This window comes from Dendrobates tinctorius, unplaced genomic scaffold (assembly GCF_039654945.1).
Source record: "Dendrobates tinctorius isolate UK_male_01 unplaced genomic scaffold, ASM3965494v1 ptg000028l, whole genome shotgun sequence".
Taxonomy (NCBI): Eukaryota; Metazoa; Chordata; class Amphibia; order Anura; family Dendrobatidae; genus Dendrobates; species Dendrobates tinctorius.
The window spans coordinates 58,648,171-58,792,349 of record NW_027361696.1 but is presented as its reverse complement, the minus strand read 5'-3'; the positions used below and the strand labels follow the sequence as shown (position 1 = coordinate 58,792,349).

The 144,179-nt window shown below is 45.5% G+C and overlaps 1 long non-coding RNA gene across 2 annotated transcripts; it reads right to left on the bottom strand.

The window, feature by feature from the left end:
* Nucleotides 1-55,300: 55,300 nt before the first annotated feature.
* LOC141085437 (uncharacterized) lies at nucleotides 55,301-132,074 on the bottom strand. 2 transcript variants are annotated; one of them, XR_012231309.1, is made up of 5 exons: nucleotides 131,733-132,074; nucleotides 68,404-68,553; nucleotides 56,933-56,991; nucleotides 56,738-56,769; nucleotides 55,301-55,438 (listed from the first exon to the last, which is right to left on the bottom strand). It is a non-coding gene; the product is annotated as an uncharacterized lncRNA (long non-coding RNA). The 2 variants fall into 2 exon arrangements; XR_012231308.1 differs by lacking the exon at nucleotides 131,733-132,074 and adding an exon at nucleotides 130,759-130,800.
* Between the last annotated feature and the right edge of the window lie 12,105 nt (nucleotides 132,075-144,179).

The window sequence follows — 144,179 nt, the reverse complement described above, 5'->3', positions numbered from 1 at the left end:
TTAGACTGCGATGTCCGCTACGCTAACGAGCTAAAAAATTCCCATGGCGCAGTCTCTGATCAGCAGCGATACTGATCAGAGTCCTGCGGACACAGGAAGAGCACAAATGCTCTGCGCGGGACGCCGCGCACAGGAAAAAATGCAAAGGAGTGCGCTAAAAATTCAATTGGAGGAGGGATGGGGGAACTGGGAAAGGGGACTTCACCAAACACTGACACAGGCTACGCTACATCTAAAACTACACTGTACTAACTACTATTATAATTTTTTTCGAAAAAAAGAAAAAAAAATTGGATATCGCTTATACTGCGACGTCCGCTACTCTAACTAGCTAAAAACAAAAAAAATTCCTGTGGCACTGATCAGGGCGCTGCAGACACAGGAAGAGCACGACGGGACGCCGCGCACTAAAAAAAAAGCACACAAAAAGTGCACTAAAAATGTAATTGAAGGGGGGACGGGGGGTACTGGAAAACGGATGGGGGGATTAGGAAAGGGCTGGGAGAGGTGCTGCTGCTGCTCTGCTGTGATTACAGGAGTCACACAGCAGGCACATCACACCACATAGCAGAGAGCACGAGCAGGAATCTGGAGGCTGGAGATGGAGGCAGGAGATCGCTGGGGGAGATCACACTGCCACCAATGGATTGCCTTCTCAGGTGACACAGGGGGTCTCACAACCGCTCTGCTCGCCAAATCTCAGAGAAAGATGGCGTGCAGGACGGTGATCGCCATTTTAGATTAACCCCTTTGGCGCTGATTGGCTGAACAATAGCTTCTAGCCATTCGGCGCCATAGGGGTTAATCTGGTGAGGTGACGTGGTGATCACTCCACCCATTGTGACGGCTGTGATTGGTTGTGTGTCACACAGCAACAATGACAGCATGTCACTTTTTTTAACTTTATTGTCGCATTGCTGCGATTGGCTGGTCAGAATTGAGCAGTCAATCACAGCGATCGGCGCTGTGGGGGGGCGGTTCAACGTGCAGGGATGGTCTGCTGTCAGGGACAGCAGCCATCGGAACCCGATCACTGCGCAATGACCGGAAAATGGCAGCGCGGTACTAATACCGCTCTGGACGGAAATGCAGTACTATTAGTACTGCGAAGGTCATGAAAGGGTTAAAGGGTAAAGTGCATGTGTTTTGCTGGTGATATAGCAGGATAATAGCAATCTATGGATTCTGCATCAAATAACACCATGGCAAAAAAGTGGCAAAAATTAGTAGCCAGTTTTGATGCACCTATTGCTTGGGCTCTGGTTATCCCATATGCCAGTGCAAGGGAGCCTCAATACAATAGAACACTGTAAAGTGCCAGAGTGCCTGTAGTGCAACTGAACAAAAGTTTCAAGGGTAAAATGCATGTGCTTTGCTATAACTTACATGGTAGTAGAGACCTGGACCCCAGCCTACCGCCCCTACGCACGTTTCTCCTAAAATGACTGCTCACATTTTAAACATTGCAGAAGATTTCTTTAGCCAGAGAAGAATCTTAGAGCCTTGAGCAGCTTCTTCATAATGTCTTGCAGCTATCACAACATAGTCAATCAGGAGGAACTATATATATATATATATATATATATATATATATAACCAGAATCAAGATATGTAGCAGCCATTTTGAGATGAATCTGGATGGATAATGAGAGGATGTCAGAGCTCATAGCTTGTCATAGAATCATAGAATAGTAGAGTTGGAAAGGACCTCCAGGATCATCGTGTCCAACCCTCTGCTCAACGCAGGATTCACTAAACCATCTCAGACAGACGTCTGTCCAGCCTCTGTTTGAAGACTTCCATTGAAGGAGAACTCACCTCCTCTTGTGGCAACCTGTTCCACTCATTGATCACCCTTGCTGTCAATTTTTTTGTCTAATATTTAATCTGTATCTTCTCCATATTCAGTTATATTCCATTGCTTATCATGTTTCCATGTGCAAATGAGAATTATGATCCTGATACACTGTGACATCCCTTCTGATATTTGTAGACAGCTATTAAGTCTCCTCTTAGCCTTCGTTTTTGCAAGCTAAACATTCCCAGATCCTTTAACTGTTCCTCTTGGGGCATACTTTGCAGTATGGGCATACCCAAGTCTTTTTCACACGTGCTGTTGCTTAGTTCTGTTCCTTCTATTCTGTAGATTGCCATAGAGAAAATGAGAGAAAGTCATAAGCACTGAAAATATTGTACAGATAGTGTGACAGTACAACAGTGAAGATTAGAGTACAGTGTGTTAACACATTATGTATTTTTCAGTCTCCACACAGACTCCACAGTAAATATGCACAGCAGATACTTGGATTTATGAACAGGAATGGCCACGACATCCACACGTGGATTAGCCCTATTGGAAATTACAGCTTTTATTAATATCTAATGTTTGTCCAGCATTGCATCACACTGAGCCCTATGACATTTACATGGGGAATGGAAGTAAAATAGTTTTCACAGTATTTAGAAACTAAACTCGTATAACACATGTGCTCTATATTAGTTTTTAACTAAATACTTAACCTGACCTGTTCAGGTTATACTATTTTTTCCTGGAAGAAGGAAAAAGCGATTTATTCTCACCACTCAATAGGATTGAATAGAAAAACAAAAAGTCAGCTCACCAATCAGTTGTTACTGGACTCCGAGCACGGAAACTGTAGCGCAACAGGAAAAGCAATGATCCATGGTATAATCCAGCTCAAACGAGTCAGTTAAAAAAATTCAAAAAATTTTTATTGAGGGGTGCAGTGTTTAGAATGGTGTCACTTTTGGGTATTTTCTGTCATGTACACCCCTCAAAGTGACTTTAAATGTGAGGTGGTCCCTAAAAAAATGGTTTTGTAAATTTTGTTGTAAAAATGAGAAATCGCTGGTCAACTTTTAACCCTTATAAGTTCCTAACAAAAAAAAATTTGTTTCCAAAATTGTGCTGATGTAAAGTAGACATGTGGAAATGTTATTTATTAAGTATTTTGTGTGACATAGCTCTATGATTTAAGGGCATAAATATTAAAAGTTTGAAAATTGCAAAATTTTAAAATTTTTTGCTATATTTCCATTTTTTTCATAAAAAACACAAGTCATATCGAAGAAATTTTACAACTATCATGAAGTACAATATGTCACAAAAAACAGACTCAGAATCAGCGGGATCTGTTGAAGCATTCCAGAGTTATTACCTCATAAAGGGACAGTAGTCAGAATTGTAAAAATTGGCCATGTCATTAAGCTGCAAATTGGCTCTAACACTAATGGGTTAAATAAGATTTGGTTCAGGTGATCACCTAATCTTTACATTAAGAAGAATGAGGTGTACTCTGGTTGGAACTCAACTGACACTGGAATGAAATGGCTTTCAGACATGTAGAGAAGCTGATTTTTAGAAAACTCTGCAGTGGTCTCTTAATTTTTGCCAGAGCTGTATAATGTATACAAACAACCGACAGAAAGCACGATAGTGTCATCTGCTTAACCTATGCGATTCAAGCACAATTGTTGATAATTATGTAATGACACTGCTATTAGCAGACAATCAAATGGTCTTGTTTGAGCTGGATTATACCTTGGATCATATGATTGCCCACAAAAATGATTTTTTAGCCCCAAATTTTTTATTTTCCCAAGGGTAACATTAGAAATTAGACACCCAAAGTTGTTGTGCAATTTGTCCTGAGTACCCCAACACACCCCTAACCCTAAACCCAACCCTAACCATAAGCCTAATTATTATTATTATTATAGCACCATTTATTCCATGGCGCTTTACAGGTGAGGAGGGGTATACATAATACATGAAAGTACAATAATCTTGAGAGAGGACCCTGCCAGCGAGGGCTCACAATCTACAAGGGATGGGTGAGGATACAGTAGGCGAGGGTAGAGCTGGTCGTGCAGCGGTTTGGTGGATCGGTGGTTACTGCAGGTTGTAGGCTTGTCAGAATAGGTAGGTCTTCAGGTTCTTTTTGAAGGTTTCCATGGTAGGCGAGAGTCTGATATGTTGTGGTAAGAGAGTTCCAGAGTAGGGGGGATGCGCGGGAGAAGTCTTGTATGCGATTGTGGGAAGAGGAGATAAGAGGGGAGTACAGAAGGAGATGTTGTGAGGATCGGAGGTTTCATGCAGGTAAGTACCAGGAGACAAGGTCATAGATGTATGGAGGACTCAGGTTGTGGATGGCTTTGTATGTCATGGTTAGGGTTTTGAACTGGAGTCTTTGAGTAATGGGGAGCCAATGCAGGGATTGACAGAGGGGAGAGGCCGGGGAATAGTGGGGGGACAGGTTGATTGGTCAGGCAGCAGAGTTTAGAATAGAATGAAGGGGTGTGAGAGTGCTAGAGGGGAGGCCACAGAGCAGGAGGTTGCAGTAGTCAAGGTGGGAGATGATGAGAGCATGGACTAGGGTTTTTGCAGATTCTTGGTTGAGGAATGTACGGATCTGTGAAATTTATTTGAGTTGGAGTCAGCAGGAAGTGGAAAGGGCTTGGATATGTGGTTTGAACGAGAGATCACTGTCAAGGATAACCCCGAGGCTTGTGGGACTGGAGAGAGTGGGCAGCCGTTTACTTTAATGGATAGGTCCGTTGGGGGAGTCACATGAGATGGGGGAAAGATGATTAATTCTGTTTTGTACACAGTAAGTTTTAGAAATCTAGCGGAGAAGAAGGATGAAATAGCAGACAGACATTGAGGGATTCTGTTTAGTAGGGAGGTGATATTTGGTCCAGAGATGTAGATCTGTGTGTCATCAGCATAGAGGTGATACTGAAAGCCATGAGATTCTAGGAGCTGTCAGAGGCCGAAGGTGTAAATGGAGAAGTGCCAGGGCCCTAGGACTGGACCTTGCGGGACTCCGACGGATATGGGGTGTGGTGAGGAGGTGGTGTGCGAGTGGGAGATGCTGAATGTCTGGTCTGTTAGGTATGACGCAATCCAAGATAGGGCCAAGTCTGTGATACCAAGAGATGAGAGGCTCTGTAGTAATAGGGAATGGTCCATTGTGTCAAAGGCAGAGGACAGGTCCAGGAGAAGGAGGACAAAGTAGTGTCGCTTGGCCTTGGCAGCTAGTAGGTCATAGGTGACCTTAGTTAGGGCAGTTTCAGTGGAGTGGTGTGGCTGGAAGCCAGATTGTAATCAGTCAAGGAGGGAGCAAGAGGAGAGGTGGGAGAACAGTTTAAGATGGACGTGTTGTTCCAGTAGTTTTGAGGTATAGGGGATATAGGGCGATAGCTAGATACAGAGGATGGGTCAAGAGAGGGCTTTTTGAGGATAGGTGTGATTGAGGCATGTTTAAAGCTTGAGGGGAAAGCACCAGTTGTTAGTGATAGGTTGAAGAGGTGGGTTAGGGTTGGGATGAAGACTGTGGTGAGTTTTGGGATGAAGTGGGATGGGATCGGGTCAAGTGCACAGGTAGTGAGATGTGATCTTGAGAGTAGAGTGGAAAGTCGATCTTCTGTAATGGTGGAGAAGTTGGTTTTGGAGGAGGCGGGCAGGGCAGTTAGGAGGAAAGGCACTGGGCGTTGTTGACCAAGACTGTCTCTGATGTTATCAATCTTCTCCTTGAAATATGAGGCAAAGTCTTCAGCTGAGATAAGTAGGGAGGGAGGAGGTGCTGGGGGGTGGAGAAGAGAATTGAAGGTGTTGAATAACTGTTTTGGGTTGTGAGACAGGGAGGATATGAGAGATGAGAAGTAGGTTTGTTTTGCTGCAGCGAGTGTGGCCTTGAAAGTAGTGAGGGACTGTTTGAATGCGATAAAGTCCTCATTGGAGTGGGATCTTTTCCATCTCCACTCAGCAGCCCTGGAAGCCCGCCTCAGTTCTTTGGTCAGACTGATGTGCCAGGGCTGTCTGTTGATTTTGCCAGCTTTGGTATGTTTGAGAGGGGCAACTGATTCCAAAGCTACAGCTATTGTGGTGTTATATAGAGCGGCAGTGGCATCCGCATTGTGTAGGGAACTTATGTCTGTAAGAGGAAGGAGGGATTCAGACAGTGAGTGTAGATCGAGGTGTTGAAGATTTCTGCAAGGGCTGCAAGTTTTTGAGGTGGGGATTGTGGACCTGAGGAGGAGAGGGAACAGAATCTAAGTAGGTTGTGGTCAGAGAGAGGAAGAGGTGAGTTAGAGAAGCTAGAAAGGGAGCAGAGGCGGGCGAAGATGAGGTCTAGTGTGTGGCCATCTTTGTGAGTGGCTGCAGAAGGCCATTGAGTGAGGCCAAAGGAGGAAGTGAGAGATAGAAGTTTAGTGGCAGCTGAGAGAGATGTGTCAATGGGGATGTTGAAGTTGCCCAAGATGATAGTGGGGATGTCAGTGGAAAGGAAATGAAGCAGCCAGGTGGTGAAGTGGTCAAAGAAGGTGGAGGCTGGCCCTGGAGGGCGGTATATGACAGCTAGTTGGCGGTTGGAGGGGGAGTAGATGTGTGGCGCCCCCAGGAGTATGGCCGCCACAGTGGCGCCACAGTGGCTTTGCCTTCCTCCAGGGAGAGTAATGCCAGGCTTGGGAGCAATGAAGGGTCTCTCTCGCAGTTAACCTATACATGCAACACAGTTCCACTCCAGGCCAGCAGGGGGGACTCTGAACTGGAATTAAGGGGAGGAGTGCTCTCTGAGGGCCAAGAGGAAGGAGTGGTGAGTTAGTGTGAGGAGGGTAAAGTGTGCAGACGTGGGGAAGAAGCGCGGAGATCGAGCAGAGAGAAAAGGCTCATCTCCAGTGAGAGCGCATGAACTTGTGCCTGGTCTCCACGGTTGTATGGACACTAATGGTCCTGCAGCAGACACCAGAGGAGTAGGAAGTTGTAAATACTCGAATCCCACCTAAGACTTGGAGGCACAACAGCACGGTGTGAGCCAAGAGAGAAATAGCTGCTACAGCTGTCTGCCATGCGAGGTATTCGGAGAAACGATAGTAAGGAGGAACTTCAGTGTAACTCGGTACTGGAGACACCTAGAGCAAGCGCTAGGAAGGAGACTGCACAGCCCATCTGCTGAGAGAGAATCCCTGAGTTGCTTCCAGGCTAGCCTGCTCTGGTACCATCTGTAATCAGGACCCTGGACTGCATTGGCCAAGTAAAGGTACAGAAACTGCACCCCGCTGTGTCTTTGTCTGCTTCCTACCCTTTCGGCACCGCTACATCCCCGTGCCAACCACATCTACACTGCCCTAGAACTACACCTTCACCTGTGGGGAGCTTTTACATCTTTGCTGCACCATACCATCAGTCCCAGCGGATCTGCATGCAGCGTTGGCTTAACACATCCCTTGCCGAACACCACAGGTGGCGTCACAAACTATTCATTCAATTAACTACATTCCACCATTCAATCTTCCTATTACTTGGGCGCCCAGGGCCATGGACCGGGTCACTGCTGCTGTGACACATCCCACTAATACCGGCTCGGTACCGAGTACCCCACAGCCCTGGGAGGGCGACCCAACTTGGCATCACGAACAGGATTACGGAGCCCGTTATCCCCAGGTCCTGTGTGCCATAGACTGTGTTTGTGTAAAAGACTGTGTTGGCGCCATTGCCGCGCTGCTTGGCGCGCAGGAAACCAAAGAGGCGGGTCTTCGTGGGTGGAGCCTGCCGGAGAGCGCGAAACAGTGATGTCCCGTGCGGGAAGAGGGAAAAAGCACGCGAGAGGTGGGAGGAGCTGAGGCCTACTGCCCGGAGCATCGGGCCTGTGGAGCGGCCGCCGGTAAGCTCACTCAACCCCCGGCCCTGGCTAACGTTAGCTAGGGGAGGAAGAGGATGTCTGCGCCATGCAGCAATGCAGCGGCGAACGCCGCCGCTAACCCCTCAGCGCCGCAAGGAGTAGCGCCCACCACAGCAGTCCCCATAATGCCGCTGTCTATGCCCTACCTTTCGGGAGCCGCGTGGCTACCGCAGTACTCGGGTGAGTCACATACCCTGAGTGAATTCAAAGAGAGACTGTGTAGTTTGTTTAAAGTATACCCCCTGTCTGAAAGCCAGAAAGTGCACATCCTTATTGGACAGCTAACGGGTGCAGCATAGAGAGAGGTGAAAGCCTGGCAGGACACTGACAGAGAGACTGTTAAAAAGATTCTAGCCAAGCTGAGAAGCACCTTTGACACTCGCACTGCAGCTGAAATCAAGATGCGATTCTTTGGAAGCAAGCAGACAACGCAGGACAGTATAAGGGACTATGCTCTTAACCTGCAGGAAGCGCTGCGAGCATTTAAGCAAGTTGATCCTGACCGTGTTAAGGAGGAAGATAAGCTGTTAAAGGAGCAGTTCTGTCATGATCCAGTGTTGGATCTGGCGGTATTAAAAGCACAAACTGAACTTTTTTTACTTTGGAAAGTTCAAAGGTGTTTTGACTGTCCCCGGTGGTGGTTTTGATATTGCACTTTAGGTTTTGTGCACTTAATCATGTATCAGGTGTTACACCCTATAAAGGTGTGCTAGGGGTGTGCAATCACTGCCTGTGATATTGTGAGTTTGTGTTTCACTCTGGTTGGGAGAGCCTGGAGGAAGGATGGGGCTGGTGAGGAGTCCTGCGCAGCTTAGCCAGGGGGGACTTGTTGCAGCTATGGTGTCTGGACGAAGGGCTGGCATGGCATGGTGGGGTCGCAGTGATGGAGTCAGCAGGAAGTGTCTGCATGGTCTGGTGGAGTGGCTACTATGGAGAGTGGCACTCACCATGTGGGACTTGGCCGCTGAGCTGGACTCAAGCATGCTTGACTTCGTGGCAGAAGCTGAACACTTCCTTGGGACTCTGGTACTAAGCAGCTGCAACTGGTGTTGGACTCTGCTCCAAGGCTGCACTAAGGTGAAGGATCCTGTTATGGTGATGGATCCAGGTGGAGGAGAAGATGCACTCAGGTGGAGGGCTCTGTTGCTAGGAGCGCACGCAACAGAGCAAAGCTAAGTGGTGTTTCACCTGTATTGTCTCTTTCCTCATGTGTGTTATTAGTGCAGTGGTGGGATTAGTCTCCGCACCGACCCATTCCCTAGTGAGGGTTTAGGGTCAGGGTGAGCAAGGGCGTTAAGGTACGCGTGCGGCGACAGGTGCGGAGCCTGTTTAGGGAATGTAAGGAGTGCAGGGACACTGGCTCAGGGGAGCTTAGGAGGTCTCCATGTCCCCATTCCCTATCGCAGGGCCCACCATTGTTAAAGTTTCCCAGGTTCCCCCTTTATTATTTGGTTATTGTATGTATAACGTGTAATACCTAAATTCGCCAGGTGGAGGCGGCGTATCCACCTGCACGTTTTATTATTTAAATGTGCCCCACTGGAGGCGGTGTATCCAGGGTCACGTGTGTTATGGGTCCGCCTTGTGGAAACATCTGCGTCCTGACACACGTGATCATGACATTATCACAGGCCATACAGTTTTTTTTCTGGTGAGCTTTGGCCATGTGGAGACCGCTGAGTTATTGCTGCCGGGCCTCACTGAGGTGAGTGGGGAGCGGCAAGGTGTTTAGAGCCGCTGCAGCAGCAGTTATCAGGGTCTGGGGCCTCTGCTCAGGTAACCAGGAAATCAAAATGGCGGCTTTGGCAAATTGCGGGTCTGGCAAAAGCCCCTAGAGTCGCTGCTGGGGAGCGGGACTTGCTCATGCACTGGGAAGGTACCCAGGCAGGTGGGAGGAATGGTGCCCCACGGAGCTGCCTGGTATTCCCCGAGGTGAAGGGGTACGTCCCTGTAGTGAGCAGATTGGTGAATAGTCCGCGGGGCTCATGCCAAATCTTCGATGCCACCCCTCCTGGTTGTGTGGAGGCGACCAGCGAGTATATATATTTTCCTCCATATTCCTGCGGCTCTGGTACTAAAGCCCCCTAGAGTCGCTGCTGGGGAGCGGGACTGGTTCATGCATGTGGGCGCACCTAGGCAGGTGGGAGGAATGGTGCCCCACGGAGCTGCCTGGTATTCCCCGAGGTGAAGGGGTACGCCCCTGTGGTGAGCTGACTGGTGTGATAGTCCGCGGGGTTTACGCCATATCTTCTATGCCATCGAAGAAGCCGCCCTACTGGTCGTGTGGAGGCGACCAGCGAGAGTATATTTCCTCCATTTGCCGGTCCCCTTCTCCTCCTGGTGTGTGCAGCAGGTGTGCTGCGGGGGAGTAGGGACAAATCTCTACCCTCGCCATTAACCAACCCTAGGAGGCGCAGTCCTCATGGTGAAAGGGTTGGAGGGTGTGTCCCTTGGTGAATAGTGGGGGTGTGAGTGTGGTGACACAGGGGGACGCCTCTGTTGTCAAGTCCAGAGTGAGTTCACCAATTATGACAATCAAATGTATGCAATAAACGTTCAGGTCCGGACCTGTGTGTGAACGAGCATGTATGTGTGGCCACCAAAAAACATCTTGAAAATGTGTTGTGGAGTCTGATCAGCTCTTAGCATACATACACATACAAAATCTCGTTCCCCAGGTCGGCGCTGTGGAGATGAGTGGTACCTCCAAAATGAGCATGTATTGCCAATACCAGCGGTGTTTGTCATGAACCTGAAGTGTCAGGTAATGGTGGGGTGAACTCAGGATCTGGGCGTCCCCGCTGTAGGTGTTTCCCTAGTGAGGGGTGGTCTTGAGGGTCCAGAGGCCCCTCATTAAGGAGGGGGTACTGTCATGATCCAGTGTTGGATCTGGCGGTATTAAGAGCACAAAGTAAACTTTTTTTACTTTGGAAAGTTCAAAGGTGTTTTGACTGTCCCCGGTGGTGGTTTTGATATTGCACTTTAGGTTTTGTGCACTTAATCATGTATCAGGTGTTACACCCTATAAAGGTGTGCTAGGGGTGTGCAATCACTGCCTGTGATATTGTGAGTTTGTGTTTCACTCTGGTTGGGAGAGCCTGGAGGAAGGATGGGGCTGGTGAGGAGTCCTGCGCAGCTTAGCCAGGGGGGACTTGTTGCAGCTATGGTGTCTGGACGAAGGGCTGGCATGGCGTGGTGGGGTCGCAGTGATGGAGTCAGCAGGAAGTGTCTGCATGGTCTGGTGGAGTGGCTACTATGGAGAGTGGCACTCACCATGTGGGACTTGGCCGCTGAGCTGGACTCAAGCATGCTTGACTTCGTGGCAGAAGCTGAACACTTCCTTGGGACTCTGGTACTAAGCAGCTGCAACTGGTGTTGGACTCTGCTCCAAGGCTGCACTAAGGTGAAGGATCCTGTTATGGTGATGGATCCAGGTGGAGGAGAAGATGCACTCAGGTGGAGGGCTCTGTTGCTAGGAGCGCACGCAACAGAGCAAAGCTAAGTGGTGTTTCCCCTGTATTGTCTCTTTCCTCATGTGTGTTATTAGTACAGTGGTGGGATTAGTCTCCGCACCGACCCATTCCCTAGTGAGGGTTTAGGGTCAGGGTGAGCAAGGGCGTTAAGGTACGCGTGCGGCGACAGGTGCGGAGCCTGTTTAGGGAATGTAAGGAGTGCAGGGACACTGGCTCAGGGGAGCTTAGGAGGTCTCCATGTCCCCATTCCCTATCGCAGGGCCCACCATTGTTAAAGTTTCCCAGGTTCCCCCTTTATTATTTGGTTATTGTATGTATAACGTGTAATACCTAAATTCGCCAGGTGGAGGCGGCGTATCCACCTGCACGTTTTATTATTTAAATGCGCCCCACTGGAGGCGGTGTATCCAGGGTCACGTGTGTTATGGGTCCGCCTTGTGGAAACATCTGCGTCCTGACACACGTGATCATGACATTATCACAGGCCATACAGTTTTTTTTCTGGTGAGCTTTGGCCATGTGGAGACCGCTGAGTTATTGCTGCCGGGCCTCACTGAGGTGAGTGGGGAGCGGCAAGGTGTTTAGAGCCGCTGCAGCAGCAGTTATCAGGGTCTGGGGCCTCTGCTCAGGTAACCAGGAAATCAAAATGGCGGCTTTGGCAAATTGCGGGTCTGGCAAAAGCCCCTAGAGTCGCTACTGGGGAGCGGGACTTGCTCATGCACGGGGAGGTACCCAGGCAGGTGGGAGGAATGGTGCCCCACGGAGCTGCCTGGTATTCCCCGAGGTGAAGGGGTACGTCCCTGTAGTGAGCAGATTGGTGAATAGTCCGCGGGGCTCATGCCAAATCTTCGATGTCACCCCTCCTGGTTGTGTGGAGGCGACCAGCGAGTATATATATTTTCCTCCATATTCCTGCGGCTCTGGTACTAAAGCCCCCTAGAGTCGCTGCTGGGGAGCGGGACTGGTTCATGCATGTGGGCGCACCTAGGCAGGTGGGAGGAATGGTGCCCCACGGAGCTGCCTGGTATTCCCCGAGGTGAAGGGGTACGCCCCTGTGGTGAGCTGACTGGTGTGATAGTCCGCGGGGTTTACGCCATATCTTCTATGCCATCGAAGAAGCCGCCCTACTGGTCGTGTGGAGGCGACCAGCGAGAGTATATTTCCTCCATTTCCCGGTCCCCTTCTCCTCCTGGTGTGTGCAGCAGGTGTGCTGCGGGGGAGTAGGGACAAATCTCTACCCTCGCCATTAACCAACCCTAGGAGGCGCAGTCCTCATGGTGAAAGGGTTGGAGGGTGTGTCCCTTGGTGAATAGTGGGGGTGTGAGTGTGGTGACACAGGGGGACGCCTCTGTTGTCAAGTCCAGAGTGAGTTCACCAATTATGACAATCAAATGTATGCAATAAACGTTCAGGTCCGGACCTGTGTGTGAACGAGCATGTATGTGTGGCCACCAAAAAACATCTTGAAAATGTGTTGTGGAGTCTGATCAGCTCTTAGCATACATACACATACAAAATCTCGTTCCCCAGGTCGGCGCTGTGGAGATGAGTGGTACCTCCAAAATGAGCATGTATTGCCAATACCAGCGGTGTTTGTCATGAACCTGAAGTGTCAGGTAATGGTGGGGTGAACTCAGGATCTGGGCGTCCCCGCTGTAGGTGTTTCCCTAGTGAGGGGTGGTCTTGAGGGTCCAGAGGCCCCTCATTAAGGAGGGGGTACTGTCATGATCCAGTGTTGGATCTGGCGGTATTAAAAGCACAAAGTGAACTTTTTTTACTTTGGAAAGTTCAAAGGTGTTTTGACTGTCCCCGGTGGTGGTTTTGATATTGCACTTTAGGTTTTGTGCACTTAATCATGTATCAGGTGTTACACCCTATAAAGGTGTGCTAGGGGTGTGCAATCACTGCCTGTGATATTGTGAGTTTGTGTTTCACTCTGGTTGGGAAAGCCTGGAGGAAGGATGGGGCTGGTGAGGAGTCCTGCGCAGCTTAGCCAGGGGGGACGTGTTGCAGCTATGGTGTCTGGACGAAGGGCTGGCATGGCGTGGTGGGGTCGCAGTGATGGAGTCAGCGGGAAGTGTCTGCATGGTCTGGTGGAGTGGCTACTATGGAGAGTGGCACTCACCATGTGGGACTTGGCCGCTGAGCTGGACTCAAGCATGCTTGACTTCGTGGCAGAAGCTGAACACTTCCTTGGTTCCTTGGGACTCTGGTACTAAGCAGCTGCAACTGGTGTTGGACTCTGCTCCAAGGCTGCACTAAGGTGAAGGATCCTGTTATGGTGATGGATCCAGGTGGAGGAGAAGATGCACTCAGGTGGAGGGCTCTGTTGCTAGGAGCGCACGCAACAGAGCAAAGCTAAGTGGTGTTTCACCTGTATTGTCTCTTTCCTCATGTGTGTTATTAGTGCAGTGGTGGGATTAGTCTCCGCACCGACCCATTCCCTAGTGAGGGTTTAGGGTCAGGGTGAGCAAGGGCGTTAAGGTACGCGTGCGGCGACAGGTGCGGAGCCTGTTTAGGGAATGTAAGGAGTGCAGGGACACTGGCTCAGGGGAGCTTAGGAGGTCTCCATGTCCCCATTCCCTATCGCAGGGCCCATCATTGTTAAAGTTTCCCATATTCCCCCTTTATTATTTGGTTATTGTATGTATAACGTGTAATACCTAAATTCGCCAGGTGGAGGCGGCGTATCCACCTGCACGTTTTATTATTTAAATGCGCCCCACTGGAGGCGGTGTATCCAGGGTCACGTGTGTTATGGGTCCGCCTTGCGGAAACATCTGCGTCCTGACACACGTGATCATGACAAGTTCATTGAAGGACTCCTATCCAGTACCCACAGACGACAGTTGCGCATCATTACCCTGCAAAACCCTGATCTGGACTTTGCTGATTTCAAGGACAGGGCTATTCGGTACTGCAGGAGCCAACTGACAGCCGTCCAGCGCCCCCGAGGCGCCCAGCGATCACCTACCACCAGGAAGCAACATCTTTCCCTTCCATCTCTGTGGAGGCTGATGCACAGATTCTGGATAAAGATCCAACTGAAGAGCTGCGTCTTCAGGTCCAGGAGCTGACCAAAGGTATGGCTGCACTTGCTAAAACTGTGCAGTCCCTGCAGGTGTCCTCCAAGGAGAAGATCCAGCTTGCCTCCAGTCCAGAGGATGTCCCATGGCTCCGGAAGAAGAGGATTCCACCACTCCGAAGGAGAACCAACGATCGCTATGACCCGGACGGACGTCCCATCTGTCATAACTGCCGCAGGACAGGCCACATTGCCAGGTTCTGTCATTTAAATGAGCAACCCCTGGGGCAGAGGGCCAACCCCCAGGAATAGGATCCCCAGGCCCAAAGAACTGGAGAGCCAAGTATGTTGGAGGTCGACCAGTCCTCCCAGTGGTGATTGATGGCATCTCCATGAACGCTTTGCTGGACACTGGCTCCCAGGTGACCACCATGCCGTACTTTCTTAACAAGAGGTATTGGGCTGACTCTGAACTCACCCGTGGCCCAACTGATGAACTGACAGTAGTTGCCAGTAATGGCCAGTCTTTACCCCAAGTAGGATGTAAAGAAATTACTGTTAAAGTGGGTAGAGTAGAATTAAAATCTCAAGGTCTGATAGTTGTGGATATTGATCGACGTGAATGTAATCCCATGATGACTCTTGGTACCAATGTAATTGAAAACTGTCTTTCCGAGGTTATTGTCTTGTTGCAACAGGTGGCTGAGACTGCTGGTTCCAGTGAACAACGAGTCCTGCAGAAGGAGATCAGAGCCCTGATGCAAAGACAACAGGTAGAACTCTCTGGCGGAGAAATTGGCAGCGTCAGAGTGAGTGATCCTTTCCCCATTTGCAATATCCCCCAGATGTGAGATGTTGATTTGGTGTCGGGCAGCCATAGGTCTCAGAGGGAAAGATTACCAGGCATTAGTAGAGCCAGTATACTCTGATAGCAGGCCCACTGTCCTGACAGCCAGAGGGGTGGTTGATGTACGTAAAGGGAGAGTACCTGTACGCCTCTTGAATTGTGGGGAGGAGGAGGCCACAATACCTCGGTATGCCACAGTTGCTAAGCTGCTCACTGTTAATAACAATTCATTGCAGACAGCAGAGCCCTTGGTCTCATCTGACCAGGTGGAGGACAATGGCTCTGTAAAGCAGGTGGAGGAGTGGTGTCAGCAACTGCAGGTAGGAAACGATTCCACCCCTACCTACCAAAAGAATGGAGTTTACAGGGTGACACAAGAATATGAGCAGGTATTCAGCAAACACCCACTAGATTTTGGGCAGGCAAAAGGGGTTCAACACTATATCCCCACTGGAGATCATCCACCCATTAAAGAAAGGTACCGGCCTATACCCCAACACAATACCAATGTGCTAAGAGTATGTTGAGAGAAATGAAGGAAGCTGGGGTTATCAGATACAGGAAAGATGTATATCTTTGTACCGTGTTAGCCAGTAGATAGAAATTTATTCAGAATTGAGAGTCCTCAGTGATTGATACCTTTTAATGGCTAACTGAAAAGATGGTAACACATTGCAAGCTTTCGAGACTACTCAGGTCTCTTCATCAGGCATAGACTAATACAAAATCTGAAGAGTCACATATTTATGCACAATACAGCACAGAAAAAATACAATAGATGAGACAAGTGACGTGAAGCAGAATTATGATTATGGGAGAGGGAGAAACATAAGTATTGGACCAGTTCATAGATAATGAGTCCAGATGTTTTATTGTCCTCTGATTGGGGTCTCCTAATGTGTTGTGATGCCCCCACAAGGTCTTTGGAGCAAATTCCTTAACTGATGTAAAAAGACATAAATCCATGCGACACATTCATTCCAGCATTGAGAGTGTCAAAGGTCATCATAAATTTATACTCAGACTCTTCTCTCTCTCTGAGATGTGAAGTTACCTTTCAATACCAGTAATTTCATATCCCTGGTGCTGTGATCAGGCATACAAAAATGTTTTGCCACAGGTAGATCCATTCTTTTTTCTCTTATTGTGTGACAATGAGCATTCATCCTTGTTCTAAGCTTTTGCCCTGTCTCCCCCACATACTGACCCCCAGTTGGACATTTAGTACAAATAATTAAGTACACCACATTAGATGTAATGCAGCTGAAAGTATCTGGGATCTTGTAGTCCTGATGTGAATTGGGGATCTTTATCGTGTCCGTGGTCATTTTAAATGGACAGGTTTTACATTTTTTCTGGTTGCAAGGAAAGGTTCCTCCAGCTGTAGGAGAGGACAGGGAGCTTCTGACAATGATGCTTCTTAGATTTGGGGGCTGCCTAAAGCACAGTAGTGAGGGGTCTGGAAAAATGGATTGTAATCGGGCATCTTTTTGTAGTAAAGGTTGTAATTTCCATGCAGCTCCCCTTAGCACTTCCAGATTTGGGTTGTAGGTGACTACTAGAGGCACCCGGTTACTTTCTTCTTTAGCTTTGTAATGTAGCAGGTGATTCCTTGACATTCTGGTGGCTCTTGTAATTTGGTTTTCAATTGTTCTTGGATGGTAGCCCTGATTCAAAAAGGTCTTTTTGAGGCAACCAAGGTGTTTGTCTCTATCCATGGGGTTGGAACATATACGATTGTATCGGATGGCTTGGCTATAGATAATAGAGTTCTTTATGTGTTTTGGATGGAAACTGTCCCATTTAAGGTATGTTGGACGGTCAATTGGCTTCTGATACAGGGATGTCTCTATTTCATTGTTTTTTAGCTTAATGATGGTGTCCAAAAAGTTAATCTCAGTGCTGGAGTAGTTGAGTGTTAAATTGATGGTGGGATGAAATTGATTAAACTGTTCGTGGAACATCTTTAGCTGTTGCTCAGACTTCGTCCAGATGATTAAAATATCATCAATGAAGCGATAGTAGGCCAGGGGCCTGATGGGGCATGAGGTTGAGGATGAGTCATGAGGGGTTATCAGAGACAGTTGTAGCCCCTGGGCAGCTCCCATAGTTTTTGTAAAGAAAAAGGATGGTACCATGAGAATGTGTGTTGATTACAGGAAAATTAACAGCATTACACATAAAGATGCCTACCCATTACCTAGAATTGAGGAATCATTAGCTGCACTTAAAACTGCTAACTACTTTTCCACCTTGGATCTCACTAGTGGGTATTGGCAGGTTCCCGTGGCAGAGGCAGACAAGGAAAAGACAGCATTTACAACACCAATGGGTCTCTGTGAGTCCAACTATATGCCATTTGGGCTCTGCACCGCCCCGGGAACATTTCAACGGCTGATGGAGTACTGCCTGGGACACATGAACTTTGAGACAGTCCTGTTATACCTTGATGATGTCATTGTTTTCTCCAAGACTTATGAAGACCACCTGGAACACCTGGCTGAGGTGTTTGAAGCCCTGTCCAATTTTGGCCTGAAGGTGAAGCCTTCCAAATGCCACCTCCTGAAGCAAAAGGTACAGTACCTCGGTCATGTGGTGAGAGCAGAAGGTGTGGCACCAGATCCTGACAAGGTCACAGTCATCCGGGACTGGCCGAAACCCAGCAACCTCCATGAAGTACATCAATTCCTCGGACTGCTGGGCTACTACCGAAGACTCATCAAAGGCTTTACTGAAATAGCCACCCCTATGCAAAATCTCCTGGTGGGGCAGTCCAAGAAGACTAAACAGAAAAATTCCACCTTTGAATGAACTGAGGAGTTGGAGAGATCCTTCACTCGACTGAAGATGGCTCTCACAGGTGATGAAGTTCTGGCCTACCCAGATTATGACAAACCCTTTGTGTTGTACACTGATGCCAGCAACGTGGGACTTGGAACAGTACTGTCGCAGGTACAGAATGGAAAAGAAAGAGTGATCTCTTATGCCAGCAGGAAGCTGTGTCCCACTGAAAGGAACCCTGACAACTATAGTTCCTTCAAGCTGGAGTTCCTTGCCATAGTCTGGGCTGTCACTGAAAGATTCAAGCATTACCTAGCTTCAGCCAAGTCTACGATCTTCACGGACAACAACCTGTTGACTCACTTGGAAACTGCAAAACTAGGTACACTGGAGCAGCAATGGATGGCTCTGCTGTCTAACTATGAATTTACCATCAAGTACCGAGCAGGGCACAAGAATGCCAATGCTGTCCAGAATGCCTAACCTGCCAGATGCAAGAGAAGTCCCTGAGGCTCTTGAAGAAACAGAGTTACCTCCCTTCCACCAGCCACTTGCGGCCCAACGTGCTCAAGGAGTGAGGAACAGACGGTCTGGCTTGAAAGAGGTCACCTTAAACCCCTTGCCTCACCATGACTGGGCAGAAACTCAAGATAGTGACCCTGCAGTCCACCTGGTGAAGGAGCTACTGTCACAAGCTGACTCACACCCAGAGTCGGATGCTCCAGAAGAAACCCAGCAGTTGTGGAAGGAAAGGGGCCTGCTGTTCATCTATGAAGGAAAGCTGTGTCGGAGGAGTATCAATGCCTGCACTCATGAGCTGGTCTGGCAGGTGGTAGTCCCAAAGAGAGAGGCATCAATGGTCTTGGAAGCATACCACAATGGAGCTGGACACTTCGGATGGAAGAAGTTTGAGGCATTGCTCCGGGAGAGGTTCTACTGGACTAGTATAAGGAAAGCCATTGAAAAGTGGTGCAGGGAGTGTGGACAATGTAACCTGCGCAGAAAGGATCGAAACAGCCAGAGAGCTCCTCTACAGCCGATAATCACCAACCAGCCACTCGAGTTGGTAGCCCTGGACCATGTGAAGTTGGTTCCAAGCTGGTCAGGCTACATCTATGCTCTTACTATCGTGGACCACTACTCAAGTTTCCTGGAAGTTGTGCCTGTCAAAGATCAAACAGCCAGAACAGCGGCCAGAGCATTCCAACAGCACTTTTGCAGACCACATGGTTACCCTGAGAGAGTGCTTACTGATCAAGGTCCCGCTTTTGAGGCAGAAGTGTTCCTGGAATTCTGTAACTTGTATGGTTGTAAGAATATCAGGACAACCCCTTATCATCCCCAGACCAATGGCATGTGTGAGAAGATGAACCAGGTAGTGACTGACCTATTGAAGACATTGCCTTTGGAGGAGAGAAATCTGTGGCCAGTAAAGTTGCCAGATCTGGTAGACCTCTACAATCATATTCTGGTGAATTCCACCAACTGTACCCCAGCATACCTAATGAGAGCAAGACCTGGTAAACTGCCTATTGATTTGGACATGGGAGTCCTGACACCTGAAATAACGTCACCAGATGCTGACTGGGATACAAAAAGACAACAACGGTACAGAAGAGTTCAAGAGTGTGTGGAAAAGAGTCTAGCTCAGGCGAGACAGAAGCAGGAGAAGCTTTACAATCAAAATGCGCCTGCCGTTCTTTTGTCGCCAGGAGAACAAGTCTAAAAAAGGAAAAGAAGATTGCCTAAATTGGATGACCAATGGGAAGCTGAACCTTACACCATTCTACCCTCAAATTTTGACAATACCAAGGTGTGCCTTATTAGCAAAGATGGAGAAGAAACCTCAGCAGCCATATCAAGAGATCATCTGAAACTATGTCCTGACCTGTTAAGAGAAAGAATGGAAGAACAAGATAACATCCAACCCATAGAAGAAGAAGAGAAGGTCAGCACAATACTTAGAGAATTCCCTACAAATTGGACTAAAGTAAATGATGCTATAGTGGTGCCAGTGTTGACATTTCCCCAATTGGTAGCACAGGAAGACGTGACCCAAGAAAATCCTGAAGATCAGGAAAATCAGGCAGCAGATGCCACACCAGCAGTGGAACCAGAGAACCCCCACCCCGTTAGTGGTGAATCTGTTATGCCCACAGTAACTCTAAGAGCTAGCAGATGCTTACTACCCAGTTTACTCACAACACCAGTAGTTAGACCCAGACAAACAGTTCAGTCCATAACAACACCAGTATTACGTAGGTCTACCCATACTACACAAGGTATACTGCCCATCAGATATCATGTATAGATAAGTAAATGTAAATGTTGAAATTGTATGTATATATGTAACTGTTTTCAAGTTTTGTGCCTACAGGTAATCTGTAAGAGTTTCCTTTGAATTTTCCAGTTTTTACCTTGTTTCATGGACACTGAACCACAGGACTGTGTGTGGTCAAAAACTTTCCTTGTAAATAGTTCACCATTTGCCCAGGAATGGACCATGGACATTGATGCTGGACTTATCATCATAGGACTATTTTTGGACCTCTTGGTTTTTGTACATTTTTCCTTTTTCAAATCTTGTACAATTATAACTGTTCACCTTGGTTAACTGTTTATATGTTTTTCATGCTTTGTTCAGCCCAGGAGTGCTGACTTGCACTAGAGGGGAATGTGGCGCCCCCAGGAGTATGGCCACCACAGTGGCTTTGCCTTCCTCCAGGGAGGGTAATACCAGGCTTGGAGGCAATGAAGGGTCTCTCTCGCAGTTAACCTATACATGCAACACAGTTCCACTCCAGGCCAGCAGGGGGGACTCTGAACCAGAATTAAGGGGAGGAGTGCTCTCTGAGGGCCAAGAGGAAGGAGTGGTGAGTTAGTGTGAGGAGGGTGAAGTGTGCAGATGTGGGGAAGAAGCGCGGAGATCGAGCAGAGAGAAAAGGCTCATCTCCAGTGAGAGCGCACGAACTGGAGTCTGGTCTCCACGGTTGTATGGACACTAATGGTCCTGCAGCAGACACTAGAGGAGTAGGAAGTTGTAAATACTCGACTCCCACCTAAGACTCAGAGGTACAACAGCACGGTGTGAGCCAAGAGAGAAATAGCGGCTACAGCTGTCTGCCATGCGAGGTATTCAGAGAAACGATAGTAAGGAGGAACTTCAGTGTAACTCGGTACTGGAGACACCTCAAGCAAGCGCTAGGAAGGAGACTGCACAGCCAATCTGCTGAGAGAGAATCCCTGAGTTGCTTCCAGGCTAGCCTGCTCTGGTACCATCTGTAATCAGGACCCTGGACTGCATTTGCCTAGTAAAGGTACAGAAACTGTACCCCGCTGTGTCTTTGTCTGCTTCCTACCCTTTCGGCACCGCTACATCCCCGTGCCAACCACATCTACACTGCCCTGGGACTACAGCTTCACCTGTGGGGAGCTTTTACATCTTTGCTGCACCATACCATCAGTCCTAGTGGATCTGCAAGCAGCGTCGGCTTAACACCTCCCTTGCCGAACACCACAGGTGGCATCACAAACTATTCATTCAATTAGCTACATTCCACCATTCAATCTCCCTATTACTTGGGCGCCCAGGGCCACGGACCGGGTCACTGCTGCTGTGACACATCTCACTGATACCGGCCCAGTACCGAGTACCCCACAGCCCTGGGAGGGCGACCCAGATGCACACAGAGTGCACCTCAAAGGAAGGGAGGGTAACAGAGGGTGTCAGTGAGATTGGGGTGAAGGAGCGGTTATCTGACAGGAGAAAACCAACTCCTCCATCATGCTTTCTGCTGGGGCGGGATGTGTGGGAAAGGTGGAATCCACCATACAAGAGTGCAGCAGGAGAGGCTGTGTCAGAGGGGGTGAGACAGGTTTCAGTGATGACGAGGAAGGAAAGTTTGTTAGTAATAAAAAGTTTATGGATAAAGGAAAGTTTGTTGAAGACAGAGCAAGCATTCCATAGAGCTCCTGTTAGTGGGACTGGGGAAGCTGGGGCCAGGCAAATGTGTATAAGGTTGGAGTGGTTACGGAAAGTTGTGATTGGGCATGGATGGGAGGTAGAAATGACTGTGGGAATGTGATACAGGTAAGATGTATATCTTTGTACCGTGTGGGAATGTGGTGAGGAGGACCAGGATTTGAAGAGATATTGCCGGCAGTGAGGAGGAGCAGAGAGAGTGTTAGCAGGTGGGAGCAGGAGAGGGCATGAGGGGGCTGTCTGTGTTTGGAGACAGAGGATTGTATGTTGAGAAACAGATGTGAGCAAGAGGTGAGATGGATTGGAAGGATTGAAGAAGAGATGAACAGTTCCTTGCTTGGTGTAGGGATTAGTGGGGTTATCAGAAAGTGAAGGATTATTGGGGTCAGAGTGGAAACAAACAGAAACATTGTTTACAGTGACTCTTTCCAGTTACCTTCTGTTCCCTTCTGGTTGAATTCTGGATTAATTCATATATTCATATCATCTCACACTTTTAAGATATACACTTATAGGATAACCACTGCAGACTAAAGTCTTGGCAGACTTGTGCTATGCAATATATGTACTACAAAGTGCATTCAGGTGTGAAGTTGAGAGGAGTGGTCTGTGCTCATCTTGGTCAGACAATTAAGACTGGACCAGATGCATATGATCAAGCCAAAGTATGCAAGGTCATAAATAACACTGGGGTAAAGCAGGGGGTTAGTTGAAAGACATACCAAGTGAATATTAGAAACAGAGGTAAGAAGTCTGTATGGAAAGCTGGGTGATGTACCAAGTGAATATTAGAAGCAGAGGTAAGAAGTCTGTATGGAAAGCAGGGTGACATACCAAGTGAATATTAGAAGCAGAGGTATGAAGCCTGTATGGAAAGCTGGGTGACGTACCAAGTGAATATTAGAAGCAGAGGTAAGAAGTCTGTATGGAAAACTGGTTGACGTACCTGTAGGGAGAATAGAAAGACATGCTGGTTAGAGTGCGATGGTAGCAGATGGCAGATAATCACAACCCAAACCCAAAGACACCCCTAACCACAACCCTAACCCTAATACCAACCCTAGCAATAACCCTAACCACAAACCTAACCCCTACCATTAGCCCTACTCACTTTAGTCTAACTCTAACCCTAATGGAAAAATGGAAATAAATATATTTTCTTTTTCATTATTTTTCCCTAACTAAGGGGATGATAAAGGGGGGGTTATTTACTATTTTTTTATTTTGATCACTGTGATAGGGTCTATCACAGTGACCAAAATGAATCAATAGGAAAAATCTTCCTATTGTTGCCGGGTGCCGGCCGGTAGATCTCGGCGTGCGCACTGCGCATGCGCTCGCCATTTTCTTACTGCAAGAAGACGCCGGTGGCCTTGGGAGGAAGCCAGGAGATCCAGGGACACCAGGAGGTACTGGGGGGGATCGAGGACCCTATTAATCTCTCCTGTGATTTGCGATCACATCAGAGGAGAGAGAAGTTAAATGGCACATCAGACTTTTTTTTTTTTTTGCAGTCGCCGTTATGCGGTTAATAATGGTGATCGCAACACCGGGGTCGGTAAAAAACAAACCGAATCATGTTCTCTGGGGTCTCGGCTACCCCCGGCAGCAGAGACCCTAGAGAAAATCCGACTCTGGGGGCGCTATATACTTAAACCTCAGCGCCGTTAAAAAGAGGCGCTGTGGTTTAAGTACCCTTTACTGCTGCCATGAAAAGGCGTATCGGCGTTCGTTAAGGGGTTAACGAAGGAAAGTATTAAAAAAACCCTGCTGTGATGTTCACAATAGGACAAGCTGGATCTCAAAAGAAGTGTTAACAATATCCCAAAAGTAATAGGAATGAAAAAATAACTTTTAGCCATGCCAAAGGAGTTGAAAAATCTTGAGTAAGGAAAAAAAAAGGGCTCAATTCTGGCTTTAATAGCAGCGTCATGTTGCCTCCATCCTTAAAATTTCTAAGATGGCAGTCCATTACAAAAAGGTCAATCTGCAGATATTGGGGACAACAAAGCTACAGACCGGCAGAGGGCGAAAATGATTCTCCACTGACCGGGATGACCGTCATCTTATTCGAATGTCCCTAAGCAACCACCAGATGACATCATGTGACCTACAAAAGGAATGGCAAATGGCAGCTGGGGTGAAGTGCACGGCAAGAACAGTTCGTAACAGGCTCCTAGAGGCAGGGCTCAAGTCATGTAAAGCAAGAAAAAGCCTTTCATCAATGAGAAGCAAAGGAGAGCCAGGCTGAAGTGTGCCAAAGACCATAAGGATTGGGGACCATAGAGGACTGGAGTAAGGTAATCTTCTCTGATGAGTCTAATTTTCAGCTTTGCCCAACACCTGGTCGTCTAATGGTTAGAGACCTGGAGATGCGTACAAGCCACAGTGTCTTGCAACCACTGTGAAATTTGGTGGAGGATCGGTGATGATCTGGGGATGCTTGAGCAAGGCTGGAATAGGGCAGGTTAATCTTTGCGAAGAGCGTATGAATCAAGCCATATACAAGGTTATCCTGGAAAAACAGTTGATTCCTTCTGCTCAGACAATGTTCCCCAACTCTCAGGACTGTTTTTTCCAGCAGGGCAATGCGCAATGCCACACAGCTAGCTCAATCAATGTGTGGATGAAGGACCACCACATCAAATCCCTGTCATGGTCAGCCCAATCTCCAGACCTGAACCCCATTGAAAACTTCTGGAATGCAATCAAGACAAAGATGGATAGTCACAAGCCATCAAGCAAAGAAGAACTGCTTACATTTTTGCACCAGGAGTGGTATAAAGTCACCCAAAAGCAGTGTGAAAGACTGGTGGCAAGCATGCCAAGACGCATGAAAGCTGTGATTAAAAATCATGGTTATTCCACAAAATATTGATTTCTGAACTTCTCCTGAGTTAAGACTTTAATATTGTTAAGATTATGGAACTTGTTTTCTTAGCATTTGAAGTCTGCAAGCACTGCATTTTTCGTTATTTTGACCATTTCTCATTTTCTGAAAATAAATACAAAATTTATTGCTTGGAAATTTGAAGGCACGTTGTCAGTAATTTATAGAATAAAAGAACAATTTACATTTTATTCAAACATATACCTATAGAGAGAAAAATAAGACAAACTAATATTTTTGCAGTGGTCTCTTAATTTTTGCCAGAGCTGTATATATAGTTAAGTCCAGAAGTATTTGCACAGTGACCAAATTTGGGCTTCACATAACACTATTTTGGATTTAAACTGAAATTGAGATGCAATTGAAGTGGAGACTTTCAGGTTTAGTTAAAGGGGTTGAACAAAAATATCCTGTGAAACGTTTATGAATTGCAACCATTTTTGTACAAAGCTTTCTCATTTCAGGAGCTTAAAAATAATTGGACACTTAACGTTACCAAAAAAAAAAATAAAACGTTCATTCTTAATACTTTGCATTAAATCCTTTGCAGACAATGACTGCCTGAAATCTGGAAGCCATGGACGTTACCATCTCTGAGGTTCCTCCTTTGTGATGCTTTGCCGGACTGTACTACAGCTGACTTGCTTGTTTTTGGGTCTTTTTGCCTTAAGTTTTGACTTAAGCATATGAAACTCAAAACCTTAAAAATGCAAGCACCACACCTCAAATCAACACCAGGCCTTTTATCTGCTTAATTGAGAATGACATAACGAAGGGATTGCCCACATCTGTCCATGAAATAGCCTTGGAGTCAATTGTTCAATTACTTTTGGTCCTTTAAAAACAGGGTGGCACATGCTAAGGAGCTGAAACTCCTAAACCCTTCATCCATTTTTAATGTGGATACCCTCAAATGAAAGCTGAAAGTCTGAACTTCAACTTCAGCTGAATTGTTTTGTTTAAAATTCATTGTGGTAATGTCTAGAACCAAAATTAGAAAAATGTTGTCTCTGTCCAAATATATATGGACCTAACTGTATATGGCCTACAACTATGCTGGTACAAGGAGCATTCACTACAGACTGATTTATGATTTAGTCTCAGCTTTTTCATCCTATGCAGACATTTCCTTTGTTCCTCCAATCCCAGTTCTCAAAATTTTGACTATGACCACCATTTTGGAAAATCAGTCATCAAAATGAGCTAAACTCATCAATGCCATACCCTGATCCATAATTCAAATTCGCCTATTCCCATATGTATATATATATAAATAACTCCAATGAGTAGAGATGAGCGACTTTGCCTTTTTTAGGGTCGAGTCGGGTTTCATGAAACCTGACTTTCTCAAAAGTCGAGTCGAACGAAATAGGCCAACAATAGGCTTGATGGGGATGAGACCTGGTGATTGAATATTTTAAATAAATCAGAACAGAATTTTTGTTTTAAAAATGACATGATGATAAAAGATGGAGATTAACTTTAAAGTGATTCATAAAGATAAAAAGTCTGTAGATTATATTTTAGTTTCTTACTATATCTTTTCTTTCATTCCCAGAGTCATCGGAGAGCAGACAGGATCACATCAATGTTTATGAGAATGTGACGGTAGGTGACGATGTCCTAACAATGTTAAAATAGAAACACAATTACATAAATATTTACTGATAATCCGTCCTGTTCCCCTTGTTTTGGGCAATTATAACAGATAGTTGGAATGCTGGTATCCTATGTATCTGTATGTCCTACGAAGGACATATTTTCAGTGCTTGATAAAAGATCCAAGTTCATGAAGTTCTACCATTTAGAACGGTAGTCTACAGGTGAGCTACAGAAAAACAAAAAACAGCAATTTGCCACACAGAGGAAAATTCCTTCCTGTCCCCTATTGACAATCAGACGGACCCCAAATATGGTACATTATAACCAGTGGCCTCAATTCCTTTTTTGTATGTATGAACGGAATCATTTATTAAACTACAATCAGATCACTTTAAAATAATTTTTTGTATTTTGTTCTATTTTTTATATATGTTTGAAATGTTAACTGTTCTTTAATTTATACTCCCATTTAAGAGATGAAAAAATGTAACCATCATTTTTATGGTGAATCTCGTTGCCTTCTTATATCTATGGGATGTGGTTAACAGATGCCACCAATATAATCATATACCATCATTTCCGTGTAACAAAGTGAAACCCCGCTGGGATGTCCCTCTGATTCTTCCAGCTGTTTAGGTATAGTAGATGCTGCTGTCTCAGAGAGTGGCTGTTTAAGGTCTGTATGGCAGCCGGTGGCTCGCGGCTGAAAGAATCAATGTCGGTTGAAATCAACGTCCGGCTTTGTAGAGATGAACGTGTTTCTGACTGCTTCGGTGAATTCCAGTGACCCCTTCCTGCATCAAGTCACAAAAATCCTTGCTGAACCAAATCCAACGCATTTCGAAAGCAGAGGGCTTTCTTCCTCAGGGAACGTGGATTTCAACCGGCAGTGATTCTTTCAGATGTACACAACCGCTCTCCGATACAGTAGCATCTACTATACCCAAACAGCTGGAAGAATCACCGGGACATCCCAGCGGGGTTTCACTTTGTAAGTCTACTTTTACACATACCGCTGTTTTTGAGGTCGGTTATTGTAGCCCGTTTTTGCGGGCCATATCGCCGCATTTTTTGTAGTCCACCGCAATAACAGGCTGCAAAAAAGCTTGCAGAATGCCGTTTTTTATTTTTCCAATACTATTGAAATAGCACTGAAAAAAAAACAGCGTTCCGCAAAACCGGAAGTCATGGTGCACCGCAAAAACAAACTTCCGTTTGTTTTTGCGGCCCCATTGAATTACAATGGAGGCGGTGTCCATACGCCGTATAAAAGATCAAGCCCGCAAAAACATGGTAAGTGTAAAACCAGCCTTACACGGAAATTATTTGATGCTTCTCGATCAGCAGGAAGAATCACACGGACTTTGGATGTGAAAACAAGGTCAGACCTCATATGAACTACTGCACCCATTGACTACTACAAAGTATATTGCCATAGAGACAATCAGTGGCCAATATTAGATCTGACTCTACAATTGTCACTGCGTACTAATGTATCTGTTCAAACCAGTCGTCCATCACTATTGATCTCTTTGTATGTGGAGGTACACCTACTAAGAAATTTTTGTCCATTCCCATTTTTAAATATTCGTTGAACTTTATTTATTTATGCACCATAGTCACCTTAATATTGTGCCTTAATATATCTCGACAATGCATGGAACATGCGAGTTCTTCTTGCCAAGGGGTCACAAGACTAATTCTCCAAAGTATGGTCATGTTACGATCAACAAAGCTGATGGATCTTGCCATATCTACTGTACCACTGTGGGTCTCTTGGATACTACCCCTACCACAGCTAGCTCGGTCTAGGTATATTCTAGCAGTCTCTTACATTGACCTGTCGCTTCATTATCGGCTGCTAACTCTCTCAAAAAACTTCCTTATGGACCAAAAATCTTTACAAAAGGCAAAATTGCCTACAATGGACTTTACAGTTAGGTCCATATATTTGGACAGAGACAACATTTTTCTAGTTTTGGTTCTACACATTACCACAATGAATTTTAAACAAAACAATTCAGATGCAGTTGAAGTTCAGACTTTCAGCTTTCATTTGAGGGTATCCACATTAAAAATGGGTGAAGGGTTTAGGAGTTTCAGCTCATTAACATGCGCCACCCTGTTTTCAAAGGGACCAAAAGTAATTGGACAGATTAAATAATTGTAAATAAAATGTTCATTTCTAGTGCTTAGTTGAAAACCCTTTGTTGGCAATGACTGCCTGAAGTCTTGAACTCATGGACATCACCAGACGCTGTGTTTTCTCCTTTTTAATGCTCTGCCAGGCCTTCACTGTGGTCGTTTTCAGTTGCTGTTTGTTTGTGGGCCTTTCTGTCTGAAGTTTAGTCTTTAACAAGTGAAATGCATGCTCAATTGGGTTGAGATCAGGTGACTGACTTGGCCATTCAAGAATATTCCACTTCTTTGCTTTAATAAACTCCTGGGTTGCTTTGGCTTTGTTTTGGGTCATTGTCCATCTGTAGTATGAAACGATGACCAATCAGTTTGGCGGCTTTTGGCAGGATCTGAGCACACAGTATGGCTCTGAATGCCTCAGAATTCATTCGGCTGCTTCTGTCCTGTGTCACATCATCAATAAACACTAGTGACCCAGTGCCACTGGCAGCCATGCATGCCCAAGCCATCACACTGCCTCCGCCGTCTTTTACAGATGATGCGGTATGCTTTGGATCATGAGCTGTACCACGCCATCGCCATACTTTTCTCTTTCCATCATTCTGGTAGAGGTTGATCTTGGTTTCATCTGTCCAAAACTGTGCTGGCTTTTTTAGATGTTTTTTTAGCAAAGTCCAGTCTAGCCTTTTTATTCTTGATGCTTATGAGTGGCTTGCACCGTGCAGTGAACGATCTGTATTTACTTTCATGCAGTCTTCTCTTTATGGTAGATTTGGATATTGATGCGCCTACCTCCTGGAGAGTGTTGTTCACTTGGTTGGCTGTTGTGAAGGGGTTTCTCTTCACCATGGAGATTATTCTGCTATCATCCACCATTGTTGTCTTCTGTGGGCGCCCAGGTCTTTTTGCATGAGTTCACTAGTGCTTTCTTTCTTTCTCAGGATGTACCAAACTGTAGATTTTGCCACTCCTAATGTTGCAGCAATTTCTCGGATGGGTTTTTTCTGTTTATGTAGCTTAAGGATGGCTTGTTTCACCTGCACAGAGAGCTCCTTTGACCGCATGTTTCCTTCACAGCAAAACCTTCCAAATGCAAGCACCACACCTCAAATCAACACCAGGAACTTTTATCTGCTTAATTGAGAATGACATAACGAAGGGATTGCCCACACCTGTCCATGAAATAGCCTTGGAGTCAATTGTCCAATTACTTTTGGTCCCTTTAAAAACAGGGTGGCACATGTTAAGGAGCTGAAACTCCTAAACCCTTCATCCATTTTTAATGTGGATATCCTCAAAAGGAAATTGAAAGTCTGAGCTTCAACTGCATCTGAATTGTTTTGTTTAAAATTCATTGTGGTAATGTCTAGAACCAAAATTAGAAAAGTGTTGTCTCTGTCCAAATATATGGACCTAACTGTATATGGCCTACAACTATGCTGGTACAAGGAGCATTCACTACAGACTGATTTATGATTTAGTCTCAGCTTTTTCATCCTATGCAGACATTTCCCTTGCTCCTCCAATCCCAGCTCTCAAAATTTTGACTATGACCACCATTTTGGAAAATCAGTCATCAAAATGAGCTAAACTCATCAATGCCATGCCCTGATCCATAATTCAAATTCGCCTATTCCCATATGTATATATACATAAATAACTCCAATGAGTAGAGATGAGCGACTTTGCTTTTTTTAGGGTCGAGTCGGGTTTCATGAAATCCGACTTTCTCAAAAGTCGAGTCAAACGAAATAGGCCGACTATAGGGAAAAGTCGGGGTCTGGCTGAAACACGAAACCCAATGCAAATCAATGAGGAAGCAAAGTCGTCAGGGAGTGGAGGACAGTAAACACATCTACAGTGCCCATTTCAATGCCAACAACATCAATTCTTATTACTTAAGCTTGTCAACCTTAATTTACTTTATAATAATAACTACGCATTGAAAACTGGGGGTTATTTTTGCTAAAGTTGTGGGGGGGGTAGGGCTGGCTCCAGGTTTTCATGTGCCCCGGGCCAAAGAGTGTCAGTGGGCCCCTTTAACACATAACACAATTCACGATGCTCCGATACGGCAGAGAAATAGTGGTATAGTACAATGAAAAATACTTCACTTCTTACATGACATGACTGATATCTATTTTAAATTCAAAAATAGCTAAAAAAACGGACAGTATATTACTCCATACAGTATTATGGCCACCACATAGTGCACCATACAGAATAATGAGCCCCATATATTTCTCCATACAGAATAATTGGTCCATATTATGTTCCATACAGTATATTATGAGCTCCACATAATGCTACAGTATATGTTGGTCCCCATGGATGATGCTTCACTGTCTTATGGGCCCAAATATTGCTCCATATATAATGGGCCCCATTTCTAATGCTCCAGTGTATAATGGGCCCCATAGATGCTGCTCCAGTGTCTGATCTGCCCCATTTAGAATTTTCCAGTATATGATCGGCCCCATGGATGATGCTCTAGTGTCTTATGGGCCCAAATAATGCTCCATATATAATGGGCCCCATTTATAATGCTCCAGTGTATGATGGGCCCTGTAAATGCTGCTGCAGTGTCTGATGTCCCCCATTTGGACTGCTCCAGTATATGATGGGCCTCATGGATGATACTTCAGTGTGTGATGGGCCCAAATAGTGCTCGATATATAATGTGCCCCATTTAGAATGCTCCAGTATATCACGGGCCCCATGGATGACACTCCTGTGTCTTATGGGCCCAAATAATGCTCCATATATAATGAGCCCCATTTATAATGCTCCAGTGTATAATGGGCCCCGTAAATGCTGCTGCAGTGTCTGATGTCCACCATTTGGAATGCTCCAGTATATGATGGGCCTCATGGATGGTGCTCCAGTATATGATGGGCCCAAATAAGGCTCCATAAATAATCTGCCCCATTTAGAATGCTCCAGTATATGATGGGCTCCGTATCTTATTCTCCAGTGTATAGTGCTCCCCAAAAATTGATCCCAACCTTTAAAAAAACTAAATACCTCTCCTTGCTGGGCACTGCTCTACTCTGGACTCCTCAGCGTCAACATCTTCCAGCTCTCTGCTCTTGGACTGTTTAGGCAGAGGGCATACAGCTGTGATGTCATCGTGCTCACTGACCTGAATGTCACTGTCAGGAAATGCGGAAGACATCATGGCGGTGGAGCAGGGAGAGGTAAGTATTGCAAGTCCTGTGGCCCTGAGCAAGCAGGGGGGGCCCACTTGTGGGCGATGGCACTGGCACCGAGCCCCTCATAGTACGCCGGTGTGTCTGATGGTGAGTGGGCCCTCCCACCGGCAGAGACACTTTTGCGTACTATGAGGGGCCCTGTGCCAGTGCCGTCGCCCACGAGTATGCCCCCCACCTGCTCAGGGAACCGGCACTTTCATCAGCACCTTCCTCTGTGTCACTGTGTAAGGTGCTATAGTATGCAGGAAGGGGCACCTGAGTTTCATCAGAGTCAGATTCTAGCTCTGTAGAGTGCGAGGGGTATGTAGTGCTGTTGGTGAATGTACCAGCAGAATCATCTAGCAGTGGCTGTGCATCAGTGCACTCCATCTCTGATTCATGTTGGCCTGGGGAATTCAGGCTTTCATTTGATAACCCAGGCATGGTATGTGAAAACAGCTCCATTGAGTAATCTGAAGTGTGGCCTGCCGCATCCTTCACTTTTGGTGGGGGTGAAGGACACAAGGAAAGGGGTTGTTCCTGACCAGAAGCCTGCACTGACAACTCAGTGCTTGCATTTTTTGCAACTTCAGAAGAGGAGGCGATAGAGCTGGAGGCTGTTTCGGCAATGTAAGCCAAAACCAGTTCCTGATGCTCCGGCTTTAAAAGCGTTTTACCTACTCCGAGAAAAGGGAGCCTTCCAGGCCTTCAGGAGGAAGACCATGCCGCAGTCTCAACCCCTCCTGCCTTACCTGGTATTGTACTTTTGGCACTACCAGCAGATGCACCACCACCACCATCAGTACCAGCTAGCCACCCATGCCCATGTCCACAGCCTCTATCACCATACTTCCTAATTTTTGTGAAAATGGACCCAAAATACCAGCAGATATATGGTACTGTGTCAGAAGCGTACAGCTTTATACAATGTAGGGGTCATTGTAAATCTCAATATATATTTCCATAGTCCCCCTAAGACAGTCACTCAGTAAGGATTTGACCGTAAGTGAACATGTTTAACAAAGGTACTGTATCACAAGATAAGAGGTGTATAGAGTATAGGGTAAAATGTTTTTCTCCGTATATATTGAATGAGTAAAGCACACACGCTCACTGAGTATGGATTATACCGTAAGAAAAAATGTAGAACTAAGGTACTGTTTCATCAAATACCAGGTGTATATAGTGTAATCGAAAATGTTAATCTCCCTATATACTTCCGTAGTCTCATACATATAGTCAACATTTATTTCTCCTTGATACCATCTGGTACACGCCCCCTGAGGAAGGAGCAGCACGCTCCGAAACGCGCGTCGGGGTCCGGCCGCTGCATGGTTTAACCCCACTCTGTCCAGGTAACACTACAGATCCCTTGTAGGTCTAGTTATTATGAATATCTTTTCTAGATACCTCTATTTATAGTGAGTTCTCTGAGTCTCGGCTCAATATGCAGACATATATTACAATTACTTAATTATATGACTACTATATGTGTTGTTTTGCGGTACGACCACATGGGATTGTATTCCTGGGAGATGGGGGTGCCATACTAGGCCTTTTTTTCAGCCATTTGTGGGTCCTTTTTCCCCCTTCCCTCTTCCATGTACCTATGTCTCATTATATTACTTAATTATTAATAAAATATTGTATTTTATATGACATTCTGACTGCTGGCCTTTCGTTTTTGCACATTTGCATCTGGTACACGGTAGTGTGTGAGGAGCATACAGCTCTATATGGTGTGTGAAATAACGAACGTTCGTTCACTGCAGGAAACAGAATAAAAGTAGGAGTGCTGCGTAAAAGCAGTCTGCACAGCTGTGTCTACATAGCAATACTGCTATAAGGCAGGCTAATAATCAGCGATGCTGCACACAAGAAAATTGTCCCTGCCACTGGCAGGCAGCCTAATAACTAACGCTGCTGCACACAAGAAAATCCTCCCCTGTCACTGCACGCTAACAGAACACAACAATTGCATTCAGCGCAAGCACATAGTAACTTCTTTCTACAGGTCTCCCAAATCATAAACAGCGTAGCAACCTCTCTCAACTGTAAAAATGGGCAAGAGAAAAATGGCGGTCGGCGGGGAAGGCTTTTATACACACTCAGGATATACAGGTGTTGGACAAAATAATGCAAGCAAACACCTAACATGTTGTCATCATTATCTTCAAACATGTTCTAAACATGCAAACCGTGACATATGCTAATGTTTTGGAGTTGATTATTTGTGTCATGTGATATGTGTATGTAATTTAACTGTTTGTTTTGCATAATTCTAAGAACATTGAGGAAAACCTGCTACCAATGGCAGACCTCTCTGATTTTCAAAGAGTAAAATTGATGGTGCTCGTATGGCAGGCGCTAGTGTAACAGAAAGTGACCGTATGCTTGGCGTGTCAAGCGGTACTGTCTCCAAAGTAATGACTGCGTTTGAAAGAGAAGGAAAAACGTCCACAGCAAAGCACAGGTCCGACCGAAAGTCGATGTTAACTGAAAGAGTTACTGTCGGTCTGTAAAGCAAATTTGTAAAGAGGATCACAAGACCACTGCTCAGAAAATCAATGCAGAGCTCAATAAACCCCTACAGAACACAGTTTCCACGAAAAAAGTTTGTTGCGAGCTGCACAAATATGGATTCCACGGAAGAGCTGGAATTGTAAAACCGCTGCTCTCAATGACAAAAGTTTCCATGCATTTACAGTGATGTAAAAACCTCCAGAATAGGTCTGTCGAGCTGTGAAACATTTTATATTCTCAGACGAATCATCATTTACCCTATTTCCGACCTCCCGCCGAGTGTACGCTTGGAGACAGCCGAAAGAAGCATTTCATCCAGACTGCCTTCTCCCAACTGTAAAACATGGCGAATGTTCTGTGATGATCTGGGGTGCTATTTCGTTGAGATACGCCCGGCCATTGATATCCCTTCATTGAAGAAGTAACAGCCGCGATTATTTAGGCATTTTGGGCAACCAAGTGCATCCTATGGATCAAGCACTGTTCCCGGAGGGGAACGCCATCTTTCAGGATGATAATGCACCAATTCATACAGCTCGAATCATTAAAGCATGGCACGAGTAACACTGCAATGAAGTTGAACATCTCATCTGGCCCCCACAATCCCCAGACCTCCACATTATTCATTATTTATGGCAGATTTTATAGATTCAAGTTAGACGTCGATTTTCGCCACCATTGTCGCTCAAAGAACTGGAGGGTGTTTTAACTGAAGAATGGGCTACAATTCCTTTTGAAAAAATTCACACCTTGTATGAATCCATACCTCGGATAATCGAGGCTGTAATCGCCGCAAACGGTGGATCTACACCATATTAACCTAAGTTTCTTTTGATGTTTGCATGTCATTCCATTATTTTTTCCAACCACCAGATTTCATGAGTCAACCATACAGCTCATTCTGTCAGTATGGATTTAACCGTACTCAAACATGTTGAAAAAAGGTACTTTATCAGCAGAGACAAGGTGTATCCAGTCCAGGGGTAATTGGAAATATCCGTCTAAATATCCGGAGTCAGAAAAATACACTCACAGGCTCAGTAAGGATTAGACAAGAATATAAAAAGTACAAAAAGGGTAATATATTACAAGTAGTGTTGAGCGAAACTTTCCGATATTGGGAAATATTGGATCGGATTGGATCGGACCGATACACAAAAAGTATCGAGTATCGCCGATTCCGATACCGGAAACCCATGCAAGTTAATGGGACAAAAATATCGGAATTAAAAAAAACCCTTTCTTTACTTGCAAATCCAGTTCGGAAGGGGGGAAGAGTGTGGGCGGTGCGTGGCCGGAAACTGTGCGTGTCTGTGTGTGCGGGCAAGGTCTGTACGGGCCTCTCGGGGGTCTGTGCGGGCCTGCCGGGGGTCTGTGCGGGCTGCCGGGGGTCTGTGCGGGCCTGCCAGGGGTCTGTGCAGGCTGTCGGGGGTCTGTGCGGGCCTGCCGGGCGTCTGTGTGGGCCTGCTGGGGGTCTGTACGGGCTGCCGGGGGTCTGTGCGGGCCTGCCGGGGGTCTGTGCGGGCTGCCGGGGGTCTGTGCGGGCCAGCCAGGGGTTGTGTGTGTGTGCAGGCATCGTCCGATGGGACTACAAGTCCCATCGGGCTATGCCTGCTACAATGACAGTGATTGACACATTAGCCAATGATGGGACAGTAGTAGTCCCATCATCCGGCTAATGTGTTGAATGTAAAAAAAAAAAAACATGCATACTACATACATGCTACGTATATACTATATTCATACAACATACATACATACATACATACTACATACATACTTCATATATACTACATTCATACAACCAACATACGTACATACTACATACATACTACATTCATACAACATACATACTACATACATACTTCATATATACTACATTCATACAACATACATACATAGTACATACTACATATATACTACATTCATTCAACATACACACATACTACATACATACTTCATATATACTACATTCATACAACATACATACTACATACATTCTACATATATACTACATTCATACAACATACATACATACATACTACATACTACATATATACTACATTCATACAACATACATACATACTACATACATACTACATTCATACAACATATATACATACTACATGCATACTACATATATACTACATTCATACAACATACATACTACATGCATGCTATATATATACAGTACTACATTCATACAACATACATACATACTACATACATACTACATATATACTATATTCATACAACATATATACATACTACATACATACTACATATATAATACATTCATACAACATACATACATACTACATACATACTACATTCATGCAACATACATACTACATACATTCATACAACACATACATATAGACATACAGTACATATAACATAGAGTACATACGCACCATCACTTGTCACTTTGATCCCCGAAGCCAGTGTCATCTCACTGTAAAAAATATTAAAATAACAAACAACCGATATACTCCCTGATCCGCAGAAATCCATGACTGTCCCACGACGATCTCCTGCAGTGCATCACTGAGAGGATACTATAGTTCACTGGTCTCACTTTATGGCAAAAGCTGCGTGAGAACTTTCTCACACAGCAATGCCAAAAGTGAGACTAGGGACTATTTTTTTTTTACAGTGGTGGAGGAATACAGTGCGGAAGGATACCTACCTCCCGTCATTGTATTCCTGGGGCACCTAGAGAGCGGTGGCATCAGCTGATGCTGCTGTTCTCCACAGGATCGTCTTGGGACACTCGTGGATTTCTGCGGATCAGGGAGTATATCGGTTGTTTGTTATTTTAATAATTTTTACAGCTGACACTGGCTTCGGGGATCAAAGTGACAGGTGATGGTGAGTATGTACTCTATGTTATATATACTGTATGTCTATATGTCTAACCAAAATTAGAAAAGTGTTGTCTCTGTCCAAATATATATGGACCTAACTGTATATGACCTACAACTATGCTGGTACAAGGAGCATTCACTACAGACTGATTTATGATTTAGTCTCAGCTTTTTCATCCTATGCAGACATTTCCCTTGTTCCTCCAATCCCAGCTCTCAAAATTTTGACTATGACCACCACTTTGGAAAATCAGTCATCAAAATGAGCTAAACTCATCAATGCCATGCCCTGATCCATAATTCAAATTCGCCTATTCCCATATGTATATATACATAAATAACTCCAATGAGTAGAGATGAGCGACTTTGCTTTTTTTAGGGTCGAGTCGGGTTTCATGAAATCCGACTTTCTCAAAAGTCGAGTCAAACGAAATAGGCCGACTATAGGGAAAAGTCGGGGTCTGGCTGAAACACGAAACCCAATGCAAATCAATGAGGAAGCAAAGTCATCAGGGAGTGGAGGACAGTAAACACACCTACAGTGCCCATTTCAATGCCAACAACATCAATTCTTATTACTTAAGCTTGTCAACCTTAATTTACTTTATAATAATAATTACGCATTGAAAACTGGGGGTTATTTTTGCTAAAGTTGTGTGGGGGGGTAAGGCTGGCTCCAGGTTTTCATGTGCCCCGGGCCAAAGAGTGTCAGTGGGCCCCTTTAACACATAACACAATTCACGATGCTCCGATACGGCAGAGAAATAGTGGTATAGTACAATGAAAAATACTTCACTTCTTACATGACATGACTGATATCTATTTTAAATTCAAAAATAGCTAAAAAAACGAACAGTATATTACTCCATACAGTATTATGGCCACCACATAGTGCACCATACAGAATAATGAGCCCCATATATTTCTCCATACAGAATAATTGGTCCATATTATGTTCCATACAGTATATGATGAGCTCCACATAATGCTACAGTATATGTTGGTCCCCATGGATGATGTTTCACTGTCTTATGGGCCCAAATATTGCTCCATATATAATGGGCCCCATTTCTAATGCTCCAGTGTATAATGGGCCCCATAGATGCTGCTCCAGTGTCTGATCTGCCCCATTTAGAATTTTCCAGTATATGATCAGCCCCATGGATGATGCTCTAGTGTCTTATGGGCCCAAATAATGCTCCATATATAACGGGCCCCATTTATAATGCTCCAGTGTATGATGGGCCCTGTAAATGCTGCTGCAGTGTCTGATGTCCCCCATTTGGACTGCTCCAGTATATGATGGGCCTCATGGATGATACTTCAGTGTGTGATGGGCCCAAATAGTGCTCCATATATAACGTGCCCCATTTAGAATGCTCCAGTATATCATGGGCCCCATGGATGACGCTCCTGTGTCTTATGGCCCAAATAATGCTCCATATATAATGAGCCCCATTTATAATGCTCCAGTGTATAATGGGCCCCGTAAATGCTGCTGCAGTGTCTGATGTCCCCCATTTGGAATGCTCCAGTATATGATGGGCCTCATGGATGGTGCTCCAGTATATGATGGGCCCAAATAAGGCTCCATAAATAATCTGCCCCATTTAGAATGCTCCAGTATATGATGGGCTCCATATCTTATTCTCCAGTGTATAGTGCTCCCCAAAAATTGATCCCAACCTTTAAAAAAACTAAATACCTCTCCTTGCTGGGCACTGCTCTACTCTGGACTCGTCAGCGTCAACATCTTCCAGCTCTCTGCTCTTGGACTGTTTAGGCAGAGGGCATACAGCTGTGATGTCATCGTGCTCACTGACCTGAATGTCACTGTCAGGAAATGCGGAAGACATCATGGCGGTGGAGCAGGGAGAGGTAAGTATTGCAAGTCCTGTGGCCCTGAGCAAGCAGGGGGGGCCCACTTGTGGGCGATGGCACTGGCACCGAGCCCCTCATAGTACGCCGGTGTGTCTGACGGTGAGTGGGCCCTCCCACCGGCAGAGACACTTTTGCGTACTATGAGGGGCCCTGTGCCAGTGCCATCGCCCACGAGTATGCCCCCACCTGCTCAGGGAACCGGCACTTTCATCAGCACCTTCCTCTGTGTCACTGTGTAAGGTGCTATAGTATGCAGGAAGGGGCACCTGAGTTTCACCAGAGTCAGATTCTAGCTCTGTAGAGTGCGAGGGGAATGTAGTGCTGTTGGTGAATGTACCAGCAGAATCTAGCAGTGGCTGTGCATCAGCGCACTCCATCTCTGATTCATGTTGGCCTGGGGAATTCAGGCTTTCACTTGATAACCCAGGCATGGTATGTGAAAACAGCTCCATGGAGTAATCTGAAGTGTGGCCTGCCGCATCCTTCACTTTTGGTGGGGGTGAAGGACACAAGGAAAGGGGTTGTTAAAGCATGGCACGAGTAACACTGCAATGAAGTTGAGCATCTCATCTGTCCCCCACAATCCCCAGACCTCCACATTATTCATTATTTATGGCAGATTTTATAGATTCAAGTTAGACGTCGATTTTCGCCACCATTGTCGCTCAAAGAACTGGAGGGTGTTTTAACTGAAGAATGGGCTGCAATTCCTTTTGAAAAAATTCACACCTTGTATGAATCCATACCTCGGATAATCGAGGCTGTAATCGCCGCAAACGGTGGACCTACACCATATTAACCTAAGTTTCTTTTGATGTTTCCATGTCTTTCCATTATTTTTTTCCAACCACCAGATTTCATGAGTCAACCATACCAGCTCATTCTGTCAGTATGGATTTAACCGTACTTTATCAGCAGAGACAAGGTGTATCCAGTCCAGGGGTAATTGGAAATATCCGTCTAAATATCCGGAGTCAGAAAAATACACTCACAGGCTCAGTAAGGATTAGACAAGAATATAAAAAGTACAAAAAGGGTAATATATTACAAGTAGTGTTGAGCGAAACTTTCCGATATTGGGAAATATTGGATCGGATTGGATCGGACCGATACACAAAAAGTATCGGGTATCGCCGATTCCGATACCGGAAACCCATGCAAGTTAATGGGACAAAAATATCGGAATTAGAAAAACCCTTTCTTTACTTGCAAATCCAGTTCGGAAGGGGGGAAGAGTGTGGGCGGTGCGTGGCCGGAAACTGTGCGTGTCTGTGTGTGCGGGCGAGGTCTGTACGGGCCTCTCGGGGGGTCTGTGCGGGCCTGCCGGGGGTCTGTGCGGGCCTGCCGGGGGTCTGTGCGGGCTGCCGGGGGTCTGTGCGTGCCAGGGGTCTGTGCAGGCTGTCGGGGGTCTGTGCGGGCCTGCCGGGCGTCTGTGTGGGCCTGCTGGGGGTCTGTACGGGCTGCCGGGGGTCTGTGCGGGCCTGCCGGGGGTCTGTGCGGGCTGCCGGGGGTCTGTGCGGGCCAGCCAGGGGTTGTGTGTGTGTGCAGGCATCGTCCGATGGGACTACAAGTCCCATCGGGCTATGCCTGCTACAATGACAGTGATTGACACATTAGCCAATGATGGGACAGTAGTAGTCCCATCATCCGGCTAATGTGTTGAATGTAAAAAAAAAACATACATACTACATACATGCTATGTATATACTATATTCATACAACATACATACATACATACTACATACATACTTCATATATACTACATTCATACAACATACATACATACTACATACATACTACATATACTACATTCATACAACATACATACTACATACATACTTCATATATACTACATTCATACAACATACATACATAGTACATACTACATATATACTACATTCATTCAGCATGCCTACATGCTACATACATACTTCATATATACTACATTCATACAACATACATACATAGTACATACTACATATATACTACATTCATACAACATACATACATACTACATACTACATACATACTTCATATTTACTACATTCATACAACATACATGCATACATAGTACATACTACATATATACTACATTCATTCAACATACATACATACATACATACTACATACATGCTACATATATACTACATTCATACAACATACATACTACATTCATACAACATACATACTACATAATACATACATACAACATACATAAAACATGCTACAGACATACAACATGCATACAACATATATACTACATACAATACATTCATACATTAATACAATGCATACATATAGACATACAGTATATATAACATAGAGTACATACTCACCATCACCTGTCACTTTGATCCCCGAAGCCAGTGTCAGCTGTAAAAATTATTAAAATAACAAACAACCGATATACTCCCTGATCCGCAGAAATCCATGAGTGTCCCAAGACGATCTCCTGTGGAGAACAGCAGCATCAGCTGATGCCACCGCTCTCTAGGTGCCCCAGGAATACAATGACGGGAGGTAGGTATCCTTCCGCACTGTATTCCTCCACCACTGTAAAAAAAAAAAATAGTCCCTAGTCTCACTTTTGGCATTGCTGTGTGAGAAAGTTCTCACGCAGCTTTTGCCATAAAGTGAGTCCAGTGAACTATAGTATCCTCTCAGTGATGCACTGCAGGAGATCGTCGTGGGGCACTCATGGATTTCTGCGGATCAGGGAGTATATCGGTTGTTTGTAGTCCCATCGGATGATGCCTGCACACACACACAACCCCCGGCGGTCCCGCACAGACCCCCGGAAGCCCGCACAGACCCCCGGCAGGCCTGTACAGTCCCCCGGCAGCCCACACAGACCCCCCCAGCAGGCCCGTACAGACCCCCCGGCAGGCCCGCACAGACCCCTTCGAGCCCGCACAGACCCCCGGCAGGCCAGTACAGACCCCCGGCAGGCCTGCACAGACCCCCGACAGCCTGCACAGACCCCCGTCAGGCCCACACAGACCCCCGGCAGCCAGCACAGACCTCCGGCAGGCCCGCACAGACCGTGCATCATGATGCGCCAGACCGCGCATCAGGATGACATCATTTCAGCAGCCAATCACAGCCACAACACTGGCTCATTGCATTATGGGAACTTCCCATTCCGGTATTCGATATTGTAAAAATATCGGTACTCAGTATCGGAATTCCGATACAGTGAATATCGGCCGATACCCAATATTTGCAGTATCGGAATGCTCAACACTAATTACAAGCGTACAGCTGCATACAGTGTTGGTGTGATTTTAAATCTCCCAGTACCTATAGTTTTGTGAGGAAAGAGGGAGACACAAGCGCAATATAGGGTCTTATCCCACAAATAAAGTAAGCGGTTTGACAAAAAATTGCTCACCTGGTAGTAGGTATTCAAAGCATGTATAAATAAGGGCTGCTGCAGATCCACAAGTCGGTCACTGACTATCTGAAACAGAGCTCTGCAAAGGAATACGTGGATTTCGTCCGCGCTGCCCAAATGATGAAATTCCAGAAGGTTAATAAAGTTTGACAGTGGTTTATTCTACGCGTTTCAAGGTTTTTTTGCAACCTCTTCTTCAGGAAATACCACATGAAGCATACATAGGTGGACCACCTATGGAAACCCATGCATGGTTCATTTTAATGAAGGTTAGATCATCAACATTTTGGGTTGACAGACGGGTCCTTTTTTCTGTCAGGATTGATCCAGCAGCACTGAAGACTCTTTCAGATAACACACTAGCAGCAGGGCAAGCGAGCTCCTGCAAGGCATATTGTGCGAAATCAGTCCAGGTGTCCAGTTTACAGGCCCAATAGTCAATGGCTGACTGTCATCAAGGCTTCCCTCTTCCTCCTCCTCTGCTTCAGGTGCCTGATCCTTAATGTGTGTCAAAGTTTGCATGAGCAGACGCATAAGTGGTATGCTCATGCTTATGATGGCATCATCTGCGCTTACCAGCCGTGTGCATTCCTGAAAACACTGAAGGACTTTACAGAGGTCTTTCAGCTTTGACCACTGCACACCCGACAATTCAATGTCTTCCCTCAAACTGCCTGCCCGTGTATCCTCCTACAAATGCATTACAGCCTGCCTCTGTTCGCACAGCCTCTCAACCATGTGCAGGGTGGAGTTCCACCTTGTTGTAACATCTATGATTAGGCGGTGCTTTGGGAGTTGGAGCGATCGCTGCAGCTTCTGCATACGACTGGAGTGTACGGGAGAGCGATGGATGTGCGAGCACAGTCTTCGCACCTTATTCAGCAGGGCTGTTAACTCCGGATAATTATGTAGGAAGCACTGCACCACCAGGTTCAAGGTGTGAGCAATGCAAGGTATGTGTCTGAGTTTTGCCAGGGCTATGGCAGCCACAAAATTCTACCTTGACTACCTTGCCTGGCTCAAGATGCAGACTGCCCAGCCTTGTCGATGCAAGTAGTCGGCCAGTGCCTCCGTGGTGTGTCTTTTGTCGCCCAAACACATCATCTTTAAAACAGCCTGCTGCCGCTTACCACTAGCTGTTCGATAGTGGGACACCTCGTGTGCAACACTGGCAGCTGCGGATGGAGTGCTCATGTGACAGCGCTCTGTGGACGAGATTTCTCTTCTGGGAGAGGAGGAGGAGGAGGAGGGTGGAACGCCTACAGCCAATTGTTTCCTATACCGTGGGCTAGGCAGCACTGTTCCACCGCCACTGTCCCCTATGGAGCCAGCATCCACCACATTAACCCAGTGCGCAGTAATGGACACGTAACGGCCCTGGCCATGCCTACTGACCCATGCATTAAGCAATGACAGGGGGTTGGTGATGGTGGTGTTGGTGATGGCCTTGATTCAGTCTTTTTTTCTAAAAACATTGTGATTCCCTGACTGCTTTGGCCTTGCGACGACATGTCAACATTTCTTGCTGGTGGTGTGCTTATCGGTGGCCTTTCAGTTGGTTAAGCAATGTAGCATTGCTGGCTACCTTCAGTCGGAGCAGTTGCACATGTGCTACCTGAGGTTTTGTAGTCCGTCCACGCTTGCAAGTGCATGGTGGTTAAATGTCTAAGCATGCAACTGGTGTTGAAATTTTGGAGATTTTTACCTCGGCTAAAGGTCCTTCCGCACTTCTTACAGATAACCTTTGCATCATCAATAGGATTTTGGTCAAAAAAGTGCCACACCGCACTCTTCCTACTATGGCATACATTTTCAGGGCTTGCACGGTGTGCAAATTTGACCATCTGGCCAAGCTGTCCTGCAACTCTTTTTGATTTTTTAACAAGTTTTGGTACAGCTACGGGCCTGCCAGATAACTGCTGCTGCGATGTCGATGCCTGCTGCGGATCCTTCTTCTCTTCTGAGCTATTGCCAGCAGCACCCTCTTCCCCCAATGGATGCCAATCCGGGACAACAACTGGGTCATCCATCACCTCCTCTTCAATGTCATCTGCACCTTCCTCTGTGTCACCGTGTAAGGTGGTATAGTATGCGGGAAGGGGCACCTGCGTTTTATCAGGGTCTGATTCTGGCTCACTATACTGCAAGGCAAAAGTATTGCTCTGGGTGAATGCACCAGCAAAATCATCTAGCAGTGGCTGTGCATCAGTGCACTCCATGTCAGATTCATCTTGGACTGGGGAATTCAGGATTTGACTTGATAACCCAGGCATGGTATGTGAAAAGAGCTCCATGGAGTAATCTGAAGTGTGGCCTGCCGCATCCTTCACTTTTGGTGTGGGTGAAGGACACAAGGAAAGGTGTTGCTCCTGACCAGAAGCCTGCACTGACGACTCAGTGCTTGCAGCTTTTGAAACTTTAGAAGAGGAGGCAATAGAGCTGGAGGCTGTTTCGGCAATGTAAGCCATAACCTGTTCCTGTTGCTCTGGCTTTAAAAGCTGTTTACCTACTCCCAGAAAAGAGAACCTTAAAGGCCTTCTTGTGCCAGACAATGATGCAGGCTCAACACCTCCTGCCTTAGCTGCTAATGTGCTTTTGACATAACCATCAGATGCCCCACCACCACCATCTGTACCAGCTGCGCCCCCCCACCCACGTACGTGGCCTTGTTAGGAGTCAGGTTCCTGCGTCTGCTCTGCAGGAATCCAGACCCTGACATTCTGCGGTCTCTTGCTTTTTATCTACCGCAGAGGAGATGACCTTGCAGCAAATCTCTCCAGGGGCTAAGTCCCTCTGTCCTCCTACTGAGCATGCTCATGAGATAGTTTCCCATTGGAGATCGGGAGTCATGTGCTCAGGTCCTGCTCCAGATCTCATTGGTCCAACTCGGAGATCTAGAAGCTTCCGGAAGGTCCCGGCTGCTATAAAAAGCCATTCCGCCATGCGCTAGTATAGACTATACTGCTATGTGTGAATGGTGACAGATGTATGATTCTGGTGACTGACTTATTATGAAACCCCTTCCCTCTGATATTGCGCATGTGGTTAGGGAATTAGTTCAGTAGTCTGCTCCAGTCTGTGGCAAGCCTTAGGCCACTGTGCACACCGCACCTCTGCGCTAGCGTCCAACATAGCGCCTGCTTTGTAGCTGTGTCGTCCAGCGGCAGTGTACTGCGCCGCGCTGCAGTTGCAGCCCTTCTTGGTGTTCGCAGTAGCGACGCTGCACACACGGTAGGTCTAGACGGACGCAGCCCCTCTGTCTTAGTTCCTGCTCCTGTGACCTTATACCATGTGTGCATTTACCTGAGGCCTGTGACTCTAACAGGCTCAGCCTTTGTATGTTTTTGTTGCCGCGCCTCTGTGTGTGAACAGAGCCCGCTCTGCTCACTTTGGGTGAAGTTGAACCCGTGCGCATTATATCGCCATATTGCTTGTCTGCCATTACTCAGCAGCGGTTGCAACTCCTACTGCACGGTGGACCCCGAGCAGCGAACACACTTTATTATTATTTTTATTTAGTGCATTCCGTCGTTCCTAACAGGCCTCTTCCACCAGACTTCCTCATGTTTGGAAAAATGTACCAAAAATACCAGCAGAGATATCGTACTGTATGAGAAGCAGATAGCTCTATACGGTGTATGTATGGAAAATTTTAGTTATCCGTCTATTTTTTAACGGAGTCACACACAGACGCTGTCTCTGTATCGATTTGACCATGATCAAACAGCAGATATGGGATACTGTTTGACAAGCGGACAGCTCTATACGGTGTATGGATGGAAAATTTTAATTATCCGTCTATTTTTTAACAGAGTCACAGACAGATGCTGTCTCTGTATCGATTTGACCGTAATCAAACAGCAGATATGGGATACTGTTTGACAAGCGGACAGCTTTATACAGTGTTTGGATGGAAAATTTTAATTATCCTTCTATTTTTTAATGGAGTCACACACAGATGCTGTCTCTTTATCGATTTGACCGTGATCAAACAGCAGATGTGGGATACTGTTTGACAAGCGGACAGCTCTATACGGTGTATGTATGTAAAATTTTAATTATGCGTCTATTTTTTAACGGAGTCACACACAGACGCTGTCTCTGTATCGATTTGACCGTAATCAAACATCAGATATGGGATACTGTTTGACAAGCAGACAGCTCTATACGGTGTATGGATGGAAAAATGAAAATCAACCGTCTATCTTTGTACGGAGTCACACTCAGCATGTATTTGTCCGTGATGCCAGCCGTTACACGGTAGTGTGTGAGGAGCGTACACCTCTATACGGTGTGTGAAAAAATGAACCCTCGCTAACTGTGCAGAAAAAAGGAATAAAAGTATTTTTTCTTTGAAAAAAGCAGTCTGCACAGCAGTGTGCAAACAGCAATGTAGCTATCAGGTAGCCTTATAAGGCAGCCTAATCACCAACAGAGCTGCTGCACACAAATATATCCTCCCCTGTCACTGCACACTAAGGGTGTGTGCACACGGTGCAGATTCTGCTGCGTTGTACAGTACCTTTATTTCCTATGGAAATTAAAAAACGCAGTGCACATGCTGCGGATTTTTCCGCGCGGTTTTGCTGCGGTTTACAATCCGCAGTATGTCAATTGTTTGGTGCAGAAACGCTGCAGTTTTACACCTTATCCATTATGAGGTGTAAAACCGCAGGGCAAAACTGCAGATAAACCGCAGGACTTTTGTCCTGCGGATTTACCTGCGGCTTTCACTCCTAAATCCGCACACCCAAAAAACTACGTGTGCACATAGCCTGTTGTGCTGTACAGTGAAAATCGCTATCCGCAGAAGCAGATTTTTTTTTTTTGTTTCCTGCCTAAACACTCTCCCTATTGCGAACGAGCAGCAACCTCTCCCTATGCTAAGATCGGCAGAAGTAAGATGGCAGTCGGCGATCAGGGCTTTTATAGACCCTGTGACGCCACACAAAGCCAGCCAATCCCTGCAATGCCCATATATAAGATGGTGGCCGCTGCCTATGTCATCGCGTTGCCCACAGTGTGCGTCATTGATCATTGGCTGAGAAAAGGTGCTGGAAGCATGATGGGAAATGCGACTTTGGCACGCGGGTCGGCGACTTCATGGCTGACCTCACGCTATGGTCGGGTTTTGATCACAGACGACTTCTGTCACAGCAAGTCTTTGCATTCACCTTACTCCTTACACACTCTCTCAATGGGTGCCAAACTCACAACAAGCACTGTAGCACAGTCAGTGACGAAACATTCACCGTCAAGTCACTGACACCGCCACCCATTGCAAAATGGTATCCAGGAGCCTCAATCCTGGCATTATCAAGTTAATCTGGAAAATTCAACACTACTGAATAATAATAATTTTATTTCTATAGCGCCAACATATTCTGCAGCGCTTTACATTATAGAGGGGACTTTTACAGAGAATAGACATTACAGCAGAGCAGTAAACACATAGTCCAAAACAGATACCGATAGGAATGAGGGCCCTGCTCGCAAGCTTACAATCTATAGGGGAGAAAAAAATGGTTCCCTAGCTCTGAACTCTATATTTCTACAGGTGAAGATTACTTGTGATTTCTTCTCTCACGTCTATGTCCACTTAACTTTTACAGGCAGTGCAACTAAAGGAAGAATCCTCATATATGGTGAGTAGAGAAACTTTGTTCTCCAGTTTTGTTGAGTCAAGACTAGAGTTGAGCGATACCGTCCGATACTTCAAAGTATCGTATCGGATGGTATCGGCCGATCTTTAAAAAAAGTATCGGTATCGCCGATGCCGATACCGGAAGTCCCATTCAAGTCTATGGGACTTCCGGTATCGGAATAAGAAAAACCCTTTCCTGCCCTTGTACAGCCTCTCTGGGGTCTGTACGGGCCTTTCGGGGGGCTGTGCCGGCCTGCCAGGGGGTCTGTGCAGGCTCCGGTGGTCTGTGCCGGACTGCCGGGGGGCTGTGCCGGCCTGCCGGTGGTCTGTGCAGGCTCCGGTGGGCTGTGCCGGCCTGCCGGGGGGCTGTGCCGGCCTGCCGGGGGGCTGTGCCGGCTCCGGGGGGCTGTGCCGGCCTGCCGGTGGTCTGTGCAGGCTCCGGGGGGCTGTGCCGGCCTGCCGGGGGGCTGTGCCGGCCTGCCGGTGGTCTGTGCAGGCTTCGGGGGTCTGTGCAGGCATCGTCCGATGGGACTACAAGTCCCATCGGGCGATGCCTGCTACCATGACAGTGATTGACACATTAGCCAATGATGGGACAGTAATAGTCCTATCATCCGGCTAATGTGTTGAATGTAAAAAAAAAAAAAAAAAAAATTACATGCTACATACATACAACATGCATACTACATACATGCTGCATTCATACTACATACTACATACATGCTACATTCATACTACATAAATACTACATGCAACATACATACTACATACTGTATATACTACATACATACTACATATATACTACATGCATGCTACATACATACTGCATGCTACATACATACTACATATATACTACATGCATGCTACATACATACTACATGCTACATACATACCACATACATACTACATACATGCTACATATATACTACATGCATGCTACATACATACTACATACTACATACATGCTACATTCATACTACATAAATACTACATGCAACATACATACTACATATATACTACATACATACTACATATATACTACATGCATGCTACATACATACTACATGCTACATACATACTACATATATACTACATGCATGCTACATACATACTACATGCTACATACATACCACATACATACTACATACATGCTACATATATGCTACATGCATGCTACATACATACTACATATATACTACATGCATGCTACATACATACTGCATGCTACATACATACTGCATGCTACATGCATGCTACATACATACTACATACATACTACATACATACCACATATATACTACATACATACAATACATTCATACAATACATACATAGACATACAGTACATATAACATAGAGTAACATACTTACCAATACTTGTCACATTGTTCCCCGAAGCCATTGTCTTTTCCGGAATAAATATTAACATAACAAACCACAAAAATACTCACCCACGATCCGAAGCAGTCCACGAGTGTGTCCCACGACGATCTTGGGTAGAGAACTGCAGCATCAGATGATGCTGCCGTTCTCTACGGGCTGCAGGAATCCAATGACGGAAGGTAGGTATCCTTCCGCACTGTATTCCTCCGCCACTTAAAAAAAAAAAAGTCCCTAGTCTCACTTTATGCCATTGCTGTGTGGGAAATTCCCACACAGCAATGGCATAAAGTGAGACTAGGGACTTTTTTTTTTTTAAGTGGCGGAGGAATACAGTGCGGAAGGATACCTACCTTCCGTCATTGGATTCCTGCAGCCCGTAGAGAACGGCAGCATCATCTGATGCTGCAGTTCTCTACCCAAGATCGTCGTGGGACACACTCGTGGACTGCTTCGGATCGTGGGTGAGTATTTTTGTGGTTTGTTATGTTAATATTTATTCCGGAAAAGACAATGGCTTCGGGGAACAATGTGACAAGTATTGGTAAGTATGTTACTCTATGTTATATGTACTGTATGTCTATGTATGTATTGTATGAATGTATTGTATGTATGTAGTATATATGTGGTATGTATGTAGCATGTAGTATGTATGTAGCATGCATGTAGCATGCAGTATGTATGTAGCATGCATGTAGTATATATGTAGTATGTATGTAGCATGCATGTAGTATATATGTAGCATGTATGTAGTATGTATGTGGTATGTATGTAGCATGTAGTATGTATGTAGCATGCATGTAGTATATATAGTATGTATGTAGCATGTAGTATGTATGTAGTATGTATGTAGCATGCATGTAGTATGTATGTAGCATGCATGTAGTATGTATGTAGCATGCATGTAGTATGTATGTAGCATGCATGTAGCATGCATGTAGCATGCATGTAGTATGTATGTAGTATGTAGCATGTAGCATGTATGTGGTATGTATGTAGCATGTAGTATGTAGCATGCATGTAGTATATATGTAGTATGTAGTATGTATGTAGTATGTATGTGGTATGTAGCATGCATGTAGTATGTATGTAGCATGCATGTAGTATGTATGTAGCATGTATGTGGTATGTAGCATGCATGTAGTATGTATGTAGCATGCATGTAGTATGTATGTAGCATGTATGTAGTATGTATGTAGCATGCATGTAGTATGTATGTAGCATGCATGTAGTATGTATGTAGCATGCATGTAGTATGTATGTAGTATGTATGTAGCATGTAGTATGTATGTAGCATGCATGTAGTATGTATGTAGTATTTTTTTTTTTTTTTTTAACATTTAACACATTAGCCGGATGATGGGACTACTACTGTCCCATCATTGGCTAATGTGTCAATCACTGTCATGGTAGCAGGCATCGCCAGATGGGACTTGTAGTCCCATCGGACGATGCTTGCACAGACCCCCGGACATCAGCACAGCCCCCCGGCAGGCCGGCACAGCCCCCCGGCAGGCCGGTACAGACCCCCACAGGGTGCACAGACCACCGGCAGGCCGGCACAGCCCCCCGGCAGGCCGGTACAGACCCCCACAGGGTGCACAGACCACCGGCAGGCCGGCACAGCCCCCCGGCAGGCCGGTACAGACCCCGGGCAGTCCACACAGCCCCCCGGCAGGCCGGCACAGCCCCCCGGCAGGCCGGCAGAGACCCCCGGAAGGCCCGAAATGACGGCGCATCATGATGCGCACACACCGCGCATCATGATGACGTCAGGCTGTCAATCAACTGAACTTCCGATTCCGATGCCGAATTCCGATATTGAAAAAATATCGGAAGTCGGTATCGGAATTCCGATACAGCAAGTATCGGCCGATACCCGATACTTGCGGTATCGGAATGCTCAACACTAGTCAAGACTTAAATCTGTTATTTCTAAATCTCAAATTCTTTAAAGCATTGTAATGAGAGGTTACGTCATAGAAGTATAGAGGTCGGACCAGAATAGACATCACCAAATCTCGAAGAATCTGAATTGCAATACTATACTATTGCAATACTATACCCGACTACATGGTGCACTGTTACAAATGAATATCCGCTCTGGACAACCCCAGATTATATGTTCTCTGGGGTTTGTAAACTCAGGAACGTCCATCTAATAGCCAGAGAAGAAGGCACAATCACTGTGTGACCACATTTGTCAAAGTTTGTCTGGAAACACGTAAATAACTAAGGTACACATCACTAGCAAAATCCTAGAAAACAAATATGTAGCGTAGGAGCAGTGAGCTTTTTGGTGCTTTATAGCAGAGTTTCTTACCAGTCAAAAAACGGTAATACCTGGGTCTTCCCAGCTGTGCAGTCATTTCCACAGTACAACCCATAAAGTCTCTATTTACAACCACTGGACCCAAAGTCGTCATCTTCATGCAAACATGGAGAGCACTTGAAAATACTGTCTGAACACAGATTCTTGCTAAAGCAGTAGGTGAAAGCATGAACTGGGCAGGTAAAACAGCACTTTCAGCATGCTGTATGGGAGAGAAGGAAGCAAAATAAGCTAATGGAGGATATTACAAAGATCAGTAAAGATTAAAAACACATGTGACATTCACACATATGAACAAATCGGTAGGACACTGTTCATACCACCCACTGACTCAAACACAAACAGAGAGCACAGAATGACAATTGTGCAGAAATATCCTGCAGTAAAACATATACCAGTAGTCAGCAAGTGCTGATAAAAAGATGATAACAAATACAGGGTATTTAGTCGATACTTTTTTTGCAAAAAAATGTATACCAAGCTGCTCCACCGCATCAAGGTAAGCCCTATTGAAGCAGTCCCTATCTAATGTATTTAAAACCTGAACATGTGAACAGTGTCTAAATGAACAGGATGAAGACAGGTGCTTCCTGGTATGGGCATGTGGAGTAAGCCAGCTCTTTATGTGCATGTCACACAAGGGAGGGGTGGGGTCTCTCAAATCATGCATAAGCACGGAAAAAACTGGATTAAAAACACGTGACATGCACATATATGAACAAGTCGGTAGGACACTGTTCATACCACCCACTGACTCAAACACAAACAGAGAGCACAGAATGACAATTGTGCAGAAATATCCTGCAGTAAAACATATACCAGTAGTCAGCAAGTGCTGATAAAAAGATGATAACAAATACAGCAAAAAAAGTATCAACTAAAGATCAGTAAAGAGTAGTTTTTTTAATATAAGTATCTTTGTTCTATATTTTATAATTATCATTTTTTTTTGTGTTGTCTTTGAGGTAATAAAATATATTTATCTTTTTCTTGCAGGCTTTACAGTTCAGAACTGAGAACACATATGCAGAGCTCAAAACCTAAGATAGTACTATACACCGTGACACAAGAATATTTGTATTAGAAGTCAATGATGATTCCAGGAAAGCCTGAGCACAGACTAAATTCCACCCTAATCCTTGTCTTCTTCCCAAGTCGTTCATACGGGGATTATTCTCTTTATACATTTTTTACAGCAGCTCTATAATATGAGAGCCAAATGCAATATCCTCCAGAATTTATGAAAATGAAAAGTATCTGATGACATTTACACTCATTTTTGATCCTTACAAAAAGGATAAAGTATTTGGTAATCCAGTCGTCTTCTGTTAGACCCGGATGAAAATATCTAGGAGCTCCACAGAGCCTTAGCTATACAAATAATGTTGTCACCATTCCAGCAAACCACAAGCCAAGCTAAGATTTACACTGGGAGGACAGTACCGGCAAAAAATAAAGGCAATAGCCAATATGGATATTAATTTAGCCCAATAGAACAATGTGTTCACACTCAGATTCCTCCCGTTATGCACTGGATAGTCCTCTTTGGCTCAGTTTGCTGGACTGTGGCTCTAGGTAAACATGACGAGGACTAGGTGAGAAATGTCATTGGTCATTGTATGTAAGTAAAAAGTAAAGAAAACTGCACTATTTTGTATCCCTTGCTTATTCACTGCGCCCTCGGTCCTGCACCTCAATAGCCACCACCTGAAAAAGACTACTTTTTCCCTGGAGCACCCACTCCACCTGTGGGAGCCAAAACATTCTTGTTGCGTTACCAACTGCTCCAGTGGTCTTAGCCTGCAGCATCAGCCATTTTTTTTTTTTTTAGCCTGAACACCACAGGTGGCATCACGTTATTCCCTGTAAATAACCCCCCCTCAATTAATGGCACGACCAGGATAATGGAGTCGGGTCACAGCCACCGTAACCTAGTCGCAGAACCGACCGGCCCGATTACGAGTACCCCACGGACCTGGTGGGTGTGTCACTTGCACCAACTTGAGAGTCAAGACCGGAGGTTGGAGGAATTCATTTAAATTCCAGAAAGACATTGCCTGTCTTTCCATTTTACCTTCTCACATTTCAGGAGAAAATCGGAAGAGCAAATTCACAAACTTATCCAACTTTTTCCTGTGTCAGAAGGCAATCACTTTTCAAAAAAACAAAATTGACAAGCACCTCCTAGCAAAACGGAATAAATGGAAATGTGCAGATGGCATTGACTGCATTGGACTCTCTGAGCCCTCTGAGGCCTAAGTAACCATTGAAATTATTGAGTTTCGAACTGCATTACTGCTTCATAGACTGAATATTTGCACATTTTGATCAAATCGTGTGAACTCATCTGCCTGCAACAAGGCAACATCCATGGATTTATATAACTAATTTTGCTGGCAAAATTGATTAAAATTGTGGCAAAAATATGCAAAACTGTCCAGTGTCCATACGCTAAGAAACTCAAATTAATAAAATTGCTATCATCCTATATTTAAATTTTCAAAATCCATGTAAGAATGGTCGTAAGATAAGAAGATTAAGTTTTTGAAAGGAATTTTAATGTCTCCCATAATAGAAATTTGAGTTTTACAGGCACGGGAATTAAAAAGTTAGGTACGGAAGCAATAAAAAGCCACCACTCACAAGGCAAAATGTAACGGCTTTGGGAGGACACCATGAATTGGGATCCTATGCAGGAGTTTTGGAGTTAGAATAAGTTATCTGTTTACTGAAGGGGCTTAAAGCGGGAATTTGAGGGGTGGTGATTTAGGGTCATGGAGGGAGTGGAATCACCTTATTTGTGGTAGGAGGGTTCTAAGGAAGAAGACATCATGGGACGTTTATCATCAGCAGCAGACCGTTGAGTGAAAAGCTTAAAATAACTTGTAATCACTATTTAAGGGTGGTTGGGGGATTTTTTTCCTTTTTGTCGCAAACTGGAAGCAGTTGGTATAAATCATGAAGGAGGCCATTGAAAGATGTATTTCTTGGAAGTCAATCACAAGTATAACATAAGTATTTTCATAAGAGGGTCATACCTGCCTTAGAACACAGCGGGCCGTTTGTACAAGGAACCGGCAGCTGAGGTGCCCTCAAGTCATTGGAGAATGAATGAGGGTCGAGTGAAAGAGTTGATGTTGCACTTCTCTCCAAGGTGCTCGTGGAAAGGAAATGCAAAAGAAGGAAAATGTCTCGGCACTTGCATTTTGAGGAATTGCTGTTTATTGAATGCACAAATCCAATTTCAGCCCATCCCAGGCCTTTTTCAATAGTGCACTAAAGATACAATGGTATACTTATATACAATCACATTAAGGAAATTACATCATATGTTACACATGGGAAGTAAACCCTATCACAGAAATAAAATTATATTCAATGTAAATTCCACTAATCTTAATAAAAAATAAAGTAACATAATACACCAATTATATATCAAATACAAATTACAAAAATAAAAAAAAAAACAAAGGAAAATAATTTTTACATTTATATACCATGTCCCATGAAAAAATTAATCTATTTATAAAATTGGAGGTGAATCAGATATATAGTGGATCAGTAAATAGATTCATTATTAATAATTAAAAATGTATAAATTTATATATTAGATTTATACATATATATTTTTTTAATATATTTTTGCTAGAATTTCTTTTAAAATGTTTCTTTGCATATCATTTCTCGATCAATTTAGCAGCTCCCAATCGATCCAGATCCATTGGTTCCGTATATCATTCCATATACAGGGACTCATCAATGTGAATTAACATACAAGGGAAGTCTAAAAAGAATAAAGACAACATGAGAAAAGGGAAAACAAAATAGCTAATCTCACATGATGCGATTAATCTCATAGTATCCAAAATGCCTCTTTACGGACGAGGATTTTTTTTCATTATTACCACCTCTTCTCGAGATTGTGACTTGATCTATTATTTGGAATTTTAATTGTAAATAGTAATAGTATGGGTTTTTTTAATCCTTAAAATGGGATGGAAGTGGTAACATAGTATCTCCACAACTAATTGTCAATTTATGTTTATGAGTACTCCAACTGGTTGGGTTATTTCGCCAATATTTACCATATTTTTCAGATTATAAGACACATTTTTTTCCCAAAATTTTTTTTGGGGAAAATGGGGGTCCATCTTAAAATCCTAATTGTAGCTGCAGTTGGGCTTACCGGCTGCGGTGAAGTGGGGTCCCAGAGTTGCTGCTGCCAGAAGCTTCTGGAGGTGGTGGAGGCAGGAGTCGGGCCATGGATGCGGGCCCCAGGCTGGCGCAACGAGGTGTTCAGTGGAGCAGGGGCTCCGCTTACATTTTGTGAAAGCCTGGAGCCCCGCACCTTACATAATTTCAGCCACCAGCTGTCTGCTCTGCCTATGTCTGGTACCCCATGCACGTTGTTTTTTTAGGGATCCTGACATTTTTATTATCTAACAAAAGCAAAGCAGACAGCTAGAGGGTAATATTAATAGACTGGGATGGTCCATGGATTTTGGACCCTTCCCAGCATAATAAGGCTAGCTCACAGCTGTCTGCTTTTCATTGGCTGGTTATTAAAAATAACAGGGAGTCTTTTTTTTAATTATTTATTTATTTTACACTGTCCCTCATTTGAGTAGCAGCATCCCTGTCCCTACACTAGTCAAAGCACAATGGCGGTGCAACCTATGATACAGCATTTATACAGGCCAGGTCACGTGTTGCACTGGCCAATCATAGACATGCCAATACTTGACATGGCTGTGATGGTTCCGGAAGTGCCCACCGCCTAAATGCTCTGCTGCATCTTTACAACAAAGTATTTGGCACCTAACCCGAAGAGTAAGATGGACTTCTGTGAAAATTGCATGTTGGGAGTTTGATACCAGACACTAGGTGCCCTGTACGCACACCAACCTTTACAGTTCGGGTTCACTCATCCCTTCAAATTGGTTAACTTTTATATTTTTTTGTCAACTGGCAAACCATGTTCAAAGGTGGACATGCCCTTTAAGTAATGAAATTAGAAAATCTATGGCAAATGAGTGGCTAATAATGTGAAAGTCATTTTATTAGGATGAAAAAAAGAACTCACCATCTCTGAATGTCCACGTTTTCAACATTGAACTAAAAGAAAGCAAAAAAAAAAAAATGTATATACTGTATATTATTCCCTCATGTTTATTAAAGTGTCTTCGAGATTCAATCCACTGCTCTTTTTCAGTTGATCAATGTATATATATATAGCTTTTTGCATAGCAACATTCCTTCCTCCTTGTATACTACTCACCACTGTGGAGTACCCATGCTCATGTGATACAGCTGAGCCTTGCCTTTTATACAATGATCCTAAAGAGAGAAGAAAACATTCTTAAACATCCAATTTTCAATATTATCTGACTTTCTGTGCATATTTGCACTTTTTCCCACAGTATTAAAGGGGTTCTGCCAGCAAGCTAAACGTATATATACAGTGGGTAAGGAAAGTAGTCAGACCCCTTTAAATTTTCCACTCTTTCATTGCAGCCATTTGGTAAATTCAAAAAAGTTCATTTTTTTCTCATTAAGGTACACTCTGCATCCCATCTTGACTGAAAAAACAGAAATGTTGAAATTTTTGCAAATTTATTAAAAAAGAAAAACTGAAATATCACAAGATCATAAGTATTCAGACCCCTTTCTCAGTATTGAGTAGAAGCACCCTTTTGAGCTAACACTGCCATAAGTCTTCTTGGGAATGATGCAACAAGTTTTTCACACCTGGATTTGGGAATCCTCTGCCATTCATATTTCAGATCCTCTCCAGTTCCATCAGGTTGGATGGTGGACAGCCATTTTCAGGTCTCTCCAGAGATGCTCAATTGGGTTAAGGTCAGGGCTCTAGCTGGGCCAGTCAAGAATGGTCACAGAGTTGTTCTGAAGCCACTTCTTTGTTATTTTAGATGTGTGCTTAGGTCATTGTCTTGTTAGAAGGTGAACCTTCAGCCAAGTCTGAGGTCCAGAGCACTCTGGAAGAGGTTTTTATCCAGGATATCTCTGTACTTGGCCACATTCATGTTTCCTTCAATTGCAACCAGTCGTCCTGTTGTGGCGCCCCTGAGGCTCAGTCGCCACAGAGGTACTGCACCTACTCCTGAGGTGTGGTACCCCACCATCCAGGTAAGGTGGAGACACCTGACCACACTCCAACACCTGCACCCCACACCACAAAGTAGTGTAGCAAAGCACCTTCGGCGGCTCCCTGCTTGGAGTATAGCAAAGAACCCATTGGTGGCTCCCTGCTTGAAACATGAAACGTGCTGGGAGGTGGGTGGAGTTAGTTTACATTACAAAGAGCAGGAAGAGTTTAGGATTAGAGGTCAGTTGGTTAGGGAGTTGGAGAGAAGGCGATCCCCGGAGAGAGGGATAGATGGATGGAAGTGATGCAGCAGATCCCAGTGACCTGGGTCTGCTGGCACAGGAAAGGAAGAGAGAGAGCAACATAGACTGAAAGCCTGACTCTCCATAGAAAGAAAGATTAGTAGGGAACGTGAGGAGTAAAAGAGAACAGAGGACGTGGGTTAGAAGAGAATCCTTCCTAGAAGTTCTAAGCGCAAGGCCGGGGCCCGGTCCCCGAGGTTGTATGGATACTAATGGTCCTGCCGCAGACACCGGAGGAATAGAAGTAGTGACCGCTTTATTCCCACATAAGACTTGGGGGCACAACAGCAACTGGATAGCGAGCTGGAACTTAGTAGCATGGAGTCCCCGAAGCAGGCTACAGCTGTCTGCCGTACAAGTAAAGTTCATAAGAACATCGGACAGGAGGAACTCCAGTGTAACTCAGTACTAGGAGTACTTCATTTAAAGGCGCTATAAGAGGAGACGTTCAGAAAGGCACATGTTGGCTGAGTGTTGGAAAGGAGTGCTTCACCTGGCCAGGAGGTTGACTGAGTCCCTGACCCGGAGGACACGGCATGGAGTCAGGCACCTGTTTGTGCAACAGACTGTGAGTAAAGCTTTGGAACTACATGCCCTGGTGTCCTCCACTCATTCCTGCGCCAACCCGCCCCGCACTGCTACATCCCTTGTGCCAGACACTACACCATCTACGTGTCACTTCACCTACTCTGCCCTGGGACTACTGCCCTGCCTGTGGAGGGCTATAACATCATTGCTGCACCACACTATCAGTCACAGAGGATCTGTCTGAAGCGTCGGCTTACACCTCCATTGTCGAACACCACAGGTGGCGTCACGAATCACTTATAAACTTTCTTCACAATAAGCACACTGTAACAACCCCTTTTACAATGGGTGCCCAGGGCCACGGGCCGGGTTCCAGCTGCTGTGACATCTCCCATTGAAGCTCATCGGGCCCGGTACCGAGTACCCCACAGCCCTGGGAGGGCGACCCACTAACCCTTCAGCTGAAAAACACCCCCATAGCATGATGCTTCTACCACCATATTTCACTGTTGGGATTGTATTGGACAGTTGATGAGCAGTGCCTGGATTTCTCCACACATACCGCTAAGAATTAGCACCAAAAAGTTCTATCTTTGTCTCATCAGAGAATCTTATTTCTAATAGTCTTGGAGTCCTACATTTGTTTTTTAACAAACTCTATGCAGGCTTTCATATGTCTTTCACTGAGGAGAGGCTTCCATTGGGCTATTTTGCCATAAAGGCTCATCTGGTAGAGGGCTGCAGTGATAGTTGACTTTGTGGAACTTTCTCCCATCTCCCTACGGCATCTCTGGAGCTCACCTACAGTGATCTTGGGGTTCTTCTTTACCTCTCTCACCAAGGATCTTCTCCCACGATTGCTCAGTTTGGCTGGACGGTCAGGTATAGGAAGACTTCTGGTGGTCCCAAACTTCTTACATTTAAGGATTATGGAGGCAACTGTGCTCTTAGGAACCTTGAGTATTGCATAAATTCTTTTGTAACCTTGGCCAGATCTGTACATTGCTACGATTCTGTCTCTGAGCTACTTGGCCAGTACCTTTGATCTCATAATTCTCATTTGGTCTGACATGCACTCTGAGCTGTGAGGTCTTACATAGACAGGTTTGTGCCTTTACAAATCAAGTCCTATCAGTTTAATTAAACACAGCTGGACTCCAATGAAGGAGTGGAACCATCTCAAGGAGGATCACAAGGAAATGGACAGCATAGGACTTAAATATGAGTGTCTGAGCAAAAGGTCTGAATACTTTTGACCATGTGATATTTCAGTTTTTCTTTTTTAATAAATTTGCAAAAAATTCTACATTTCTGTTTTTTTCAGTCAAGATGGGGAGCAGTGTGCACACTAATGAGAAAAAAATAAGCTTTTTTGAATTTACCAAATGGTTGCAATGAAACAAAGAGTGAAAAATTTAAAGGGGTCTGAATACTTTCCGTACCCACTGTATGTGCATGTAGCTCTTTCAAAGACAAGATCAACACCACCTTTAAATAGCCAGTCTGTTCCTCTCTTACTGATAAAATCAGTGTTTATCCCCTTTACTCCCAAGGGTGGTTTGCATGTTAACTCCCGGGCCAATTTTTACAATTCTGACCACTGTCCCTTTATGAGGTAATAACTCTGGAACGCTTCCATGGATCCCAGTGATTCTGACAATGTTTTCTCATGACTAGTGTTGAGCATTTCGATACCGCAAGTATCGGGTATCGGCCGATACTTGCTGTATCGGAATTCCGATACCGACTTCCGATATTTTTTCAATATCGGAATTCGGCATCGGAATCGGAATTCAAAGTTGATTGACAGACTGACATCATCATGATGCGCGGTGTGTGCGCATCATGATGCGCCGTCATTTCGGGCCTTCCGGGGGTCTCTGCCGGCCTGCCGGGGGGCTGTGCCGGCCTGCCGGGGGGCTGTGTGGACTGCCCGGGGTCTGTACCGGCCTGCCGGGGGGCTGTGCCGGCCTGCCGGTGGTCTGTGCACCCTGTGGGGGTCTGTACCGGCCTGCCGGGGGGCTGTGCCGGCCTGCCGGGGGGCTGTGCACCCTGTGGGGGTCTGTACCGGCCTGCCGGGGGGCTGTGCCGGCCTGCCGGGGGGCTGTGCTGATGTCCGGGGGTCTGTGCAAGCATCGTCCGATGGGACTACAAGTCCCATCGGGCGATGCCTGCTACCATGACAGTGATTGACACATTAGCCAATGATGGGACAGTAGTAGTCCCATCATCCGGCTAATGTGTTAAATGTTAAAAAAAAAAAAAAAAAAATACTAAATACATACTACATGCTACATACATACTACATATATACTACATACATACTACATACATGCTACATACATACTACATGCATGCTACATACATACTACATGCTACATACATACTACATGCATGCTACATACATACTACATGCTACATACATACTACATATATACTACATACATACTACATACATGCTACATACATACTACATGCATGCTACATACATACTACATGCTACATACATACTACATGCATGCTACATACATACTACATGCTACATACATACTACATATATACTACATACATACTACATACATGCTACATACATACTACATACATACTACATGCTACATACATACTACATATATACTACATACATACTGCATACATGCTACATGCTACATACATACTACATATATACTACATACATACTACATACATGCTACATACATACTACATACATACTACATACATACTACATGCTACATACATAATACATGCATGCTACATACATACTACATGCTACATACATACTACATATATACTACATACATACTACATATATACTACATACATACTACATACATGCTACATACATACTACATACATACTACATGCTACATACATACTACATATATACTACATACATACTACATGCATGCTACATACATACTACATGCTACATACATACTACATGCATGCTACATACATACTACATGCTACATACATACTACATGCTACATACATACTACATATATACTACATATATACTACATACATACTACATATATACTACATACATACTACATACATGCTACATACATACTACATACATACTACATGCTACATATATACTACATACATGCTACATACATACTACATGCATGCTACATACATACTACATGCTACATACATATTACATGCATGCTACATACATACTACATGCTACATACATACTACATATATACTACATACATACTACATATATACTACATATATACTACATACATACTACATACATGCTACATACATACTACATATATACTAACTGCATGCTACATACATACTGCATGCTACATACATACTACATACATACTACATGCTACATACATACCACATATATACTACATACATACTACATACAATACATTCATACAATACATACATAGACATACAGTACATATAACATAGAGTAACATACTTACAAATACTTGTCACATTGTTCCCCGAAGCCATTGTCGTCTACGGAATAAATATTAACATAACAAACCACAAAAATACTCACCCACGATCCGAAGCAGTCCACGAGTGTGTCCCACGACGATCTTGGGTAGAGAACTGCAGCATCAGATGATGCTGCCGTTCTCTACTGGCTGCAGGAATCCAATGACGGAAGGTAGGTATCCTTCCGCACTGTATTCCTCCGCCACTTAAAAAAAAAAAAGTCCCTAGTCTCACTTTATGCCATTGCTGCGTGGGAAATTCCCACACAGCAATGGCATAAAGTGAGACTAGGGACTTTTTTTTTTTTTAAGTGGCGGAGGAATACAGTGCGGAAGGATACCTACCTTCCGTCATTGGATTCCTGCAGCCCGTAGAGAACGGCAGCAACAGCTGATGCTGCAGTTCTCTACCCAAGATCGTCGTGGGACACACTCGTGGACTGCTTCGGATCGTGGGTGAGTATTTTTGTGGTTTGTTATGTTAATATTTATTCCGTAGACGACAATGGCTTCGGGGAACAATGTGACAAGTATTGGTAAGTATGTTACTCTATGTTATATGTACTGTATGTCTATGTATGTATTGTATGAATGTATTGTATGTAGTATGTATGTAGTATATATGTGGTATGTATGTAGCATGTAGTATGTATGTAGTATGTATGTAGCATGCATGTAGCATGCAGTATGTATGTAGCATGCAGTTAGTATATATGTAGTATGTATGTAGCATGTATGTAGCATGTAGTATGTATGTAGCATGCATGTAGTATATATGTAGTATGTATGTAGCATGTAGTATGTAGCATGCATGTAGTATGTATGTAGCATGCATGTAGTATGTATGTAGTATGTATGTAGCATGTAGTATGTATGTAGCATGCATGTAGTATGTATGTAGCATTCATGTAGTATGTATATGGTATGTATGTAGCATGTAGTATGTATGTAGCATGCATGTAGTATATATGTGTTATGTATGTGGTATGTATGTAGCATGCATGTAGCATGCATGTAGTATGTATGTAGTATGTATGTAGTATATATGTAGTATGTATGTAGCATGCAGTATGTATGTAGCATGCATGTAGTATATATGTAGTATGTATGTTGCATGTAGTATTTATGTAGTATGAATGTAGCATGTATGTAGTATGAATGTAGCATGTATGTAGTATGCATGTTGTATGTATGTAGCATGCATGTAGTATGTATGTAGTATATATGTGGTATGTATGTAGCATGCAGTATGTATGTAGCATGCATGTAGTATACATGTAGTATGTATGTTGCATGTAGTATTTATGTAGTATGAATGTAGCATGTATGTAGTATGTAGTATGCATGTTGTATGTATGTAGCATGTAATTTTTTTTTTTATTTTTTTTTTACATTTAACACATTAGCCGGATGATGGGACTACTACTGTCCCATCATTGGCTAATGTGTCAATCACTGTCATGGTAGCAGGCATCGCCCGATGGGACTTGTAGTCCCATCGGACGATGCCTGCACAGACCCCCGGACATCAGCACAGCCCCCCGGCAGGCCGGCACAGCCCCCCGGCAGGCCGGCACAGCCCCCCGGAGCCTGCACAGCCCCCCGGCAGGCCGGCACAGCCCCCCGGAGCCTGCACAGACCACCGGCAGGCCGGCACAGACCACCGGAGCCTGCACAGACCCCCTGGCAGGCCGGCACAGCCCCCCGAAAGGCCCGTACAGACCCCAGAGAGGCTGTACAAGGGCAGGAAAGGGTTTTTCTTATTCCGATACCGGAAGTCCCATAGACTTGAATGGGACTTCCGGTATCGGAATCGGCGATACCGATACTTTTTTTAAAGATCGGCCGATACCATCCGATACGATACTTTGAAGTATCGGACGGTATCGCTCAACTCTACTCATGACATATTGTACTTCATGATAGTGGTAAAATTAAATTCATATAACTTGCATTTATTTGTGAAAAAAATGGAAATTCGGCAAAAATTTTGAAAAGTTCGCAAATTTAAAACTTTGAATTTTTATGCTCTTAAATCACAGAGATATGGCACACAAAAAACTTAATAAATAACATTTCCCACATGTTTGCTTTACATCAGCACAATTTGGGAACTAATTTTTTTTTGTTAGGAAATTATAACGGTTAAAAGTTGACCAGTGATTTCTCATTTTTACAACACGGTTTTATTTTTACGGCCCACATCACATTTGAAGTCACTTTGAGGGGTCTATATGATAGAAAATACCCAAAAGTGACACCATTCTAAAAACTGCACCCCTCAAGGTGCTCAAAACCACATTGAAGAAGTTTATTAACCCTTCAGGTGCTTCACAGGAATTTTTTGAATGTTTAAAGAAAAATGAACATTTAACTTTTTTTCTCAAAAAAAATTACTTCAGGTTCAATTTTTTTATTTTACCAAGGGTATCAGGAGAAATTGGACTGGAAAAGTTATTGTGCAATTTGTCCTGAGTACGCCGATACCTGATATGTGGGGGGAACCACTGTATGGGCGCATGGAAGAGCTCGGAAGGGAAGGAGCGCCGTTTGACTTTTTCACTGCAAAATTGGCTGGAATTCAGATTGGACGCCATGCCACATTTGGAGAGCCCCTGATGTGCCTAAACAGTGGAAGCCCCCCACAAGTGACCCCATTTTGGAAACTAGACCCCCCCAAGGAACTTATCTAGATATGTGGTGAGCACTTTGAACCCCCAAGGGCTTCACAGAAGTTTATAACGTACAGCCGTACAATTAAAAAAATCATATTTTTTCCACAAAAATGATCTTTTCACCCCCAATTTTTATTTTCTCAAGAGTAACAGGACCCCAAAAGTTATTGTGCAATTTGTCCTGAGTACGCTGACACCCCATATATGGGGGTAAACCACTATTTGGGCACATGGCAGAGCTCGGAAGGGAAGCAGCGCCATTTAACTTTTTTGGCTAGAATTGAGATCGGACGCCATGTCGCGTTTGGAAAGCCCCTGATGTGCCAAAACAGTGGAAACCCCCCAATTCTAACTCCAACCCTAACCCTAACCCTAGCCCTAGCCCTAACCCTAGATCTGACCCTAGCCCTAACCCTAGCCCTAATGGGAAAAAGGAAATAAATGATTTTTTTTTTATTTTATTATTTTTCCCTGACTAAGGGGGTGATAAAGGGGGGTTTGATTTACTATATATGGCGGTTTTTATTTTTGGCAGCTGTCATACGCTAAAAGACGCTTTTTATTGTAAAAATAGTTTATGCATCACCACATTTTGAGAGCTATAATTTTTCCATATTTTGACCCACCGAGTCATGTGAGGTTTTATTTTTTGCAGGACGAGTTGATGTTTTTATTTGTACCATTTTCGAGCATGTGAGATTTTTTGATCGCTTTTTATTCTGATTTTTGGGAAGCAGAATGAACAAAAACAAGCGTTTCATGAATTTCTTTTGAGGGGTGCGTTTACACCGTTCCGCGTTCGGTAAAATTGATAAGGCAGTTTGTTCTCCGGGTCAGTATGGTTACAGTGATACCTCATTTATTTCATTTTTTAATGTTTTGGCAGTTTTATGCAATGAAAACAATTTTATATAAAAAAATAATTATTTTTGCATCGCTTTATTCTGCGAGCTGTAACTTTTTAATTTTTTCGCTGATGATGCTGTGTGGTGGCTCGTTTTTTGCAGGACAAGATGTCATTTTCAGCGGTACCATGGATACTTATATGCGTCTTTTTGATCGCGCATGATTGCACTTTTTGTTCGGCGGTATGATAATAAATCATTATTTTTTGCTTCGATTTTTATTTTTTAAGGGGTTCGCTAAAGGAGTTAACTAATGGGACAGTTTTATAGGGTGGGTCATAACGGACGCGGCGATAACAAATATGTGTACATTTATTGTTTTTTTGTTTTTTTATTTTCAGATAATGAATTTATTAGGGAATATATATTTTTTTAAATTATTTTTACACTTTTTTTAACTTTATTATAATGTCCCATGGGGGACATCACTGTCCTGTGACAGATCGCTGATCTGTCACATCACAGATCGCTGTGACAGATCAGCGATCTGTCACAGGCACTGATGCAGGCTTCCTCATGCCTGCGCTCTGCGGGCAGTGAGGAAGCCAGCTCCCTGCAGGCCCCCGAAGGTCCCCGTCGCTATATTGGATTCGGGGACCTGCAGGGAAGCTGACCCCCGCAGCGGTGCTGCACATCGCGCTGCTGTGGGGGTCGCAGGGAAGCACGGAGGGTGTGCCAGGGGTTAACGTGTCGGGGGCGGTTCGTGACTGCCCCTGACACATTGTGCTGGGTGTCAGCTGTGATAATCAGCTGACACCCGGCCACGATCAGCTGCGCTCCCAGCGTGAGCGCAGCTGATCGCGCTAGACGTAATATTCCATCCATGGGAATTAGGTCCCAGGTCATATGGACGGAATATTACGTCCATTGAAGGAAAGGGGTTAAACTGATATGCAAATAAAGCTGTAGAGCTATGGTAGATGTCACTCCAGCTCTATTCTGCAACCAGCATTGCATTCTACTATTTGGAAGACAGCCTCTGTACTTAGTGATTTCAGGCAAAGTGGCTGTCTGTCATGTATTAAAAGGCGGCGATGGGAAGGGAATAGAGCTGGAGTGACAAATGATTCAAATCTATCATAGCTTTTCAGCCTCATCACCATATCAATTCAAAAGCTGATTTTTCAGTAGTGGAAAAATGGACTGACCATGTAAAGATATTGCTGTGGGCTTGTCTTTGAAAGAGCTACAAGTGCATATAAATAGTTTAGGGTATGAAATCCTGCTGACAGATTCTCTTTAAGTTATTCAATGACCTATGACCCATCAACAACAATATAATAAGATAAGCTTCACTACAACTCTCCAGGGGCCTTTCACACAGCACTTTCAGAGTTGAACAGTTTTTAGTTTTTGATCACATATATGCTTTAAAGGGGTAGTACGAAACTAAAATGTATTTTAATCCTAAATGCTTCTATGTTTTATGGCATCGCCTAATCTCTTTTCTAATATGCTTTGATTAAAAATTCCCTACTGTTCACTTACTGCAGCATCTAAATGATTTTTTATATACTTCTTTAATGGCGCTTTAAGAATCCCAGTGCATGCTGGGATACTCAAATGAAGCATTATCATTGGGCAGAAGATGCGATCACTGCTGCAGTCTCTGCCCCCTCCTTGAAACAAAGCTTCAACAGTGACATCCATTTTAGGGGATGGGCTAGTCCCCGATCTACTGAGCATATGTCAATTGCGACATGTGCTCAGTAGATTCTTGTCACTGTGCAATACACACAGTGACAGTGCGCTCTCTCGTCGGCTCTGATCTCAAGTAATGAGTGCACTGTCAGTGTAAGAAGAATACTCGGCGTGCAGTGTCGGCAGAGACCAACGCCATCCCCCCGCAATTGACAAGAGTAATGAAAGAATGGTAAGGACTTTTTCATTAAAGTGTATTAGAAAAGAGATTAAATTATTATATTAATTAGACATTTAGGTTTAAAGTAAATCTTAGTTTCGGACCACCCCTGTAAAAAATGAAATATTAACTATTATAAACAATAAAACATTTTTTTTAAAGTTTTAAAAAAGCACAGAAATTCAAATCACCCCTCTTTCATCCCATTGAAAATAAAAAAATATAAAAAAACACATCTTTGGTATTGCTGCTTTTAGAAATGTCTGATCTATCAAAATATAAAGTAAATTAATCAAATCCTTATACGGCATAACGAGAAGAAAAATCAAAACCCCGGAATTACCTTATGTTTTTTTACCTGCCTATAACATTGCAATAAAATGCAATAATAGAAGGTCAAATCATCGTATCTACCCCAAAGGGTATCAGTAAAAACATCCTCTAAGTGCACAAAAATTAAGCTATCGCCCAGCCCCAGCTACCAAATAAAGGAAATACTCGAATAATGGCGAAAAAAGCAAAAAAATGTGTAAATAAAAAAAGCAAAAAAAATATTATGGAATTGCACTTTTGTTTTTTAGCAGTTTCACTGCACTTGATTTTTTTCCCCATTTTCCAGTGCATCACATGACAAAATGAATGTTGTCATTCAAAAGTATAACTCGTCTAGCAGAAAAACAAGCCCTTATACGGGTGTATTGATGGAAAAATAAAAAAGTTATGGCTCTTGGAAGAAGAGTTGAAAAACACAATGAAAAAAAAAAAGAAAATTGGGGTTTGAAGGCGTTATGAAAATGGCTTAGACTAATGCACCTTTTCAGTAGCTAAACTAAAGCAACAGTCTAATAGGTTGAAAATGGAGTAAACCATACTGGGCCGATTACCTTCCATCTCTTTCCTCTCTCTCTCCGGTAGGATACACCGTTGATGCAGCAAGAAAATGATTCCAAGTATCAGTACAATAACCACGATTGATCCAAAAAAGATTCCCACTATAATAGCACCAAAGTGATCACAGGAGCACATCATGGTTTCTGGGATTGAAAATAGAACATAGGAACATGGTTACAAATAAAAGCAAAATGTAAAAGGACTCTATCAGCTCGGAAGTTTCCATTTGGAAATTTTCATGTAGTGATAGCTGTCAATTTTTGGCCAAAGTCATCCACTGGGCAGGAGTACACAAAAAGAGTAGGGATTTTAATACCTAAACTACAAGATAGGCTCAGTCAGATGGCCGTATAAATCGGACTGTGATTGGGCCGCAATGCTCGGACTGGCTACTGCTCTCCAGACCCTAGCATCGTAGCTCGGACTCGCCAAGGCTCCACCGACCCAAGCATAATAGCTCAGACAGGCCACGGCTCTGCCCACCCTAGCATCACAGCTTGGACTGGCCACGGCTCTCCCCACCCTAGCATGACAGCTCGGACAGGCCAAGGCTCTCTCGACCCGATCATGATAGTTCGGACTGGCCAAGGCTCTCCTGTCACAGTTCAATTCTTGGATCTGTGTCAGATTCGGGATTCCGTCATGTAAACCTTTTTTTCCTTTTAGGCCTGGGAGCTTAATATGGGTTTTAGCCCCAGGTGGCCACAGGCGTTATTACATGTCTAAAGCAAAACGGAAGAAAAAAACCAGTGCATAGACGTCCAGAGATAAATAGAAAAATCACATATCTTTATTAGGAGACACAGGTTAAAAATAGGCTTAGTGGCATGACAAGAGTGACATAAAAGGTAGCAGAATGATAGGTGTACAGTGTCCATATAAAATGGTACTCAAGTCTATATTACATAGCATCTGGTAGTGAAACAGGTATAATACAAAAATGAATAGGTTAAATAGTCCTAGCAAACATGTAGAGGTGCAATGTAGAGCCGGCCAGTCAATAAAGAGTTAAGGGTATAATCCCCGACCGACCAGCTAACCAGAGCACAAACAGATAATCAGGACTTGGAATAATAAACTACATACCAGGAAATGGTACACTGGACACCCCGTGCTTCAAGAGCCCCGATGTACGTTTCGGAAGCAAATCTTCCTTCCTCAGGGGGAAGCTGATCTGGTGCTGCACTCTGCTGCCTGGTGACTGCAGCAGAGAAACATAAGTGTTTTGGTGTTTTCCCCTTTTTCCTTCGTGTGTATTAGTGCAGCGGTGGGACCAGTGTCTGCACTATCCAGTTCCCTAGCAAGGGATAGGTGCAGGGATAGTGAGGGATTCAGGTATCCTGCTCGGCGACAGGTGAAGAGCCTGTATAGGGAACATTAGGAGTGTTCAGGGACACTGCCACAGGGGAGTGCAGGAGATCTCCACGTCCCCGTTCCCTTTTGCAGGGCCCACCATTGTAACTGTTTTCCCAGTGTTCCCCCTTTGTCTTGTTGTTAGTTACTGACCTGCGGGTCGTGTCACACAGGACAGGTACATGTGACATCTCCTGACCCAACACGACAGCTCGGATTGGGTAAACTGACGGCCACTCCGTGCATTGCGATTTGATCTTGGTTCAAATTATACGGTCGTCTGACTGTGCTCTTAATACTGAATATTTTCCCCAAAAAACTATGCATTAATCTGTTCGACTTCTCCAGCTCCATAACATGCTGCTGTCAAATTGCAATGCATTTCCAAACAGACAGGTTCCCTTTAAGTGAAATTAACAATGCTAAAAGAGATAAGTAACTTCGTAGGACGTTTTTCAGTGTCCATTTTCAAATGCACTGGGAAAACCTATACATTGGCCCCAGTTCAACTGATGAGGCTGAAAAATATTGCATGGAATACTTTTTTCTTTGCATGGGAGCCTATATAGTGCCATTCATTGGGGGCATCCTATACGTCTGACTGACACTGCAAAATATAATGTGGAAGCAATTTAAAGCCTCATGCATGCTCCTACTGAGATGTTCTACAAGACATTTGGTGGCACTTGAAGCCGCTATGTTTATAGGCTGTAGTCGCTCCGTATGCACCTGTATGGTGCAGCGACTTACAAAAGCAAACATTTAAGACCAAGTAAACTTTTTTTTTTTAATTATTGATCTGTCTTTGTAAAATTAAGGAAATCTTTATAATTTACGCGATTATCTTATTTTGCTTCTCTATTCTCTTATGGGCTGTTTTAGCTGCCTTGTTCATGCTCTTGGAGTTGCTGTTTTGAACTGCAACTTTATCAAATATCTGTACTACTGGGTAAGCTTATCTGTTCTTTATCCCCCACAGTTACACAAGAAGAGTGTTTGTAAGTAATATCTGAGCCCAGGGTTGAAGAGAAATTCACGCTGGTGTACGGATATTTGCTCCCTCTCCGCATCTTCTACCGACGACTCCTCTGTTCCCAGACCTCCACATGCTGGCTGTGAGTATACTCCTTACGCTATTGAATTCCAATCTGAAACTGTACCGCTGACTTCCCATGTTTTACCCAAGATACCGGGACAACAGCTTAAGGACTACTGTGAAAGATCACGGATTGTCGCGGCTAGTACACGTGCTCACGACGCATGCCCAGCGCCATTTCTGGAACATTCAAGCAAGGGATTGTTTCCATGTTCCAGCATGCCAAAAACAAAGAGGACTGATTCCTTTGGCACTGTCGGGCGACAGTGTTATTTGTTTCTTTGTAACAGAGCCAGAGACTTTGTGCATCGTTTGAGATGCTGGGAGATATTCCAGCCTTCCCCCTGTCAGAACTTGAACCGATAAGTGTTACATTTATTTTGTATAATCTTTGCCATTGCCTTTACTTCCCTGCGTGGAGTGTTACTGTTATCGATTGTTTAGTAAATACTTGTTAATAGAGTTAAGAGAAACGGGTCGAAAAATTTCAAAAGTCGCCGACTTTTGGCAAAGTCGGGTTTCATGAAACGAAACCCGACCCTAGGATGAGGTCGGCCACGAGGTCGGCGACTTACGCGCCAAAGTCGCGTTTCAAAAGTTTGTTTTGCGCTCTTTTTCAGCCAATCAGGATCCACGGACACTGTGGGCAACGTGATGACATAGGCAGGGGTCACCACCATCTTTCAGAAGAGCATGCAAGTGATTGGCTTGCTTTGGTGGGCGTCACAGGGGGTATAAAAGGGCGTGCACGTCGACCGCCATCTTACTTCTGCCGATCTCAGTATAGGGAGAGGTTGCTGCTGATTCTGTAGGGAGAGCGTTAGGCAGGGAAGAAGACAAAAAAACTGCTTCTGCTGCTAGCGATTTGGCCTGCACAACACACCAGTCACTGTGTGTGCAGTGCAAGGGGAGGCTATATAGTGGTGTATCAGTGGTGTTGGTTGTTGGGCTGCCTTCTAAGGCTTCCTGACATTCCTGCATTGCTGTTTACCCACTGCTCCGCAAACTGCTTTTTTAAAAGCAATCCCAATTTTTTTTTTTTGTCCTGCTGAGAAGAAAAAAAAACTGCTTCTGCTGCTAGCGATTTGGCCTGCACAACACACCAGTCACTGTGTGTGCAGTGCAAGGGGAGGCTATATTGTGGTGTATCAGTGGTGTTGGTTGTTGGGCTGCCTTTTAAGGCTTCCTGACAGGCTGGCATTGCTGTTTACCCACTGCTCTGCAAACTGCTTTTTTAAAAGCAATCCAATCTCCCTTATCCTCTAGTCACTTTTGTCACAGCTGTGCCATCGAGCCTGTGACGTAGCGCTCAGATTTCAGTGGGCCTCACCCAATCCAAAAGTGTCCAGTGTCCACAAGTGTCTGCAGAAATTCAAAATCTCTCTTATCCTCTCGTCACTTTTGTCACAGCTATGCCATCGAGCCTGTGACATAGCGCTCAGATATCAGTGGGCCTCACACAATCCAAAAGTGTCCAGTGTACACAAGTGTCTGCAGAAATTCAAAATCTCCCTTATCCTCTCGTCACTTTTGTCACAGCTGTGCCATCGAGCCTGTGACATAGCGCTCAGATATCAGTGGCCCTTACACAATCCAAAAGTGTCCACAAGTGTCTGCAGAAATTTAAAATCTCCCTTATCCTCTAGTCACTTTGGTCACAGCTGTGCCATCGAGCCTGTCACATATCGCTCAGATATTCATTGGGCCTCACACAATCCAAAAGTGTCCAGTGTCCACAAGTGTGTGCAGAAATTCAAAATCTCCCTTATCCTCTAGTCACTTTGGTCACAGCTGTGCCATCGAGCCTGTCACATAGCGCTCAGATATTCATTGGGCCTCACACAATCCAAAAGTGTCCAGTGTCCACAAGTGTGTGCAGAAATTCAAAATCTCCCTTATCCTCTCGTCACTTTTGTCACAGCTGTGCCATCGAGCCTGTCACATAGCGCTCAGATATCAGTGGGCCTCACACAATCCAAAAGTGTCCAGTGTCCACAAGTGTCTGCAGAAATTCAAAATCTCCCTTATCCTCTAGTCACGTTGGTCACAGCTGTGCCATCGAGCCTGTCACATAGCGCTCAGATATTCATTGGGCCTCACACAATCCAAAAGTGTCCAGTGTCCACAAGAGTGTGCAGAAATTCAAAATCTCCCTTATCCTCTCGTCACTTTTGTCACAGCTGTGCCATCGAGCCTGTGACATAGCGCTCAGATATCAGTGGGCCTCACACAATCCAAAAGTGTCCAGTGTCCACAAGTGTCTGCAGAAATTCAAAATCTCCCTTATCCTCTAGTCACTTTGGTCACAGCTGTGCCATCGAGCCTGTCACATAGCGCTCAGATATTCATTGGGCCTCACACAATCCAAAAGTGTCCAGTGTCCACAAGTGTGTGCAGAAATTCAAAAACTCCCTTATCCTCTAGTCACTTTGGTCACAGCTGTGCCATCGAGCCTGTCACATAGCGCTCAGATATTCATTGGGCCTCACACAATCCAAAAGTGTCCAGTGTCCACAAGTGTGTGCAGAAATTCAAAATCTCCCTTATCCTCTAGTCACTTTGGTCACAGCTGTGCCATCGAGCCTGTCACATAGCGCTCAGATAACATTGGGCCTCACACAATCCAAAAGTGTCCAGTGTCCACAAGTGTGTGCAGAAATTCAAAATCTCCCTTATCCTGTAGTCACTTTGGTCACAGCTGTGCCATCGAGCCTGTCACATAGTGCTCAGATATTCATTGGGTCTCACACAATCCAAAAGTGTCCAGTGTCCATAAGTGTGTGCAGAAATTCAAAATCTCCCTTATCCTCTCGTCACTTTTGTCACAGCTGTGCCATCGAGCTTGTGACATAGCGCTCAGATATCAGTGGGCCTCACACAATCCAAAAGTGTCCAGTGTCCACAAGTGTGTGCAGAAATTCAAAATCTCCCTTATCCTCTCGTCACTTTTGTCACAGCTGTGCCATCGAGCCTGTGACATAGCGCTCAGATATCAGTGGGCCTCACACAATCCAAAAGTGTCCAGTGTCCACAAGTGTCTGCAGAAATTCAAAATCTCCCTTATCCTCTAGTCACTTTGGTCACAGCTGTGCCATCGAGCCTGTCACATAGCGCTCAGATATTCATTGGGCCTCACACAATCCAAAAGTGTCCAGTGTCCACAAGTGTGTGCAGAAATTCAAAATCTCCCTTATCCTCTAGTCACTTTGGTCACAGCTGTGCCATCGAGCCTGTCACATAGCGCTCAGATATTCATTGGGCCTCACACAATCCAAAAGTGTCCAGTGTCCACAAGTGTGAGCAGAAATTCAAAATCTCCCTTATCCTCTAGTCACTTTGGTCACAGCTGTGCCATCGAGCCTGTCACATAGCGCTCAGATATTCATTGGGTCTAACACAATCCAAAAGTGTCCAGTGTCCACAAGTGTGTGCAGAAATTCAAAATCTCCCTTATCCTCTAGTCACTTTGGTCACAGCTGTGCCATCGAGCCTGTGACATAGCGCTTAGATATCAGTGGGCCTCACACAATCCAAAAGTGTCCAGTGTCCACAAGTGTGTGCAGAAATTCAAAATCTCCCTTATCCTCTAGTCACTTTGGTCACAGCTGTGCCATCGAGCCTGTCACATAGCGCTCAGATATTCTTTGGGCCTCACACAATCCAAAAGTGTCCAGTGTCCACAAGTGTGTGCAGAAATTCAAAATCTCCCTTATCCTCTAGTCACGTTGGTCACAGCTGTGCCATCGAGCCTGTCACATAGCGCTCAGATATTCATTGGGCCTCACACAATCCAAAAGTGTCCAGTGTCCACAAGTGTGTGCAGAAATTCAAAATCTCCCTTATCGTCTAGTCACTTTGGTCACAGCTGTGCCATCGAGCCTGTCACATAGCGCTCAGATATTCATTGGGCCTCACACAATCCAAAAGTGTCCAGTGTCCACAAGTGTGTGCAGAAATTCAAAATCTCCCTTATCCTCTAGTCACTTTGGACACAGCTGTGCCATCGAGCCTGTCACATAGCGCTCAGATATTCATTGGGCCTCACACAATCCAAAAGTGTCCAGTGTCCACAAGTGTGTGCAGAAATTCAAAATCTCCCTTATCCTCTAGTCACGTTGGTCACAGCTGTGCCATCGAGCCTGTCACATAGCGCTCAGATATTCATTGGGCCTCACACAATCCAAAAGTGTCCAGTGTCCACAAGTGTGTGCAGAAATTCAAAATCTCCCTTATCCTCTAGTCACGATGGTCACAGCTGTGCCATCGAGCCTGTCACATAGCGCTCAGATATTCATTGGGCCTCACACAATCCAAAAGTGTCCAGTGTCCACAAGTGTGTGCAGAAATTCAAAATCTCCCTTATCCTCTAGTCACTTTGGTCACAGCTGTGCCATCGAGCCTGTCACATAGCGCTCAGATATTCATTGGGCCTCACACAATCCAAAAGTGTCCAGTGTCCACAAGTGTGTGCAGAAATTCAAAAACTCCCTTATCCTCTAGTCACTTTGGTCACAGCTGTGCCATCGAGTCTGTCACATAGCGCTCAGATATTCATTGGGCCTCACACAATCCAAAAGTGTCCAGTGTCCACAAGTGTGTGCAGAAATTCAAAATCTCCCTTATCCTCTAGTCACTTTGGTCACAGCTGTGCCATCGAGCCTGTCACATAGCGCTCAGATATTCATTGGTCTCACACAATCCAAAAGTGTCCAGTGTCCACAAGTGTGTGCAGAAATTCAAAAACTCCCTTATTCTCTAGTCACTTTGGTCACAGCTGTGCCATCGAGCCTGTCACATAGCGCTCAGATATTCATTGGGCCTCACACAATCCAAAAGTGTCCAGTGTCCACAAGTGTGTGCAGAAATTCAAAATCTCCCTTATCCTCTAGTAACTTTGGTCACAGCTGTGCCATCGAGCCTGTCACATAGCGCTCAGATATTCATTGGGTCTCACACAATCCAAAAGTGTCCAGTGTCCACAAGTGTGTGCAGAAATTCAAAAACTCCCTTATTCTCTAGTCACTTTGGTCACAGCTGTGCCATCGAGCCTGTCACATAGCGCTCAGATATTCATTGGGCCTCACACAATCCAAAAGTGTCCAGTGTCCACAAGTGTGTGCAGAAATTCAAAATCTCCCTTATCCTCTAGTCACTTTGGTCACAGCTGTGCCATCGAGCCTGTCACATAGCGCTCAGATATTCATTGGGTCTCACACAATCCAAAAGTGTCCAGTGTCCACAAGTGTGTGCAGAAATTCAAAATCTCCCTTATCCTCTAGTCACTTTGGTCACAGCTGTGCCATCGAGCCTGTCACATAGCGCTCAGATATTCATTGGGCCTCACAAAATCCAAAAGTGTCCAGTGTCCACAAGTGTGTGCAGAAATTCAAAATCTCCCTTATCCTCTAGTCACTTTGGTCACAGCTGTGCCATCGAGCCTGTCACACAGCGCTCAGATATTCATTGGGTCTCACACAATCCAAAAGTGTCCAGTGTCCACAAGTGTGTGCAGAAATTCAAAATCTCCCTTATCCTCTAGTCACTTTTGTCACAGCTGTGCCATCGAGCCTGTCACATAGCGCTCAGATATTCATTGGGTCTCACACAATCCAAAAGTGTCCAGTGTCCACAAGTGTGTGCAGAAATTCAAAATCTCCCTTATCCTCTCATCACTTTTGTCACAGCTGTGCCATCGAGCCTGTGACATAGCGCTCAGATATCAGTGGGCCTCACACAATCCAAAAGTGTCCAGTGTCCACAAGTGTGTGCAGAAATTCAAAATCTCCCTTATCCTCTAGTCACTTTTGTCACAGCTGTGCCATCGAGCCTGTGACATAGCGCTCAGATATCAGTGGGCCTCACACAATCCAAAAGTGTCCAGTGTCCACAAGTGTCTGCAGAAATTCAAAATCTCCCTTATCCTCTAGTCACTTTGGTCACAGCTGTGCCATCGAGCCTGTCACATAGCGCTCAGATATTCATTGGGCCTCACACAATCCAAAAGTGTCCAGTGTCCACAAGTGTGTGCAGAAATTCAAAATCTCCCTTATCCTCTCGTCACTTTTGTCACAGCTGTGCCATCGAGCCTGTCACATAGCGCTCAGATATCAGTGGGCCTCACACAATCCAAAAGTGTCCAGTGTCCACAAGTGTCTGCAGAAATTCAAAATCTCCCTTATTCTCTAGTCACTTTGGTCACAGCTGTGCCATCGAGCCTGTCACATAGCGCTCAGATATTCATTGGGCCTCACACAATCCAAAAGTGTCCAGTGTCCACAAGTGTGTGCAGAAATTCAAAAACTCCCTTATCCTCTAGTCACTTTGGTCACAGCTGTGCCATCGAGCCTGTCACATAGCGCTCAGATGTTCATTGGGCCTCACACAATCCAAAAGTGTCCAGTGTCCACAAGTGTGTGCAGAAATTCAAAATCTCCCTTATCCTCTAGTCACTTTGGTCACAGCTGTGCCATCGAGCCTGTCACATAGCGCTCAGATATCATTGGGCCTCACACAATCCAAAAGTGTCCAGTGTCCACAAGTGTGTGCAGAAATTCAAAATCTCCCTTATCCTCTAGTCACCTTGGTCACAGCTGTGCCATCGAGCCTGTCACATAGTGCTCAGATATTCATTGGGTCTCACACAATCCAAAAGTGTCCAGTGTCCACAAGTGTGTGCAGAAATTCAAAATCTCCCTTATCCTCTCGTCACTTTTGTCACAGCTGTGCCATCGAGCTTGTGACATAGCGCTCAGATATCAGTGGGCCTCACACAATCCAAAAGTGTCCAGTGTCCACAAGTGTGTGCAGAATTTCAAAATCTCCCTTATCCTCTCGTCACTTTTGTCACAGCTGTGCCATCGAGCCTGTCACATAGCGCTCAGATATTCATTGGGTCTCACACAATCCAAAAGTGTCCAGTGTCCACAAGTGTGTGCAGAAATTCAAAATCTCCCTTATCCTCTCATCACTTTTGTCACAGCTGTGCCATCGAGCCTGTGACATAGCGCTCAGATATCAGTGGGCCTCACACAATCCAAAAGTGTCCAGTGTCCACAAGTGTGTGCAGAAATTCAAAATCTCCCTTATCCTCTAGTCACTTTTGTCACAGCTGTGCCATCGAGCCTGTGACATAGCGCTCAGATATCAGTGGGCCTCACACAATCCAAAAGTGTCCAGTGTCCACAAGTGTCTGCAGAAATTCAAAATCTCCCTTATCCTCTAGTCACTTTGGTCACAGCTGTGCCATCGAGCCTGTCACATAGCGCTCAGATATTCATTGGGCCTCACACAATCCAAAAGTGTCCAGTGTCCACAAGTGTGTGCAGAAATTCAAAATCTCCCTTATCCTCTCGTCACTTTTGTCACAGCTGTGCCATCGAGCCTGTCACATAGCGCTCAGATATCAGTGGGCCTCACACAATCCAAAAGTGTCCAGTGTCCACAAGTGTCTGCAGAAATTCAAAATCTCCCTTATTCTCTAGTCACTTTGGTCACAGCTGTGCCATCGAGCCTGTCACATAGCGCTCAGATATTCATTGGGCCTCACACAATCCAAAAGTGTCCAGTGTCCACAAGTGTGTGCAGAAATTCAAAAACTCCCTTATCCTCTAGTCACTTTGGTCACAGCTGTGCCATCGAGCCTGTCACATAGCGCTCAGATGTTCATTGGGCCTCACACAATCCAAAAGTGTCCAGTGTCCACAAGTGTGTGCAGAAATTCAAAATCTCCCTTATCCTCTAGTCACTTTGGTCACAGCTGTGCCATCGAGCCTGTCACATAGCGCTCAGATATCATTGGGCCTCACACAATCCAAAAGTGTCCAGTGTCCACAAGTGTGTGCAGAAATTCAAAATCTCCCTTATCCTCTAGTCACCTTGGTCACAGCTGTGCCATCGAGCCTGTCACATAGTGCTCAGATATTCATTGGGTCTCACACAATCCAAAAGTGTCCAGTGTCCACAAGTGTGTGCAGAAATTCAAAATCTCCCTTATCCTCTCGTCACTTTTGTCACAGCTGTGCCATCGAGCTTGTGACATAGCGCTCAGATATCAGTGGGCCTCACACAATCCAAAAGTGTCCAGTGTCCACAAGTGTGTGCAGAATTTCAAAATCTCCCTTATCCTCTCGTCACTTTTGTCACAGCTGTGCCATCGAGCCTGTGACATAGCGCTCAGATATCAGTGGGCCTCACACAATCCAAAAGTGTCCAGTGCCAAAGTGTCTGCAGAAATTCAAAATCTCCGTTATCCTCTAGTCACTTTGGTCACAGCTGTGCCATCGAGCCTGTCACATAGCGCTCAGATATTCATTGGGCCTCACACAATCCAAAAGTGTCCAGTGTCCACAAGTGTGTGCAGAAATTCAAAATCTCCCTTATCCTCTAGTCACGTTGGTCACAGCTGTGCCATCGAGCCTGTCACATAGCGCTCAGATATTCATTGGGCCTCACACAATCCAAAAGTGTCCAGTGTCCACAAGTGTGTGCAGAAATTCAAAATCTCCCTTATCCTCTAGTCACTTTGGTCACAGCTGTGCCATCGAGCCTGTCACATAGCGCTCAGATATTCATTGGGCCTCACACAATCCAAAAGTGTCCAGTGTCCACAAGTGTGTGCAGAAATTCAAAATCTCCCTTATCCTCTAGTCACTTTGGTCACAGCTGTGCCATCGAGCCTGTCACATAGCGCTCAGATATTCATTGGGTCTCACACAATCCAAAAGTGTCCAGTGTCCACAAGTGTGTGCAGAAATTCAAAATCTCCCTTATCCTCTCGTCACTTTTGTCACAGCTGTGCCATCGAGCCTGTGACATAGCGCTCAGATATCAGTGGGCCTCACACAATCCAAAAGTGTCCAGTGTCCACAAGTGTCTGCAGAAATTCAAAATCTCCCTTATCCTCTAGTCACTTTGGTCACAGCTGTGCCATCGAGCCTGTCACATAGCGCTCAGATATTCATTGGGCCTCACACAATCCAAAAGTGTCCAGTGTCCACAAGTGTGTGCAGAAATTCAAAATCTCCCTTATCCTCTAGTCACGTTGGTCACAGCTGTGCCATCGAGCCTGTCACATAGCGCTCAGATATTCATTGGGCCTCACACAATCCAAAAGTGTCCAGTGTCCACAAGTGTGTGCAGAAATTCAAAATCTCCCTTATCCTCTAGTCACTTTGGTCACAGCTGTGCCATCGAGCCTGTCACATAGCGCTCAGATATTCATTGAGCCTCACACAATCCAAAAGTGTCCAGTGTCCACAAGTGTGTGCAGAAATTCAAAATCTCCCTTATCCTCTAGTCACTTTGGTCACAGCTGTGCCATCGAGCCTGTCACATAGCGCTCAGATATTCATTGGGTCTCACACAATCCAAAAGTGTCCAGTGTCCACAAGTGTGTGCAGAAATTCAAAATCTCCCTTATCCTCTCGTCACTTTTGTCACAGCTGTGCCATCGAGCCTGTGACATAGGGCTCAGATATCAGTGGGCCTCACACAATCCAAAAGTGTCCAGTGTCCACAAGTGTCTGCAGAAATTCAAAATCTCCCTTATCCTCTAGTCATTTTGGTCACAGCTGTGCCATCGAGCCTGTCACATAGCGCTCAGATATTCATTGGGCCTCACACAATCCAAAAGTGTTCAGTGTCCACAAGTGTGTGCAGAAATTCAAAAACTCCCTTATCCTCTCGTCACTTTTGTCACAGCTGTGCCATCGAGCCTGTGACATAGCGCTCAGATATCAGTGGGCCTCACACAATCCAAAAGTGTCCAGTGTCCACAAGTGTCTGCAGAAATTCAAAATCTCCCTTATCCTCTAGTCACTTTGGTCACAGCTGTGCCATCGAGCCTGTCACATAGCGCTCAGATATTCATTGGGCCTCACACAATCCAAAAGTGTCCAGTGTCCACAAGTGTGTGCAGAAATTCAAAATCTCCCTTATCCTCTAGTCACTTTGGTCACAGCTGTGCCATCGAGCCTGTCACATAGCGCTCAGATATTCATTGGGCCTCACACAATCCAAAAGTGTCCAGTGTCCACAAGTGTGTGCAGAAATTCAAAATCTCCCTTATCCTCTAGTCACTTTGGTCACAGCTGTGCCATCGAGCCTGTCACATAGCGCTCAGATATTCATTGGGTCTCACACAATCCAAAAGTGTCCAGTGTCCACAAGTGTGTGCAGAAATTCAAAATCTCCCTTATCCTCTAGTCACTTTTGTCACAGCTGTGCCATCGAGCCTGTCACATAGCGCTCAGATATTCATTGGGTCTCACACAATCCAAAAGTGTCCAGTGTCCACAAGTGTGTGCAGAAATTCAAAATCTCCCTTATCCTCTCATCACTTTTGTCACAGCTGTGCCATCGAGCCTGTGACATAGCGCTCAGATATCAGTGGGCCTCACACAATCCAAAAGTGTCCAGTGTCCACAAGTGTGTGCAGAAATTCAAAATCTCCCTTATCCTCTAGTCACTTTTGTCACAGCTGTGCCATCGAGCCTGTGACATAGCGCTCAGATATCAGTGGGCCTCACACAATCCAAAAGTGTCCAGTGTCCACAAGTGTCTGCAGAAATTCAAAATCTCCCTTATCCTCTAGTCACTTTGGTCACAGCTGTGCCATCGAGCCTGTCACATAGCGCTCAGATATTCATTGGGCCTCACACAATCCAAAAGTGTCCAGTGTCCACAAGTGTGTGCAGAAATTCAAAATCTCCCTTATCCTCTCGTCACTTTTGTCACAGCTGTGCCATCGAGCCTGTCACATAGCGCTCAGATATCAGTGGGCCTCACACAATCCAAAAGTGTCCAGTGTCCACAAGTGTCTGCAGAAATTCAAAATCTCCCTTATTCTCTAGTCACTTTGGTCACAGCTGTGCCATCGAGCCTGTCACATAGCGCTCAGATATTCATTGGGCCTCACACAATCCAAAAGTGTCCAGTGTCCACAAGTGTGTGCAGAAATTCAAAAACTCCCTTATCCTCTAGTCACTTTGGTCACAGCTGTGACATCGAGCCTGTCACATAGCGCTCAGATGTTCATTGGGCCTCACACAATCCAAAAGTGTCCAGTGTCCACAAGTGTGTGCAGAAATTCAAAATCTCCCTTATCCTCTAGTCACTTTGGTCACAGCTGTGCCATCGAGCCTGTCACATAGCGCTCAGATATCATTGGGCCTCACACAATCCAAAAGTGTCCAGTGTCCACAAGTGTGTGCAGAAATTCAAAATCTCCCTTATCCTCTAGTCACCTTGGTCACAGCTGTGCCATCGAGCCTGTCACATAGTGCTCAGATATTCATTGGGTCTCACACAATCCAAAAGTGTCCAGTGTCCACAAGTGTGTGCAGAAATTCAAAATCTCCCTTATCCTCTCGTCACTTTTGTCACAGCTGTGCCATCGAGCTTGTGACATAGCGCTCAGATATCAGTGGGCCTCACACAATCCAAAAGTGTCCAGTGTCCACAAGTGTGTGCAGAAATTCAAAATCTCCCTTATCCTCTCGTCACTTTTGTCACAGCTGTGCCATCGAGCCTGTGACATAGGGCTCAGATATCAGTGGGCCTCACACAATCCAAAAGTGTCCAGTGTCCACAAGTGTCTGCAGAAATTCAAAATCTCCCTTATCCTCTAGTCATTTTGGTCACAGCTGTGCCATCGAGCCTGTCACATAGCGCTCAGATATTCATTGGGCCTCACACAATCCAAAAGTGTTCAGTGTCCACAAGTGTGTGCAGAAATTCAAAAACTCCCTTATCCTCTCGTCACTTTTGTCACAGCTGTGCCATCGAGCCTGTGACATAGCGCTCAGATATCAGTGGGCCTCACACAATCCAAAAGTGTCCAGTGTCCACAAGTGTCTGCAGAAATTCAAAATCTCCCTTATCCTCTAGTCACTTTGGTCACAGCTGTGCCATCGAGCCTGTCACATAGAGCTCAGATATTCATTGGGCCTCACACAATCCAAAAGTGTCCAGTGTCCACAAGTGTGTGCAGAAATTCAAAATCTCCCTTATCCTCTAGTCACGTTGGTCACAGCTGTGCCATCGAGCCTGTCACATAGCGCTCAGATATTCATTGGGCCTCACACAATCCAAAAGTGTCCAGTGTCCACAAGTGTGTGCAGAAATTCAAAATCTCCCTTATCCTCTAGTCACTTTGGTCACAGCTGTGCCATCGAGCCTGTCACATAGCGCTCAGATATTCATTGGGCCTCACACAATCCAAAAGTGTCCAGTGTCCACAAGTGCGTGCAGAAATTCAAAATCTCCCTTATCCTCTAGTCACTTTGGTCACAGCTGTGCCATCGAGCCTGTCACATAGCGCTCAGATATTCATTGGGTCTCACACAATCCAAAAGTGTCCAGTGTCCACAAGTGTGTGCAGAAATTCAAAATCTCCCTTATCCTCTCGTCACTTTTGTCACAGCTGTGCCATCGAGCCTGTGACATAGGGCTCAGATATCAGTGGGCCTCACACAATCCAAAAGTGTCCAGTGTCCACAAGTGTCTGCAGAAATTCAAAATCTCCCTTATCCTCTAGTCATTTTGGTCACAGCTGTGCCATCGAGCCTGTCACATAGCGCTCAGATATTCATTGGGCCTCACACAATCCAAAAGTGTTCAGTGTCCACAAGTGTGTGCAGAAATTCAAAAACTCCCTTATCCTCTAGTCACTTTGGTCACAGCTGTGCCATCGAGTCTGTCACATAGCGCTCAGATATTCATTGGGCCTCACACAATCCAAAAGTGTCCAGTGTCCACAAGTGTGTGCAGAAATTCAAAATCTCCCTTATCCTCTAGTCACTTTGGTCACAGCTGTGCCATCGAGCCTGTCACATAGCGCTCAGATATTCATTGGTCTCACACAATCCAAAAGTGTCCAGTGTCCACAAGTGTGTGCAGAAATTCAAAAACTCCCTTATCCTCTAGTCACTTTGGTCACAGCTGTGCCATCGAGCCTGTCACATAGCGCTCAGATATTCATTGGGCCTCACACAATCCAAAAGTGTCCAGTGTCCACAAGTGTGTGCAGAAATTCAAAATCTCCCTTATCCTCTAGTCACTTTGGTCACAGCTGTGCCATCGAGCCTGTCACATAGCGCTCAGATATTCATTGGGTCTCACACAATCCAAAAGTGTCCAGTGTCCACAAGTGTGTGCAGAAATTCAAAATCTCCCTTATCCTCTCGTCACTTTTGTCACAGCTGTGCCATCGAGCCTGTGACATAGGGCTCAGATATCAGTGGGCCTCACACAATCCAAAAGTGTCCAGTGTCCACAAGTGTCTGCAGAAATTCAAAATCTCCCTTATCCTCTAGTCACTTTGGTCACAGCTGTGCCATCGGGGCCTGTCACATAGCGCTCAGATATTCATTGGGCCTCACACAATCCAAAAGTGTCCAGTGTCCACAAGTGTGTGCAGAAATTCAAAATCTCCCTTATCCTCTCGTCACTTTTGTCATAGCTGTGCCATCGAGCTTGTGACATAGCGCTCAGATATCAGTGGGCCTCACACAATCCAAAAGTGTCCAGTGTCCACAAGTGTGTGCAGAAATTCAAAATCTCCCTTATCCTCTCGTCACTTTTGTCACAGCTGTGCCATCGAGCCTGTGACATAGCGCTCAGATATCAGTGGGCCTCACACAATCCAAAAGTGTCCAGTGTCCACAAGTGTCTGCAGAAATTCAAAATCTCCCTTATCCTCTAGTCACTTTGGTCACAGCTGTGCCATCGAGCCTGTCACATAGCGCTCAGATATTCATTGGGCCTCACACAATCCAAAAGTGTCCAGTGTCCACAAGTGTGTGCAGAAATTCAAAATCTCCCTTATCCTCTAGTCACTTTGGTCACAGCTGTGCCATCGAGCCTGTCACATAGCGCTCAGATATTCATTGGGCCTCACACAATCCAAAAGTGTCCAGTGTCCACAAGTGTGAGCAGAAATTCAAAATCTCCCTTATCCTCTAGTCACTTTGGTCACAGCTGTGCCATCGAGCCTGTCACATAGCGCTCAGATATTCATTGGGTCTAACACAATCCAAAAGTGTCCAGTGTCCACAAGTGTGTGCAGAAATTCAAAATCTCCCTTATCCTCTAGTCACTTTGGTCACAGCTGTGCCATCGAGCCTGTGACATAGCGCTTAGATATCAGTGGGCCTCACACAATCCAAAAGTGTCCAGTGTCCACAAGTGTGTGCAGAAATTCAAAATCTCCCTTATCCTCTATTCACGTTGGTCACAGCTGTGCCATCGAGCCTGTCACATAGCGCTCAGATATTCATTGGGCCTCACACAATCCAAAAGTGTCCAGTGTCCACAAGTGTGTGCAGAAATTCAAAATCTCCCTTATCCTCTAGTCACTTTGGTCACAGCTGTGCCATCGAGCCTGTCACATAGCGCTCAGATATTCATTGGGCCTCACACAATCCAAAAGTGTCCAGTGTCCACAAGTGTGTGCAGAAATTCAAAATCTCCCTTATCCTCTAGTCACTTTGGACACAGCTGTGCCATCGAGCCTGTCACATAGCGCTCAGATATTCATTGGGCCTCACACAATCCAAAAGTGTCCAGTGTCCACAAGTGTGTGCAGAAATTCAAAATCTCCCTTATCCTCTAGTCACGTTGGTCACTGCTGTGCCATCGAGCCTGTCACATAGCGCTCAGATATTCATTGGGCCTCACACAATCCAAAAGTGTCCAGTGTCCACAAGTGTGTGCAGAAATTCAAAATCTCCCTTATCCTCTAGTCACGTTGGTCACAGCTGTGCCATCGAGCCTGTCACATAGCGCTCAGATATTCATTGGGCCTCACACAATCCAAAAGTGTCCAGTGTCCACAAGTGTGTGCAGAAATTCAAAATCTCCCTTATCCTCTAGTCACTTTGGTCACAGCTGTGCCATCGAGCCTGTCACATAGCGCTCAGATATTCATTGGGTCTCACACAATCCAAAAGTGTCCAGTGTCCACAAGTGTGTGCAGAAATTCAAAATCTCCCTTATCCTCTCGTCACTTTTGTCACAGCTGTGCCATCGAGCCTGTGACATAGGGCTCAGATATCAGTGGGCCTCACACAATCCAAAAGTGTCCAGTGTCCACAAGTGTCTGCAGAAATTCAAAATCTCCCTTATCCTCTAGTCACTTTGGTCACAGCTGTGCCATCGGGGCCTGTCACATAGCGCTCAGATATTCATTGGGCCTCACACAATCCAAAAGTGTCCAGTGTCCACAAATGTGTGCAGAAATTCAAAAACTCCCTTATCCTCTAGTCACTTTGGTCACAGCTGTGCCATCGAGCCTGTCACATAGCGCTCAGATATTCATTGGGCCTCACACAATCCAAAAGTGTCCAGTGTCCACAAGTGTGTGCAGAAATTCAAAATCTCCCTTATCCTCTAGTCACTTTGGTCACAGCTGTGCCATCAAGCCTGTTACATAGCGCTCAGATAACATTGGGCCTCACACAATCCAAAAGTGTCCAGTGTCCACAAGTGTGTGCAGAAATTCAAAATCTCCCTTATCCTCTAGTCACTTTGGTCACAGCTGTGCCATCGAGCCTGTCACATAGTGCTCAGATATTCATTGGGTCTCACACAATCCAAAAGTGTCCAGTGTCCACAAGTGTGTGCAGAAATTCAAAATCTCCCTTATCCTCTCGTCACTTTTGTCACAGCTGTGCCATCGAGCTTGTGACATAGCGCTCAGATATCAGTGGGCCTCACACAATCCAAAAGTGTCCAGTGTCCACAAGTGTGTGCAGAAATTCAAAATCTCCCTTATCCTCTCGTCACTTTTGTCACAGCTGTGCCATCGAGCCTGTGACATAGCGCTCAGATATCAGTGGGCCTCACACAATCCAAAAGTGTCCAGTGTCCACAAGTGTCTGCAGAAATTCAAAATCTCCCTTATCCTCTAGTCACTTTGGTCACAGCTGTGCCATCGAGCCTGTCACATAGCGCTCAGATATTCATTGGGCCTCACACAATCCAAAAGTGTCCAGTGTCCACAAGTGTGTGCAGAAATTCAAAATCTCCCTTATCCTCTAGTCACTTTGGTCACAGCTGTGCCATCGAGCCTGTCACATAGCGCTCAGATATTCATTGGGCCTCACACAATCCAAAAGTGTCCAGTGTCCAGAAGTGTGAGCAGAAATTCAAAATCTCCCTTATCCTCTAGTCACTTTGGTCACAGCTGTGCCATCGAGCCTGTCACATAGCGCTCAGATATTCATTGGGTCTAACACAATCCAAAAGTGTCCAGTGTCCACAAGTGTGTGCAGAAATTCAAAATCTCCCTTATCCTCTAGTCACTTTGGTCACAGCTGTGCCATCGAGCCTGTGACATAGCGCTTAGATATCAGTGGGCCTCACACAATCCAAAAGTGTCCAGTGTCCACAAGTGTGTGCAGAAATTCAAAATCTCCCTTATCCTCTAGTCACTTTGGTCACAGCTGTGCCATCGAGCCTGTCACATAGCGCTCAGATATTCTTTGGGCCTCACACAATCCAAAAGTGTCCAGTGTCCACAAGTGTGTGCAGAAATTCAAAATCTCCCTTATCCTCTAGTCACGTTGGTCACAGCTGTGCCATCGAGCCTGTCACATAGCGCTCAGATATTCAATGGGCCTCACACAATCCAAAAGTGTCCAGTGTCCACAAGTGTGTGCAGAAATTCAAAATCTCCCTTATCCTCTAGTCACTTTGGTCACAGCTGTGCCATCGAGCATGTCACATAGCGCTCAGATATTCATTGGGCCTCACACAATCCAAAAGTGTCCAGTGTCCACAAGTGTGTGCAGAAATTCAAAATCTCCCTTATCCTCTAGTCACTTTGGACACAGCTGTGCCATCGAGCCTGTCACATAGCGCTCAGATATTCATTGGGCCTCACACAATCCAAAAGTGTCCAGTGTCCACAAGTGTGTGCAGAAATTCAAAATCTCCCTTATCCTCTAGTCACGTTGGTCACTGCTGTGCCATCGAGCCTGTCACATAGCGCTCAGATATTCATTGGGCCTCACACAATCCAAAAGTGTCCAGTGTCCACAAGTGTGTGCAGAAATTCAAAATCTCCCTTATCCTCTAGTCACGTTGGTCACAGCTGTGCCATCGAGCCTGTCACATAGCGCTCAGATATTCATTGGGCCTCACACAATCCAAAAGTGTCCAGTGTCCACAAGTGTGTGCAGAAATTCAAAATCTCCCTTATCCTCTAGTCACTTTGGTCACAGCTGTGCCATCGAGCCTGTCACATAGCGCTCAGATATTCATTGGGCCTCACACAATCCAAAAGTGTCCAGTGTCCACAAGTGTGTGCAGAAATTCAAAAACTCCCTTATCCTCTAGTCACTTTGGTCACAGCTGTGCCATCGAGTCTGTCACATAGCGCTCAGATATTCATTGGGCCTCACACAATCCAAAAGTGTCCAGTGTCCACAAGTGTGTGCAGAAATTCAAAATCTCCCTTATCCTCTAGTCACTTTGGTCACAGCTGTGCCATCGAGCCTGTCACATAGCGCTCAGATATTCATTGGTCTCACACAATCCAAAAGTGTCCAGTGTCCACAAGTGTGTGCAGAAATTCAAAAACTCCCTTATCCTCTAGTCACTTTGGTCACAGCTGTGCCATCGAGCCTGTCACATAGCGCTCAGATATTCATTGGGCCTCACACAATCCAAAAGTGTCCAGTGTCCACAAGTGTGTGCAGAAATTCAAAATCTCCCTTATCCTCTAGTCACTTTGGTCACAGCTGTGCCATCGAGCCTGTCACATAGCGCTCAGATATTCATTGGGTCTCACACAATCCAAAAGTATCCAGTGTCCACAAGTGTGTGCAGAAATTCAAAATCTCCCTTATCCTCTAGTCACTTTGGTCACAGCTGTGCCATCGAGCCTGTCACATAGCGCTCAGATATTCATTGGGCCTCACACAATCCAAAAGTGTCCAGTGTCCACAAGTGTGTGCAGAAATTCAAAATCTCCCTTATCCTCTAGTCACTTTGGTCACAGCTGTGCCATCGAGCCTGTCACATAGCGCTCAGATATTCATTGGGCCTCACACAATCCAAAAGTGTCCAGTGTCCACAAGTGTGTGCAGAAATTCAAAATCTCCCTTATCCTCTAGTCACTTTGGTCACAGCTGTGCCATCGAGCCTGTCACATAGCGCTCAGATATTCATTGGGTCTCACACAATCCAAAAGTGTCCAGTGTCCACAAGTGTGTGCAGAAATTCAAAATCTCCCTTATCCTCTAGTCACTTTTGTCACAGCTGTGCCATCGAGCCTGTCACATAGCGCTCAGATATTCATTGGGTCTCACACAATCCAAAAGTGTCCAGTGTCCACAAGTGTGTGCAGAAATTCAAAATCTCCCTTATCCTCTCATCACTTTTGTCACAGCTGTGCCATCGAGCCTGTGACATAGCGCTCAGATATCAGTGGGCCTCACACAATCCAAAAGTGTCCAGTGTCCACAAGTGTGTGCAGAAATTCAAAATCTCCCTTATCCTCTAGTCACTTTTGTCACAGCTGTGCCATCGAGCCTGTGACATAGCGCTCAGATATCAGTGGGCCTCACACAATCCAAAAGTGTCCAGTGTCCACAAGTGTCTGCAGAAATTCAAAATCTCCCTTATCCTCTAGTCACTTTGGTCACAGCTGTGCCATCGAGCCTGTCACATAGCGCTCAGATATTCATTGGGCCTCACACAATCCAAAAGTGTCCAGTGTCCACAAGTGTGTGTAGAAATTCAAAATCTCCCTTATCCTCTCGTCACTTTTGTCACAGCTGTGCCATCGAGCCTGTGACATAGCGCTCAGATATCAGTGGGCCTCACACAATCCAAAAGTGTCCAGTGTCCACAAGTGTGTGCAGAAATTCAAAATCTCCCTTATCCTCTAGTCACTTTGGTCACAGCTGTGCCATCGAGCCTGTCACATAGCGCTCAGATATCATTGGGCCTCACACAATCCAAAAGTGTCCAGTGTCCACAAGTGTGTGCAGAAATTCAAAATCTCCCTTATCCTCTAGTCACCTTGGTCACAGCTGTGCCATCGAGCCTGTCACATAGTGCTCAGATATTCATTGGGTCTCACACAATCCAAAAGTGTCCAGTGTCCACAAGTGTGTGCAGAAATTCAAAATCTCCCTTATCCTCTAGTCACCTTGGTCACAGCTGTGCCATCGAGCCTGTCACATAGTGCTCAGATATTCATTGGGTCTCACCCAATCCAAAAGTGTCCAGTGTCCACAAGTGTCTGCAGAAATTCAAAATCTCTCTTATCCTCTCGTCACTTTTGTCACAGCTATGCCATCGAGCCTGTGACATAGCGCTCAGATATCAGTGGGCCTCACACAATCCAAAAGTGTCCAGTGTACACAAGTGTCTGCAGAAATTCAAAATCTCCCTTATCCTCTCGTCACTTTTGTCACAGCTGTGCCATCGAGCCTGTGACATAGCGCTCAGATATCAGTGGCCCTTACACAATCCAAAAGTGTCCACAAGTGTCTGCAGAAATTTAAAATCTCCCTTATCCTCTAGTCACTTTGGTCACAGCTGTGCCATCGAGCCTGTCACATATCGCTCAGATATTCATTGGGCCTCACACAATCCAAAAGTGTCCAGTGTCCACAAGTGTGTGCAGAAATTCAAAATCTCCCTTATCCTCTAGTCACTTTGGTCACAGCTGTGCCATCGAGCCTGTCACATAGCGCTCAGATATTCATTGGGCCTCACACAATCCAAAAGTGTCCAGTGTCCACAAGTGTGTGCAGAAATTCAAAATCTCCCTTATCCTCTCGTCACTTTTGTCACAGCTGTGCCATCGAACTTGTGACATAGCGCTCAGATATCAGTGGGCCTCACACAATCCAAAAGTGTCCAGTGTCCACAAGTGTGTGCAGAATTTCAAAATCTCCCTTATCCTCTCGTCACTTTTGTCACAGCTGTGCCATCGAGCCTGTCACATAGCGCTCAGATATTCATTGGGTCTCACACAATCCAAAAGTGTCCAGTGTCCACAAGTGTGTGCAGAAATTCAAAATCTCCCTTATCCTCTCATCACTTTTGTCACAGCTGTGCCATCGAGCCTGTGACATAGCGCTCAGATATCAGTGGGCCTCACACAATCCAAAAGTGTCCAGTGTCCACAAGTGTGTGCAGAAATTCAAAATCTCCCTTATCCTCTAGTCACTTTTGTCACAGCTGTGCCATCGAGCCTGTGACATAGCGCTCAGATATCAGTGGGCCTCACACAATCCAAAAGTGTCCAGTGTCCACAAGTGTCTGCAGAAATTCAAAATCTCCCTTATCCTCTAGTCACTTTGGTCACAGCTGTGCCATCGAGCCTGTCACATTGCGCTCAGATATTCATTGGGCCTCACACAATCCAAAAGTGTCCAGTGTCCACAAGTGTGTGCAGAAATTCAAAATCTCCCTTATCCTCTCGTCACTTTTGTCACAGCTGTGCCATCGAGCCTGTCACATAGCGCTCAGATATCAGTGGGCCTCACACAATCCAAAAGTGTCCAGTGTCCACAAGTGTCTGCAGAAATTCAAAATCTCCCTTATCCTCTAGTCACGTTGGTCACAGCTGTGCCATCGAGCCTGTCACATAGCGCTCAGATATTCATTGGGCCTCACACAATCCAAAAGTGTCCAGTGTCCACAAGAGTGTGCAGAAATTCAAAATCTCCCTTATCCTCTCGTCACTTTTGTCACAGCTGTGCCATCGAGCCTGTGACATAGCGCTCAGATATCAGTGGGCCTCACACAATCCAAAAGTGTCCAGTGTCCACAAGTGTCTGCAGAAATTCAAAATCTCCCTTATCCTCTAGTCACTTTGGTCACAGCTGTGCCATCGAGCCTGTCACATAGCGCTCAGATATTCATTGGGCCTCACACAATCCAAAAGTGTCCAGTGTCCACAAGTGTGTGCAGAAATTCAAAAACTCCCTTATCCTCTAGTCACTTTGGTCACAGCTGTGCCATCGAGCCTGTCACATAGCGCTCAGATATTCATTGGGCCTCACACAATCCAAAAGTGTCCAGTGTCCACAAGTGTGTGCAGAAATTCAAAATCTCCCTTATCCTCTAGTCACTTTGGTCACAGCTGTGCCATCGAGCCTGTCACATAGCGCTCAGATAACATTGGGCCTCACACAATCCAAAAGTGTCCAGTGTCCACAAGTGTGTGCAGAAATTCAAAATCTCCCTTATCCTGTAGTCACTTTGGTCACAGCTGTGCCATCGAGCCTGTCACATAGTGCTCAGATATTCATTGGGTCTCACACAATCCAAAAGTGTCCAGTGTCCATAAGTGTGTGCAGAAATTCAAAATCTCCCTTATCCTCTCGTCACTTTTGTCACAGCTGTGCCATCGAGCTTGTGACATAGCGCTCAGATATCAGTGGGCCTCACACAATCCAAAAGTGTCCAGTGTCCACAAGTGTGTGCAGAAATTCAAAATCTCCCTTATCCTCTCGTCACTTTTGTCACAGCTGTGCCATCGAGCCTGTGACATAGCGCTCAGATATCAGTGGGCCTCACACAATCCAAAAGTGTCCAGTGTCCACAAGTGTCTGCAGAAATTCAAAATCTCCCTTATCCTCTAGTCACTTTGGTCACAGCTGTGCCATCGAGCCTGTCACATAGCGCTCAGATATTCATTGGGCCTCACACAATCCAAAAGTGTCCAGTGTCCACAAGTGTGTGCAGAAATTCAAAATCTCCCTTATCCTCTAGTCACTTTGGTCACAGCTGTGCCATCGAGCCTGTCACATAGCGCTCAGATATTCATTGGGCCTCACACAATCCAAAAGTGTCCAGTGTCCACAAGTGTGAGCAGAAATTCAAAATCTCCCTTATCCTCTAGTCACTTTGGTCACAGCTGTGCCATCGAGCCTGTCACATAGCGCTCAGATATTCATTGGGTCTAACACAATCCAAAAGTGTCCAGTGTCCACAAGTGTGTGCAGAAATTCAAAATCTCCCTTATCCTCTAGTCACTTTGGTCACAGCTGTGCCATCGAGCCTGTGACATAGCGCTTAGATATCAGTGGGCCTCACACAATCCAAAAGTGTCCAGTGTCCACAAGTGTGTGCAGAAATTCAAAATCTCCCTTATCCTCTAGTCACTTTGGTCACAGCTGTGCCATCGAGCCTGTCACATAGCGCTCAGATATTCTTTGGGCCTCACACAATCCAAAAGTGTCCAGTGTCCACAAGTGTGTGCAGAAATTCAAAATCTCCCTTATCCTCTAGTCACGTTGGTCACAGCTGTGCCATCGAGCCTGTCACATAGCGCTCAGATATTCATTGGGCCTCACACAATCCAAAAGTGTCCAGTGTCCACAAGTGTGTGCAGAAATTCAAAATCTCCCTTATCGTCTAGTCACTTTGGTCACAGCTGTGCCATCGAGCCTGTCACATAGCGCTCAGATATTCATTGGGCCTCACACAATCCAAAAGTGTCCAGTGTCCACAAGTGTGTGCAGAAATTCAAAATCTCCCTTATCCTCTAGTCACTTTGGACACAGCTGTGCCATCGAGCCTGTCACATAGCGCTCAGATATTCATTGGGCCTCACACAATCCAAAAGTGTCCAGTGTCCACAAGTGTGTGCAGAAATTCAAAATCTCCCTTATCCTCTAGTCACGTTGGTCACAGCTGTGCCATCGAGCCTGTCACATAGCGCTCAGATATTCATTGGGCCTCACACAATCCAAAAGTGTCCAGTGTCCACAAGTGTGTGCAGAAATTCAAAATCTCCCTTATCCTCTAGTCACGTTGGTCACAGCTGTGCCATCGAGCCTGTCACATAGCGCTCAGATATTCATTGGGCCTCACACAATCCAAAAGTGTCCAGTGTCCACAAGTGTGTGCAGAAATTCAAAATCTCCCTTATCCTCTAGTCACTTTGGTCACAGCTGTGCCATCGAGCCTGTCACATAGCGCTCAGATATTCATTGGGCCTCACACAATCCAAAAGTGTCCAGTGTCCACAAGTGTGTGCAGAAATTCAAAAACTCCCTTATCCTCTAGTCACTTTGGTCACAGCTGTGCCATCGAGTCTGTCACATAGCGCTCAGATATTCATTGGGCCTCACACAATCCAAAAGTGTCCAGTGTCCACAAGTGTGTGCAGAAATTCAAAATCTCCCTTATCCTCTAGTCACTTTGGTCACAGCTGTGCCATCGAGCCTGTCACATAGCGCTCAGATATTCATTGGTCTCACACAATCCAAAAGTGTCCAGTGTCCACAAGTGTGTGCAGAAATTCAAAAACTCCCTTATTCTCTAGTCACTTTGGTCACAGCTGTGCCATCGAGCCTGTCACATAGCGCTCAGATATTCATTGGGCCTCACACAATCCAAAAGTGTCCAGTGTCCACAAGTGTGTGCAGAAATTCAAAATCTCCCTTATCCTCTAGTAACTTTGGTCACAGCTGTGCCATCGAGCCTGTCACATAGCGCTCAGATATTCATTGGGTCTCACACAATCCAAAAGTGTCCAGTGTCCACAAGTGTGTGCAGAAATTCAAAATCTCCCTTATCCTCTAGTCACTTTGGTCACAGCTGTGCCATCGAGCCTGTCACATAGCGCTCAGATATTCATTGGGCCTCACACAATCCAAAAGTGTCCAGTGTCCACAAGTGTGTGCAGAAATTCAAAATCTCCCTTATCCTCTAGTCACTTTGGTCACAGCTGTGCCATCGAGCCTGTCACATAGCGCTCAGATATTCATTGGGCCTCACACAATCCAAAAGTGTCCAGTGTCCACAAGTGTGTGCAGAAATTCAAAATCTCCCTTATCCTCTAGTCACTTTGGTCACAGCGGTGCCATCGAGCCTGTCACATAGCGCTCAGATATTCATTGGGTCTCACACAATCCAAAAGTGTCCAGTGTCCACAAGTGTGTGCAGAAATTCAAAATCTCCCTTATCCTCTAGTCACTTTTGTCACAGCTGTGCCATCGAGCCTGTCACATAGCGCTCAGATATTCATTGGGTCTCACACAATCCAAAAGTGTCCAGTGTCCACAAGTGTGTGCAGAAATTCAAAATCTCCCTTATGCTCTCATCACTTTTGTCACAGCTGTGCCATCGAGCCTGTGACATAGCGCTCAGATATCAGTGGGCCTCACACAATCCAAAAGTGTCCAGTGTCCACAAGTGTGTGCAGAAATTCAAAATCTCCCTTATCCTCTAGTCACTTTTGTCACAGCTGTGCCATCGAGCCTGTGACATAGCGCTCAGATATCAGTGGGCCTCACACAATCCAAAAGTGTCCAGTGTCCACAAGTGTCTGCAGAAATTCAAAATCTCCCTTATCCTCTAGTCACTTTGGTCACAGCTGTGCCATCGAGCCTGTCACATAGCGCTCAGATATTCATTGGGCCTCACACAATCCAAAAGTGTCCAGTGTCCACAAGTGTGTGCAGAAATTCAAAATCTCCCTTATCCTCTCGTCACTTTTGTCACAGCTGTGCCATCGAGCCTGTCACATAGCGCTCAGATATCAGTGGGCCTCACACAATCCAAAAGTGTCCAGTGTCCACAAGTGTCTGCAGAAATTCAAAATCTCCCTTATTCTCTAGTCACTTTGGTCACAGCTGTGCCATCGAGCCTGTCAAATAGCGCTCAGATATTCATTGGGCCTCACACAATCCAAAAGTGTCCAGTGTCCACAAGTGTGTGCAGAAATTCAAAAACTCCCTTATCCTCTAGTCACTTTGGTCACAGCTGTGCCATCGAGCCTGTCACATAGCGCTCAGATGTTCATTGGGCCTCACACAATCCAAAAGTGTCCAGTGTCCACAAGTGTGTGCAGAAATTCAAAATCTCCCTTATCCTCTAGTCACTTTGGTCACAGCTGTGCCATCGAGCCTGTCACATAGCGCTCAGATATCATTGGGCCTCACACAATCCAAAAGTGTCCAGTGTCCACAAGTGTGCGCAGAAATTCAAAATCTCCCTTATCCTCTAGTCACCTTGGTCACAGCTGTGCCATCGAGCCTGTCACATAGTGCTCAGATATTCATTGGGTCTCACACAATCCAAAAGTGTCCAGTGTCCACAAGTGTGTGCAGAAATTCAAAATCTCCCTTATCCTCTCGTCACTTTTGTCACAGCTGTGCCATCGAGCTTGTGACATAGCGCTCAGATATCAGTGGGCCTCACACAATCCAAAAGTGTCCAGTGTCCACAAGTGTGTGCAGAATTTCAAAATCTCCCTTATCCTCTCGTCACTTTTGTCACAGCTGTGCCATCGAGCCTGTGACATAGCGCTCAGATATCAGTGGGCCTCACACAATCCAAAAGTGTCCAGTGCCAAAGTGTCTGCAGAAATTCAAAATCTCCGTTATCCTCTAGTCACTTTGGTCACAGCTGTGCCATCGAGCCTGTCACATAGCGCTCAGATATTCATTGGGCCTCACACAATCCAAAAGTGTCCAGTGTCCACAAGTGTGTGCAGAAATTCAAAATCTCCCTTATCCTCTAGTCACGTTGGTCACAGCTGTGCCATCGAGCCTGTCACATAGCCCTCAGATATTCATTGGGCCTCACACAATCCAAAAGTGTCCAGTGTCCACAAGTGTGTGCAGAAATTCAAAATCTCCCTTATCCTCTAGTCACTTTGGTCACAGCTGTGCCATCGAGCCTGTCACATAGCGCTCAGATATTCATTGGGCCTCACACAATCCAAAAGTGTCCAGTGTCCACAAGTGTGTGCAGAAATTCAAAATCTCCCTTATCCTCTAGTCACTTTGGTCACAGCTGTGCCATCGAGCCTGTCACATAGCGCTCAGATATTCATTGGGTCTCACACAATCCAAAAGTGTCCAGTGTCCACAAGTGTGTGCAGAAATTCAAAATCTCCCTTATCCTCTCGTCACTTTTGTCACAGCTGTGCCTTCGAGCCTGTGACATAGCGCTCAGATATCAGTGGGCCTCACACAATCCAAAAGTGTCCAGTGTCCACAAGTGTCTGCAGAAATTCAAAATCTCCCTTATCCTCTAGTCACTTTGGTCACAGCTGTGCCATCGAGCCTGTCACATAGCGCTCAGATATTCATTGGGCCTCACACAATCCAAAAGTGTCCAGTGTCCACAAGTGTGTGCAGAAATTCAAAATCTCCCTTATCCTCTAGTCACGTTGGTCACAGCTGTGCCATCGAGCCTGTCACATAGCGCTCAGATATTCATTGGGCCTCACACAATCCAAAAGTGTCCAGTGTCCACAAGTGTGTGCAGAAATTCAAAATCTCCCTTATCCTCTAGTCACTTTGGTCACAGCTGTGCCATCGAGCCTGTCACATAGCGCTCAGATATTCATTGGGCCTCACACAATCCAAAAGTGTCCAGTGTCCACAAGTGTGTGCAGAAATTCAAAATCTCCCTTATCCTCTAGTCACTTTGGTCACAGCTGTGCCATCGAGCCTGTCACATAGCGCTCAGATATTCATTGGGTCTCACACAATCCAAAAGTGTCCAGTGTCCACAAGTGTGTGCAGAAATTCAAAATCTCCCTTATCCTCTCGTCACTTTTGTCACAGCTGTGCCATCGAGCCTGTGACATAGGGCTCAGATATCAGTGGGCCTCACACAATCCAAAAGTGTCCAGTGTCCACAAGTGTCTGCAGAAATTCAAAATCTCCCTTATCCTCTAGTCATTTTGGTCACAGCTGTGCCATCGAGCCTGTCACATAGCGCTCAGATATTCATTGGGCCTCACACAATCCAAAAGTGTTCAGTGTCCACAAGTGTGTGCAGAAATTCAAAAACTCCCTTATCCTCTCGTCACTTTTGTCACAGCTGTGCCATCGAGCCTGTGACATAGCGCTCAGATATCAGTGGGCCTCACACAATCCAAAAGTGTCCAGTGTCCACAAGTGTCTGCAGAAATTCAAAATCTCCCTTATCCTCTAGTCACTTTGGTCACAGCTGTGCCATCGAGCCTGTCACATAGCGCTCAGATATTCATTGGGCCTCACACAATCCAAAAGTGTCCAGTGTCCACAAGTGTGTGCAGAAATTCAAAATCTCCCTTATCCTCTAGTCACGTTGGTCACAGCTGTGCCATCGAGCCTGTCACATAGCGCTCAGATATTCATTGGGCCTCACACAATCCAAAAGTGTCCAGTGTCCACAAGTGTGTGCAGAAATTCAAAATCTCCCTTATCCTCTAGTCACTTTGGTCACAGCTGTGCCATCGAGCCTGTCACATAGCGCTCAGATATTCATTGGGCCTCACACAATCCAAAAGTGTCCAGTGTCCACAAGTGCGTGCAGAAATTCAAAATCTCCCTTATCCTCTAGTCACTTTGGTCACAGCTGTGCCATCGAGCCTGTCACATAGCGCTCAGATATTCATTGGGTCTCACACAATCCAAAAGTGTCCAGTGTCCACAAGTGTGTGCAGAAATTCAAAATCTCCCTTATCCTCTCGTCACTTTTGTCACAGCTGTGCCATCGAGCCTGTGACATAGGGCTCAGATATCAGTGGGCCTCACACAATCCAAAAGTGTCCAGTGTCCACAAGTGTCTGCAGAAATTCAAAATCTCCCTTATCCTCTAGTCATTTTGGTCACAGCTGTGCCATCGAGCCTGTCACATAGCGCTCAGATATTCATTGGGCCTCACACAATCCAAAAGTGTTCAGTGTCCACAAGTGTGTGCAGAAATTCAAAAACTCCCTTATCCTCTAGTCACTTTGGTCACAGCTGTGCCATCGAGTCTGTCACATAGCGCTCAGTTATTCATTGGGCCTCACACAATCCAAAAGTGTCCAGTGTCCACAAGTGTGTGCAGAAATTCAAAATCTCCCTTATCCTCTAGTCACTTTGGTCACAGCTGTGCCATCGAGCCTGTCACATAGCGCTCAGATATTCATTGGTCTCACACAATCCAAAAGTGTCCAGTGTCCACAAGTGTGTGCAGAAATTCAAAAACTCCCTTATCCTCTAGTCACTTTGGTCACAGCTGTGCCATCGAGCCTGTCACATAGCGCTCAGATATTCATTGGGCCTCACACAATCCAAAAGTGTCCAGTGTCCACAAGTGTGTGCAGAAATTCAAAATCTCCCTTATCCTCTAGTCACTTTGGTCACAGCTGTGCCATCGAGCCTGTCACATAGCGCTCAGATATTCATTGGGTCTCACACAATCCAAAAGTGTCCAGTGTCCACAAGTGTGTGCAGAAATTCAAAATCTCCCTTATCCTCTCGTCACTTTTGTCACAGCTGTGCCATCGAGCCTGTGACATAGGGCTCAGATATCAGTGGGCCTCACACAATCCAAAAGTGTCCAGTGTCCACAAGTGTCTGCAGAAATTCAAAATCTCCCTTATCCTCTAGTCATTTTGGTCACAGCTGTGCCATCGAGCCTGTCACATAGCGCTCAGATATTCATTGGGCCTCACACAATCCAAAAGTGTTCAGTGTCCACAAGTGTGTGCAGAAATTCAAAAACTCCCTTATCCTCTAGTCACTTTGGTCACAGCTGTGCCATCGAGTCTGTCACATAGCGCTCAGATATTCATTGGGCCTCACACAATCCAAAAGTGTCCAGTGTCCACAAGTGTGTGCAGAAATTCAAAATCTCCCTTATCCTCTAGTCACTTTGGTCACAGCTGTGCCATCGAGCCTGTCACATAGCGCTCAGATATTCATTGGTCTCACACAATCCAAAAGTGTCCAGTGTCCACAAGTGTGTGCAGAAATTCAAAAACTCCCTTATCCTCTAGTCACTTTGGTCACAGCTGTGCCATCGAGCCTGTCACATAGCGCTCAGATATTCATTGGGCCTCACACAATCCAAAAGTGTCCAGTGTCCACAAGTGTCTGCAGAAATTTAAAATCTCCCTTATCCTCTAGTCACTTTGGTCACAGCTGTGCCATCGAGCCTGTCACATAGCGCTCAGATATTCATTGGGCCTCACACAATCCAAAAGTGTCCAGTGTCCACAAGTGTGTGCAGAAATTCAAAATCTCCCTTATCCTCTCGTCACTTTTGTCACAGCTGTGCCATCGAGCCTGTCACATAGCGCTCAGATATCAGTGGGCCTCACACAATCCAAAAGTGTCCAGTGTCCACAAGTGTCTGCAGAAATTCAAAATCTCCCTTATCCTCTAGTCACGTTGGTCACAGCTGTGCCATCGAGCCTGTCACATAGCGCTCAGATATTCATTGGGCCTCACACAATCCAAAAGTGTCCAGTGTCCACAAGTGTGTGCAGAAATTCAAAATCTCCCTTATCTTCTCGTCACTTTTGTCACAGCTGTGCCATCGAGCCTGTGACATAGCGCTCAGATATCAGTGGGCCTCACACAATCCAAAAGTGTCCAGTGTCCACAAGTGTCTGCAGAAATTCAAAATCTCCCTTATCCTCTAGTCACTTTGGTCACAGCTGTGCCATCGGGGCCTGTCACATAGCGCTCAGATATTCATTGGGCCTCACACAATCCAAAAGTGTCCAGTGTCCACAAATGTGTGCAGAAATTCAAAAACTCCCTTATCCTCTAGTCACTTTGGTCACAGCTGTGCCATCGAGCCTGTCACATAGCGCTCCGATATTCATTGGGCCTCACACAATCCAAAAGTGTCCAGTGTCCACAAGTGTGTGCAGAAATTCAAAATCTCCCTTATCCTCTAGTCACTTTGGTCACAGCTGTGCCATCAAGCCTGTTACATAGCGCTCAGATAACATTGGGCCTCACACAATCCAAAAGTGTCCAGTGTCCACAAGTGTGTGCAGAAATTCAAAATCTCCCTTATCCTCTAGTCACTTTGGTCACAGCTGTGCCATCGAGCCTGTCACATAGTGCTCAGATATTCATTGGGTCTCACACAATCCAAAAGTGTCCAGTGTCCACAAGTGTGTGCAGAAATTCAAAATCTCCCTTATCCTCTCGTCACTTTTGTCACAGCTGTGCCATCGAGCTTGTGACATAGCGCTCAGATATCAGTGGGCCTCACACAATCCAAAAGTGTCCAGTGTCCACAAGTGTGTGCAGAAATTCAAAATCTCCCTTATCCTCTCGTCACTTTTGTCACAGCTGTGCCATCGAGCCTGTGACATAGCGCTCAGATATCAGTGGGCCTCACACAATCCAAAAGTGTCCAGTGTCCACAAGTGTCTGCAGAAATTCAAAATCTCCCTTATCCTCTAGTCACTTTGGTCACAGCTGTGCCATCGAGCCTGTCACATAGCGCTCAGATATTCATTGGGCCTCACACAATCCAAAAGTGTCCAGTGTCCACAAGTGTGTGCAGAAATTCAAAATCTCCCTTATCCTCTAGTCACTTTGGTCACAGCTGTGCCATCGAGCCTGTCACATAGCGCTCAGATATTCATTGGGCCTCACACAATCCAAAAGTGTCCAGTGTCCACAAGTGTGAGCAGAAATTCAAAATCTCCCTTATCCTCTAGTCACTTTGGTCACAGCTGTGCCATCGAGCCTGTCACATAGCGCTCAGATATTCATTGGGTCTAACACAATCCAAAAGTGTCCAGTGTCCACAAGTGTGTGCAGAAATTCAAAATCTCCCTTATCCTCTAGTCACTTTGGTCACAGCTGTGCCATCGAGCCTGTGACATAGCGCTTAGATATCAGTGGGCCTCACACAATCCAAAAGTGTCCAGTGTCCACAAGTGTGTGCAGAAATTCAAAATCTCCCTTATCCTCTAGTCACTTTGGTCACAGCTGTGCCATCGAGCCTGTCACATAGCGCTCAGATATTCTTTGGGCCTCACACAATCCAAAAGTGTCCAGTGTCCACAAGTGTGTGCAGAAATTCAAAATCTCCCTTATCCTCTAGTCACGTTGGTCACAGCTGTGCCATCGAGCCTGTCACATAGCGCTCAGATATTCATTGGGCCTCACACAATCCAAAAGTGTCCAGTGTCCACAAGTGTGTGCAGAAATTCAAAATCTCCCTTATCCTCTAGTCACTTTGGTCACAGCTGTGCCATCGAGCCTGTCACATAGCGCTCAGATATTCATTGGGCCACACACAATCCAAAAGTGTCCAGTGTCCACAAGTGTGTGCAGAAATTCAAAATCTCCCTTATCCTCTAGTCACTTTGGACACAGCTGTGCCATCGAGCCTGTCACATAGCGCTCAGATATTCATTGGGCCTCACACAATCCAAAAGTGTCCAGTGTCCACAAGTGTGTGCAGAAATTCAAAATCTCCCTTATCCTCTAGTCACGTTGGTCACAGCTGTGCCATCGAGCCTGTCACATAGCGCTCAGATATTCATTGGGCCTCACACAATCCAAAAGTGTCCAGTGTCCACAAGTGTGTGCAGAAATTCAAAATCTCCCTTATCCTCTAGTCACGTTGGTCACAGCTGTGCCATCGAGCCTGTCACATAGCGCTCAGATATTCATTGGGCCTCACACAATCCAAAAGTGTCCAGTGTCCACAAGTGTGTGCAGAAATTCAAAATCTCCCTTATCCTCTAGTCACTTTGGTCACAGCTGTGCCATCGAGCCTGTCACATAGCGCTCAGATATTCATTGGGCCTCACACAATCCAAAAGTGTCCAGTGTCCACAAGTGTGTGCAGAAATTCAAAAACTCCCTTATCCTCTAGTCACTTTGGTCACAGCTGTGCCATCGAGTCTGTCACATAGCGCTCAGATATTCATTGGGCCTCACACAATCCAAAAGTGTCCAGTGTCCACAAGTGTGTGCAGAAATTCAAAATCTCCCTTATCCTCTAGTCACTTTGGTCACAGCTGTGCCATCGAGCCTGTCACATAGCGCTCAGATATTCATTGGTCTCACACAATCCAAAAGTGTCCAGTGTCCACAAGTGTGTGCAGAAATTCAAAAACTCCCTTATCCTCTAGTCACTTTGGTCACAGCTGTGCCATCGAGCCTGTCACATAGCGCTCAGATATTCATTGGGCCTCACACAATCCAAAAGTGTCCAGTGTCCACAAGTGTGTGCAGAAATTCAAAATCTCCCTTATCCTCTAGTCACTTTGGTCACAGCTGTGCCATCGAGCCTGTCACATAGCGCTCAGATATTCATTGGGTCTCACACAATCCAAAAGTGTCCAGTGTCCACAAGTGTGTGCAGAAATTCAAAATCTCCCTTATCCTCTGGTCACTTTGGTCACAGCTGTGCCATCGAGCCTGTCACATAGCGCTCAGATATTCATTGGGCCTCACACAATCCAAAAGTGTCCAGTGTCCACAAGTGTGTGCAGAAATTCAAAATCTCCCTTATCCTCTCGTCACTTTGGTCACAGCTGTGCCATCGAGCCTGTCACATAGCGCTCAGATATCAGTGGGCCTCACACAATCCAAAAGTGTCCAGTGTCCACAAGTGTGTGCAGAAATTCAAAATCTCCCTTATCCTCTAGTCACTTTTGTCACAGCTGTGCCATCGAGCCTGTGACATAGCGCTCAGATATCAGTGGGCCTCACACAATCCAAAAGTGTCCAGTGTCCACAAGTGTCTGCAGAAATTCAAAATCTCCCTTATCCTCTAGTCACTTTGGTCACAGCTGTGCCATCGAGCCTGTCACATAGCGCTCAGATATTCATTGGGCCTCACACAATCCAAAAGTGTCCAGTGTCCACAAGTGTGTGCAGAAATTCAAAATCTCCCTTATCCTCTCGTCACTTTTGTCACAGCTGTGCCATCGAGCCTGTGACATAGCGCTCAGATATCAGTGGGCCTCACACAATCCAAAAGTGTCCAGTGTCCACAAGTGTCTGCAGAAATTCAAAATCTCCCTTATTCTCTAGTCACTTTGGTCACAGCTGTGCCATCGAGCCTGTCACATAGCGCTCAGATATTCATTGGGCCTCACACAATCCAAAAGTGTCCAGTGTCCACAAGTGTGTGCAGAAATTCAAAAACTCCCTTATCCTCTAGTCACTTTGGTCACAGCTGTGCCATCGAGCCTGTCACATAGCGCTCAGATGTTCATTGGGCCTCACACAATCCAAAAGTGTCCAGTGTCCACAAGTGTGTGCAGAAATTCAAAATCTCCCTTATCCTCTAGTCACTTTGGTCACAGCTGTGCCATCGAGCCTGTCACATAGCGCTCAGATATCATTGGGCCTCACACAATCCAAAAGTGTCCAGTGTCCACAAGTGTGTGCAGAAATTCAAAATCTCCCTTATCCTCTAGTCACCTTGGTCACAGCTGTGCCATCGAGCCTGTCACATAGTGCTCAGATATTCATTGGGTCTCACACAATCCAAAAGTGTCCAGTGTCCACATGTGTGTGCAGAAATTCAAAATCTCCCTTATCCTCTCGTCACTTTTGTCACAGCTGTGCCATCGAGCTTGTGACATAGCGCTCAGATATCAGTGGGCCTCACACAATCCAAAAGTGTCCAGTGTCCACAAGTGTGTGCAGAAATTCAAAATCTCCCTTATCCTCTCGTCACTTTTGTCACAGCTGTGCCATCGAGCCTGTGACATAGCGCTCAGATATCAGTGGGCCTCACACAATCCAAAAGTGTCCAGTGTCCACAAGTGTCTGCAGAAATTCAAAATCTCCGTTATCCTCTAGTCACTTTGGTCACAGCTGTGCCATCGAGCCTGTCACATAGCGCTCAGATATTCATTGGGCCTCACACAATCCAAAAGTGTCCAGTGTCCACAAGTGTGTGCAGAAATTCAAAATCTCCCTTATCCTCTAGTCACGTTGGTCACAGCTGTGCCATCGAGCCTGTCACATAGCGCTCAGATATTCATTGGGCCTCACACAATCCAAAAGTGTCCAGTGTCCACAAGTGTGTGCAGAAATTCAAAATCTCCCTTATCCTCTAGTCACTTTGGTCACAGCTGTGCCATCGAGCCTGTCACATAGCGCTCAGATATTCATTGGGCATCACACAATCCAAAAGTGTCCAGTGTCCACAAGTGTGTGCAGAAATTCAAAATCTCCCTTATCCTCTAGTCACTTTGGTCACAGCTGTGCCATCGAGCCTGTCACATAGCGCTCAGATATTCATTGTGTCTCACACAATCCAAAAGTGTCCAGTGTCCACAAGTGTGTGCAGAAATTCAAAATCTCCCTTATCCTCTAGTCACGTTGGTCACAGCTGTGCCATCGAGCCTGTCACATAGCGCTCAGATATTCATTGGGCCTCACACAATCCAAAAGTGTCCAGTGTCCACAAGTGTGTGCAGAAATTCAAAATCTCCCTTATCCTCTAGTCACTTTGGTCACAGCTGTGCCATCGAGCCTGTCACATAGCGCTCAGATATTCATTGGGCCTCACACAATCCAAAAGTGTCCAGTGTCCACAAGTGTGTGCAGAAATTCAAAATCTCCCTTATCCTCTAGTCACTTTGGTCACAGCTGTGCCATCGAGCCTGTCACATAGCGCTCAGATATTCATTGGGTCTCACACAATCCAAAAGTGTCCAGTGTCCACAAGTGTGTGCAGAAATTCAAAATCTCCCTTATCCTCTCGTCACTTTTGTCACAGCTGTGCCATCGAGCCTGTGACATAGGGCTCAGATATCAGTGGGCCTCACACAATCCAAAAGTGTCCAGTGTCCACAAGTGTCTGCAGAAATTCAAAATCTCCCTTATCCTCTAGTCACTTTGGTCACAGCTGTGCCATCGAGCCTGTCACATAGCGCTCAGATATTCATTGGGCCTCACACAATCCAAAAGTGTTCAGTGTCCACAAGTGTGTGCAGAAATTCAAAAACTCCCTTATCCTCTAGTCACTTTGGTCACAGCTGTGCCATCGAGTCTGTCACATAGCGCTCAGATATTCATTGGGCCTCACACAATCCAAAAGTGTCCAGTGTCCACAAGTGTGTGCAGAAATTCAAAATCTCCCTTATCCTCTAGTCACTTTGGTCACAGCTGTGCCATCGAGCCTGTCACATAGCGCTCAGATATTCATTGGTCTCACACAATCCAAAATTGTCCAGTGTCCACAAGTGTGTGCAGAAATTCACAAACTCCCTTATCCTCTAGTCACTTTGGTCACAGCTGTGCCATCGAGCCTGTCACATAGCGCTCAGATATTCATTGGGCCTCACACAATCCAAAAGTGTCCAGTGTCCACAAGTGTGTGCAGAAATTCAAAATCTCCCTTATCCTCTAGTCACTTTGGTCACAGCTGTGCCATCGAGCCTGTCACATAGGGCTCAGATATTCATTGGGTCTCACACAATCCAAAAGTGTCCAGTGTCCACAAGTGTGTGCAGAAATTCAAAATCTCCCTTATCCTCTAGTCACGTTGGTCACAGCTGTGCCATCGAGCCTGTCACATAGCGCTCAGATATTCATTGGGCCTCACAAAATCCAAAAGTGTCCAGTGTCCACAAGTGTGTGCAGAAATTCAAAATCTCCCTTATCCTCTAGTCACTTTGGTCACAGCTGTGCCATCGAGCCTGTCACATAGCGCTCAGATATTCATTGGGCCTCACACAATCCAAAAGTGTCCAGTGTCCACAAGTGTGTGCAGAAATTCAAAATCTCCCTTATCCTCTAGTCACTTTGGTCACAGCTGTGCCATCGAGCCTGTCACATAGCGCTCAGATATTCATTGTGTCTCACACAATCCAAAAGTGTCCAGTGTCCACAAGTGTGTGCAGAAATTCAAAATCTCCCTTATCCTCTCGTCACTTTTGTCACAGCTGTGCCATCGAGCCTGTGACATAGCGCTCAGATATCAGTGGGACTCACACAATCCAAAAGTGTCCAGTGTCCACAAGTGTGTGCAGAAATTCAAAATCTCCCTTATCCTCTAGTCACTTTGGTCACAGCTGTGCCATCGAGCCTGTCACATAGCGCTCAGATATCAGTGGGCCTCACACAATCCAAAAGTGTCCAGTGTCCACAAGTGTCTGCAGAAATTCAAAATCTCCCCTGTCCTATAGACACCTTGTACCTTGTTTTACATTACTATATAGTTTGTTGGATTTTGTCTACATTTCTACCAAAAATGAGGAAGGCTGGTGGAAGAGGCCGTGGAATTGGGCGGGGGTTGGCAGCTGGTAATGATGGTGTTGGTGGTGGATCTGATGGTAGTGGCAAGAGCAGAATAGGACCGAATGCAGGAGGTGTTGAGCCTGCGTCATCGTCTGGCTACATAAGGCCTTGAACGCTTAGTTTTCTAGGAGTTGGCAAACCGCTTTTAAAGCCAGAGCATCAGGAAAAAGTTTTGTCCTACATTGCTGACTCAGCCTCCAGCTCTATCGCCTCCTCTTCTTCAGTTGTAAAAAGTAAAAGCACTGAGTCATCATTGGAGGCTCATGTTCATGAACCACACCTTTCCTTGTGTCCTTCACCCCAACCAAGATTGAAGGATGACGCAGGCCATACTACTGATTACTCCATGGAGCTGTTTTCACATACCATGCCTGGATTATCAAGTCAAATGGTGAATTACCCAGGCCAAGATGACTCTGACATGGAGTGCACTGATGCACAGCCGCTGATGGATGATTCTGCTGGTACATTCACTCAGAGCACTACATTGTCCTCGCAGTGTACAGAGCCAGATTCTGACCCTGATGAGACTCAGGTGCCCCTTCCCGCACACTATACCACCATACACGGTGACACAGAGGAAGGTGCACATGACATAGAAGAGGAGGTGATGGATGACCCAGTTGTTGACCCAGATTGGCATCCATTGGGGGAAGAGGGTGCTGCTTCCAATAGCTCAGATGAGGAGCATCCACAGCAGACATCGACATCACAACAGCTGTTATCTGGCAGGCCCGGAGCACTCCAAAGACAGGTTCCAAACATCAAAAGAGTTGCTGGACAGCTTGTCCAGAGGGTCAAAAGATCACAGCGTGCTAGGCCGCAAAATGTCTGCCAAAGTAGGAAGAGTGCAGTGTGGCACTTTTTTGACCAAAATCCTCATGATCAGGCCAAGGTTATCTGTAAGAAGTGCGCAAAGACCTTTAGCCGAGGGAAAAATCTGAAAAATTTGAATACCAGTTGCATGCTTAGACATTTAACCAGCATGCACTTGCAAGCGTGGACACAACACCAAACCTCAAGTGCCACATGTGCAACTGATCACAACGAAGGTAGTCAGCAACGCTACATTGTTTCCCCCACTGTAAGCCCACCGGTTAGCACAGCAGCAAATGTTGAGGTGTCGTTGCAAGGCCACAGCAGTCAGGGAATCCCACTGTTATATCAACGAAAGACTGATTCTAGGCCATCAGAAAGAACACCAACTCCATCACCATCATCAACCCTCTCTCAGTCCGCCCTGTCCACCGCTACTTCCACCATATGCAGCTCTCAAGTCCAGCTCACCTCCCAGACACTATTAGTAGGTCAAGAAAGGACTCAGTCTCTCATCCGCATACACTGGGTTTGAACGCCCACATTGCCAAACTAATCTCGTTTGAGATGATGCCCTTTCGGTTGGTGGAAAGCACAGCTTTCCGCGAACTCATGGCCTATGCAGTACCACTCTATGACCTACCCAGTCGCCACTTCTTCTCTCGCAAAGCCATCCCAGCCCTCCACCATCATGTGAAAGACCGCATTGTCCATGCACTCAAGCAGTCAGTGAGCGGAAAGGTGCACCTCACAACTGATGCATGGTCCAGGCGGCATGGCCAGGGCCGTTACGTGTCCATCACTGCGCACTGGGTTAATGTGGTGGATGCAGGGTCCACAGGGGACAGTGGTGGTGGGACAGTGCTGCCTAGCCCACGGTATAGGAAACAGTTGGCTGTAGGCGTTCGACCCTCCTCCTCCTCCAGAAGCGAAAGCTCGTCCACAGAGCGCAGTCGTACGAGCACTCCATCTGCAGCTGCCACTGTTGCACACGATGTGTCCCCCTATCGAGCAGCTAGTGGAAAGCGTCAGCAGGCTGTGTTGCAGATGATGTGTTTGGGCAACAGACACACCGCCGAGGTGCTGGCCAAGTACTTGAAGCGACAAACTGAGTCATGGCTGGGCAGTGTACATCTTGAGGCAGGCAAGGTTGTTAGTGATAACGGCCGTAATTTTGTGGCAGCCATAGCCCTTTCAAAACTCAGCCATATACCTTGCTTGGCTCACACCTTGAACCTGGTGGTGCAGTGCTTCCTCAAAAATTATCCGGAGTTAACAGCCCTGCTCCAGAAGGTGCGAAGACTGTGCGCGCACATCCGCCGGTCGCCTGTACACTCCGTTCGCATGCAGAAGCTGCAGCGATTGCTCCACCTTCCCAACCACCGCCTCATTATCGACATTGCAATAAGGTGGAACTCCACCCTGCACATGGTGGAGCGGCTGTGCGAGCAGAGGCAGGCCATAATGCATTTGTGGGAGGATACACGACCAGGCACTTTGAGAGCAGACATGGAGTTGACAGGTGTGCAGTGGTCGAAGCTGAAAGACCTCTGTAAAGTCCTTCAGTGTTTTGAGGAATGCACACGGCTGGTAAGCGCAGACGACGCCATCCTAAGCATGAGCATCCCACTTATGCGTCTGCTCATGCAAACTTTGACGCACCTTAAGGAGCAGGCGTCTGCAGCCAATGTTGATGAGGAGGAAGAGGAGGAGGGAATCCTTGATGACATTCAGCCATTGTCTGCTCAGGGACCTCTCCTGGACGAGGTGGAGGAAGAAGAGGAGGAGGAGGAGGATGATATGGATGATTACTTAGGGGAGGAGGATGCATCTCGTGGGGCAAGTGAAAATGTTGGCGTGGCAAGGTCTGGTACAGGGTTTGTGCGTGACTGGAGGGATGTGGATTTGCCAGAAAGTGCTCCTCCAACCAGCACTCGCAGTGCATCATTGACACCGGGAACATTGGCCCACATGTCAGATTATGCCTTGCAGATCCTAAAAAGGGACCCACGCATTGCCAAAATGATGAACGATGACGACTACTGGTTAGCCAGCATCCTGGATCCACGCTATAAAGGCAAATTACAAAACATCATGCCACAGGAGAACCTTGACCTAATATTGGCTAATAAACAAGCAACTCTGGTAAATCGGTTGCTTGAGGCATTCCCAGCACACAGCAGCGGTGATGGTTCTCACACGAGCCGTACGGGCCGGGGGCAGCTTGGCAGAGGTGTTCGTGGTGCACACAGCAGAAGTGGCGTTGGAGACAGGGGTTTCATGACAATGTTGTGGACTCATTTTTCAAGTACCGCTCACACAACTGGTAATACTGCATCGATGGAAAGTGACAGGAGACAGCAGTTGTCAACTATGGTTACAAACTACTTTTCCTCCCATATCGATGTTCTCCCACACAGGTCATTCCCCTTTGACTATTGGGCCGCTAAACTGGACACCTGGCCTGAATTGGCACAATATGCCTTACAGGAGCTCGCTTGCCCAGCTGCAAGTGTGCTATCGGAAAGAGTCTTCAGTGCAGCTGGATCAATCCTGACAGAAAAAAGGACCCGTCTGTCAACCCAAAATGTGGATGATCTAACCTTCATTAAAATGAACCACGCATGGGTTTCCAAGGATTTTGTCCCACCTTCCCCTGATGACACATAGGGTGACAGAAAAATGGCTTGCTTTGGTCCACCTCTTCCTGGGACTTGACCTATTTCACCTTTTGCATCAGCTGAATGTCCAACATCAACATATGCCACTTTCTAAAACTTCCTAACTGTGCTGCCTCCCCCCCATGGCCGGGGTCACCACCTAGCGCACGACACCGTGCAAGTGCCGTTGCCCTGGACAGGTGGGTAGGCCGACTCTTGGGCGCGGGCACTGGCACAGGGTCCTTCATAGTGCAATCAAGTGTCTCTGACGGTGGTGGTGCACACCCACCGTCAGACACACCGCCGTACTATGAGGGGCCCAGTGCCAGTACCGACGCCCATGAGTGGGCCCCCCTTGCTTGGGCAGGGCCCCAGCATTTGCAATCTTTACCTCTCCCTGCTCCTCCGCTGTGTAGTCTGGGCCGTCAAATCCATACTGTTCCTGACACCGTCTGAGCCTGCCTCCTGATGTATAGACATATATTTTGAATGTGTACACTATCCATACATGTTATCCGGGGATACGGTACCCTTTCTAACCTTTGTGCAATCACGTGCAATCCATACTGGGCCTAACACCGTCTGAGCCTGCCTCCTGATGTATAGACATATATTTTGAATGTGTACACTATCCATACATGTTATCCGGGGATACGGTACCCTTTCTAACCTTTGTGCAATCACGTGCAATCCATACTGGGCCTAACACCGTCTGAGCCTGCCTCCTGATGTATAGACATATATTTTGAATGTGTACGCTATCCATACATGTTATCTGGGGATACGGTACCCTTTCTAACCTTTGTGCAATCACTTGCAATCCATACTGGGCCTAACACCATCTGAGCCTGCCTCCTGATGTATAGACATATATTTTGAATGTGTACGCTATCCATACATGTTATCTGGGGATACGGTACCCTTTCTAACCTTTGTGCAATCATGTGCAATCCATACTGGGCCTAACACCGTCTGAGCCTGCCTCCTGATGTACAGACATATATTTTGAATGTGTACGCTATCCATACATGTTATCTGGGGATACGGTACCCTTTCTAACCTGTGTGCAATCACGTGAAATCCATACTGGGCCTAACACCGTCTGAGCCTGCCTCCTGATGTATAGACATATATTTTGAATGTGTACGCTATCCATACATGTTATCTGGGGATACGGTACCCTTTCTAACCTTTGTGCAATCACTTGCAATCCATACTGGGCCTAACACCATCTGAGCCTGCCTCCTGATGTATAGACATATATTTTGAATGTGCACGCTATCCATACATGTTATCTGGGGATACGGTACCCTTTCTAACCTTTGTGCAATCATGTGCAATCCATACTGGGCCTAACACCGTCTGAGCCTGCCTCCTGATGTATAGACATATATTTTGAATGTGTACGCTATCCATACATGTTATCTGGGGATACGGTACCCTTTCTAACCTTTGTGCAATCACGTGAAATCCATACTGGGCCTAACACCGTCTGAGCCTGCCTCCTGATGTATAGACATATATTTTGAATGTGTACGCTATCCATACATGTTATCCGGGGAAACGGTACCCTTTCTAACCTTTGTGCAATCACGTGCAATCCATACTGGGCCTAACACCGTCTGAGCCTGCCTCCTGATGTATAGACATATATTTTGAATGTGTACGCTATCCATACATGTTATCTGGGGATACGGTACCCTTTCTAACCTTTGTGCAATCACGTGCAATCCATACTGGGCCTAACACCATCTGAGCCTGCCTCCTGATGTATAGACATATATTTTGAATGTGTACGCTATCCATACATGTTATCTGGGGATACGGTACCCTTTCTCACCTTTGTGCAATCACGTGCAATCCATACTGGGCCTAACACCGTCTGAGCCTGCCTCCTGATGTATAGACATATATTTTGAATGTGTACGCTATCCATACATGTTATCTGGGGATACGGTACCCTTTCTCACCTTTGTGCAATCACGTGTAATCCATACTGGGCGTGAGAACAGCTGGCGAGCTGTTAAGCAAGCTACAGCACCTGTGGTTTGCACACGTAAGTTTTTCATTTTTTCAGGAATGACGGTTAGGCCTAATTCCGGAACTGCGGTTGACCTGCACTTACTGGGAAATCATTGTTCGCGGGTAATAATTGTAATCAGTGATCCCCATCACTAACGTTTTTCAGCGGGTTATCTGCACCTGTAAGCGACAAACGCTGGCCTTTTCAGTGTAGCGCACATGCAGCCACGGACATGTAAGGGCATGACACACCAGTTATTGGCCAATCTCATGTGCCAGAGCCTCACGTGTCCCTCTAGTGAGCTGGACTCGGACCGCGGGGCATGACGGAGTCTCGTTCGCTAACGGAATTAAGCTTGCAATGTGTGCATCTGTTCTGTAGCTGGCATGGTTGAGGTTTCCCAGGTGGAGTCGAATTTAACCGTAGGCTCCACTCCTGGTGGTGCCCTTCTGGACATTCCTTTAAGGTTCAGCTTTGCAACCATACTGCCCACATAAAACAAACACTTTGCCTTCATGAACGCTGTTTGGAGGGTCATGACTCGTGGGAATAACGCCGCCCAATCAGTTAACCTGCTAGAGAGATCGTTCGTTGCTCCCAAGCATGACATCACACTCCCTAGGAAGAAGGTAATGCCACTGTGGCGACCGTACTCCTGGGGGCGACACAAGTGCACTGATGCCCAGCCACTGCTCGATGAATCTGCTGGTACATTGACCCAGACCACTACATTCCCCTCGCACGCTACACGACCTGAATCTGACCCTGATGAAACTCAGGTTACCCTTCCCATATACAGTTCCATCTTACACGGTGACAAAGAGGAAGCTGCAGATGAAAGTGCAGGTTCGGCCCACCCGCCATCAGACACACCACCGTACTATCAGGGGCCCTGTGACAGTGCCGTCGCCAACGAGTGGGCCCCCCCTGCTTGCTCAGGATCACAGCACTTGCAAAGTTGAAATACTGTGCAGTGAGATGGAAGATGGTGACGACGTGTAGTCCAGACAAGTACAGGGATTCCCTAGCGAGGAGACTTATTTGATTGTTTTCAATGTTGGGACAGCAATTTTTGGGGAGCACTATACTCTGGAGAATGATAGATGGGGCCCACCATACACTGGAACATTCCAAAGGTGGACATCAGACACTGGAGCAGCATTTACAGGGCCCATTATACACTAGAGCATTAGAAATGGGGCCCATTATGTTTGGAGCATTATTTGGGCCCATAAGACAGTGGAGCTTCATCCATGGGGACCAACATATACTGTAGCATTATGTGGAGCTCATCATATACTGTTTCAAACATTATATGGGACCAATGATTCTGTATGGAGAAATAGATGGGCCTCGTCATGAGATGTAAAAAGTGAAGTATTTTTCATTGTACTATACCGCTATTTCTCTGCCGTATCGGAGCATGATGAGTTGTGGTATGTGTTAAAGGGGCGCTCTTTCGCCCAGGGCACATGAAAACCTGCAGCCAGCCCTTCCCCCCCACAACTTTAGCCAAATAACCCCCATTTTTCAGTGCGTAACTTGTATTATGAAGTTAATTAAGGTTGACAAGCTTAAGTAAGAAGAATTGATGCTTTTGGGATTCAAATGGGCACTGTAGGTGTGTTTCCTGTCCTCCTCTCACTGCCGACTTTTATTCCCCATTGACTTACATTGGGTTTCGTGTTTCGGGACGACCCCGACTTTTCCCTATAATCGGACGATCTTGCTCGACCCGACTTTTGGAAAAGTCGGGTTTCACGAAACGAAACTCGACCCTAAAAAACCAAAAGTCGCTCAACTCTACTTGTTAACTAGAGTTGAGCGAAACGGGTCGAAAAATTTCAAATGTCGCCGACTTTTGGCAAAGTCGGGTTACATGAAATGAAACCCGACCCTAGGATTAGGTCGGCCAAGAGGTCGGCGACTTACGCGCCAAAGTTGCGTTTCAAAAGTTTGTTTTGCGCTCTTTTTCAGCCAATCAGGATCCACGGACACTGTGGGCAACGTGATGACATAGGCACGGGTCACCACCATCTTTCAGAAGGGCATGCAAGTGATTGGCTTGCTTTGGTGGGCGTCACAGGGGGTATAAAAGGGCGTGCACGCCGACCGCCATCTTACTTCTGCCGATCTTAGCATAGGGAGAGGTTGCTGCTGATTCTGTAGGGAGAGTGTTAGGCAGGGAAGAAGAAAAAAAAACTGCTTCTGCTGCTAGCGATTGTGCCTGTACAACACACCAGTCACTGTGTGTGCAGTGCAAGGGGAGGCTATATTGTGGTGTATCAGTGGTGTTGGTTGTTGGGCTGCCTTCTAAGGCTTCCTGACAGCTGCATTGCTGTTTACCCACTGCTCTGCAAACTGCTTTTTTAAAAGCAATCCCAATTTTTTTTTTTTGTCCTGCTGAGGTACTGAGCTGCAAACTGCTTTTTTAAAAGCAATCCCAATTTTTTTTTTTGTCCTGCTGAGGTACCGAGAGTGCATTTTTTCACACCATACAGCGGTGTATGCTCCTCACACAGTACCGTGTAACGGCTGTTATCACAGCCACAGTGAAGCTATCTGTGTCACTCTGTGAGAATAAGTCGAGGACATGTTCCGTTCTTACAGACCTGCACTCTAGGGAGATTCCTACTCTGACCAATTCTACATACACCTTGTAGTTTGTGATACACTAGCCAATTTCTGCCTGTGACATAACGCTGTGATATTCAGTGGGCCTCACACAATCCAAAAGTGTCCAGTGTCCACAAGTGTCTGCAGAAATTCAAAATCTCCCTTATCCTCTAGTCACTTTGGTCACAGCTGTGCCATCGAGCCTGTGACATAGCGCTCAGATATTCAGTGGGCCTCACACAATCCAAAAGTGTCCAGTGTCTGCAGAAATTCAAAATCTCACTTATCCTCTAGTCACTTTGGTCACAGCTGTGCCATCGAGCCTGTGACATAGCGCTCAGATATTCAGTGGGCCTCACACAATCCAAAAGTGTCCAGTGTCCACTAGTGTGAGCAGAAATTCAAAATCTCCCCTGTCCTATAGACACCTTGTACCTTGTTTTACATTACTATATAGTTTGCTGGATTTTGTCTACATTTCTACCAAAAATGAGGAAGGCTGGTGGAAGAGGCCGTGGAATTGGGCGGGGGTTGGCAGCTGGTAATGATGGTGTTGGTGGTGGATCTGATGGTAGTGGCAAGAGCACCGAATGCAGGAGGTGTTGAGCCTGCATCATCGTCTGGCTCCATAAGGCTTCGAAGGCTTAGTTTTCTAGGAGTTGGCAAACCGCTTTTAAAGCCAGAGTATCAGGAAAAAGTTTTGTCTTACATTGCTGACTCAGCCTTCAGCTCTATCGCCTCTTCTTCTTCAGTTGTAAAAATTAAAAGCACTGAGTCGTCATTGGAGGCTCATGTTCATGAACCACACCTTTCCTTGTGTCCTTCACCCCAACCAAGATTGAAGGATGACGCAGGCCATACTACTGATTACTCCATGGAGCTGTTTTCACAAACCATGCCTGGATTATCAAGTCAAATGGTGAATTACCCAGGCCAAGATGAATCTGACATGGAGTGCACTGATGCACAGCCGCTGATGGATGATTCTGCTGGTACATTCACTCAGAGCACTACATTGTCCTCGCAGTGTACAGAGCCAGATTCTGACCCTGATGAGACTCAGGTGCCCCTTCCCGCACACTATACCACCATACACGGTGACACAGAGGAAGGTGCACATGACATTGAAGAGGAGGTGATGGATGACCCAGTTGTTGACCCAGATTGGCATCCATTGGGGGAAGAGGGTGCTGCTTCCAATAGCTCAGATGAGGAGCATCCACAGCAGACATCGACATCGCAACAGCTGTTATCTGGCAGGCCCGGAGCACTCCAAAGACAGGTTCCAAAAATCAAAAGAGTTGCTGGACAGCTTGTCCAGAGGGTCAAAAGATCACAGCGTGCTAGGCTGCAAAATGTCTGCCAAAGTAGGAAGAGTGCAGTGTGGCACTTTTTTGAACAAAATTCTCATGATCAGGCCAAGGTTATCAGTAAGAAGTGCGCAAAGACCTTTAGCCGAGGGAAAAATCTGAAAAATTTGAATACCAGTTGCATGCTTAGACATTTAAACACCATGCACTTGCAAGCGTGGACACAACACCAAACCTCAAGTGCCACATGTGCAACTGATCACAACGAAGGTAGTCAGCAACGCTACATTGTTTCCCCCACTGTAAGCCCACCGGTTAGCACAGCAGCAAATGTTGAGGTGTCGTTGCAAGGCCACAGCAGTCAGGGAATCCCACTGTTATATCAACGAAAGACTGATTCTAGGCCATCAGAAAGAACACCAACTCCATCACCATCATCAACCCTCTCTCAGTCCGCCCTGTCCACCGCTACTTCCACCATATGCAGCTCTCAAGTCCAGCTCACCCTCCCAGACACTATGAGCAGGTCAAGAAAGTACTCAGTTTCTCATCCGCGTACACTGGGTTTGAACGCCCACATTGCCAAACTAATCTCGTTTGAGATGATGCCCTTTCGGTTGGTGGAAAGCACAGCTTTCCGCGAACTCATGGCCTATGCAGTACCACGCTATGACCAACCCAGTCGCCACTTCTTCTCTCGCAAAGCCATCCCAGCCCTCCACCATCATGTGAAAGACCGCATTGTCCATGCACTCAAGCAGTCAGTGAGCGGAAAGGTGCACCTCACAACTGATGCATGGTGCAGTCGGCATGGCCAGGGCCGTTACGTGTCCATCACTGCGCACTGGGTTAATGTGGTGGATGCAGGGTCCACAGGGGACAGCGGTGGTGGGACAGTGCTGCCTAGCCCACGGTATAGGAAACAGTTGGCTGTAGGCGTTCGACCCTCCTCCTCCTCCTCCTCCTCCAGAAGCGAATACTCGTCCAGCTAGTGGAAAGCGTCAGCAGGCTGTGTTGCAGATGATGTGTTTGGGCGACAGACACACCGCCGAGGTGCTGGCCGAGTACTTGAAGCGACAAACTGAGTCATGGCTGGGCAGTGTACATCTTGAGGCAGGCAAGGTAGTTAGTGATAACGGCCGTAATTTTGTGGCAGCCATAGCCCTTTCAAAACTCAGCGACATACCTTGCTTGGCTCACACCTTGAACCTGGTGGTGCAGTGCTTCCTCAAAAATTATCCGGAGTTAACAGCCCTGCTCCAGAAGGTGCGAAGACTGTGCGCGCACATCCGCCGGTCGCCTGTACACTCCGTTCGTATGCAGAAGCTGCAGCGATTGCTCCACCTTCCCAACCACCGCCTCATTATCGACATTGCAACAAGGTGGAACTCCACCCTGCACATGGTGGAGCGGCTGTGCGAGCAGAGGCAGGCCATAATGCATTTGTGGGAGGATACACGGCCAGGCACTTTGAGAGCAGACATGGAGTTGACAGGTGTGCAGTGGTCGAAGCTGAAAGACCTCTGTAAAGTCCTTCAGTGTTTTGAGGAATGCACACGGCTGGTAAGCGCAGACGACGCCATCCTAAGCATGAGCATCCCACTTATGCGTCTGCTCATGCAAACTTTGACACACCTTAAGGAGCAGGCTTCTGCAGCCAATGTTGATGAGGAGGAAGAGGAGAAGGGAATCCTTGATGACATTCAGCCATTGTCTGCTCAGGGACCTCTCCTGGACGAGGTGGAGGAAGAAGAGGAGGAGGAGGAGGAGGATGATGGGAATGATTACTTAGGGGAGGAGGATGCATCTCGTGGGGCAAGTGAAAATGTTGGCGTGGCAAGGTCTGGTACAGGGTTTGTGTGTGACTGGAGGGATATGGATTTGCCAGAAAGTGCTCCTCCAACCAGCACTCGCAGTGCATCATTGACACCGGGAACAATGGCCCACATGTCAGATTATGCCTTGCAGATCCTAAAAAGGGACCCCCCGCATTGCCAAAATGATGAACGATGACGACTACTGGTTGGCCAGCATCCTGGATCCATGCTATAAAAGCAAATTACAAAACATCATGCTACAGGAGAACCTTGACCTAATATTGGCTAATAAACATGCAACTCTGGTAAATCGGTTGCTTGAGGCATTCCCAGCACACAGCAGCGGTGATGGTTCTCACACGAGCCGTACGGGTCGGGGTCAGCTTGGCAGAGGTGTTCGTGGTGCACACAGCAGAAGTGGCGTTGGAGACAGGGGTTTCATGACAATGTTGTGGACTGATTTTTCAAGTACCGCTCACACAACTGGTAATACTGCATCGATGGAAAGTGACAGGAGACAGCAGTTGTCAACTATGGTTACAAACTACTTTTCCTCCCATATCGATGTTCCCCCACACAGGTCATTCCCCTTTGACTATTGGGCCGCTAAACTGGACACCTGGCCTGAATTGGCACAATATGCCTTACAGGAGCTCGCTTGCCCAGCTGCAAGTGTGCTATCGGAAAGAGTCTTCAGTGCAGCTGGATCAATCCTGACAGAAAAAACGACCCGTCTGTCAACCCAAAATGTGGATGATCTAACCTTCATTAAAATGAACCACGCATGGGTTTCCAAGGATTTTGTCCCACCTTCCCCTGATGACACATAGGGTGACAGAAAAATGGCTTGCTTTGGTCCACCTCTTCCTGGGACTTGACCTATTTCACCTTTTGCATCAGCTGAATGTCCAACATCAACATATGCCACTTTCTAAAACTCCCTAACTGTGCTGCCTCCCCCCATGGCCGGGGTCACCACCTAGCGCACGACACCGTGCGAGTGCTGTTGCCCTGGACAGGTGGGTAGGCCGACTCTTGGGCGCGGGCACTGGCACAGGGTCCCTCATAGTGCAATCAAGTGTCTCTGACGGTGGTGGTGCACACCCGCCGTCAGACACACCGCCGTACTATGAGGGGCCCAGTGCCAGTACCGACGCCCACGAGTGGGCCCCCCTTGCTTGGGCAGGGCCCCAGCATTTGCAATCTTTACCTCTCCCTGCTCCTCCGCTGTGTAGTCTGGGCCGTCAAATCCATACTGTGCCTGACACCGTTTGAGCCTGCCTCCTGATGTATAGACATATATTTTGAATGTGTACGCTATCCATACATGTTATCTGGGGATACGGTACCCTTTCTCACCTTTGTGCAATCACGTGCAATCCATACTGGGCCTAACACCGTCTGAGCCTGCCTCCTGATGTATAGACATATATTTTGAATGTGTACACTATCCATACATGTTATCTGGGGATACGGTACCCTTTCTCACCTTTGTGCAATCACGTGCAATCCATACTGGGCCTAACACCATCTGAGCCTGCCTCCTGATGTATAGACATATATTTTAAATGTGTACGCTATCCATACATGTTATCTGGGGATACGGTACCCTTTCTAACCTTTGTGCAATCACGTGCAATCCATACTGGGCCTAACACCGTCTGAGCCTGCCTCCTGATGTATAGACATATATTTTGAATGTGTACGCTATCCATACATGTTATCTGGGGATACGGTACCCTTTCTAACCTTTGTGCAATCACGTGCAATCCATACTGGGCCTAACACCGTCTGAGCCTGCCTCCTGATGTATAGACATATATTTTGAATGTGTACGCTATCCATACATGTTATCTGGGGATACGGTACCCTTTCTAACCTTTGTGCAATCACGTGCAATCCATACTGGGCCTAACACCGTCTGAGCCTGCCTCCTGATGTATAGACATATATTTTGAATGTGTACGCTATCCATACATGTTATCTGGGGATACGGTACCCTTTCTAACCTTCGTGCAATCATGTGCAATCCATACTGGGCCTAACACCGTCTGAGCCTGCCTCCTGATGTATAGACATATATTTTGAATGTGTACGCTATCCATACATGTTATCTGGGGATACGGTACCCTTTCTAACCTTTGTGCAATCACATGTGTAATGTATAATAATTAGATCTGTCTCTTTAAGCAAGCCAGACTTATGGGACTTGGAGGGTGGAGACAAGAGGGATGAGAAGGGAAGTTTCAGTTTCACTTCTGGTAGCATGGGAATGCAAGTGTTATGCTGTGTGCTGGAGGACGAAGAATAAAACATATCTAAAGTTTAATACCTTGAATTCTTCATAACGTGTGGATATTACAACTGGCGACGAGGATGGGATATAATCACCTACTGCTGTGAGTACGGACTCTATTTTACCACTTCACACGCCAGCACCACTGAGAGACTCTATCATGGCTGACTATTTGCACACATTCCCACAGTTTGATATGACTGATGTCATTAATCTCTCCCATAACTGGAGAAAATGGCTAAACAGATTTGAGAATTTCCTAGAAGCCATGGACATAAAGGAGGAGAAAAGAAAGAGAGCTTTGCTCCTGCATTGTGCAGGCACAGGAGTCTATGACATATACAGTACGTTACCTGCAGCAGAAACAGACACATACAGCAACTGCACTAAAGCTCTCACTGGCTATTTCAACCCCAAACAGAATATCAGATATGAAAGATATAAATTCAGGATTGCCAAGCAGCTTCCAGAAGAGTCCATAGACACTTATGTCACACGGCTAAAAGAGTTAGCACATGGATGTGCCTTTACAGATGTAGATGATGAAATCCTAACTCAAATAATTGTCACCTGCTCGTCTAATAACCTAAGGCGTAAGGCTCTGCAGCAGGATATCTCTCTACATGATTTGCTCAAAATGGCCCGTGCTATAGAAATAGCAGATCATCAGGCTACCGTAATGGAGAATGGGGATAAATTACATGTGCATAATCTCAAACAGAAAAATTTACCAGACAAACAAGCCCAGAAACAGAAGAAATGTTATAGATGTGGACAGGATTTCCCTCACCACCAGAACAAATGTCCAGCTATGGGACAAACCTGCAGTAAATGTGGAAAAGGGAATCATTTTGCAGCTGTTTGCAAATCAGCGCACTACAAGCCTCCGCTGCCTATGACAAAATCTGCAGATGTAAAAGTGATAAATCGGGACACAGAAGAAATGTCTGCGACTGAGAACTATGTGTTCACTACCTCTGTCACTGGTTCAGTACAGTCTCCCTGTGTTACACTCTCAATCTGCAACACTGACATTACCTTTACAATAGATACAGGAGCTTCAGTGGATATCATAGATGGCACTACATATGAACAATTGAAAACAAGGCCAGTCTTACAACAAGTGCAGACTAAAATCTTTCCTTATGGATCTAAAACACCTCTAGCTACAATGGGACAATTTGATGCTGAAATTAGATATAAAGAAAACAGGCAGAAAACCACTTTCCACACATTACAAGGATCGGGAGGATGTCTTCTCAGCTATCACACTGCCTTGGAGCTAGGGCTCATCCAGATTATTCATACCATAACTGACCCTGCGGATATGGATGTACAAACTATGGTGAACAGCTTTCCCTCCCTATTTAGTGGTTTGGGAAAACTAAAGGACTCTCAAGTACACCTTTATGTGGATGACAATGTTCGTCCAGTAGCCCAGCCTCACAGGCGTATTCCATTTCACCTGAGACAGAAGGTAGAAAAGGAACTCCAATTGCTCATGGATGAGGACGTTATTGAAACTGTTACTGGTCCCACTCCGTGGGTCTCTCCACTTGTGGTAGTTCCAAAACCAAAGACTCCTGATCAAGTGAGACTGTGTGTTGACATGCGCCTGCCCAACACCGCTATCCAGAGGGAAAGACATATCTCACCTACGATTGATGACATTATTCATTTATTAAATGGAGCCACCATCTTTTCAAAGCTCGACCTCAATAAGGGATCTCATCAATTAGAACTGAGTCCAGAGTCCCGATATTTGACCACATTTTCCACCCATGTGGGCCTCAGAAGATACAAAAGATTGACTTTTGGAGTCTGCTCAGCAGCAGAAATTTTTCAGGATGCAATAAGGAGTGTCATTCAACACATCCCAAATGCCTTTAATTACAGTGATGACATATTGGTTTTTGGTAAAACTCAAGCTGAGCATAATCGTGCTCTATATGCTATCTTCGAATGCCTGCTTTCTGCTGGATTCACTTTAAACAAAGAGAAGTGCGAGTTTGACAAGGGTTCATTAGATTTCTATGGTCACATCTTCTCGGCAAAAGGAGTACAACCAGACCCCAAGAAAGTGGAAGCTATCAGAACAGCCTCAATTCCACAGGATGCTAGTGAAGTGCGTTCTTTCCTTGGAATGGCAAGTTACTGTGCTAGATATATTCCGAATTTTTCAACAATCAGCAATCCACTACGGGAACTTACAAAACAAAGTTGTATTTTTCAATGGTCTCAAGACTGTCAGGCCTCTTTTGAAACAATTAAAAATGAACTCTGCTCAACAACCACTATGGCTTATTTTGATCCAGCTCTTCGAACTGAACTGATTGTGGACGCCAGTCCCGTGGCACTGGGTGCTATTCTAGCGCAATACAAGGATAACAATCAAAATCCTCACATCATTTCTTATGCAAGTAAGAGCTTAACAAACACTGAAAGAAAATATTCTCAACCTGAAAAAGAAAGCTTGGCAGTAGTCTGGGGATGTGAACACTTTCACTTATTTCTCTATGGAGCTCCCTTCACCATTGTCACAGATCATCAAGCACTTCTTACAATTTTTGGAAATCCCAGAGCTAAAATGCCTGCACGAATTGAACGATGGGGCCTACGTCTACAGGACTACAACTATAAAATTGTTCACAAACCTGGAAAATACAGCAATCCGGCTGATTATCTTTCAAGACATCCTACTAATGATGATATACCTGTGCATTCCTCCATTGAAGAATACCTACGTTTTGTTGCAGATCATGCCGTGCCAAAAGCACTTTCTCTTGATCAATTTATAAATGAAACAACAAAAGACAAGACACTCTGTGCCCTAATACAAATCATCCAAAATCGAAGGTGGCATGAAATTCAAAAAGAAAAATTTCCTGATTCTGAGATTGATCTGAAAGAGTTAAAACTATTCTCAAACGTACGTGAGGAATTATCAGTCACTGAAGAACACCTTCTTCGAGGTACCAAACTAGTCGTACCTAAGACTTTGCGTAACTTAGTCATACAGATAGCACATGAAGGTCATTTAGGAATTGTTGGCACAAAGAAGTTACTCAGAGAAAAAGTGTGGTTCCCAAATATGGATCACTTGGTGGAAGAAAAGATTAGACGCTGTTCTACTTGTCAATTAATCACTCCATCATCAAACTTAGAGCCATTACAAATGTCTCCGTTACCCACTGCTGTCTGGGAGGAAGTGGCAGTCAATATATATGGACCATTGCCAAATGGCCAATACATTCTCGTAACAATTGATGAATATTCTCGATACCCTGTCATTTCATTTATCTCTTCAACATCTGCTAATAATGTCATACCAGAGCTGGACGACATCTTCTCGGCATATGGTATTCCAAAAGTGGTCAAAACAGACAATGGACCTCCATTCAATGGACATGTGTTTACACAATTTTCTGAATACTTGGGATTCAATCACAGGAAAATCACACCTTGCTGGCCGCAAGCCAATGGAATTGTGGAACGTTTTATGCGCACTCTGGGGAAACGTATCAAGACAGCGAGTCTGGAGCACATCCCACTGAAACAGTCATTATACAAATTCATGCGTAATTACCGCAATACGCCACACTCCACTACTAATGCTGCTCCAGCTCATTTAATGTTCAGCAGAACCCTGCGTATACGTCTCCCTGATGTGACCAGCCATCCCCGACCGAGTGACTCCTCAGTGAGATCCACAGATTTCTCCAACAAACAAGCCATGAAACGTTATGCAGACAGAAGGCGAAGGACACAGTCAAGTGCCATCGAAAGAGGGGATGTCGTGGTGGTACGTCAAAGACCCACCAACAAGACCTCACCTGTATATGGTCCTGCAAAATATTATGTTACCAAAAGGAAAGGCAGCATGATCACAGCTGAACGAGATGGACACTCCATAACGCGAAATTCTTCATATTTTAAAGTCATACCGCAGAATGATGACAATGAACTCTCTTTGGTGGAAGATTTGGTATCCGATGGTGGAGAGGACCAACAAGAGGTAGCTGGTCCATCAATAATGAACCCTCTCAATGAGCCCAGACGTTATCCTACACGAGAGAAAAGAGCTCCATCGAGGCTTATTAAAGAAGTGTAACTACAGTTTTTTTTGTTCTTTTTTGTTGTTTGTTTCTCTGGTTTTAGAATTGAACAAATAAGACAAAACGGACATATGATTTCTTTGGACGTTTTCATGTTGTTGCATTTATCAGTAATATAGATTATTTATAAAAAAAAAAAAAAAAAGGGGATGATGTAATGTATAATAATTAGATCTGTCTCTTTAAGCAAGCCAGACTTATGGGACTTGGAGGGTGGAGACAAGAGGGATGAGAAGGGAAGTTTCAGTTTCACTTCTGGTAGCATGGGAATGCAAGTGTTATGGTGTGTGCTGGAGGACGAAGAATAAAACATATCTAAAGTTTAATACCTTGAATTCTTCCTAACGTGTGGATATTACAACGTGCAATCCATACTGGGCCTAACACCGTCTGAGCCTGCCTCCTGATGTATAGACATATATTTTGAATGTGTACGCTATCCATACATGTTATCTGGGGATACGGTACCCTTTCTAACCTTTGTGCAATCATGTGTAATCCATACTGGGCGTGAGAACGGCTGGCGAGCTGTTAAGCAAGCTACAGCACCTGTGGTTTGCACACGTGTTTTTCATTTTTTCAGGAATGACAGTTAGGCCTAATTCCGGAACTGCGGTTGACCAGCACTTACATTGTTCATTGTTCGCGGGTAATAATTGTAATCAGTGATCCCCATCACTAACGTTGTTCAGCGGGTTATCTGCACCTGTAAGCGACAAACGCTGGCCTTTTCAGTGTAGCGCACATGCAGCCACGGACATGTAAGGGCATGACACACCAGTTATTGGCCAATCTCATGTGCCAGAGCCTCACGTGTCCCTCTAGTAAGCCGGACTCGGACCGCGGGGCATGACGGAGTCTCGTTCGTTAACGGAATTAAGCTTGCAATGTGTGCATCTGTTCTGTAGCTGGCATGGTTGAGGCTTCCCAGGTGGAGTCGAATTTAACTGTAGGCTCCACTCCTGGTGGTGCCCTTCTGGACATTCCTTTAAGGTTCAGCTATGCAACCATACTGCCCACGTAAAACAAACACTTTGCCTTCATGAACGCTGTTTGGAGGGTCATGACTCGTGGGAATAACGCCGCCCAATCCCTGCTAGAGAGATCGTTCGTTGCTCCCAAGCATGACATCACACTCCCTAGGAAGAAGGTAATGCCACTTTGGCGACCGTACTCCTGGGGGCGACACAAGTGCACTGATGCCCAGCCACTGCTCGATGAATCTGCTGGTACATTGACCCAGACCACTACATTCCCCTCGCACGCTACACGGCCTGAATCTGACCCTGATGAAACTCAGGTTACCCTTCCCATATACAGTTCCATCTTACACGGTGACAAAGAGGAAGCTGCAGATGAAAGTGCAGGTTCGGCCCACCCGCCATCAGACACACCACCGTACTATCAGGGGCCCTGTGCCAGTGCCGTCGCCAATGAGTGGGCCCCCCCTGCTTGCTCAGGATCACAGCACTTGCAAAGTTGAAATACTGTGCAGTGAGATGGAAGATGGGGACGACGAGGAGTCCAGACAAGTACAGGGATTCCCTAGTGAGGAGACTTATTTGATTGTTTTCAATGTTGGGACAGCAATTTTTGGGGAGCACTATACTCTGGAGAATGATAGATGGGGCCCACCATACACTGGAACATTCCAAAGGTGGACATCAGACACTGGAGCAGCATTTACAGGGCCCATTATACACTAGAGCATTAGAAATGGGGCCCATTATGTTTGGAGCATTATTTGGGCCCATAAGACAGTGGAGCTTCATCCATGGGGACCAACATATACTGTAGCATTATATGGAGCTCATCATATACTGTTTCAAACATTATATGGGACCAATGATTCTGTATGGAGAAATAGATGGGCCTCGTCATGAGATGTAAAAAGTGAAGTATTTTTCATTGTACTATACCGCTATTTCTCTGCCGTATCGGAGCATGATGAGTTGTGGTATGTGTTAAAGGGGCGCTCTTTCGCCCAGGGCACATGAAAACCTGGAGCCAGCCCTCCCCCCCCACAACTGTAGCCAAATAACCCCCATTTTTCAGTGCGTAACTTGTATTATGAAGTTAATTAAGGTTGACAAGCTTAAGTAAGAAGAATTGATGCTTTTGGCATTCAAATGGGCACTGTTGGTGTGTTTCCTGTCCTCCTCTCACTGCCGACTTTTATTCCCCATTGACTTACATTGGGTTTCGTGTTTCGGGACGACCCCGACTTTTCCCTATAATCGGACGATCTTGCTCGACCCGACTTTTGGAAAAGTCGGGTTTCACGAAACGAAACACGACCCTAAAAAAACAAAAGTCGCTCAACTCTATTGTTAACCCTTTTATCTGTCTCCGGTTACTCACTGCATCAGACAAACTGCTTCTCCTTTTACACTACATTCCCTGACAGAAGTTATGCTGCTTATCCATGTTAGGTAAACAAAAGCTTATAACCTGACGTTAAATTCATCCATTGGTTGTATGCAAATTGCCTCTTCAGAAAGAAAGAGGACTTTTACTCTACAGCGCCACCTATTGGTAGTAGCGATCCTACAAGTCACAATCAACCCTTTAACGAGTCTTGTAGTATGACTTAGGATACAAGCCAAATCAGAATCTCAATTTGCAGACACGGTGTTTCGAGCTGTTGGCTCTCGTCAGTGCAAAGTATGAGATCTGATTTGGCAAGGTGAGAGGCTCTGGACTAGGGTCTAAGAAGTAAGGTTTCTCCTTGCGGAGAGTGACATGCCAGCTGTGGCTTGTCAAGGTAAGGAGACTTATTCGCCGTACAATGCTCCTCTGGGAAAATAATATGCAAATTGCCTCTTCAGAAAGAAAGAGGACTTTTACTCTACAGCGCCACCTATTGGTAGTAGCGATCCTACAAGTCACAATCAACCCTTTAACGAGTCTTGTAGTATGACTTAGGATACAAGCCAAATCAGAATCTCAATTTGCAGACACGGTGTTTCGAGCTGTTGGCTCTCGTCAGTGCAAAGTATGAGATCTGATTTGGCAAGGTGAGAGGCTCTGGACTAGGGTCTAAGAAGTAAGGTTTCTCCTTGCGGAGAGTGACATGCCAGCTGTGGCTTGTCAAGGTAAGGAGACTTATTCGCCGTACAATGCTCCTCTGGGAAAATAATATGCAAATTGCCTCTTCAGAAAGAAAGAGGACTTTTACTCTACAGCGCCACCTATTGGTAGTAGCGATCCTACAAGTCACAATCAACCCTTTAACGAGTCTTGTAGTATGACTTAGGATACAAGCCAAATCAGAATCTCAATTTGCAGACACGGTGTTTCGAGCTGTTGGCTCTCGTCAGTGCAAAGTATGAGATCTGATTTGGCAAGGTGAGAGGCTCTGGACTAGGGTCTAAGAAGTAAGGTTTCTCCTTGCGGAGAGTGACATGCCAGCTGTGGCTTGTCAAGGTAAGGAGACTTATTCGCCGTACAATGCTCCTCTGGGAAAATAATATGCAAATTGCCTCTTCAGAAAGAAAGAGGACTTTTACTCTACAGCGCCACCTATTGGTAGTAGCGATCCTACAAGTCACAATCAACCCTTTAACGAGTCTTGTAGTATGACTTAGGATACAAGCCAAATCAGAATCTCAATTTGCAGACACGGTGTTTCGAGCTGTTGGCTCTCGTCAGTGCAAAGTATGAGATCTGATTTGGCAAGGTGAGAGGCTCTGGACTAGGGTCTAAGAAGTAAGGTTTCTCCTTGCGGAGAGTGACATGCCAGCTGTGGCTTGTCAAGGTAAGGAGACTTATTCGCCGTACAATGCTCCTCTGGGAAAATAATATGCAAATTGCCTCTTCAGAAAGAAAGAGGACTTTTACTCTACAGCGCCACCTATTGGTAGTAGCGATCCTACAAGTCACAATCAACCCTTTAACGAGTCTTGTAGTATGACTTAGGATACAAGCCAAATCAGAATCTCAATTTGCAGACACGGTGTTTCGAGCTGTTGGCTCTCGTCAGTGCAAAGTATGAGATCTGATTTGGCAAGGTGAGAGGCTCTGGACTAGGGTCTAAGAAGTAAGGTTTCTCCTTGCGGAGAGTGACATGCCAGCTGTGGCTTGTCAAGGTAAGGAGACTTATTCGCCGTACAATGCTCCTCTGGGAAAATAATATGCAAATTGCCTCTTCAGAAAGAAAGAGGACTTTTACTCTACAGCGCCACCTATTGGTAGTAGCGATCCTACAAGTCACAATCAACCCTTTAACGAGTCTTGTAGTATGACTTAGGATACAAGCCAAATCAGAATCTCAATTTGCAGACACGGTGTTTCGAGCTGTTGGCTCTCGTCAGTGCAAAGTATGAGATCTGATTTGGCAAGGTGAGAGGCTCTGGACTAGGGTCTAAGAAGTAAGGTTTCTCCTTGCGGAGAGTGACATGCCAGCTGTGGCTTGTCAAGGTAAGGAGACTTATTCGCCGTACAATGCTCCTCTGGGAAAATAATATGCAAATTGCCTCTTCAGAAAGAAAGAGGACTTTTACTCTACAGCGCCACCTATTGGTAGTAGCGATCCTACAAGTCACAATCAACCCTTTAACGAGTCTTGTAGTATGACTTAGGATACAAGCCAAATCAGAATCTCAATTTGCAGACACGGTGTTTCGAGCTGTTGGCTCTCGTCAGTGCAAAGTATGAGATCTGATTTGGCAAGGTGAGAGGCTCTGGACTAGGGTCTAAGAAGTAAGGTTTCTCCTTGCGGAGAGTGACATGCCAGCTGTGGCTTGTCAAGGTAAGGAGACTTATTCGCCGTACAATGCTCCTCTGGGAAAATAATATGCAAATTGCCTCTTCAGAAAGAAAGAGGACTTTTACTCTACAGCGCCACCTATTGGTAGTAGCGATCCTACAAGTCACAATCAACCCTTTAACGAGTCTTGTAGTATGACTTAGGATACAAGCCAAATCAGAATCTCAATTTGCAGACACGGTGTTTCGAGCTGTTGGCTCTCGTCAGTGCAAAGTATGAGATCTGATTTGGCAAGGTGAGAGGCTCTGGACTAGGGTCTAAGAAGTAAGGTTTCTCCTTGCGGAGAGTGACATGCCAGCTGTGGCTTGTCAAGGTAAGGAGACTTATTCGCCGTACTCTTTCTTTCTGAAGAGGCAATTTGCATATTATTTTCCCAGAGGAGCATTGTACGGCGAATAAGTCTCCTTACCTTGACAAGCCACAGCTGGCATGTCACTCTCCGCAAGGAGAAACCTTACTTCTTAGACCCTAGTCCATTGGTTGTATAAACTATTCTTTTGAAAGCTGAAACCCTCCGAAATGTGGTTTAGGTTAAGAAAATAAATTGACATCAATGCAGAAATATTGATCATTTAATGGACACAGAGTGTACTATACATAGAACAGGTACAGCAAAATGTTTAAAAAGTATACGGTAATTTGATCTATGGGTACTTTTTCATCATCATGGTCCATTTCGCTTAAATTGTGCATCCTCTAGTGTCCCAGGTCTGTAGGTTATATATCCAAACTTCAGGTTGGTCTGGTGATCAGTAAATTATGATGTGACACAAAAAAGTGACACAGTCATGTAGAAGCTTTAAAGTGCCGTTTCAGCTGTACTTGATAATGGCTTGCAATAATGTTATATTGGGTCACTATAGGGTTTAATTTAGGGATATCACAGTCTCCACAGTGCTGGCTTTATAGCTGCACAGCTCAATATAGTTGTATTAATCCTTCCATGCCAATGCAGTTTCTAAAATGCCCATACAGCTTCTAAACTGTGTTACATAGAGAAGAAAGAGCAGGGAATCACTTTGTGTGTGCTGTGTATAACAGGCATCATAATAACTAATCTCCACCCTCTAGCTCAGAGACAACTTAAAATAAAGAAATAGCCTGTAGAGGAAAAACTGGTGAAAAGTGCAAGTCATAAAATGGCCAGAAATAGTGTTATTCCTTATTCTAAAAATTTACCTGAAATTACAAATACACTTTAAGCACTTGAATCTCAGCCTCAACCAAGTTCGGCCACATACTGCTTCCCATACACATTGATCCATAAGTAGATTTTGCAAGCTTTATATTGTGTGCATTAAAGTGGCATCACCCCATTGCTTCACGGATGCTTGGATCAACTCTCAGAGACTGAATATTAGCTATGTGGTGGAATTCTTCTTCAAGGTAATACGGTCTCCTATAAGACCTGCATTCTTTTTTGCTTTATAAAGTCAATGCAATGTAATACATACTGTATATAACATGCATCCTCAGGTCTCCCATCAGTCTTACCTTTCTGTGTCCGCTGAATGGGGAAGTGTTACTCCAACCATGAGATCAGTTCTGTTAGTTTCACATAAGAATGTGTAATATATGAAGTTAGGTCATATGTTCAAGGCTGGACATTATTCGTGTTTCACCCTTCTCATCCTATACACCTCACATCCACTGGACACATGATACTGTAGCAGGGTATTATAGCCACATACATTACGGTATTTTTGACAGGACACTACGGATTTTAAACCGTACTCTATTAAAGCTGCACAATATTTGGATTTGGATTATGAATGCTATACATTAAGAAGAGGTGAGCAAACAATGGACGCTCGGTAAAGGGGGTTATACAAATGGCTTGACGATCAGCTATGGACTAGCCATTAACCCAATTGTTAAAATAGGCTGTGCTATTTCATGATATTTATTTTAATTAATATACAATAATGTGTTACAGCTCACCTTGTGAAGTTGATTTGCTAAGTCATGGGTCAAGGTGAGGAGCATGGACCTCAGGCATTGATTCAGGAGAGTTGGCAAAAAAATTAGCTAGTATCAGCAGAGCAGGGTGTGCTGAATGTCAAGGATTAGTGGAGCTTGGAGATACTGACAGGCACTTTAGAAGAGCAGAGCTGAAGGTGCGGGCATCTTCTTAGAGCAGCAGCACAAAGCATATAATCATCCATTTTAATATAGCAAAGCTGAGTGTGTGGACATCACTTTTGAACAGTAGAGTTGTGTAGACAAACAAGTATCTTGATGCAGCAAAGTGAAAAAAAATTAGCTGACAGCACCTTGGAAGAGCAGAATAGACTAGACAGAGAAGTACCCTAATGCAGCAAAGGTCATTGTACAGGCAGCACCTTAGAACAGCATAGCTGAGAAGGCAGACAGGAATTTTGTTGTAGCATAGTAGAGGGTGCATGCAGCACCCCATAGTGCTTGTTAAAAAGCAACATTGCCCCAGAAAAAATATATACAGTACTCACCTACCCCAGAAATCTCCAATGAACAGACTAGCTGAGTCTTCTCGTTTTAGCTTCCAAATAGAGGTAGAGTGTTGTGGTGATGTCAATGTGCCATGTACACTGGAAATCCGAAGTCCTAGAAGTGCCCCCTTCGTTTTGTAGGTCAAAAGAAACCTGCTGCAAACAAGATGGAGCAGGAAACCTATAACTCTCTGCCCCATAAATTAGTGTGTTATAGACACTGATACAGTGGAGTATGGAACTTGCATTAGTAGAAAACCCCAAAAGTCCCAGATTGGAGACCCCTAATCTAAAGACTCTGTACACCTGGTTTGTTTCAGAGAAGGAACATGGCGCAATGTCATCTTCATGTATTTTGGCATCTCTTCTGGGATGATATTGTGTGTGGTAAACATTATTTCACAGCCAACTTCCTTGTTCAATTGTTTGGCATCTGTTCACAAAACTTACAAGAAGTTACAACAGCGTAACTGCTGCTTGACGTTGCCCAATGTAGAGTTAGGATAACTCTTCATTATCATAAAATTGCAGCGCAGAACCGTCATACATATTCATTGCTCTGAGGAGTCACAGCCAGGATACGAGTGATACTGCTAGCTGACAGCTAACACACAGTCCTGGGAACTAAAGAGACAAGGTCCTTGGTAGAGTTGAGCGAAACAGGTCGGTCAGATTCAAAAGTCGCCGACTTTCGCCAAAGTCGGGTTTCGCCGAGCAAAACCCGACCATAGCGTGAGGTCGGCCATGCGCTCGCCGACCAGATCGCCAAAGTCACGTTTCCCATAATGCTTACAGGCACCTTTTCTCAGCCAATGAGCAAGGACGCACACTGTGGGTAACGCGATGACATGGGCAGCGGCCACCACCATCTTAGAGAAGGGGATTGCAGTGATTGGCTATAAAAGCCCTGACCGCCGACCGCCATTTTACTTCTGCCAATCTTAGCATTGGGAGAGGTTGCTGCCACTGTTTCTCAATAGGGAGAGTGTTAGGCAGGAAATAAAAAAGATAGGCAGGAAAGAAAAAAGAATCTGTGCTTCTGCTGATAGCAATTGTACTGTACAGTTAGTGTGCAGTGACAGGGGAGGATTTTCTTCTGTGCAGCAGCGCTGGTTATTAGGCTGCCTGCTAGCTGCATTGCTGTGTGCACACTGCTGTACAGACTGCTTTTTACACAGCACTCATACTTTTATTCTTTTTTTCTGCACAGTTACCGAGCGTTCATTTTTTCCCATACCGTATAGAGCTGTACGCTCCTCACACACGACCTTGCACCGGCTGGTATCACAGACAAATACATGCTGACTATCTGTGTGTGAATCCGGAAATAAATATACGGAGATTTAAATTTTCCCCTACACCATATTCAGCTATCCGCTTCTGATACAGTACCGTATATCTGCTGTTTGGATTACGGTCAAATCCATACTGAGACAGCGTCTGTGTGTGACTAAGGGAATATATAAAAGGAGATTTAAATTTTCCCCTACACTGTATACAGCTGTACATTTCTGATACAGTTCCGTATATCTGCTGTTTGGATTACGTTCAAATACATACTAGGAGAGCGTCTGTGTGTGACTCCAGAAATAAATACGGAGATTTAAATTTTCCCCTACACTTTTAAAAGCTGTACGTTTCTGATACAGTACCGAATTTCTGCTGTTTGGATTATGGTCAAATACATACTGGGAGAGTGTCTGTGTGTGGCTAAGGGAATATATAAAAGGAGATTTAAATTTTCCCCTACACTTTATACAGCTGTACGTTTCTGATACAGTACCGTATATCTGCTGTTTGGATTACGGTCAAATACATACTGGGAGAGCATCTGTGTGTGACTATGGAAATAAATACAGAGATTTAAATTTTCCACTACACTTTATACAGCTGTACGATTCTGATACAGTACCATATATCTGCTGTCTGGATTACAGTCAAATACATACTGGGAGAGCATCTGTGTGTGACTATGGAAATAAATACCGAGATTTAAATTTTCCCCTACACTGTATACAGCTGTACGCTCCTCATACAGTACCATATATCTGCTGGTATTTTTGGTACATTTTCCCAAACATGAGGAAGTTTGGTGGAAGACGCCGAGGACATGGGCGGGGGGCAGCTGGTACTGATGGTGGTGGTTGTGCATCTGCTGGTTATGCCAAAAGCACAACAGCAGCTAAGGCAGGAGGTGTTGATCCTGCCTCATCGTCTGGCTCAAAAAGGCCTGGAAGGTTCCCTTTTCTGGGAGTAGGTAAACCGCTTTTAAAGCCGGAGTATCAGGAACCGGTTTTGGCTTACATTGCAGAAACAGCCTCCAGCTCTATCGCCTCCTCTTCTGAAGTGTCCAAAAATGCAAGCACCGAGTCGTCAGTGCAGGCTTCTGGTCAGGAACAACACCTTTCCTTGTGTCCTTCACTCCCACCAAAAGTGAAGAATGTGGCAGGCCACTCTTCTGATTACTCCATTGAGCTCTTTTCACATACCATGCCTGGGTTACCAAGTAAAATCCTGAATTCCCCAGTCCAAGATGAATCTGACATGGAGTGCACTGATGCACAGCCACTGCTAGATGATTCTGCTGGTATATTGACCCAGAGCACTACATTGCCCTCGCAGTCTACTGAGCCAGAATCTGAACCTGATGAAGCGCAAGTGCTCCTTCCCGCACACTATACCACCTTACACGGTGACACAGAGTAAGGTGCAGCTGAAATTGAAGAGGAGGTGATGGATGACCCAGTTTTTGACCCGGATTGGCATCCACTGGGGGAAGAGGGTGCCGCTGGCAATAGGTCAGAAGAGGAGAAGGATCTGCAGCAGGCAACGACATCGCAGCAGCGGTTATCTGGCAGGCCCGTAGCTGTCCAAAAACATGGTAAAAAAGCAAAAAGAGTTGCAGGACAGCTTGCCCAGATGGTCAAATTAGCACAGCGTGCAAGCCCTGAAAATTTATACCATAGTAGGAAGAGTGCAGTGCGGCACTTTTTATTGATGAGGCAAAGGTTATTTGTAAGAAGTGCGGAAGGATCTTTAACCAAGGGAAAAATCTCCGAAATTTGAATATCAGTTGCATGCTTAGACATTTAATCACCATGCTCTTGCGTGGACGGACTACAAAACCTCAGGTAGCACATGTGCACCTGCTCCGACTGAAGGTAGCCAGCAACGCTCCATCGCTTCCCTCACTGTAAGCCGACCGGTAAGCACACCACCAGCAAGAAATGTTGAGGTGTCATCGCAAGGCCAAAGCAGTCAGGGAATCACAGTGTTTTTGCAACGAAAGACTGAATCTAGGCCATCACCATCAGCACCACCACCATCACCATCACCAACCCCCTCTCAGTTCGTCAGGTCCACCACTAGTTCCCCCATAAGCAGCTCTCAAGTCCAGCTCACCCTAGCAGACACTCTGAGAAGGACAAGAAAGCACTCATCCTCTCATCCGCGTACAATGGCTTTGAACGCCTACATTGCCAAACAGATCTCATTAGAGATGATGTCCTTCCGTTTGGTTGAAAGCGCAGCGTTCCGAGAGCTCATGGCCTACGCTGTCCCACACTATGACCAACCCAGTCGGCACTTCTTTTCTCGAAAAAGCCATCCCTGCCCTCCACCTGCATGTGAAAGACCGCATTGTCCATGCACTCAAACAATCAGTGAGTGGAAAGGTGCACCTCACAACAGATGCATGGGCCAGTAGGCATGGCCAGGACCGTTACATGTCCATCACTGCGCACTGGGTTAATGTGGTGGATGCAGGCTCCACTGGGGATAGCGGCGGTGGAACAGTGCTGTGTTGTGAGTTCATTTTTCCCTTCACCATTGAGGTCTGATGAACTCCCTCCTCTGGTGAAGGAAGGTAGTGAGGCTGATTACCAAACACATGGGCAGCTAGATGATGACTGGGTGGCTGGAATTGAGGACTGGATATAAGGCTGCCGACGCCCTTCTTCCTGGCTGGTGATTTTCTTGCTGGATTCTTGGAGACCAGTCTGATTCCTGCATCTCAAAGCTAAGTTTTTCTGCTCTGCTTTGTACTCTTCAGTTTTGTTTTTGTTTTGCCTTGTTGTTTGGGAGTTCTGCCATCCCCGGCCAGGGGATGAGCTGAATTCCATTTTTGTCTCTGATCTGTTGATATTTTGCTCTGTCTTCAGAATATACCTGAGTGCTGATATAGTCTTTTGAAGCCTAGCGACTTCAGGGCCTGTTTTTCCTATCAGTCGGTTGGCTCATTTTGATAGGGTTTTTGCGGATGGCAGACAGCAGCTTTCCTATCCTGTCCTATGTAGTTAGCTTGGGCCCCATCATTTGCTCAACCTATCTTTCTATCTGTGTTAGTGTTTTCATCTTGCTTCACCGTCATTATATGTTGGGGGCTGCCTATTGCTTTGGGGTCTGCTCTGGGGCAGTTTAGTTTTCCCCTTTCTGTCTTTAGGCTATATAGTTCTCCGGCTGTGATCGAGGGGTCTAGGGCACCGTAGGAACCCCCCACGGCTACTGCTAGTTGTTGTGGATAGGTTCAGGGGTCTGCAATCCGATAGCTGCCAACCTCTCTGGTTTTTCTGGACTTAGCTGGTATTTTGTTTTTTCCTCCTTCGGTGACTCATCATAACAGTGCTGCCTAGCCCACGGTATAGGAAACAGTTGGCTGTAGGCATTCGACCCTCCTCCAACTCCAGAAGTGAAAGCTCGTCGACAGAGCGCAGTCGCACGAGCACTCCATCCACAGCTGCCAGTGTTGCACACGAGGTGTCCCACTATCGAACAGCTAGTGGTAAGCGTCAGCAGGCTGCTTTAAAGATTATGTCTTTGGGCGAGAACAGACACACAGCGGAGGTACTGGCCGACTACTTGCAGCAAGAAACTGAGTCATGGCTGGGCAGTCTACATCTTGAGCCAGGCAAGGTAGTCAGTGATAACAGCCGTAATTTTGTGGCGGCCATAGCCCTTGCAAAACTCAGACACATACCTTGCCTGGCTCACACCTTGAACCTGGTGGTGTTGTGCTTCCTAAATAATTATCCGGAGTTAACAGCCCTGCTCCATAAGGTGCGAAGACTGTGCTCGCACATTCTTTGCTCGCCCGTAGACTCCAGTCACATGCAGAGGCTGCAGCGATCACTCAACGTCCCCAAGCACCGCCTAATCATAGATGTTGCAACAAGGTGGAACTCCACCATGCACATGGTTGAGAGGCTGTGCAAACAGAGGCAGGCTGAAATGCATTTGTGCGAGGATACACTGGCAGGCAGTTTGAGGGCAGACAAGGAGTTGTCGGGTGTGCAGTGGTCAAAGCTGAAAGACCTCTGTAAAGTCCTTCAGTGTTTTGAGGAATGCAAACAGCTGGTAAGCGCAGATGACACTATCATAAGCATGATCATCCCACTTATGCGTCTGCTCATGCAAACTTTGATGCACATTAAGGATCAGGCGTCTCCAGCGGAGGAGGAAGAGGAGGAGGAGGAGGAGAGAAGCCTTGATGACAGTCAGCCATTGTCTGGTCAGGGAACTGTCCTGGACAAGGTGGAGGAAGTAGAAGAAGAAGAGGAGGAGGAGGAGGATGATGAGGGGGATGATTATTTTGGGGAGGAGGATGCTTCTCGGGGGGGCAAGAGAAAATGTTGGCTTGCCACAAGGTCAGGTATAGGGTTTGTGCGTGACTGGAGGGATGAGAATTTGGCAGAAAATGCTCTTCCACCCACCACTGTCAGTGCATCATTGACACCTGGAACATTGGCCCACATGTGTGATTATCTCTTGCGGATCCTAAAAAGGGACCCCCGCATTGTCAGAATTATGAAGGATGACGGCTACTTGTTGGCCAGCATCCTCGATGCATGATATAAAGGCAAATTACAGAACATCATGCCACAGGAGAACCTAGAGATAATATTGGTGAACAAACAAGCAACTCTGGTAAACCGTTTGTTAGAGGCATTCACAGCACACAGCAGCGGTGCAGGTTCTACCACGAGCCGTACTGGGCCAAAAGGAAGAGGTGTTCGTGGTGCACACAGCCAAACTGGCATTGGAGACAGGGGTTTCATGACTATGTTGTGGACTGATTTCTCGAGGACCGCTCACACGACTGATAATACTGAATCAATTGCAACAGACAGGAGACAGCAGTTGTCAACTATGGTTCAAAATTACCTCTCCTCCCCTATCGATATTCTCCCTCACAGTTCATTTCCCTTTGACTACTGGGCCTGTAAACTGGACACCTGGCCTGAATTGGCACAATATGCCTTACAGGAGCTTGCTTGCCCTGCTGGCAGTGTGCTATCAGAAAGAGTGTTCAGTGCTGCTGGAACAATCCTGACAGAAAGAAGGACCCGGCTGTCGACCCAAACTGTTGATGATCTCACCTTCTTTAAAATGAACCATGCATGGGTTTAAAAGGATTTTGCCTCACCTTCCCCTGATGACACATACTGTAGGTTGCCAGCAAAATGGCTCACATTGTCCTCCTCTTCCTCGACGATGATGCCATCATAAGCATGAGCATCCCACTTATGCGTCTGCTCATGCAAACTTTGACGCACATTAAGAATCAGGAGTCTGCAGCGGAGGAGGAAGAGGAGGAGGAGGAGGGAAGCCTTGATGACAGTCAGCCATTGTCTGTTCAGGGAACTGTCCTGGACGAGGTGGAGGAAGAAGAGGAAGAGAAGGAGGAGGATGAGGGGGATGATTATTTTGGCGAGGAGGATGTTTCTCGGGGGGGGGCAAGAGAAAAAGTTGGCTTGCCAAGGTCAGGTACAGGGTTTGTGCGTGACTGGAGGGATGTGGATTTGGCAGAAAGTGCTCCTCCACCCACCACTGTCAGTGCATCATTGACACCTGGAACATTGGCCCACATGTGTGATTATCTCTTGCGGATCTTAAAAAGGGACCCCCGTATTGTCAGAATTATGATGGATGACGACTACTGGTTGGCCAGCATCCTCGATCCACGATATAAAGGCAAATTACAGAACATCATGCCACAGGAGAACCTAGAGATAATATTGGCGAACAAACAAGCAACTCTGGTAAACCGTTTGTTAGAGGCATTCCAGCACAAAGCAGCGGTGCAGGTTCTACCACAAGTCGTTCTGGGCCAAATGGAAGAGGTGTTTGTGGTGCACACAGCCAAACTGGCGTTGGAGACAGGGGTTTCATGACCATGTTGTGGACTGATTTCTCGAGGACTGCTCACACGACTGATAATACTGAATCGATTGCAACAGACAGGAGACAGCAGTTGTCAACTATGGTTCAAAATTACCTCTCCTCCCCTATCGATGTTCTCCCTCACAATTCATTTCCCTTTGACTACTGGGCCTGTAAGCTGGACACCTGGCCTGAATTGGCACAATATGCCTTACAGGAGCTCGATTTCACTGCTGGTAGTGTGCTATCAGAAAGAGTCTTCAGTGCTGCTGGAGCAATCCTGACAGAAAGAAGGACCCAGCTGTCGACCCAAACTGTTGATGATCTCACCTTCATTAAAATGAACCATGCCTGGGTTTCAAAGATTTTGTCCCACCTTCCCCTGATAACACATAGGTTACTAGCAAAATGGCTCACTCTGTCCTCCTCTTCCTCCGACTTCTCCAATTCCTCCATTTGCAGCTGCTGAACGTCCAGCCTACACTTCAGCATATGCCAGTTTTTCCACCTCCCTAACTGGGCTGTCCCCCCTCGGGGCCGGCATCAGCACCTGGTGCACCCGGGCAAGTGCCGGGGCCCTGAACAGGTGGGGGGCCCACTCGTGTGCGACGGCACTGGCACAGGGCCCCTCACAGTAGGCCAGTGTCTTTGACGGTGGGGGGCCCACTCGCCATTACAGACACCTTCATACTATGAGGGGCCCTGTGCCAGTGCCGTCACCCACGAATGGCCCCCCCCTGCTTGCTCAGGGCACCAGCACTTGCAATACTTACCACTCCGTGCTCCACTGCTGTGAACTCTTCTGCGTTTTCTGACAGTGACATTCAGGTCAGAGAGCACGATAATGTCCCGTCTGTACACCCTCTGCCTGAACAGTCCAAGTGCACAGAGCTGGAAGATGGCGACACTGAGGAATCTAGAGTAAAGCAGTGCCCAGCGAGGAGAAGTATTTCTTTTTTTAATGTTTGGAGCAATATATGGGGAGCATTATACACTGGATAATTATATATGGTGCCCATCATACACTTGAGCATCATAGATAGGGCCCATTATACACTGGAGCATCGTATGGGCCCCATTACATATGGAGCATTATATGGGCCCATCATACACTGGAGCATCATCCATGGTGCCCATCATACACTGGAGCATCATATACGGGGCCCATTATACACTTGAGCAGTATACATGGGGCCCATTATATATGGAGCATTATACACTGTTTGCATAATTATTATTAGGCAAGTTGTATTTGAGAGGATTCTTTTTATTATTGAGCAACAACTATGTTGTCAATCAACCGAAAAGACTCATAAATTTCAAAGCTTCATATTGTTGGAAGTTGTAGTGATTTTTTTTTTAGATTTGGCTATCTTAGGAGGATATCTGTTTGTGCAGGTAACTATTACTGTGCATAATTATTAGGCAACTTAATAAAAACCAAATATATACCCATCTCACTTGCTTGTTTTCACCAGGTAAACCAATATAACAACACAAAATTTAGAAATAAACATTTCTGACATTCAAAACAAAAAAAAAAGAACCAACATAGCCAGCTTTCTTTACGATGAGACTCAAAAGCCTTCCATCCATAGATTCTGTCAGTTGCTTGATCTGTTTACGATCAACTTTGCGTGCAGCAGCCACCAAAGCCTCCCTGACGCTGTTCCGAGAGGTGTAATGTTTTCACTCCCTGTAGATCTCACATTTTATGAGGGACCACAGGTTCTCTTTGGAGTTCAGATCAGGTGAACATGTCATTATTTTTTCTTCTTTTAGACCTTTACTGGCCAGCCACGCTGTGGAGTATTTGGATGTATGTGATGGAGCATTGTCCTGCATGAAAATCATGTTTTTCTTGAATGATACCGACTTCATCCTGTAACACTGCTTGAAGAAGGTGTCTTCCAGAAACTGCCAGTAGGTCTGGGAGTTGAGCTTCACTCCATCCTCAACCCGAAAAGGTCCCACAAGTTCATCTTTGATGATACCAGCCCAAACCACTACCCCACCTCCACCTTGCTGGCGTCTGAGTCAGAGTGGAGCTCTCTGGCCTTTACTGATCCAGCCTCGGGCCCATCCATCTGGCCCATCAAGAGTCACTCTCATTTCATCAGTCCATAAAACCTTACAAAAATCTGTCTTAACATATTTCTTGGCCCAGTCTTGACGTTTTATCTTATGTTTCTTGTTCAAAGGTGATAGTTTTCCAGCCTTTTTTACCTTGACCATGTCCCTGAGTATGGCACATCTTGTGCTTTTTGATACTCCAGTAATGTTGCACCTCTGAAATATGGCAAAACTGGCATCAAATAGCATCTTGGCAGCTTCACGCTTGATTTTCCTCAATTCATGGGCAGTTATTTTGAGCCTTTTTTTATCAACACGCTTCTTGCGACCCTGTTAGCTATTTGCCATGAAACGCAGGATTGTTCAGTGATCACGCTTCAAAAGTTTGGCAATTTCAAGACTGCTGCATCCCTCTGCAAGACATCGCACAATTTTTGACTTTTCAGAGCCCGTCAAATCTCTCTTCTGACCCATTTTGCCAAAGGAAAGGAAGATGCCTAATAATTAAGCACACCTTATATAGGGTGTTTATGTCATTAGACCACATCCCTCCTCATTACAGAGATGAAAATCACCTGATTTACATAATTGGCAGTTGGCTTTCAAGCCTATACAACTTGGAGTAGGACAACATGTATAAAAAGATGATGTGATCAAAATACTCATTTGCCTTATAATTGTGCAAACAGTGTATAGGCCCATCATACACTGGAGCATCATATGGGGCCCATCATATACTAGAGCATCATATGGGGCCCATTATATATGGAGCATTATATAGGCCCATCATACAATGGAGCATCATCCATGGGGCCCATCATATACTGGAGCATCATATGGGGTTCATTATTTATGGGGCATCATATAGGGTATGGAGCATTATATGGAGTGCATATGAGGCCTATTCTGTATGGAGCATTATATGGAGCCCCTTCTGTATGGAGCAATATATGGGGCTCATCATATACTGTATGGAGCTTTATATGCGACTCATTATACTGTATGGAGCAATATATGGGGCTCATTCTACTCTATGGGGACCGTCCAATACTGTATGGCACATTATATGGGGACCATCATATACTATAGCATTATGTGGAGCTCATCATATACTGTATGGAACATTTTATGGGACCAATTATTCTGTATGGATCAATATATGGGTCTCATTATTTTGTATGGCGCACTATGTGGTGGCCATAATACTGTATGAAGGAATATACTGTTCGGTTTTTGAGCTATTGTAGAATTTAAAATAGATATCAGTCATGTAATGTAAGACGTGAAGTATTTGTCATTGCACTATACCAATATTTCTCTGCTGTATCGGAGCATCATGAATTGTGGTATGTGTTAAAGGGGCCCACTGTAACTCTTTCGCCCGGGGCACACGAAAACCTGGAGCCAGCCCTACGCCCCCCCACAACTTTTGCCAAATAACCCAAAGTTTTCAGTGCGTAACTATTATTATAAAGTAAACTAAGGTTGACAAGCTTAAGTAATAAGAATTGATGTCGTTGGCATTGAAATGGGCACTGTTGGTGTGTTAACTGTCCTCTACTCCCTGCTGACTTTGCTTCCTCATTGACTTGCATTGGGTTTTGTGTTTCAGTCAGCCTTCGACTTTTCACAATAGTCGGCCAATTTCGTTCGACTCGACTTTTGAGAAAGTCGGGTTTCATGAAACCCGACTCGACCCTAAAAAAGGCAAAGTCGTTCATCCCTAGTCCTTGGCATTCAGATGGAAATCTCCATTGATTTAGAACTTAATGTAAGTTTTATTTTGGAAACAGCATTAGAGTCTCTGGCTAGATTCCAGTGATATTGAACATGCATATAAACCAGTTCATAGGCAACATAATGGCTGGATAGTTAGTGATTGCTAAAGTTGCGGTCCCATGTCCACTATTTCGATAAAACAATGGTCGATTAGTGCTGATGCTTCACTTATCATCTTTGTGACTTACGGTGACAGCCAAGAGCATCAATCGCCTATCATTGTTATTTCAAAAGATCTAAAGGTTGTCCACTTTATATTTTACCAAATGTGTTGGGGACATATATAAGTTGTACAGGTTCTTGTCCCCCTTCTTCACTAATTGTACAGTTCTCATCTTCCCAAAATGGCCACTAATATAGGAGCATGTGGCTAGACCCGTCTATCAATCTCCTCCAAGCTAAGGAGGCTGATGGATTGCTTTGGAAACATTCTCCTCAATCAGTGGACATTTTGTGGACAGGAGAACTGTGCAGTCTGTTAAGAAGGAAGAGGAGAACCCATAAAACTTAGATTTTAGTAAGTGTCATAAATCCTTCCCAAAACATGTGTAAAAAAAACTGGTCACCATCTTAAATGGAGCCGCAGAGCACAAACTCGATCATCACTTCATTCCATTGAGGAAATGGAACTCTGCCCTTGCGATCAGTAGGCATCTCTCCAGGAAACCTTCTTATCTATACATAATAAACATGTCTATATGGCTTTTTGAGTGAATGTAAGGTCAAAAGAGTGTGTTTTAGCCTCTGTCTATATCAGTAGAAACTCCACCTGTCATACAGGTACGGCATGGTCAGGTTGCACACAAATGGATCATGCTCAGGAGCTGTGCCATGCAGAGTAGATGCTGGCTGTAATAAACAGTCGGCATCTTCCCATGAAAGCATCAATAGGCGATAGCCATGATTGTTGCTGTTTAACTGCTTAAATGCTGAATCACTGATATTTAAACTGACTTTAAATAGGGCAATCATGTAGGACTGATGATGAGTTATCATGCCAGCCAGGGGCCACCTGAAGACTCGCCTTGCCACTATGTTGGTACTCCTGAAAAGCTCAGGATAAGGGCTCATACTCACTTGCGAGAGATTGCCATCCTATAATATTGCTGTACATAGTGCTTGCAACCTTAGGTTGAAAGTTAAAGAACCCCAAGAGGTCAAAATGAATAAGTTAACAAATTAAAAAAATAGAAAATATACATACAGTGGGTTCGGAAAGTATTCAGACCCCATTTTTTCATTCTTTGCTTCATTGCAGCCATTTGGTAAATTCAAAAAAGTTCACTTTTTTCTCATTAATGTACAATCTGCATCCCATCTTCACTGAAAAAAAAAACAGAAATGTAGAAATTTTTGGAATTTTATTAAAAAAGTAAAACTGAAATATCACATGGTCTTCAGGAACTTTGCTCAGTATTGAGTAGAAGCACCCTTTTG